Genomic DNA, 144179 nt, shown 5'->3' with positions numbered 1-144179 from the left:
ACCCACAGCACAGTGCACATCCTTTATCATAGATTTGAGCACGTTATTTTCTTTACTGTTCTTTTCATTAAACATCAAACTGTGGGAGCCAAGATGTTTTTGTCTTTCTCTCTCTCTCTCTCTCTCTCTCTCTCTCTCTCTCTCTCCAAAACCAACAGGAGTCATAGGTATCACCCACTGTAGCTAGTCACCCTCCCCTTCTCCCCCACATGCAATAAGCTCTCCACACCCCCTCACTCTTTGCTGCCCTGAGTTGAATATAACACCTGGCACATAGGATGTAATCAATTAAAGATCTGGAGTGTCAGTTAGAGGATGCATTGTTTCCTACACAGTCCAAACCCTGCCTGATGGCTCCTTGCCATACCTCTCAAACACATCCTGAGTGAGACATGACTTTAAAGGCAGCGTGCTAACTCCTGAAGTCATCTGTCTGGCAGAGAGAAGACAGGAGGAACTAGATGGATTACAGAGACAAACCACTCCGGCCCTCTGGTGGCAGCTGAGAAAGCAGGAACCCAAGCAGGAGCATCAGCAAACAGAATCAGACAAGACAGATTCCCTCCTGTTTCTGTGGCCTTTATGCAGCTGGACAAAATGGCAGGTTTCCATCTTTGCTGCCCTGGATCTGTATTTATAACCTGCTTCCTGGTCATGTTTCTCTAGTGTCAAAAAAGAGATTTGCTGGAGCCTGGCTCCCTTCCCATTAAGGTCACCAGAGAGCCCAGTGGATGCTGGGAAACTGTAAGTTCAGCACAATGTCAGGAAGAGTTAGTGGAAAGAAACTCTGTGGCGTGCACCTCAGGAAAGAGTGGGGCTGGTGGAGATTCCACGCTTGGAGGTCAGCAAGAAGTCACCCACACAAAGGCAGGCTGACCAGACCCTGGGGGACCGCAGTCTCCCTCAGAGCCCTAGCAACTAAGAGAGCCCTGTCATACACCTCCCTGACTACAGCAGGACTCCCAGGAAATCAGTTGAAAAACCCAACAAGCGATTCCTTCAACGATCAGGAGGCGAGGGGGCAATCTGCAGCATAGCTAAGGCCCCTGGAACGCTCTTTCTCTCTCCAGAGAAGACCTTCCACCTCAGAGCTGCCATTTTCAAGGGGACCCCTGGGTCCTTCCTCTGGAAACATCCTTGTGTGTGTCAAAGGGCTCTTCGTTACAGGAGCCTGGACTCTAGGGGCAGGTCAGGAATGAGGAAGACATCCAGGTAGGGAAGGTACACTGAAAGGGGCCGAAGCAAGCTTTCTAACTTCTGGCTTCTAAGGTGCCTAGGAGCCAAGCTGGTGGCTTATCTTTTCTGCTGTTCCTTTCTTGAACACATTTATAGCTCCCAAGTTACATCCAAATGGGTAGATTTGTGTTAGAGAAGGCAGGCCAATTCAGTCATTCATAATTTTGGGAATGGTGGTACAGCATCGCTTAGTAAAGTCATCTGGTCACACTTCAGGGAGGGGGGGATGGACCAGGTAGTTGACTGCTGGCAATTGATTGCTTTTCTTCTTCCAGGGACTGACTAGGGAGAGATACATGAGTCCAAGCAAGTCACTGGATCTCTTCCTCTTCATACCATAAAGGGGCTGACACTCAGCGGTCCCCAGGTCGCTTCCAACCTGCTGACTTCTGAGTGTTGGCTCGACACTGAAAACAATTTGCTTTCCAACAGTTTCCTTCTGAGTTTTAATAAAAGCCAGTGACTTCATTGGTTTCAGAATACGCTACATGTAAGATGCTTAAGCAAATTAGAAGAGTACGCAAAACAAGTTTTATTAAAAATTCATCCTGAGTCCGACAGACAGCTCAATAGTAAGGACACTCCCACAAAGCCTGATGCCTGAGTTCCATCCCCAAGACCCATGACAGGAGGAGATAACAGCCTCTGAATAGTGTTCTCTGACCTGCACGCACACACACATAATAAACAGACAACTATGCTCATAAATGTAGTGTAAAAGTTCTAAATAAAAAATTTCATTCCCAACAGTGTATCTAGACGTACCATTAATATTTGCTACACACTATTCTAGACGCCTCTATGAAAGTATTCGGACAGAAAAGGTAAGTAGGCAGATGAAACTCGTCTTGTACAAGTGGACTGTGGGTTATTTCTGGGGAAAGCATCAAGTTTAATACTATTCTCAAATTTAATACTATTCTCAGCTACTTGAGCTTCCTCACAGCATGATGACTGGGTTCCAAAAGAAGGTGAGTGGGTGCTACCAGCTCTCTCTCTCTCTCTCTCTCCTTGTTTTGTTGTTTTGAGACAGAGTCTCTCAGTAGAACAGTCCCGGCTGTCCTGGAACTTTCTCTGTAGACCAGGCTGGCCTCCAGCTCACGGAGACCCGCCTGCCTACCTCCTGAGCACCGGGATTAAAGGCGAAAGCCACCATGCCCTGCTTCTACCAGTTCTCTTAAAGGCAAAGCCCAGGACAGGAACACCACCCTTTCTGCTGTATTACACTGGCCAAAGAAGTCACAAGCCCAACCCAGACTCATGGGTGCGGAGAAATAGCTCCACCCCTCAGCTGGAGTTCAGAACACCCACTTCAGGCCGTTCACAACTATTGTTAATCCAACTCTAGGAGCTCTGATGCCCTTTTCTGGCCTCCTTAGGAACCGCACACATGTGCCCATACAGACCCAGTATATAATAATAAATAATAACACAAATCTTTTTTTAAAAGATGAAAAGACTTAAAGGCTAAAGGTATAGCACAGTGGTTTTCTAGGAAAGTAAAAGCTCTGGGCTCAATCCCCAGCACAGAAGAAAAAAAAGTTAAAGAAACAGTGTCTTAATTAACCTCAGAATTTCTGATATAGCATTACATTTCCAAGTTCAAAAGTATTTTTAATCTTTACATTATGTTCTGAAACAAAATCCTAGGGTGAGTCTTAGCTCCATATTTCAAAGGCAAAATGTTAATCAAATATTTTTTGAGATCTTCTCACAATTGTTTGTAACATATACAATTGTGGATATTTTACTCCCCTTCCTCCTTGATGTTAAAGGATATCTATTTTAGCTTTGTCCTTAGCTAGTAACAGACAGGTGTAATCTCTGAATTAAAAAAAAAAATAAATCAAAAGGACAAGAAAGGACAGAGCTGCTCCTAGGTGTGGCAGAGGAGAAAGTTTATTATAGATGTATAGGAGAGCATAGTCAGAGGCAGACACATCTGGGAGCCCAAAGTGGACATGACCTTGAACCGTGTGGGGAAGGGAAAGGGAGAGAAGGGAAGCAAGTACATCAGCCAGGAGGCCAATGATATCCTTTGGAAAGTGGGTTGGGGGCTCCAAGGAGAGGTGTACATAATTGGTTAAAACCAGGCACTTCGAGGATGCTTGATTTGCATCAAACAGTGCACTCCCATCATATGAATGCAAACACGGTACCTAATGGTCCCATAGGAACAGAGAGGGGAGAGCTAGCAGGGAGCTGTGTCAAAGGCCGTACGTCATGCTCAGGGCACCTATATCGAGAGACACTCTCCAGATGAAGGCAGGCCGAGAGCAGGAGGCCCTGCTGGGGAGAGGGAGTCCCGCACCTTAACATCGAGCTCAGAGCGGCTATCCAGACTGGGGGGGACCGTGACCTCAAACAGCAGGGCCCTTCCTGAGTAGGTCTAAGACAAGTAACTATGGCACCAGTGTCGCTGGCATTTTGTGTTCCCAAGTCAAGGCTAAGGTCAGTCTGATATTTTTTCTTTCATTGCTTTGCTTTTTCTAACTAGCTCCCTGAAGTTTGTTTTCTACAGTTTTTTTTTAAATTCAGCAATGGGCTCAAGACAGTCGTGAGTCAGGTGTAAACTGCCTTTCCAGGAGCATGGTTGCCCTGTCAGTCTAGACCGTGTTTTGTGCCTTTATCCTGAAAGAGTTTTCTTCAGCCATAACCTTGACACATTTCCATCTTTAATGTGCTTCCTCTGTTTCTCCTTCGGAGACAAAGACTCTTGCATCGGATCCTTATATCAGATAGGATTTCTCAGACTGCGTCGCTCACTGCCTTTTGTTTTGTTTCTTGCTGTTATTGTGAGTTGGCACATGGGGCTGAATGGTGTTGACTGATCTGGTGTGAAAGTTGTCTCCTCCCCACGCTTTTTCAGTTCTAAGGGAAGAAAAGTCCCAGTTCTGTGCACCTGGCTGTTGGACAGTTTGTCTCAGGTTCTTACTACGTAACCCTGGCTGGCATGGAAGATGCTATGTAGGCCAGGCTGGCCCTGAATTCACAGAGATCTGCCTGCCTCTGTCTCTCAAATGCTGGGATGAAAGGTGGGCACCACTATACCCAGAACTAATCCTGTTGAACTTTTATCCCTATTTAAAGAAAAAAGAAAATCTTTCTTGTTCTTAGACATCAAGAAGTGGTGTGTCGGCAGCCAGGAGAGGATTCTGAGCTGCTATCTTGTTTGGGCTAACAGTGTCTGGAAAGGAGCCAATTAAATTAAAATGCAAGGACAGCCAACACCAGGGGTCAGAAGAGAGCAGGCGGGATGAGAGGAGGAGCGCAAGCGATCGAATTCAGCCTTCCTGCCAAGTGACTCGATGTACAAATATTTGAAGGGCTGCCAAAGCCTGAGCCCAGAGTTTCTGTTTGAGTTCTATAAATCTCAGATCTGATCTTATCTCTGGCGGTAGACGCTGGGTTCATTTTAAATGCTTGTTAACCTAATTAGGTGACCGAGCTAAGTATACACTCTGAGTAGGAGGACGGGACGCTTGAGTGAGCAGGCAGGTGGGGCGGGAGGCTCTCAGGTCCCTGAGAGCTGCTGCCGTTGCCGCTGCTGATGGTGGTGGTGATTTATTTCGGGACTCTGCATCTTTAATTAAGGCTGAAGAGCGTCTCGTTTATCATGTGGGCCTAACATCGTCGTAACCAAAGCATCATTGAATTCTAAGAGCCCTAAAGCTCCTGCACGAAGCCAGGGTCACTGAATAGACACACCAGGCGTCACCTTCTGACTGCTCGACGCCTTCCGCTTCATTGAGTTGCTCTAGGTAGCAGCATCTGTCCTGTTTGACCGCCGCTCCCTGTGGGGTTCTCAGGAAGGGTACTGTTAAAGCAAACAAATGAGCGTCGTCCTGGCTGGGCTGAATTCCCACACCGTTGTCGAAGCGGTGGGCTTGTGACCCTGTTGGCGTCTAATTTGCATTTGCAGGTGTTTGCAGTGGGAAGAGCGGAAGGAGTGGCTTGGAGCTGCCACCATCTCGTCTTGGCTGGCTCCTGCCAACTACACGCTGAGAGTCAGCTTGCCATGGAGAGGGTATTGGGACAGAAAGCCATAGAGCAGATCTAATGAGAAACCAGCAAGACTGTGGCTGAGTCAAAGCCAGGAGGAGAGAGATCTTTGTCCCTTATTCCAAACCCCCAGCGTGGCCACAAGGTCCAGCTGACTCCGGAATCCACAATGGGCAGCTGCAGAGATGGTACTGCTGACACGGTGGCAGAGAATGTTCCAGCAGCGGCTAGACTCCAGAGCCAGAGGTGCTGCTGACTCATTCACGCACTAGCAGCCTCCCAGCCTCCCACCATGCCCAGGCGCCGATAAACATCTGACTAGAACACTGGGCTGTTCACAGCCTCTGTCCTGTCTTCACAGCATACTCTCTACCTGAGATAGTTGCCTTCACAGGGTGCCCTGTCCCCAAGGATAAAAGGAAATTTCCTTCCCGGGGCCAAAAGAATCAAGCTAGGAGATGAGTGTGCGTAGACGCTGTTTTATGGGAGACTTGAACTGTTATTTCCTGTCTCAACAGAGACCAGTACGTTGCTTGAAAGTCGATGGACAAATTTGCAATCCTAACATGTGTCAAGCCTTAGAGAAATACTGTCTCAAAAAAAAAAAAAAAAAAAAAAAAAAAAAGCTGTTTTCAAAATGAGCTCCATACAACACTAATCATGAAAAACCAAGCAAAATTCACGGAGGTAAAAGTTGATGTAACAAATTAATTTTCTTTAGAAAATGCATTTGCTGTTTTCTCTCCAAAGCAACAAGAGGTTCTGTTTTGGGCTTTTCTGATGATTTCTGAGGTCCCTGGGCTCCCTAAATTATTCTCTCTGAAATAGTCTCTCTTTGGAAAAGCAGAATTTTTTTCACACAGTCTTGCTGTTTTTTTTTTAAATACCTTTTTCTTTTTGAGTAAAAGAATAAAATATTCATCAAACTCTGTCTCCAGATCTCCCAACACGGGCTTACAAAAATGTGCTATTGAAAGTTTTATAGTGACAATAAAAATTCCCAGGGACAGCCATTGACATACGGTTCTTATATCCCTAGCCCAGCCTTTATCTACTTCAGACATCACTGTTTGTCTAGAAGACAGCCCACAAAGTGCCTTCTCAGAGGCTAACTGTGCTATGAACACACTCCCTTCAAGAACTGATATGGAGGATAAGTTAGGAGATGACTTACATAATCCGGTAGAGAAAGTTCCAGAAGCTCTTCACCTCATGCTACTTTTGACAACTGAAAGAAATCTAGGTTCTCTGGAAGGAGAAGATATGATTTATAAAGTTGGCTGCCTGAGCCAACCTCTTCCCAGCTGGAAAGCCAGCCAGTAATTAAGTATTATTAGGTGTATTCTATACCCTTGAACCATGCGGCTTCTCTGCTGGTGAGTAATACAACTATTTGGTTTTCTGTCAGATTGATAACAAGTCTTGTTCCAGGAAGCCTTGACACTGGGGTTTGTGATGGGCTACATTGTTGGTTTTTTTTTTTCCTCTCCCTCTCTCCCTTGGTTGGAAAAAAATATATAGTTACTAAAGACTTCTTTATAATAAAAAAGAGAAAACTATTCATTCTCCCACGGTCACCATGGGACCTGCCCCACACACACCCAAAATTTTGCATCTTGGTAACAAGGGCCAAGTCGGTGTTTAGAAAGTCTACCCCATTACTTAGCAAACTTTTAAGCAAGGAGTCTGCTTGTGCTGAGCGGTGTTGCAATCACTTCAAACCCATGAACTCCCCAGCTCATCAAGAAACCTGTGGGAGATTTTTCCTCCTGCTGATTTCTTTTATCTCGAACTTAGGGTAGCAATGATTTATTGCTGTGGGTAGGAGCAGAATTTCAATTTAAGCCCTTTGTCCTTAAGGATCATCCTTAGCAGATAAAAATGAAGAAAAATGGAGAATCAATCTTTAAAATATGATTTTTGCAATCAGTAATGGTAGAGAAAGATTCGGGCATCAAGTACCCCCAAATTTAATTATTTGAGTTTGATAGGGCAAAACAAACTAACTCCCAGCATGTAAGCTAGCTAGCTTATGCTTGTTATATTTTTAAAAATCAGAAACTGGTGTCTGATTAGTCTGAAATAGGCCATCAAGTGTGAGGCTACAGATCAGGAATTAGACTTGATTGAGTGTGGTTAATAGTTTCTCTAATGACTAAGCCTCAGGAGAAAGACCACCATGTGACAGAAGGCCGCACAGAAGACCCAGCTTCTACTTGGGGTTTTCAACTTGGGTATGTGCCCTTTAGACACAGACTACGATGCCTCCCTCCCTCCTTCTCTTTGTGAAAGCTGGGAGTCCACCAGATGAAGCCCCAAAGTCCCTCACATGTAATGCAGCCCACACACACACACACACTCTTTCTCCCTCTCTCTTTCACACATACACACACACGTCCATTCTCGTAGTACTAGACTTACACAAAACTACCTCCTTTTCCAAGACGCAAGCTGCTTTGAAAAAGCTTCAGTCGCTATGGCCTTATTGACAGCATACAATGCCACCTAAAAGGGCCTGCAGTCGATGAAACTATGCTCTCCATTTAATAGTCACCTTAGGCTTTGAAAATGTAGTAGGTAGGAATCGTCCATACTCTGTCTAATGAACCCAACATCTCCAGTGCATGAGGACAAACCTGTGCAGAGAAGGGGGGCACCTCAGGGGATGGGGAGAGAGTTGGGGTGACGTTGCTGTATTTTGGCTCTCTGACGTTAAGTCAGACTTGAGCATGCGCATTTGCATCATAGCCAAAACAAGGCCCCCGCAATGGTTTGTTCTCAGCGTTTTATTACTGATATTCAGCCTTGTCTCAAACGACACCCCGAATGTGTTCAGTGTGGAACACACGGGAGTGACTGCTCTAGGAGAAGTTCTTAAACTCACAGGTCCCAGAATCACACAAAGAGGCCCTAGCACTGGTCAGGAGGCAGAGAGAAAAAGGGGCAAGAGCCTTGATTGTGTTTTTGCAGGACGCAGGGGTGCGTCGACTTAGGATCGCCAGTTTGGGCAGTTTTGGTGGCCTTTGCAACCAGCACTCTCTCCAGTCATCTGACACCTGCAGTCAGACAACCCAGTGAGACACAGTTAGGCTCTGGGCTCTGAGTCGGATGCATTGCACACGAAAGGTGTGCTCTCTGCAAGTTATCTCCAGGGGTTAGTGGCCCTGGGATTAATGAAGCCGTCCACATCAAGACGTATCAAAATAAAGGGAGAAAAAAGCTTGGCCTGGGGTCGCAGCTCAAAGGAAGCCTGGAGGTGGCTCCCACTGCCCAGCGTTTGGAAGATGAGGTGGGAGGAGCTCAAGATGGCTATCTGCAGCCACAGAGCAAGTTTCAGGCCAGCCTGGGCTACATACAACCTTATCTAAAAAAAAAAAAAGAAGAAAAGAAAAAAAAAATGCTAACACAATCCTGAGATTCCATCTCACACTCCTTCCCCCAAAATAAACCCATACATATTATACATATGCAAATTATATACTATAACTATATGAGTATAATCATGTGTACATTATATGTACTGTATTAACATGTCCATTAACATATAACATTAACACTTGTGTGTCCCTGGAAATGTAAATACGCTTTTAAGCTATACAGCATGTTTTCTGTGGGCCCTTGACTCCAGTTCGTGTGAATAGTCTCCCGAACCACATCCAAAAGGTCCCTCTGGGCTGCACTTGGCAGACACTCAGCCTCAGCTGCCACGTGGTATCGCTTAGACAATGGCTCTCAACCTTCCTGGTGCCGAGACCCTTTAATAGTTCCCCATGTTGCACTGATCCCAAACACAAAACGATTTTGTTGCTGCTTCATAACAGCAGCTTTGCTACTTCGGTGAATCGTAACGCAAACGCCAGATGCACAGGATCTCTGATACGTGGTCCCCAAATGGGTGGCAAGCCACAGGCTGAGAACCACTGGCTTGGGATACATCTGGTTACCTATCCCCCCGACGAAAGGTGGTTGGCGGCCTCAGCAGGAGCAATTATCACATCCTCCTTTTCTGAAGACTCTCTCTGGATTCTAACTCCTGTGTCAGAGGGCACAGACAAGCGGCGCTCCATGCTCCTGTGGCACATTCGTCACAAGCCGTGCGAGAGGAACTAGCCACTCACGTGGATCCCCTCTTAGGCCGCCTTAATCCGTCTTCAGTGCCAACAGACTAAATTGTGAATGTGTCTGTCCTCCATGTTGCAGTCTGTGTGTGTGTGTGTGTGTGTGTGTGTGTGTTTAAATTCTGGATGTGTTTTGATATAGAGGACAACTTACAAAGGAATCAATTCTCCCCTTCTGCTATGTAGGGTTAGGGACCGAACTCAGGTCATCAGTCTTGGTGACAAGTGCCTTTACTCACTGAGTCATTTTCCTGCCCCAGAACCTTACTGTATTTTATTTGATGTGGGCGTGGTCTCAGTGTGCAGTCCTGATTGACCCGGATTCACTCTGTAGACCAGGCTACCCTAGAACTCACAGAACTCTGCCTTTCTCTGCCTCTGCCTCCCAGAGCACTAGGACTAAGGAGAGATGCACTAGGCCCAGCCAGAGACCTTATTTTAAAGATCGTTTAGGATCTCCTTGATTTAGACAAAAAATAATTCATCAAAATGTCTGTGAACCCAAAGAACAGAAGATAGTGCAAAATCTGTGTGTGGACTAAACACAGACAAAACACTCATATACAACAAGTTTTAAAAGAAAAAGTAAAAACCATGAGAAATCTATATAAAATTTAAAAATATAGTTCTTAATTTAAAGTCTCCCGACATTAAAAGCTTCAAGTCCAGACAGCGATATATATATTTAGATATAAATATATAAATATATATTATATATAATATATAAATAACTTACGAATATCCCTCATGAATATCAAAACAAAAATTCTTAGTAAATACTGGCAAATCTAACTGAACAATAATATCTACTTATTCATGGGGTTCATCCCAGAAATGCAATTTGTTTACCACTCAAAACATAAAACTGTAATTCACCATGTTAAGAAAATTAAGGAGAAACCTCGTGCAATTGTCTCGAGAGATGCAGAAAAAAATCACTTGGTGAAATTCTGCTCACACACTCATGGAGATATCTAATCAGCAACCTGATAAACAATGTCTACACAAAGCCCATGGCTCATGTCATCCTCATGACATCATTTCTTACCTCCACGGTAAGAAATTAAGTGCTTTGCTTTCAAAGTCAAAAAAATGGCAACACCACCTCCTTCTCCTCTGCTGAGTGCTGAGTCCTGAAATTCTGCCCCAAACAACAAAGACAGAAAAGCCACCGAGCCACATGCCCAAGCACACACACACACATAGATGCACACACCTACAGACACGCACACATACGTTCACAAGGATACACAGATATACACAGATATACACACAAAGATGCATGCATGCACACACAAAAATTCTCTTCATTCACAGAATACATGTTCACGAAAAGTTGTAGGGAGTTAAAATCAGGAATCATTCTACAATCCCACAACCAGAAGGCTGAAGCTAGAGAATCATGAGCCAGAGGCCAGCCTGGGTTACTTAGTGAAACTAATATATATATACATACATGTACACATACATACACATATATGTGCGCATATGTATGTTATATACTATATAATATAGTAACCTTTTGGATATATTATATATAATATACTATATATAATATTATATATTATCATGTATTATATATAATATGTTATATAATATATTATCTATTATATATCATATTAATATATAATATATTGTGTAGTAATAGAATAATATTGATTATAGTAATATATTAATATTTATATATTACTATAATATCATATATTGTGTATATAATATATTGTATGTAATGTATTATATCTTATATTATTAACATAATATAATTATATGATATATGTTATTAACATAATAATTAAACATAACATAATTAAATATATAATTATTAACATAATATAATATATATCCAAAAAAATTCCTAGAACAAACGAGTGAGCTTAGCAATGCTATGAAACACATGTTCAAACCTCAGGGCCTCAGGAGACAACCCAGTGGGTGAAGTGATAGCTGTTCACCTTTGGATCCCAGCCCCGTGTTTGTCTGTGACAGTGGCCTGTAACCCCAGCACTGGAGGAGGAGGGACAGGTGGATCCCAGGAGGCTTGCTGGCCAGCCAGCGTGTGTGTGTGTGTGTGTGTGTGTGTGTGTGTGTGTGTGTGTGTGTGAAAAGCTGTCACATATTTCCAGGTCTTTCAGCTTGGTGGCAAGTATTTGTTCCTGCGGAGCCACTTCATCGGCCTTGAAATATATTTTTAACAGCAATGTTAGTCTCACTGGTTCATAATCGAGAAATGAGAATTAATTATCTCGAGTATATCGGTTACAAGTGACAGAAACTCAGTTTAGATGCTGGCCTCTGAAGCCATGTGACTGCAAGGGCAGGCAGAGGCCGGTCTCAGGAACAGCCTCCCCACCCCGCATCCGACCTGCACTACCCCTCAGCCCTATTCCAGCTCGCCGGAACCCTGTCCGGAGTAGCAATGCTCTCATGCAGCTTCTTAGCCACACAAGCACCTTCCCCAGAGTGCATCAGGCCAGCACAAGGCCATGAAGTGGAAGTTTCTGGTTTCCTTGAAGATTCCGTTTTGTCATGTAATGCTTTGCTGCAAGCTGGACAGGTGATGCCTTGCTGGAGGTTGGCCTGTGACAGGGCAGGTGATGTTTGGCTATGAGCTCTCTCATGCGAGGGGTGTGACTTTGGCCAGCTGAGAACATCTGTGGAGAGGAGAGGACACATATAGAGGCCCACGCACAGTGAGACATAGCTTTTTGGATCATCATTGCTGCGCTGACTTCAAAGAGAGAACTTCTCAAGGCAATCCAGCTGAGTCTTGTAGCTTTTGCTGACTTTGTGTTGCTGCTTGGTGTTGGCCTTTGCACTGGACTGAATCTGGTAACCCCCTAAAGACTCCTTGACCCTAATCAGCAGGAAGTAGGTGGTCTCCAGCCCTTTTCCCTATGAGTCTCCTACCTAAGGTGGGGGGCGGTAGTTGGTAGGGAAGTAAAGGTGTTTAAGAACCCAAAATAAAGTAGGTTTGGTGAAAAAAAAAGTAAGCCCACAAGGTAATAATCTTCAATCTAAGAGTGTGGCTCAAGGCAGCCCTGCTCTGCTGAGCTGAAGGAATCCCAGAACAAACCCTAAATTCCTTTTGCCCATCCCATGCTAACTCTACCACATACCCAGTGCAGAGCCACAGCCTAAACTAGGCTCCACACAGCCACTTACCCTCTTGTTCATCCATTCTCGGAGAGCCTAGCCCAGAGGAGACGCCACGGATAAGAGAGTAAACGCAATGCCCGATTCCAGCTTTAGGACTCCATAACTCTCTGCAGCTGGAGAAACTTCTGCCTCAGGGACCCTTCTGGGGACTCAAGGACAGAGAACACCCAGGAAAGGCAGGGTAGAGAGCACTGCTAGAGGGACATGAGAACTTTCCTCAAAAACTTAAAATCCCTGCCTCCCCACCCCCAACCACAGCCCTGCTGGAGACCTAATTGACCTATCCCTCTAACCTCACATTGGTGTATGAACATGTAAAGCTAGTTATCCCTGCTGGAGGTGTAGATCAGTGACAGCATTGCTCAAAGGGTCCTGGGTTCAACCCCAATATTACAAAATAAACAATTGGATTGTTTTGTAGTTTCCTTTTTAATTGGTTGAAGTCTCTTACTCTAAGGTATTGATTCTCCCAGTTACATTCACAGTGGTCTGGAAAGCTAATTTCTACAAAGTTGCTTGTTAGCTAATATGGAAATGAAGGGAGGGGTGGTTGTTTCAGCCAAACAGATTAGTAACTGGGGACTTTCCAGTCACCAGGTTAATTTGTATTGTATATTTATAAAGGTGTCTTTTCTATAACAAGCTTTTGTTAAAGAATAACAATGAATTCCTCTGTTTCTTCAATTAGCAGAGCACTCCCGGCCTCTGAGGACACTAAAATCTCAGGGAGCTGTATCTAAGATGTGTTTATCAATGTGTTCGTCCCAGAATGCATCGCGATAGCACTTTTATGCCTTTTGTTGTATGGTCGCTGGGGGGGCGTTGACGGTGAAATCTTAGTTCCTGCTCCTTGGTACCTGTCACTCAACCCTTCCCCCTCTCTTTTAAATTAGAGGAAGTGTTGGGAGTCAGGAGCCAACCTCTTCTGCATGTCCCAAAAGAGCTTAATGATGTTCAACACAGGCATTAATGATGTTCAACACAGGCACAGCAGATACAAGCACACACTCAGAAATAGGTCCACATTTACATTCAACTTACATGAAAGACAAGGCCACGCTCTTTTATTTTTTTACCTTAACAAAAGAAATGCTTACTAGAGGATTCCTTAAAAATACATTAAAGGCTGTGTTAAATCAAAGCATCACATTGTGTGTGGCTATACACAATTTTTACATGTGACTCCAGAACAGAATGGCAATTTAAAAAAATATATATATTTTTAAATCACATCACTTCTGTATTAAAGTAACAAAGATTCGATTCACAGGCGGCGCCTGAAGGACGAGTCTATGTGTAAAGACGCTTGTAAAGATTTGACAAGGAAATTCAGGGCCCGGGGATTCTGTAGCATCGGCTCGTCCTTTGCCGGGGGACCACCTGAGCCCCAGGCTCCTTTCCAACTCTGTGATGACTCCCTGCATTCGCTGATCACCCTTCAGGTCTTGGATCCAATTTAACATTTGGCTGGTGGCAGTTGAGGGGGGTGGGGGGGTGCAAACGTGGCCCAGCAGACTGGAAATTTACAAAGCTCCCAGAAAAGCTCTTTGCTAAGCTCGCATCAAGTCTGCCTGCCGACAGCTGCAGAATCACAGCGCCTGCGGTGCAGATGGCGCTCCTGACGCGGGGCCAGGGACGCGGGGCCAGGGCTGGCTGCATCCCGCACCGCCCAGAGCCCTCCAGCCAGCGGGCTGGCTCCTCCTACAAAGAACGCCTGCTCCGGCTGCTCAGGACACAGTGACACAGTGACACAGGCGTGGCGGTACAGAAGGGCCCAGGCGGAAGGCCTTCTCCAGCCGCCGCCTTTACCACAGCAAATCCTGGCACGGGCCTGGAAGAAGCCAGCTTCCTCAGCAATACCCAAAACACACAGAAAATTCCCGAAATAGACACTTCCCTCCAGTGACACAGATCCTCCCTCCACCGCCCTCAAAAGTGTCAACCGTCTCCTCTGGCATCTCTGGCCCCTGCCTGTCGGGTCGGTCTGCCTTCCCAAGCCTGAACGGGACTTCATCAGCTGTCAGGCTTCTGTGGTCCCTCGAGCTGTTCAGATCCGCACTGGACACACAGGAGGCCAGAGTTCCCGAGGACAGTAGCCTGGAGAACTGGAGCAAGTGCTGACAGGAGACGGGGCCACTTTCGTCTGGGCCTTTGGTTCTCTTTGTGTACGCTTTAGCTTTTTAATAGAGACGTTTTCCGAATTGCGGGCTGTTGTTTGTCCGTGGAAGGCCCATCTCCGGGCCTTCAGTAAAGCTGGCTGCTCGCTGCGTAGGCAGATGTTGGCTCAGACCTTCTGACCCTCCTGCCTCCACCTCCCACGAGAGTCACCTCAGCTTAGGTGGTGCTGAGGATCAAACCCAGGCCTCACACACAGTGGGCAAGTAAGCACTCTTCTGACTGCGCTGCGGCCCCAGCCCCTCCCCCAGCCCAAGACTCAGTTATTGTTGTTTGTTTGTTTGTTTGGGGGTAGTTTGTTGTTTGGGGGGCTTTTGTTTGGTTGGTTTTTTGGTTTGTTTGTTTGGTTGGTTGGTTAGTTTTTTGTTTTTTGAGACAGGGCTTCTCTATGTAGCCTAGCTGTTCAGGACTCGCTTGTAGACCAGGCTGGCCTCGAACTCACAGGATCCGCCTGCCTCTGCCTCCCCCGTGTGCCGGGATTACAGGCGTGTGCCACCACGCCCCGCTCCAAGACTCAGGTCTTCACATGAACTTTCAAATGGTATTCAGATCTGGCCCACATCTCTCTTCCAAAACAAACAAACAAACAAAAACCCCACCTCATTTGGTGAAATAACTGTTACTTCCCTCTCCCCTGGCTTTGGGAGAGCTGGCAGGGGCCCCCACCCCCGCACCACGAGGATTGGGGACAGGAGGGAAGGGGCAGACCTACAGGCTTCAGAATTCATGGAGGGACAGTTCTTGGAATTCGGTTTTCTTGAACTTCCAGGCGCAATGCAATACCCAGAACCCTGTCTGCTTCTTGGAGCTCTTCCCCTTTTGACTCATCAGACACAGTGTTCTTCCTGTCAACTCCTGCCGTCCTGTCCTTCCGTCTCTTTCTGAACCCCGGAGGTCTCAGGACTTTTCCCCAGGTCCCTCCTCTGCTCGCTCTTCCTGGTAATTTCTTAAACTTTTCCCTCCAGTGCTCAGTGCGCGACTGTTTCTGCCAGTGCACAGACAGACCCAGCCGGAGCAGTACCCCGGTGACTCTGAGGAGGGCCTGCCAGCTGGTGGCAAACTGTCCCTGTTCACGGAGGGAAGCTGAGCTGCTGGTCACCCACGGCAACCGGAGATGGCTCAGCCAATCAGAGGCTCCTTCAGACTCAGGCCCTGTCTTTGCAGGTGACACTGTGTCCCCAGAGACTGGCTGGGGTTCCTGTAACAAGCTGCCTCACCTTGGGCTCAGCAGCTCCTCCAGGAGCAGAGGCTGCCTCCAGAGTGTGCTGTCGGCCCACCTACCCCCAAGTCTTCCTTCCAATTCTTTCTTTTTGGTTTTCATGCCTAGTTCTGCAGGCTTCACTATCTGCTCAGTGAATCTTGTTTCTGCCTGAATAAACTGGAATTAGGATCTATGCTAGTGAAAGGCTTCTGTCTATTCTATTCCCTTGGGGGTGGATCTAAGGCTTTTCCTAAATCGGTGAATTTTGAGGTATGGCTCAGGGACCCCTTGGGAGGACAAAACAGGTCATAAGGTCCGCAAAGTCAAGGCGACTTTCCTGACATCACTGAGACATTCCTCATCTGCCTTTTCCCCGGTGTTGATGTTTTCCCTGAGGACACAAAGTAAATAAACGCAGAGTGGAAGGGCTGAAGCCTCAGCACACACCGAAGCTGTGGCACCAAGCTCTGGCTGTAGCATCTTGTCATTTAAGAACATTCCTTGGTTGGAGAGAGAACAAGAGAGGGGCTAGGGCCAGGCTCCATTGCTAAACTGCTTGCCACACAGGTCTGAGGCCCTGGATTCAGATCCCAGCAGCCACATAAAAAGCCAGGTGTGGCAGCATGACCCTGTAGTCTGAGCACTGTTGAGGTAGAGGCAGGAGGATACCAGAAGCCCACTGGCCGGCGAGGCCAGCTGAATCAAGGAGCACCAGGTTCAGAGAAAGGCCCTGTCAGGGTTTTACTGCTGCAACATAACAAAAAGCGAGCTGGGGAGGAAAGGGTTTGTTTGTCTTACACTTCCAGATCACAGACCCTCAATGGAGGCAGTCAGGACAGGAGCTCAAGCAGGGTGACTCTGACTCCTGTCAAGTTGACATCCAAGACCAACCTTGTGCTATACCACAGTGGTCCCAGCTACAAAGAGGGCTGCGGCTGAAGCCAGGAGTTCAGGTCAGCCTGAATAACATACTGTAAACCTTTCTAGAAAAAAAAATTAAATAAAACATGCATTTTTTTGAAGTGTTTTTAAGCTGGGCAGGGTGGCGCACACCTGTAATACCAGCACTTGGGGAGGCAGAGGCAGGCGGATCTCTGTGAGTTCAAGGCCAGCCTGGTCTACAAAGTGAGTCCAGTACTGCCAAGGCTACACAGAGAAACCCTGTCTTGAACAAAACAAACAAAAACAAAAATTTTTAGACTTCATCTGTATTCTATGTATTTTGTATTTTGTATTTATGTATTTTATGTATTTTGCCTTCATGTATGTACATGCATTACAGGAAGTCGGAAGAAGGTGTGGGATCCCCTGGCTCTGGAGTTCCAGATGGTGTTAGCCTACCATGTGGGCACTGAGAACTGAGCTGAGTCCTCTGTAACACAACAAGTGCTCCTAACCACCGAGCCGTCTCTCCAGCCCCCCAAAATACACCTTTTGAAGAAACAGCGAATTCTAATTTCATTAAGTCTTACTCCTAAATGTTCATTTTTCTAAAAATCCTCTACTTCTCAGGGGGAAGCGAGCTGTAGGACGAGGTTTACTTCGGGCAAAGTGTTCGTGTCCTGGTTTGGGTTGACAAATGAACACTACTTTCTTCATAAGATGCCATGTATACTCAGAAAAATGACTGGTTGAAGAGCTCCAGCAGCCACGCCAGGCTGCTTCAAGTTTTGCCTCTAGGTTCCCCCTACATCTTTCCCTGGGCACCCCCTCTTCACCTCCCCTGGGTGCCACCTCCTGTGGTCTCTGAAAGGGGTGCTGGGATCTTCAGGCTGGGCTGCTGGCCTCTGTACACCTCCGCACAGCAGCACCTCAGGACTCCGGAGTGGCTGAGGCTAAACCTCCACAGCTCTGGGACCAGAGATCAGATGCCTGGAGAAACTGAGACTCTGAAGCCGCAGAGAAAGCAGCAGCACCTGAGGCCTCAGGACGCTGCTGACAGGGAACTCAGGGGGCCAGTGTTCAACTGGAGCTAGTCTGTGACCTCCAGGGGGCCATCTTTGTGGCAACGATGTATCAACTAGCCATTCCTCCAAGGCAGGCAGCTTTACATGGTCTGACACTGCCAGGCAGGGACCAGCCCTAGAAATCTGATGCCTTAAGTATTAAGTTCATAGTTTACTTAAGGAAAGTTGTTTTGTTTAGTTTAGAGTTCAAGTCTGTAAACCCCTTAGGGTATGTGTTAATAGGCCCCTGCCCAACACCTGTCAAACTGGCAGTTCAGCCTCTATCACTATGGCCACCTCCAGCCCCTCCCAGATGATGCTAATTTTAAGAGAAAAAGCTGAACAAAAAAAAAACCCACCAATCCCTAAACTTCCCCTAAACTCAGGACTTGAAATCCTACCAATCCTCACTCTGGAAATTTCTGCCCTAGGAAGCTCCACCCCCTAAAAATTTCTATATAAAGGTTGTGTTTGCCCAGTTCTCTGCTATCTTCACCTGGGAGCAGAAGCAGCCACCCCTGGATTTGTCCCTACAACAAATCTCTTTGAAGAGATTTACTGCCTGGTGTGACTCTCATTGGAGAAGCCAAGATGCTCAAAGGGAAGAAGCAAAGGAGGATCAGGGCTGAGGTGCCCTCAACAGGGGTTGGGGTAACCCTCCCCTAGGAGCTACAATGGCAAGCCCTCAGCTGGGGGTAGGGTAATCCTCTCCTGGGGGCTGCACCACCTCTGCTGAGGAGGCCTCCTCTCAGAGCTGCGAGGTCCCTGGACTCCGGTGTCTCAGGACACTCTTCCCTTGGGACACTGCTCCACCTCAGAGCTGAGCTATCTTCCCAGGCCTTAGAGTTGTGGGTTTCCTGGACACCTTCCCGGAACCTGAACTGGAAGGCCAAGAGCCATTGTTATTTAGAATTAAAGATTTGAAAGACAACGTTCTAAAAAATGAATGAGTGAGCCCACCCACCCTTCCTATGAGAAAAGCATTTGTCCTCAGCACACACAACTATCTCCCCTGTTCCTGGGGGTGGTCCCTGGATGGGGAAAGAGGCCATAGTAGAGACAACTCTGCATTTTTATCCCCTACTCCTAGAGGCCAACACCGAAGCTGCCCTCTGATGAAGACCTCAAGACCTTCCATCAAATAAACTTCTTGACACAAGGTTTCACTTGGCCAAGGAGGCTCTCCAACTTGCTAGGAAATGGAGGATGACTATGAACTTCTAAACTCTAGGATCACACCTGTATTCAACCCCAGAGCTTTGTGCATCCAGCCAGACTCTCCACCACTCCACACTACCAGCCCCTGGAGTTACCTTTGACAGCAGAAAAACTCTCCCCAGAGCCCTTCACCAGGGATTCTCGTCTGCCCTTCAGCCCTTCTGTAGCTTTGACATTTTACATCTGTTTGGGACAGAATAGAGGGGGGGACGCTGTTCCTGGGGGACCCAAGTGCAGAAGACTAGAAAAACACACAAAAGACAGACTAACGCCCCACACAAAGCCAAGCTGCTCCTGATGTTCAAAGCCCTGGCTGTCCAGAGGATGCCCCTTAGACTTCACATTGCTGCTCTTTCTTCAGAGGATGCTCAGAGCCCGTCATCCCACGCACAGGTGAGCTCTAAGGCAGCTCCTTCCACTTGGGACCCGGCCTCTGTTTTTAACTCAAGTGTCACTGATTTAGTGTCACCTTCTCAAAGAGCCCCCACTGGTCTTCCAGTGTAAATGAGATCACATCCCCCACAGTGCCCCGTTCTTTCTCCTTACAACATACACGATAATTTGAATTTTATTTTTATATATGTTGGCCTGTCAGTAGGCCACAGCCACCCCGGGGTAGGCACCATGTCTGTGCCACTCAGTTATGTACGTCACAAACTGAGTTCTCAATATTGAATTATTGAACCAAAAAAAAAGAAGAACCTATAACTATTATCCTTTCTAGGCATGATATTCTCTTTTTTCCTTTCTTTCTTTCTTTTTTTTTTTTAAAAAACTTCTCATGGTACCAGCGGGATAACTTTAGTTTTTATTTGATTTAAAATTTTCTATGTTTATGCATTTAATGTTATGTGTATGGTGTTTGCCTGCATGTATGTCTGTGGCACCATATTCATACGGAAGCCTATATAGATCAGAAGAGGGGTCAGAGCCTCTGGAACTGGAGTTGCAGACAGCTGTAAGCCTCTTGAGGATGCCGGGCTTCAAACCCAGGTCCTCTGGAAGAACAGCCATTGCTCTTAACCACTGAGCCATCTCTGCAGCCCCTAGACCGGTTTTTCTAATGTCAGCACGTAAAGCCAAAAAATCCCTCCAAACTCTGCTTCAGCTGCATTCCAGAGATTTTATTATGGTGTAATTGCATTATCACTTCAGTTCAAGTATTTTCTAACTTTGCTCTTGAATTTTCTAGTGATCTGCAGATCATTTAGAAGTAGGTGGTTCCATTTCCCTAGATTCTGCATTCCCATTGGTTGTTGGCATCTGAGAGCACACTACGCGTTCCACGGGTTTTGAGGCCAACTCTGTGGTCTGTCTTGTGGGGTCATAGCATACCATCTGGAAAGCATTCAGATTCGGAAAATGGAAGGTGTGATGTTGATATGAATTAGGCCAGAGTAGTTGATTGTGGTGTTCAGACCCTTTAAGTGTTGGATTCTTTTTCTAGTTTCTCTATCAGTTGCTGAGAGAGGGGCTGATGCCTTGCAGTGTTTGAACTGCTGTTAATACACTCATTTATGTTTATTGTGTTCTCAGCGCCTTGATCATCATATCATTATGAGAGACTTTGCCTTTTTCTCTGATGATGCTTCTTTGTCTTGAAGTCCTTCTTCTCTGCTTGTGCTTCTCACAACTGGAGTAAAGTACCATCCTTTAAACTTTCCTATAAGTCTGCTTCACAGTGCTCTCTCTTCTCTCTCATCTCATCTCATCTCATCTCATCTCATCTCATCTCATCTCATCTCCGCACAAAGCTGAAACAAACCACAAAAGTGGCAGGAACCAAAAAAGTTATTTCCTCTAATGCAGAAAAGAGACGGGGAACTAAAAGACTAGTCCTTCCCCGTTTCCATCTCCACTTCATTGATCAGTCCCCAAAGGGCTGAGCTGTGCTGCCTGCCCATTCATTCCCCAGGCTTTGTTCCTAAAGTGACTGCACCTATTTCTGACATTTTTTATGCTCTACTAAAAACAACTCAGGACTTTCAATAATGTATGAAAAGGAGAATCGTGTTATGGCTAATTAAGCAGGCTGGAGACAAATTTTTGAGGAGAGGCTCTGACCAGCTCCCCTGTCTAGTATGGGTCCAGGGGAGACAACCAGGGCACTCTGAGGAAATCATGTATCAGGTTAGCTGTGATTTTTTTTTTCCTTCTGATCAAACCCTTCAGAACATCTTTTCCTGCTAGAGGGAATAACTGGCAATATAGATGTTCATAAACTGCAACACAGATGGTACACAGGGGTTCTCCTAAATGTTTTAGAGCTGTTGTTTCCAAATTGCCATGGCTTGGTTGCTGGAGGAACTTCTTGCTAGCTTTAGGTGGTTTTCAGCCATCTTGAAATCTCCAATAGAGCCAGGCGGTCCTGGTGCACGCTTTTAATCCCAGCACTTGGGAGGCAGAGGCTGGTGGATCTCTATGCGCTCAAGGCCAGCCTGGTCTACAGAGCAAGTTCCAGGACAGTCAGAGCTACACAGAGAAACCTTGCCTCAAAAAACAAACCAAAAAATCTCCAGTAGCCATACTAGAGGTCTGTGATCCGTACAGATATATTAATACATAACAGCAATGCTAGCACTAAGAAGTAGAGGCAGGAGAATCAGGGGTTCAAGGCTATCCTCAGCTACAAAGCCAGTCCGAGGACAATCTGAACTATAGGTGACCCTGTGCCAAGCAACAACAAATGCTTGGGCCTTGGAATATCCTGTCAGTGTGGGAGTCTCCAAGAATGCTATTTTAGGCAGCTACGTAGATGGAGTCTAAGAGGGTCACAAAAGCCCTGAAATAGCAGGCTGCCCCCATTCCTTTGAGAAGAAATTTTCTTCAGAGGGCTCACAGGCTACCTCTACATGTGTAACATTAAAATTCATTAATATATCGGAGTGTGTGTGCTTAGTGATTTAATGACATTAGGCCTTGGTCAAAGACAAAGAACACCCCCCTCCCTTTGGTCATTTGCTCTTTTTAGGCAGCTCTAATTGTTTGTATTTAAGATGTATTATATGTGTGCTCTGTCTTCCTGTACATCTGCATGACAGAAGAGGACGTCAGATCTCATTATAGATGGTTCTGAATGAGGGAACGGAACTCAGGACCTCTGGAAGAGCAACCAGTGCTCTTAACCACTGAGCCATCTTTTCATCCCTAAATGTCTTTCATTATCACCCAAAACAGATGATGCCAAATCTTTGCACATCTCCAGCTCCAACCTGTTTGTCTGAATAATATATTTCTATCTCTGCTTTCAGGTCATTCCCCCTGGTCTCTGATTAAATAAAATCTGACTGCACTGGTTCATTCCCTGTGCCAATGTGATTGGTCTAAGGGAAGTCCGGGTGCTTGGCAAAACATCGTGTCTGGGTTTGTCTGTGAGGGTGTTTCCAGAAGAGACCAGTATTTGGAGAGTAGGCTGCACAATAACATTCCACTTGCCAGTTCCCAGTGGGCGTCACCACAGTGTAACAGGGACCAGAATTGACAGAAAGAACATGTATGTATCACAGCCGCTTATAGGCTGTGATCCAGGTAGCCCAACAATGACGGTCCCGTGACAGAAAGGCCAAGATTCTGGCAGCTGTTCAGCCCATAAGGCCGGTGTCTCAGCAGCCCCAGTCTGGAGCCCTGGAGGGTCCCTGGAGAGCTGCTGTTCTTCAGTCTATCTTTGAGCCCTGAAGAAACCCACAGCAACAGGATAGGTCAACTTGCCAGCCAGAGTGAGGGCAAGCAGGCAAAAGCAAAACTTCTATCTCCCCTGTCCTTTTATCTGAGCTGTCACTAGAAGGCATGGCCCCCATTTAGGATTGTTCTTCTCAATTCAAATAACCCGATCAAGAAAATCCCTCAGCATCGTGGGTTTAATTGATTCCAGATGTAGAGAAGTTGATAACCAAGATTAGTCAGCACACCATCCCAACAGAACCAAAGGACAGAGGAAGTAAGAATGTTCTCTGTCTGTCTGTCTGTCTGTCTGTCTGTCTTTGGTCCTTGGAACTGGTGATCTAACAGTTCTGAGAACTTCAGAGTCAAGAATTCACACCAGTGAACATCTGGAGTCATAGGTCACCTGACCCAGGTGCAACCAATCAGCTAACTCTACTCAATTCTAATTCAACACTTTTCAAATTAATGAAAAATAAGTGAAAAATGATTAAATGCCTTCAGTAATGATGGGAGGGCCTCAGGGCAGCAGAAGCGCCTCTCAGGGATCCTCTCCTGGCTCCTGACCATTTTCTTTTTTGTTGGGGGAGGGAGGTTCAAGACAGGGTTTATCTTTGTAGCCTGGCTGTCCTAGAGCTTGCTTTGTAGACCAGACTGGCTTCAAACTCACATCAATCCACCTGCCTCTGCCTCCCCAAGTGCTGGGATTACAGGCATGGGCCACCACAATTGGCTCCCAATCATTTTCTAAGCCCAGCTGTCTAGGCCTGTCCACTCCATGCTCTGTTCACTGTTCCCCCTAAGTCAGTTCCTTTTTTAATTAAGTCATCCAAGGCTGGCCTCTGATAGTAAGGACCCAAATAGTAAAGATATCAAGAGGTCAGGAGTACGGGGAAATCGGAGGGCTGACAGGACAATTGGATTTTAGAGAAGAGGACAGTAAACACCCAGCTAATGTTCAAGGAATCTGGCAGCTGCTGGCCCTGGGCAGGGAATTGCTAAAATTAAATTATTGTTTAGAGTCATCTGGAATTTAAAAAAAGAAAAGCCCCACTCATTAAGACAAAATTTTGAAAGCCATACTGGTACTCCCAGAGAGCAAAATGAAGAACAAGGATCATAGGAACTGTCAGTGTGGCTTCTCCTCCAAAGTCTGAATACTTGGGGGGGAAAAAAGTGGATAAGTTTAAACTTATTTCCAACCTGAGATTTTACAGTTATGGAGGCTGAGTAAGAGAGAGCTCAAGTGAGGTCAACCTAGGGTGTCAGGTGCTTTTCTCCTTCCTGTGACAGGAGGGCTGGAGAGATGGCTCAGCGGTGAAGAGCACCACCTGCTCTTCCAGAGGTCCTGAGCTTGGTTCCCAGCCCCCACATCAGGGAGTTCACAACCACCTTTAACTCCTGTTCTAGGGAATCTGATGCCCTCTTCTGGCCCCCGTGGAGCACAGACATGCATGCAGGCAAAACATCCATATGCTTAAACAATCAGTCAGGGCCAAAGCAGATGGCAGTGCTTTGTTAGTTCTAGCTTGATGCCTGGCTTGGCGGCCAAAGCTAAAAATAAAAATGAAATGAAATCCAGGCAGCGAAGGAGAAGGAAGACAGACACAGACCTGTCCTCCATCGAATAGCACAGGCAGGCCATAGACACCCACTGTAACCGTGGCACACAGCCCGGATGGAGGATGTCGCCCAGGCCGCTTGACCAGCCTGCAGCAGCAGCCACTACAGTGTGTGAGTCTGTGGTGGTCATTTGAGAGAGAAAGAGGAGTAGAGCAGCTTGAGCGTTATGAAGAGAGGTGGGACTGGAGGGTGGAGAGGAGTAGCCCGTGGTGAGTGGCCAGCCCCGCCAGCTGGGGGCAAGGTGAGGTCCCGGCCTGAGCTGCCTCTGAGGGCCATGTCTGAGTCCATGTAAGGTGAAGGGGTCGGTGTCGATGTCCATGGCTCAGGGACTAGAGGACACGGGGATATCCCTGCCGGGGCAGCCTCCTGGGACCACATGGATGCTAGAGGCTGCGCATGGCTGGTGCCCCCTCCTCATTGGATGTGGTGATCTGGAGAGCTGGCCCCATCCCTTGGCAGCAGCACTGAGTCCTGCACCTCATCTTGGTAGCACAGTAGTGCTGGCCCTGGTCGAGGGGGACTGGGTGAGCCAGCCTAGAGGACAGAGCGAGGGAGAGCCAGCCTTATGAGATGGTGTGGGTGTTTGGGGGTAATGCCCTCTCCCGCTTACCCCTTGCCACCTGAGGCAGTTGGGAGAGCTGACCCCAGGGGTCATGACTGGGTGAGCCAGCCCAGCCCCTCTCCTGCTGCAGCACTCAGGAGAGCAGGGCCAGCGCCTCAGCTGGGCAGTACAGTAGGGCTGGCCCTGATGGCAAAGACACTGGTGGGTGAGCTGGCCCCGAAGGTATGACATACTATAGCTTCCATGATGAGATGTTTTCTATACTTTGGATTTTGTTGTTGTTGGTGGTGGTGGTGGTGGTGGTGGTGGTGTGTGTGTGTGTATCTGCAGGGGCTGGTGGGGTTGAGCACCCCGACCTTGCATAAGTACATCTAACCACTTGGCTGTTGTGTAGGAGGAGAGTACCTGGGAACAGGAAGCTACCCTATGGCTCGAGCCTGAATCTTACTCTGGCCTCTTCAGAGTCTCTTGGAAAGATAACAGAGCCCCCCTCCCCCAGCCAAAAGTGAGCCAGGATGCTGACCCCCTCACACCCACCCCTTATTTCAGGTGGCTTCAAGGTAAGCACCATTAAATTGAGAGTGGGTGAGGAAGGGGCAGAGCATGAAGGTCTTTAAGGCAGAACCAGGCTTAGAACTATATGTTCAGACACAATGGGTGGCACCTGGAACCAGCCAGAAATGGAAAGACCAGAAGGTCCACGACAACACTAGCAGGGCCTGAAAAATCCTGAGACTCTGAAGCAGGCAGTCTCTTCGCCTAAGATGGCGTCGGGCAGCCTCTGTGAGTGTGTCAACCGCTTACTTCCTGTATTCGAAGAATCGGCCACAGGGTGGAGGGTGAGAGGAAGGGCCCCTCCTTCAGAGAGGCCTGTTCTCCCCTTACCCTGTAGCCAGGGCATCTCAGGGATGTGACACAGAGTCATAGCCCATGGTGGGGGGCGGGGGGCCGTGTGTTCACTCTGGCCCTTGTGCTAGGCCCCTGGAGAGGTGCCTGACCACTGTGCTGCCCGTTCTCTAAGCCTGGGCTCCAGCCTGCCTGCCGATTCTGGACGGACCTAACGTCTTTCCATTAGCGGCTACCCAGCCTGCCCTCCGCGGCTGCTGTAGATAAGAAGCGCCCCCAGGCCTCACAAGCAGCAGCAGTTTCAAGTTGTGCCTGTGCAGAGATGAAGTGAAGCTGCAGAGAGAGAGCCTCTGGGAAGGAAGAGATCCTTATCTGGAGAGGGGAAGCGGTGTGAGCCAGGAGTGGGCTGTGGGGGCGGGGAGCAGCTGGAGGAAGCCACCGGAAGTTAAGAGACTGAGTAGGAGGAGCTCGGTTCAAGGCTCAATGTTTGAAGCTGGAGTTGGTCTGTCTGTGCAAAAGGCACAAAGGGCGTCAAGGCCTTTCACACGCGCCCCTAAGGGCTGTAAGGAGAAAGAGTGACAGAGTGAACGTCGCAAAAGCGGGAAAAACTCATCTTTCAGGGGACCCGTCTTTAATTCGGCTTGTTTTCTTCTCATTTTTCTTGTTTCCCGTTTTCCTGATGCGTGTGGAAGGCCTATGCATGCACGCATGTTTTGCACGCATGGTGCATATTTGCATCATGTGGGGGGTGCAGACACAAGAGGTCGATGACGGAACCATCCTGCATTGCTGTTCCACCTTGTCCATTGAGGCAGGGTGTGTCAGTCCAGCGCAGAGCTGCCCACACAGCTAATCCTTGCTAGCCAGCCTGCTTTGGGGGTCTCCTGTGTCCACCTTCCATGGCTGGAATCACAGAAGGGCCACCCAGCATTTAGGTGGATTTTGGGGATCTGAACGCCGGTACCCTCCCACCCCCCACTTACGTGGCAGGCCTGTGAGCCCCGGAGCCGTTTCCTCAGCCCGTCCATGTCACTTTTTGTTTTATTTTCTGGGCAGTTGAAATCTTGCAGGACCCGCCATCGTACTCTTGAAATCCTCTTCATTAGCAGTTAATGCTTAAACTCCCCACTGCCGATTGCGAACCAGGTCCTTCTACTCCAGCAACTACTGCTCTGCAGCTGGGTTTGTTTGCCTTTTAAAGTTACCGTTTCTTTTTCCAGTCAGATTGTTTGTTTGGTGATATAAGTTTACTCCTCAGTTAATTTTCAGTCAGACAGATTTTACGGAGAGTCATCTCCCCACTGTCAGTTTCATTTAGTGATCTTTAGCACAAGTTGTGTCCAGCCTGAGGTTTTTTTAAATGAGCCCATGATAAAACGGGAACAGTTTTGTGATATGCAGAGAAGCAGAGATCAGATTGCCCCGGGGAAAATCCGAGAAGACTCCTAGGGTCTGTCCCCCAGGAGGTTGTCCAACAAAAGCACCCCCTGCCTGAAACAAACTGGGTGGGGTGCCAATGAAGCCAAAAAAAAAAAACCCAAACACCTATGTGTGGGGGCCAGTGCAGACATCTAAAAATACCGACTCCCCTCCAGCAGCACAGCACAGCAAGCCTGTCTGAAGAGGCACCACTCCACCAGCATCCTCCCCCAGATGCAGTGTGGGGTTAGCTTGCAAGGGACCCATCAATTTCTGCTCCTCCCTGGGATCACCCGCCCCCCATTCCCAGGGCCACCAGGACATCAGACCGTGAAAGGGAGGACAAGCACGGCCCCTGACTCTGTGCATCCTTCTGTCCTTCCCATCTCCTTTCCCCAAATTCTCTGTCAAGGTATTCGTGGATTTGAAAACGTGAAAAAGCAAGGGGCTTAGGTTGTTTAGCAATTTTTTTTTTTTTAGTACTCTTGGTCACTACCGAAAACAGAACTTTGTCCATCTGCGTCATAAAACTTCCCCCTGCCCAAACACATGGCAAGCAAAAATAAGCCTACGTGGCCGCTCTAACGGCTGTCCAAATCTTACCAATACCTCTGGGCTCAGCAGCCCAGGACACCGGCAGCTCCCCTAGCGGCCTCCCAGCCGTCGCGCCTTTGCAAGACACTGGCGGGCCTCTCAATATTGCCCACCAGAGGGCACCCGTGCTCCTCCGAAGAAGGGTGCAGACACGTCTGTCTGAACGCAACCCGGAATTTCAAGGATGTTATACCCAGGAGACTGTAACAGCCCCAAGTGCCACAGCTTCCTTCAGTAGCATAAATTTGCCTATACATGTAGTCTAAGGGTTTTTAAATGGAAATTCCCTTGAAGTCATCATCATTCTTATCATCATCATAACGACAATAAATAAGCATGATGATTGGTAGTGGTTTAATTGTAATGGCCTCTTGATCCCTCAGGGTTTCTGGCCCAGAATAATCTTGTTTGGGCTGTTTCTCACAGGTTATTTGAAGACCTAAGTTATTAGCGCCCCCTCAGGGACTTTTTAATTTTTACGTATTTCAGAGAGAAATGTATATGTCCCATTGTGCATATAGAGGTCAGAGGACATCTTGAAAGAGCGAGTTCTCACAATGTGGGTCCTGAGACTTGAACTTGGGTTGTTAGACTTACCAACAGGCACCTTTATCAACTGACCTCTCTCTTCAGACACTTTTAAATGTTTAACAATATCTAGCATATCATACTTCGCTTGTGAATTTAAAGTGCTCTTCAGAAACGTATCATTTAAACCGCAAAAACAAAAACTTTTGTAGACACAAACAGCGGTACATGCCTGCGATCCTAGCAGCCGGGTGGCTGAGGCATGAGAATTGGGAATTCGAGACTAGGGTGAGCTAGCCAGAGCCCACTTTAGGGAATCCTGGTGCAACAGGACCCACAGGTCCTCTGCAGGTCCTTTAAGAAACTGCCCCTATGTTAACATCATATTACATCGGCCTCCCGTTTCACAGGCTTCCAGGGCTATGGTCCTCCAGGAAGCTCCTGGCTTCCTTTGCTTTATTTCTTCCTGGCTACCACACCTGAGGACTTAGAAACACAGTAAGTGAGCCCACTGTCGTTATCAGATTAACAACAGCAGCAACAGCAATAGTCTTTTTGGCCAGCTGTGGTGGGCCACGGGGGGGTATCTAAGCACATATGAGATTGAGGCAGGAGGGTCATGAGTTCAAGCCTGGCCAGGGCCACGCAGTGAGACAGTCTCAACAAAGCCCAGGCCAGGGTCTGAAGAGGTTACCTGCACTGGCTGCTCTCACGCAGGACCCTGGTTCAGTTCCCAGCGGCCCGCCAGAGTCTCCCAAGCAGATTTACCTCAGTTCCAGGGGATCCGATGCTCTCTTTTGGCCTCCGAAGGTACCGTGTGCACGTGCTGCACATGCAGACAAGCAGGCAAAATGCACATAAAAAAAAAAAAATCTTGTACTAAAGACATGAGAGGGCTCAGCAGGGTAAAACATCCGGTGAAACAACTCAGCAGGTAGCGCCGACAGCCAGAGCTTGCGTGCATGGATTCCCAAAGTCTAAAGAAAGAACTGACTCCCAGGGTCATTCTCTGGCCTTCACGTGTGTGCCGAACCATGTGTGTGCCCCACAATGATAATAATGATGATGATAAGCAATATTAATACTTTCTAATATAGGGCTGGCTCAGTGGTTGCAAGCAGTAGCGCTTCTTCCAGAGGACCCGGGTTCAATTCCCAGCACCTACATGGTAGCTCATAGCTGTCTGTAACTCCAGTTCCAGGGTCACACAGACACACAGACAGGCAAAACAACACTGCCCATAAAATAAAAATTTTAAAAAAATTATTAAAAAATTAATTGTTGTTGAGTAGAGAGATGCTAAGGTTTCGGGGAACCTAACATCTGTGTCACAAAGGTGACCTCATCCAGGGTGACCGGATTTGGGGGTTACATGTGGATGTGGGTGGGGAACTTAAGCCAGGCGGTTTTCTGAGAAAATCTTGCTTTTTTTCCCGTTTATCTGTCAGGTGTAGCCACTGTGCGTGCAGCGTTTCCACAGAGCCTCCTGCCCGCTCCGTCTCAGGCGTCTCCCCTCTCAAGTGCTCTCCATCAGAATCACCCTGGTCTTTTCGCCCTCCAGGGCTGGTTCTTCTGCCCCACTCCCAAACCCTGTCTCTTAGGAACTCAGGGTGAAGAGAACTGAGGAGGTGGTGAGGGTGGGGCTAGACGAGCCAGCACACATCCGAGGAGCCAGCCAGTCCTCAAACTGTTAAGGCTCCAGGCAAAGCTCCCACAGGCCCCAGGGAAACATTCCAGTACCCCAGGTCATGCATGACTGCCTGAGAAGAAACCGTGCAGCGGACACAGGATAAGCACAGGGCGCCTGGCCAAAGGCCTGAGACCACAGGGGCAATCCAGACTCCCCACCCCGCCCCCCACCTCAGGCCCCCCGAACCTGCCGAATCAAAGTGCTGCCTTCTACTCACTTCCCTTACTCCAGGCCTCCCCAGGGGGCCTTGCTCTTTGCAGCAGCTGCCTCAGCTGGACATCTTCACGGAGCTTGTCATGGGCCAAGTCAACAGAACTCAGTGGCCCAAAGGTTCACGCAGCCTAGAGCCTCCCTCGTCTCCCCCTAGCACAGGAGAGACCCCCACCCCCACATCCTTCACCTCTCCTGCAACTGAAAAGCCACTGTGTGAGACCCTTGAATTCTGCAGTTTTCATGATTTTTTTTTTTTTTTTTTCTCATCTAATCCTCAGAGCCCTCCCGTGAGCTAGGTAAGAAGGCCTGGGGTTCCTCCCAGGTGAAGAATCTCAGGCTGGAAACCGAAATTACCCAGGGCTGAGGTTACAGCAAGAGCCAGTAGAGCCCAGAACACCTGCTTTCACTCTCGAAAAAATGACAGCAACCCCTGGGGGCACAGCCCACCTCCTCCTGCCTAGGCCTGTCCCCAGGGACAGTGTCACCCTCGTTCAGAGGCTCTGGGCTAACGCTGGTGTGCCCTGGCTGTGCTCCTGACGACACTCGACAGTACGGGCCCAGCCTACGAAGTGGGATCCGTGCAAGGCGGCAAAGCACGAATCCCAAACCAGGGTGTGTCCTAGGGCCCTGCGCTGCGCTATGGTGACTGACATGGGCCGCATCTGAAAAGAAGGGTTCTTTAAGGACCTCTTCCCTGGCCTCTCTGCAGTCCCCTCCCTCCCCATTCCAACCAGTTTGTCTGCTCAGATTGGATTCAAGTCAGATGCCTGGGTCGCGCCAGGTAACCTAAACGTTCCTGTCTTTAGAACCAATACTGTCACTCTTGGGCTGCCTGCAAGAGGCAGGGGCCCACCCTAAGCCCTGGCAGAGGTGGCTTCAGGGTTTTTCCTCCCGTCCTGTCGGGTTGTTTTCCTGGCAGAGAATCACCTCGCCCAGGTAACAGGAGTCCTAGGCTGCAGTGGGAATGGGGGGTGGCTTCCGGAGGAACCAGATCTAGCCGCCCACCCCAAAAATCAGTCCGAGGAGAGGCACACAGCTCAGTCTCCACACCTCGGTCTGACGGTCTGACGGTTATCTCAGGTCTGGCTCTGAGAACAGGGAAGTTGTTACTGCTGGAAGGAACAATCCAGTCCCCATCATGGAATGGTTGCTCCTGCTTGAGGGGTGCAGGCCTACTTTGGCACCCATCCCTGACACTTTGAAGACATCTTAGTTACGTCATCAGCCCTGAAGGTGTGTGCTAGCTTTAATACATACGAGCCTTAGATGATTAACTCGCTGTGAGCAGGACAAGGCTACTCTGGTCCGTTATCAGCTGAAACTGCATGGTGCAAGCCGAGCTTGCCCAGAGGCATTCCTGTCCTTCATCTTAATCTTTATGACCATAAACTGAGCCTGCTTAGGGCCAACCCCTATATGAATAGCCGTCCTGAATAGACCACCATTCCTTCTTGTTCAGGGAGAGCATTGCTTTGAAAATGACTTGCTCTCCTCACCTGCTGCCCGTGGTAAATGCTCCTCCACTTGAGTGTCTTCACCCATCGAGATGCAAACCAGTCATGTTCGATTATAAAGGTATTCAAGGTGACTTCGCTCTCCTGCTAGAACCTCCAAGAAAGGTAACAGGGAAGACAAGGTACAAAATGGAAACAGAGACGCCAAAAGCCTTCTTCATTTTACTGTTATTGGGGAAAGTGGGCTGCAAATGTCAAGGTCAGAGGATATCTGAGTCAGTTCCCTCCTTTCAACTTTCCTTGGGTTCCTAGGATCAAACTCAGGTTGCCAGCCACGCAAGGCAAGCCTCTCTAAGCCACTGTGCCATCTCGCTGTCTCTGCTGGGTTTTACTTTTGCTTTCAGTTACACACGAGAGAGACACCCAGAGGCCGAGTATGTAAGCCAGTGCCTTCAGCAATAGCAGCCTCTAGGTCCCTATGGCAGCCACACATACCGCCTCCTCTGGGTTCTTCAATTCTGTGTCTGGTGAGGTTCCCAGCACAATCCATACTGCCACCCGGGCTGCCGTTGATGATTATTTCTACCACATCATAAATGTTTTCAAAGGTCTAAGGGAAGAAGGAATTTAGGAAAGCTATGCATCTATATGTATATATGTGTGTTTATATACACATACATATTTGTATGTTTATACGTTTATACATATATATAAAACGAATGGTGAATGAATAAATGAATGAGGTAAGCCTTTGCATGTGTGGGCCCCGTTTTGAGTGCGGCTGCTCTCAGACTTGAGATTTTAGTAGTGAAGGCGCCACTTAAGCTACTGATGGTGCAAGAAACTGTTAAATTTACCTACTGGTTCTCTGAACATAGTGAGGTATAACCTTTCTGTACAGTAACAACCCGCTCTTGGAGTCACCAAAGATCAGCCAACCCAAAGCAGCCAGCTGTTCAAACCCCATTCAGATAAGGAACCTCTGGTCTTGAATTCCACTTTCTGCAAGTCACTTCCTGTTCTCTGGCTATAAACTCAACCCGCCATGCTGGGGCTGGGGCTGCAGCTCCTTGTACAGTGCTTGTTCACCTGTCCTGTGTAAGGCCCTGGGGAGAGGGGAGGAAGAGGAGAGTTTGCTGTACAGAGTGAAGCACTTTGGACCATTTTTTGGTCCAGGCAGGTGCTCAGTTCTAGAATCAGAAATAAAGCCAGTAAACACTAGGGAATTGGCATGCCGCTCGGTGGGAGTTGCCTAGTTTATACAGGGTCGGGGGGGGGGGGAGCCTCAATACCAAATAAATAAATAAATAAATAAATAAATAAATAAATAAGGTTCCCCAAAGCTCTCTTTGAGATGTGATTTGGCAACATACAAAGGCTCACAGTCTAACTCAGGACCCTAACACCAAGCCTGGAACCAGCCCCAGAAACAGTGGCTCTTGGGACCAGCCAAGCCTCCACCTCACTCCCAAGCCAGGGGCTCATCGCCGAAGCTATTTCTCTGTCCTGTGTCTTACAACCTCAGCCTCTCTGGTTTGTTTGCTTCGCATTGCAGCTTCCCAAGATCACTGAGACCCCTCAGCCCTATCCTACTGCCTTGTGACACTTCTACCGTCCTGTGCTGTCTTAAACATCTTAAGTCAACAGCAGAGACAAACAGGGTGGCCCCTACCAAAGCCAAGTTTGTTGACCCACGCCCCCACACTCCACCCCCACAAAGCCAAGTTTGTTGACCTGGTGTGAAGGATTCATAGCCCAGAGAAACCTTGGGGCGTCTCGGCCTGGGATGAGGATGTCAGGAACAGTGGAGTTGAGGTGACATTTAAATAGTCAGGGTCTCACACAGCTCACAGTAATGCAGGGTGTAAAGGGGTCAGTGTCAGGTCCTCTCAGCTAGGACTCTGCAAAGCAGGATGCAAAGCAGATGGGCTACCTACACCCAACCCTGATCTGAAGTTCTCTGCTTGTGATGTAAACAGACACCTGTTTGTAGTCCTGGCTGGCTTTACCCTTAACTTGATACAAGGTAGAGTTAACCTGATACAAGGTAGAGGAACCTCAATTGAAAAAAAATGTCTCCATCAGATTGCTTATAAACACATCTGTGGTAGTTTCTTGATTAATGACTGAAGTACATAGGCCAATTAGTGAGTAGCATATGAAAGCAGGTCCAGCAAGCCATGAGGAGCAAGCCAGTAAGCAGCACTCCTCCATGGCCTCTGCCTCAGTTCCTGCCTCCAGGGTCCTAACTTCCCTGGACGATGGAGTACAGCTCTAAGATGAAAGATACACTTTCCTCCCGAGTTGCTTCTGGTCAGCAACCTAAGATAGCTGTATCAAAGTGAATTCAAGCCTCCAGACAACAAGAGGAAATTTTAGCCCTATTGATGGAATTAATTTCTTCCAGGGGTGGACAGGGAGCTCAATGGTTATAAGCCCTTGCTTCTGTTACGTAGATTGAAGTCCAGTTCTACACACAACAGGTGGGTCCCAAATAACCATAATTCCAGGGCACTGGCACAATTGTGCAGCACACAGATTAAAAAAAAAAAAATTAAATGAAGCCAGGTGTTGGTGGTATACGTTTCAATCCCAGTACTTGGGAGGCAGAAGCAGGCTGATCTTTGTGAGTTTGAGGCCAGCCTGGTCTACAGGGCAAGTACCAGGACACAGAGAAACCTAGTTTTCAAAAACAAAACAAAACAAAAATTAAGTAAAAATGATCAGCGTATCCTCTCTCTGCTTTTGTGAGTGGCTTCAGAGCCCCAGCAGGGGTCTCAATGCTGGTTAAAAAAAAAAAAAAAAAAAAAAACTCTTTTCTAGAATGTTCCACCAGAATAACCCCCTACTGCCTCCATCACCATGCCCACCAAAGCATCCCCTGCTGCCCGGCCCCCTGGCCATCACCGTCACTGGCCCCCAGATGTCTGCCCAGCAAAAGCTTCAGTGAGCAGACCGGACGTGGCCACAGGGTCCCTAGCAGCACTGAAGTTCCCAAAGAGCAATGGGTGTCTCCAAAGCTTTCCCGGGGTGTTCTCTTCCCCTTCAACAGGGCTCTGGGGGGGGGGGGGAGTTAGAATGCAATGAGATTGTGCAGGCTTCTGTGACTGGCCCCACACTTCCACATTGGAATATTATGTTCAGGGAGACCTAAGATATGTTGTAGGCCATGGTCACTCAGATTTGGCTCCAAATTAAACTATGCCTTAGTCTCTCTGAGGTGAGAACTGTGAGTTTTGCTTGACGGTCCCTGCAGAATCATGATTGGGAGGTTTAAGGAGATAGGTAGGACTCTCCCAAGTATCGTGGAATCACATTTTAAATTATGTGTAAATGTATATCTGTGAGTAGTATGTGGATATGAGTGTCAGTGCCTTCCCCTACCACTCCAGCCCAGAAGCACCAGATTTCCTGGAGCTGGAATCACAGGAGGTTGTGAACTGCCCAATGTGGGTGCTGGGAACCAAACACAGGTCCTCTTTAGGATCAGATCAGTATATTCTCTAAACTGCTGAGCCATTTTTCTGGCCACTATCTGCAATAAGGAAAGAATCTGAAGCTAGTTAGTTCAGAACTCAGGATGGGAAAAAGAAGAAATGACTGGGGTAAAGAATGGAGACACCTGAGCTGGGCTCCAAGCCGGAAACTCAAGAACAGGTGACATTCTCACTGCTGATGGGGTCTGAGTTCCATTTGTTTGATTGATTGGCTACTGAAGGAGCAAGCAAGCAAGCATCCTTCCAAACGTCTGTGGAAGCAGGTCTGCAGCCACCTTTCTCAAGCTTCCTAAATGGTGCAGCAAACTCTAAAGGAGGGAAATGCCTTCTGCCTGTGACCAGCTAGCGCAAGCACCCTCTCCCATGCAGCTCGGGGCTCTGGGGGAGTCTGGGCAGCAACATTGCTGCAGCTCAGTTTGTTCTCACAAGGACACTGCAAAGCAGGAAGCAGGTGTTAAGAGGAAACCGAAACTCAGAACACAGAGGCATCCTGAGATCTTTTGTTCAAAGGTAGATCTGCCTTACCCAAACTCTGCTCTCTTAAGACTGTCAAATCTTTGAGAAGTCTAGGCCTATGTTCTCTGAGATCTCGTCACTCTTTCTGAGCAATCCCCTTCTCTCTGTCTGTCTGTCTGTCTACCTCCCCCCTCCCTCTTTTTATTTGATTTATTTAATTTTTTCGAGACAGGGTTTCTCTGTATAGCCCTGGCTGTCCTGGAAGGGTTTCTCTGTATAGCTCCGGCTGTCCTGGAACTCACTCTGTAGACCAGGCTAACCTCAAACTCAGAGATCCACCTCTCTCTGCCTCCCAAGTGCTGGCATTAAAGGTGTGTACCACCACACCCAGAAAACCCTCTTTCTCTTTACCCTCACATTTAAGCCTATATTAAAATATCTTTATTAAACTACAACAATAATGCCAGGCAGGCATGGTGGCACATGCCTTTTATTCTGGCACTCGGAAGGCAGATGCAGTCTGGTCTGTATACCAAGTTTCAAGATGATCAGGACTGCATAGAGAGACCCTGTCTCTAAACAAACAAAGAAATAAACCACAACAAAAGGCAAATGGAAGCTTGAGGCATCACACGCCCCAAGGATGAAGGTCTATTGAAGGGCCAGGCCTGCTCCAGTCCTCCTGTCATCTGAAACAGATGGAGACCAGCGGAGCTGTCCTCCAGTGTCAACTGCTTATCAGGGTTCTAACCCTCATAGCCTCCTGTAACAGCTCCCTCCATCCTCGTTTATACTTTTTTAGTCTACGTATGAATATTTTGCCTGCACCATGAAAGCGCACTGTGTACGTGCCTGGTGCCTACATAATCCAGAAGAGAGTGCCAGATTCCCTGGAATTCTAGTTACAGATTGGAGCTGCCATGTAGGTCCTTGGAACTGAGCCTGGGTCAATCCACAAGAGCAGCAAGCTCTCTCTAACCACTGAGCCATCTCTCTGGTCAAAGAGCTGGTCTTACCCAGATCTCTTGTGGGTTCAGACTCCTAAGCGATTCCCTTGTGTGTTGTACTGTGTTGAGGAGGACGTTCTCCCCATTTTTCAGGCAAGCATACTCATGTTCCAGGTGGTTGCTACAGGCCAGAGGCTCAATTCTCTATTAAAGGAAGATCTCGCCTCAAAGCAGAGAAATGAATGCCTAGATCTTCTTAGCAAGCAAGGTGGAAACATTGCCCACACAAGGAATTATAAAAAAGAGGATGTAGGCCCCATGGCTGCACAAAGGCAATGATAAAATTCTATGGGCCAGAAGATATGTTTGCACGAGTTAACCTTGCATGTCCAGCTCTTGGGGTAACTGCTTCTTCCTACCCTGTGAAATGCTTAGAGGAACAAATGTCACCGAAGGCTGTGTGCGACTGCATGAGGTCAATGATGGCAGCACAACACATTTAGGGGTCACACCCCTGTCCCAGACCAAGCAGCTAGTGGCACCACACCCAACAGCCACAGACTGTACCATGTTGAGCGCCTGTAGCCGTAGTAGCCAATGGCCACCAACCCAGGTAAGGAGAGCTGGGGTGTATGTGACTCTGGTTCAAGCCCATAAAGACCCGCACTCCAGAGTGTCATTCCAATCCCAGGACATGTTCTTAAGCTGCCACAGGAGGAATGCTCAGAAAAGTGAATTCACGCTAAGTTAATAGACAGTCAGTGTGCTAAAAGGCAGGATGGCTCCGTGGCCACAGGCTGTGGTAGAGACTCAAAGCCAAATTAATTGGATTCAAATCTATTAAGAGTAAGACCTGGAGTAAACTAAGCCTTCCAATCTCATTTCTTCGTTGGTAACATGGCACTGACAACAGAAATTCCTTCCTACTTGTCTGGGGAGATGGAAAGGCTTGCAGCATTTGCTGTGCATCCTTGTAATGCCAGCATTTGGGAGATGACAGCATGAGGATTCAGAGCTGAAGACTGTCCTCAGCTGTATATCGGGTTCCAGGCCAGCTGGAGCTACAGAGTGAGACCTTGTTGAAAAGAAAGAAAAGAAGGAATGATGGGGGATGGCTATGTTCAAACTGTGACTAGTGGCCAACCATGTAATAAAAGTTGGCTAATGTCACCTTCTAAAGGCTTCTGAATTTGAATGAAGGGTAAGGACAAGTCCAGATATTCAAGGCTACTTCTTCCTCAGTTCACAGAAGTGAAGGGGGTGTGGCTTGCCCATGGGTAACCGGTTCAGAAAAGAGTGCCTCAGGGCTGGGAAGTAAGACACTAGGTCAGAATGAGGCATCCTTACACATCCAGGACAGCAGGTTGTAAACAGGCACCTTGTGGTCTCCTGCTCAAGGCTGGGAAAGGCCAAAGGGAAAAGGCATTCTTGTGTTTAAGTACAAAACTACTGTCACAACCCAAGAAAAATCAAACAATACTCCATATCGTGTAAGAGTTCATACAAAAACCTTTCGAAATGCCCCTCAAATGTCTTTAGTGGCCAAGCTCATGTAATTAAACCCAAGCTGGATCCAGCACACATGGTCCCAGTTATGCAGGAGGCAGGTGAGAGGATTATTTGCCCCTAGGAGTTTGAGTCTAGCCTCAGGACTCAAAACAGAAAACACCCCAAATTCGCACGATGCCCTTCATTGTTGTATCTATAATCTATAAGTCTCATCATCCTTGTATTCATTGACTTCTTTTTAAAAATAGAGGTTTTATAAATGTTCCCATATTAGTTTTATTATCCCACATAATTGACTGAGGTCAAACGCTACATCAATGGTATGGTAGAGCTTTGAATGTTTAGAGCTTTAAATGTTTCTTTTTTTTTTTAATGTTTCTTAAATAAAAAATTATTAAATAAAAAAAAATCTTACCCAACATTTGAGGCATTTTACACTATAAAGAAAGTTCCCTAGGACACGGTCAGAAACAATGTCCCTAAATATTAACTTTTTCCAGCATCACTAGCATCTTAACAAAGGAGAACCTCCCCCCACAGTGTGTTTATTGCCGTCTGGGGCTGTGTGATATGAAAAAGGGTACAGTAGTGGCAAAATTTTCCACTAAGGTTGTTAGCTGATTCTTGAAGTTTACAGATCAACTACACTAATAAGAAATGTTACCAATTCACAAGATCTGAGGACAGACTTAAAATATGTGTGGAAGGCCTTTGTCATCACTGAGAGGGAAATGTTAAGACAGGAAATGTGGCCCAGGCTCATCCCAAACTAAAAAAACTTTACCGTTTTCACCTCTTGGGTGTTAGAATTAATGTGAAAAGAATAAACATTTTAGCTGGGCACGGTGGTGCACACCTTTGAACACAGCACTTGAGAGGCAGAGGCAAGTGAATCTCTGAGTTGGAGGCCCGCCTGCCTGGTTTACAAAGTTAATTCCAGGACAGCTACTACACAGAGAAACCCGGTCTTGAAAAACGGCAACAACAAAAAGCTTTTTTGGAGTTAATACTGTGCCATGCCTGTGTTATGACACACTGACATCCCCCCTGGGTTGACGAGCTAGATAATGTTTATTCTGGTTTCACCAAGGAGCAGAGTGACTATGAAAGGTCCACAGAAGCAAACAGCAAAATTACAGCTCGAACTAATGTCTGTAAAGTGACCAAATTCATTTTTACCAACTATATCAAGCCCACCTACAGCAGGGAACAATGATAACTTACAGTCTGATGTTTTATTTGGTCATTCATGTACTTAAGTTAGGTCTGCAAGGGTTTCCATATTCATTTTGCCAGCAGAGTTCATGCCACTCAGTCTTGAAAAGCTCACGCAGAACTGTCTACAGCTTTACTGCTAAACCAAATTTATTCTTATCCCTTCCGAACCAACAGCACCACCATCTCTCCCCTTCTTTAAAAACATGTATCCCCACTGTGAGGCACTCATAGGTGTCCTGTGCCAAACACAACACCAATAACAGTCTAAAGCACTGTAAAGGCAGGGGCTCATTTTACCTTGAAGTATCTCCAGTGTCCAGCAGAATATAAACTTTAATGAATTGCAATTAAGTCTCAAAAAGAAAGGAAATTCGTTTGAAAACTTTTGCAATTTTCTAATTTAATAGAAATAACCGAAACAAATGTGGATTTTAAACAAGGCTTCAAACTAATCTAATACAACTTCTACAACACATTCCAGAGCATCGTAACAAGAATTATTTACAGGCAGCTAATGTATTAAATAACCATAAAAAGAGAAAACTTGCTTTTATTACACGCAGCAAAAAACACAGGAACAGAACAATTAGAAATTGTAACCTTGTTTAAAAAATTAAATATGATCATTTAGAGAATACAATACCACAGAAACAGCACTTTTTAAGAATCATTCTGAAGGGTAGTTTAAATATGTGCAAAAATAGTAGTAATGAGGGAGAGCAGTTGAAATACTGGAAGCAAGGAACTAGTGAGACTGTGACTTTAACCCTTTTGTGTGCAGATGTGTCCGTGTAAAAACTAACAGGCTTTCCAATTGCGCACACCTTGCATTACAGGCTTATACCCATGTCTCACTGCTTTAAAACATAGTAAATGCCTAGACTCCTCAGATCAGGAGCAGGCACACACTTCATTCTCAAGAATGATATTTAGGCCACAGCCTAAACTGTGGCACTTAAAAAAAAAATCATTTTGGTGCCTTCATAGGAATTTATTGAATGTAACACAGTATCATTTAGTTTTTAAATAACACTTGATAAAAAAAGGGCTAACCTTGATTCTATACATTCTGTCGTTTGACAAATATGCCTAACTTATTTTTTAAGATAATTTTGTTTCTAGATACAATAAAAATATATAAAGGATCATGTAAGGAAACATAAGTAACTAAGATTGGAGAGATGCACTTTTGACCAAGTAAAACATGCATTAGCCCAGTAAAGCCATTATATCCAAGAGTAAATGCTGAAATTGGAAATGTCTATGTAAACTGTGGCATATAAATTTTTTTCCTTAAAAAAGTACCTTCAGTTTTTTTTTTTTACTCAAACAGCTACTTTTAAAAAAATATGCAACTTTCCCCAATTTTTTAAAATAAAATGCCACAATATATTGTCATTACTTCAGCATACATTTAAATTTCTTAATTTTTTTTTAAAAGATAGATTGGGTGATATGCATACAAACTTTCCTATAAAATCACCATCCAGGAGAGGATTATGACATGCTATTATTAGGCAACAGACTCAAAGCAGCGTTATTGCTTTATCGAGGAAGTATTAACTGGGAGAAACAAGTTAACATCTAGATCAGGTGTATGATCCAATTGCAATATACCTTGAAAATCTTAAATCACCTTCAGCAGATAACGAGTAAGGCGGCATTAAGTGGTGTACCCGCTTGCATGTCATGTGAGGGCTCATTTGTGCGTGAGGGCATGTGTACACGATAGGGTGCATGTGTGGAGGCTGGAAGACATCTTCAGGTGTTCGTCCTCAATTCCCGTCTTTAAAAATCTAATATGACTGGCTCGCTAGCCAACGGGCTTCTGGAGACTACCTCTGCCTCCCAACTTCCCGTAGCGCTGTACTTACAGACACACACTATATATGTGCCCCATTCATATATGTGCTGGGGATCCAAAGCCAGATCCTCACACTTGTGAAGAAGCGTGCTTTTGACCCACGAATCATCTCCCCAGCTCAAAGCTGCTGTTTTAACTCAGGGAGTTGGGTGTGTAGGTTTTTTTCCCCCTTAGATTTTTATTAATGAAACTACTTATTGATCCAATTCAATGCTGGGTACAAGAAGAAGTGAGTATTTCGTACTTTCTCTGCTGTATGTGAAGAGGCTGGGTACCAAATGTAAAGGCTGAGGGACAGGGGACCACAGTACCTAGTCCCCATTTCGGATAGAAGACTACTCAATAACACGTGGCAAGCCACAACCCAAGGGTATAATTGGAAGACCTGAATCTGTTGGCTTACTAACACTACTCACCAATAATTACATGGCAGGACACCTGCTGAGGTAATTGAAAAAACTATAATTTGCACACTTTAAAGCATTATGTCTTTGGATTAAAAAAAAAAAAATCCCAAACTCAATACCTGTTAAAAAAATAAAAACTGACTTTAATGACCTAAAATTCCCTCGTAGGAAAGAAGAAAAAAAAAACAAAAAACCAACCTGTTGATTCTAAAGGGGGCAATTTCAGCAGGGATCTAATGGTTTACCTTTGCTCCGTGGTAACAGTTGGATGTCTGCATATAGAGCAAGGTCTATAACCTAACCAGACCCTAGAGCCCTAAACACTGCACCTGATAAAGCAGTACGTTCACTCAGTCAAGTGATGGAGTCAAGTGCTGAGATATGTAAATTAAGGCCAGCAGACTGGGCTGAAGAACATTCATTCTTAATTTTCTGATGGGAAAAATAGCCCTAAGTTCATCAAGAACTTTGAAGGATGTTAAGGAATCATCATTATGTAGGACTTTCTTCCACATCTAAGATACAGGCTCTAACAGATACACATGAGAGTGTCAGACCTGTACTTGGGAGTTAACAGATGCTCTGTATTTGTTTTATGAGATAATTTGAGTAAGAATTGAATTTTTGTATTTTTAACCATGCTTGTGTTAATGCCGAATAGCCTAGAAACACAATGGTCAGAGTACAAAAGGGACAACATTAAGCAACTAAGTTAACCCCTCAGCAGCAGGGGCATTTTTGCTAACAGAAACGGAGCTGACTAAACTGATGGTTAAAACAGACAAAGGGAAAACAAAAACCCCAAGAAACATGAGAATGCCTTTATGGAACACATTCTCTATCAGGGCTTCAAACATTGAGAAACGTTTGCTTAAATAAATCTGTGTGCCCCACTTAACAGAGCTTACTTACAACTTATGAACAGTTTTAAAAGGATTCATTTTAGATGCAAATATAAAACAACTGAAACTCAGGGCTTCACAAAATGAAGTTAACCCCTTAATCCCCCAGTTGTCAAAAATGTGATATTAGACATACATCTACTCACAAACACGAATCATGGATATCAAAGAAAAGAAATAGGTATAAAGAAAACATTTTAAAAATAAGTATTCTTCCCTTCATAAAAACCTAAAACATCAATAAAATGATAAAATGGTTTGGAGTATTTTTTTTTTTTAATGAAGTTTGATTTATAAGGGAAGAGAAGCTACTAAGTGGAAGCCAGGAGATGAAGCAATGTATGATCAATATTGTTTAAGTTCAGTATGACAAGGCCTAAATTAAACTTTTTACCCACATCCCTTGTTAAGAAAAAACAACCCAAAGGAATCTGTATAATAATTTCTTTAGAGCACTTTATTTGATTCAATGCACACTAAAAATATTCACTTCTTCGACAATTACGTCAGATAGTTTTCCGAGGACGTCTACAGTCTGAACTGCTCACGTTGAATGAGGCAGATGATTTGCCTCATATCTGCTGACACCTCAAACTCTTGATGTTGAATTCTACTTTGGTCACTTTTTATTCTACTGTGTCCATATAGAAGTAGGACCACAACTCTTAATCCAATGGCGAGGCGCACACAGTCTAGAGCACACGTGATCTGAGCATCACAACGAAGGAGAAAAATCAAGCAGAGCAGGTCGATCTATCTGCTTCAGGTACTGCGCCTGTCACCAGGTAGTAAATAAAGTTGGTTTACTCCAGTTACCATTCAAGTGGGGATTGGCTCGTTTTCAGGACTTACTTCCAGGTCTGTTTAAGTCATTGAAAGCCCCCAGTCCATGCATGTGTCCCACTTGGTGGACAGATGAGAAATCTAACCCCACCGGGTTTATTTCAGTATTTTGATATTTCAATAATAAGCTGCTTCTGAAGATTTTTTTGAGAAGTCTGTTCTCTATTAAAATAAGATAGAACCTCAAAATATGAATGTGAGCATTAGAAATAGACAGCATATATTACAAATCCATTCTTGATAGGAACATTAGTAAGAATACACATTAGCTTAAAAAAAACAGGCTCAGCAAATGTTGCTGACCTGCCAGAAGTTTGAGCTCACTATGTACAAATAAGACAAAGTGAAATACAGAAAATTGTACACATTTGGTAGCCGACAGATTTCTGTTTACCAATAGTGGTCTACTGGAAACTGGCATGAAGGAGGGCTAGGTGGGTGTGAGTTAGTTTTCACCTTCTCAATGTCATTTACATGTACAGAAATTCTGAAATAAACGTCCTGTCTTTTGAGGGAATAACTAACTGTGTGACCAGATGAGCTGACCAGTAAGTGTAATTGTTTAGACGGGTTTTCTGGAAAGGACTTCCATAAGTCTGTATGATCCACTACTGAAATTTATCATCATTTCAGCACACCACTGAAGTTGACTAAATGAGCAATGGTCATACTCCTAGACTCTACATCTAAGTAGAAAATAAAACTACTGTTCAGTTCTTTAAACCAATTTAAAACCAAAGGCCCAATAGAACAAAATGAGAGAAAATACAGTGGCATGATTAAATTCATCTCTAGTGACATTCAAGTAGAATCTGATATACTCAATTTTTAACCAGAAAACAACCCATCTGTGTTTGCAGAGGGAGGCTCTTAAGTTGTTTGAGTAACTGTGTGCTCTAGCAGAGACACATCACACAACATGAGCCTTGCAGTCTTGCCTGACTCAGCACCCTGCACCAATTAACACACATGATCATCTATGTTTCTAATAGCCAGAGAACCATCTTCACTTGTAACAAACCCCCAAACAATTTTACTTGTAATTATTCTTACTTTACAGTTGCAAACAGAGTTCTCTCCCTCTTTCTTGATAAAAATGTTTTGTGTCCATTATTTCAACCTAATACTGTATGAAAGCTACCAGCTTCTTTAAAGAGGTACCCACTGTACACAGGATATTCCAGTAACACTTAAATAAAAGGGTGTTTTGTTTTGTTTCTTTCTTCTGTTACTTCCTTCTTTTGAAAAACAACTGATTTAAGTCCATGCCATTTTACTTTATATGCACTGGCCTCTCGTCTGACTTTAGGCGTTTTCTGCGAGGTTGTACAAAATCTTCATCAGAGTCTTCCGTTACTTCACCATCATCCTCTTCCTGCTCAAACTCTGGCAAAGGCGCGAAGGTCCTGTCTGAGTAGATCTCTGAGAGTTTATCTTCAAAGTACAAGGCAACTGCTTTCCCTGCCTGAGCTACTTCTGAATCAGCCTGCAAGCAAAAGACAGGAATATTCACCTACTGATAATGCATATTCCTTCACCAAGTTTGCATGGTCTGAAAAGCTTACCTTCAAATTAATCTCTTGTGTGTCTGCATAAACTTGAACAACTTTCATCATCTAAAAAGGATACCAGAGTCAAAAAAAAAAAGGGAAATTATAATCCTTTCTAAAGTTAAGAAACTGTATAGGATTGGTGACGAAAGTCAGCCATACTAGGGAGAACAAATTGCTAAAACCAGATTAAGTGCTATCTAAAATTCTATAGAACATGGAACCATTTTCTTTACAAAACTATTAATAAACTTTGAAACCTCAATAACAGTCTCATTCTAAATTATTGAGGTCAATCTTAGTAGAAATTTGTCTGAAGACATTACTCGAGAAAAATAGTATGTTATTTTTAAATGGTCAAACTTTCCATAAGATAATCAGAACTCTATCTTTATGGTAATACATTAATCACAAATTAACCTTTTTGTCTTGTTTTTACGACAGGGTCTCCCTACATAGCCCTGGCTGTCCTGGAACTCACAAAGATCTGCCTGCCTCTGCCTCCCAAGTGCTAGGATTAAAGGCATACACCACTATGCCTGGCTGACAAATTAACACTTAATAAAACAAGCAAAATGTGTCTTTTTTTGTCAACGATAGTACACAATAGTATATCCATTTGAAAGTAATCCATATTTTTAAATAAACAAAAATCTGGATTTTATAACTTGTCAACTTCAAGTAAGATTTTACTGATTTATTCTGTGGCATACTGACTAAGTTGACTATACTTCACACCTTATGGGGATTTTGGTTTGTGTTAGAGCTCCACCTGCATGCCTCTAGAAACAGCTACTGGTAGACCTAGATTCACATCTAAGACCATTTTCTTCTCCTATAATGAAAATCTTCCATAACAGTAACAAACGACCTTATTCCAAAGATGACAGAAAGCATTTCCCCTAACAGATTATCTATTTTTTCTTAAGGTATGGGTAATACATTTTTAGCTTTCAAGAAATAAAGTTAACGAAGACTCATTGCAGAAACCAAACCCTCACAATTACATATTGCGGCTACTATTCCATGGGCCTGTAGTCTAGTCTTAACACTCTACATTCACGTGGCCAGTGATGGAACTAAACAACACAGGCACCGTCAGCATTCCCTAAGTAGCCCAACATGGGCATACAGAAGCACATCCCACCAAGTTACTCAACTGCAGACTACTTTCTGTACTCAACCACAGTTCCCTTAGGAAAGGATATTCAGTAACACTCTGGGTGTCTTATAAGTAAGAATATACTCCAAAATACACACAATAAACTTTCTTCTCTGGAGTTGAGAAAAAAAAAAAAACAACAACAAAATTTGCTTTTATAGAATGAAGCAGGAAAAAAAAAATCAATTGAATTAGGTGATTCTTTCAACAAAAACAAAGAATCAAGCAAAGGAAAACTAACAAGCCAATACTCTATAGGTTGGAAGCTAACATACTTCATTAAACCTTTCACAGTTCTTGAAGATCAAACGAACATCAGCCACAAAGTCATCTGGGATTTGGTAATGCTGGGAATGTTTTTTCTGAAGCTTCTTCTTCACCGTCGATAAATCCATTGGTTTCTTTATAATTTTATAGTAGTTTGGTATCTAAAAAAATAAATTATGGCAGGTCAGAATTCTCTAAAATATCAAACTAAGTTGAAAATATACAGCATACTGATTACATTTGAAGTACAATAAATGTACTTCAAGTTTTCTGTCTCAATTATATCTTGAATATCAAATCTTACTACAAAATATATGCTGGTTTTCATGGTTACTAGAAGTTCTCAGGGTCCTATCATTAATAAGCATGAATGGAAAAAGCCACCTGCAGGGTAAGCTGCCTCCCATTAACACCTACAGCCATATCCGGTTCATTTGGTGCCTGACGACTCCAAAGCACTCTTATAAAAAAATTTTAAAGGAGAAAGAAAAACATTTGTAAAGTATATTAATGCTAGAGGATAGTATTATAGAAGACATCAACACCTAACAAAGAAATCTCAGAACACTGAAAGAAAAATTTGTATTCAGTGTTCTGATTCCACCTTTGGCCAAAAGTTTTCTACCTTTAGGATATAAGTGAGCACTGTAAGGCTGTTTAGGGTTTGGCTATTGTTTTGAGACACAGTCTATGCAGTGCAGGTTGGCCTCAAATTAACAATCCTCCTGTCTCAGCCTCTGAGTATTGGGACTACTATCATGTTCTACCATACTCAGCTAGGGAAGCTATCTGAAGACTCCAGGAAAAGAAAACACTAGGAAGTTCTTTTTTATTGTGAAATCCCTAAACTTAAAAAATTAAAAAAAAAAAAAAGTTTTCTAGAAATCAAATGACTAGTACTTTTACAAGATACTTTTCATCTGTCAAAATTCTTATGCTTTTAAAAATTCATTTCTTAGCTGACTTAGCAAACAGGTCATCTACCATGCAGTATTCTGCTAACATGTTTAGAGTCAACACAAATAGCTAATAAATGAAATACACATAGCACGTTTTATTCTAATTAGACAGTGAGGACCTCTAGTCCTGCTTTTACTGTAGTTATTCCAGAGCCTTTATTCCAAGTTTCTAGTAGAATGAACAAAGAACCCCTAACCTGCAAAGTTTCCTCTGTGTCTTTTCTCCATCTTAACTACTTCAATTAAGAGGATTTACACAAGGCAAAGCCATTGTAAAAAATTCATCCATACACTTTTATTCAAAATTTACAGATTTGTTTTCTCTATGAGCAACACTGGAAAAGAGTAGATGAAGCATCTCATAAACAATTTGGTATTTTTACTATACAATTAGGAATGAAAGGCAGAAAAGTACAATGTTTCCTCAGTTATAAAGCTCGTTAACACATGTGGAAATTCACATTTGAAATCCTAGCTCTCTAGAGTTACAGGCAGGACCCTGTAAATAAAAGAAAACATGGGATAGAGAGATGGCTCAGAGGTTAAGAGCACTGACTGCTCTTCCAGAGGTCTTGAGTTCAATTCCCAGCAACCACATGGTGGCTTACAACTATCTATAAAGTGATCTGGTGCCCTCTTCTGGCATGTAAGTGCACAGACAGACAGAACATTGTATACATAATAAATAAATAAATCTTTAAGAAAATTAAAAAAGAAAACCACAAAGGAGCAGGTGAGAAGGGAAGAACTAAAAGAACAACTTTCTGCCCTAGTTCAATGTTCTTCCCATTAAAATTATTCCCCATGTCAACCTTAAAAGGGGAACGTAGAAATAAAAAAGTTCCTATCAGAGCAACATGCACACACAATTTAACTTTTTTAAAAAGACATGGCACATGTCTTTCACAAGCTCAGGCCAGCCACAGAAAATTATCTTCCTACCCTAGCTACCCAAATAATAGCAACACCATGCCTGGGCAACAAATGGATCTTATATTATTTAGCTCTAATATGCGTCTCTCATTAAAATCAGAGAAAGACAACTGTACAGGCTTTTCCCCAGCTCCTGAAGGGAGACTAAGCACTAAGACACAGATATACACATATATGCACATGCACACAGTCCTGGCAAACTCAATTCAACTGTGCTGTGTCTTACAGTCCACTCCCTGCCTCTCCCCCTCCTAGGCTACTTAGAAGAGACTCAAAAAGTAAAAGAGGTTTAGGGATTTTAAGTAGTAGCTGGTAGAACTGAAGCAGCACCAAGTAAAGTCACATCTTACACAGGAAGGTACCAAAAAAAAAAAAAAAAAAAAAAAAAAAAAAAAAAAGGAAAAGAACAAAGTTCTTCAAGGACACAATCCATCAATGGTGTGGGAAAAAACCCCCAAGTTTCCATAGGCACGATGAGGCACTTGGCTGACTCCCCAGCCCTCCCCAAGCCCATTCCTATTTAACCAGAGACTGTTGAAAAGACCCCGTCTTCCCTGATGGCTAGATCTAATAAGGTTCTGATTGTGAAATGAGAAAACGGTCATGGAACACTTGCCTTACTTGCTTTACAGCCCGGATTCAATTTCCAAATCAGTACACATAGAAATTAACTTAACAGACACTTAACAATGTTATATAGCATGTACATATTTTACATTGACTATTTCATATACTCTTCTAAATGTTTCAATGAGGCAAAGAACAGCAGTGGTGCGCAACTTTAATCCTAGCACTCAGGAGGCAGAGGCAGGTGAATTACTGAGTTTGAGGCCAACCTGGTTTATATAGTGAGCTCCAGGATAGTCAAGAGCTACACAATGAAATCCTATCTCAAAAGAAAAAAAAAAAGAGAGAGAATAAAAAAGAATTTCTACATACTCTATACTATAAATATTTATCAAATGATCAAACTGTACACCAAAAATCTGTAAAGAAAAAAAAGGAGGGAGGGCTGTCTGGAGAGATGGATTAATGTTCCTGAAGAGGTCATGGGCTCAGTTCCCAGCATCCACATGACAGCTCACAACTGTCTGTTCTAGGGGTATCTGACGCCATCTCCTGGCCTCCAAGAATACCAGGCATGTACAAAGTAAACATACATGCAATTATACACACATTTATAAATTTTTTAAAATAGTAAAAATAGTATTTTAGGAGTTAGAGAGATGGCTCAGCAGTTGGGAGCACTGGCTACTCTTCCAGAGTACCTGGGATCCATTTCCACCACCCAGAACAGCTCACAACTGTACATAACTACAGTTCTAAGGGGTTCAATGTCCTCTTCTGGCCCCCTGAGCACCAGGCATGCACGTAGTACACAAATATTCATGCAGGCAAAACATCCATCCATACAAACTAGTATTTTAATAACTAGTATTTTAATTTTTTTAAAGGTTTTCATAGAGCATTTAATCCCAGCACTGGGAAGGCAGAAAAAGGCAGATCTCTGTGAGTTCCAGGACAAAGTACATAAAAACCCTGTTTCAAAAAACCAAAAAGCAAGCACGCAATCAAAGGTGAAAAGGTGATTACAGAGTCTGGAGTGAGAGGCAAGATAATAAAAGATGATGTTACCTAAAGAATATAAAACTTCAGTTAGACTGGTGTAAAAGTTCTACTGCTTCACTTACATATAAATCACATTCAATGACAAACTGCATATTTCAAAATTCTTTAAAGAAGTTTTGAAATCCCATTCTCATCATAAAAAAGTTAAATTGATGGTGATGGGCATGTTTAGTCTGATTAAATCTTTCAATTTGTATGTAGGTCAAAAGAGCATACTGTACCCTACAAATATACATAACTTGTCAATTAAAATTAAGTTCTAAAAAAATGATGGGGAGGAACGATCAGAACATACTGAGTCCTATAGCAGTTAGGCAACTTACTAAAAAAGGCCTGTCTAAGCCACAACCCACGGACTTCATTACCAGGATAATACAAAGGCACGCAACTCACCGAAACAGGAACAGGCTCCTGGAATTCAATACTTAATTCATGGCAATAGAGGTAAAGCAGAAGACGTTCACATTTCTGGGCCCCAAAAGGAAAAGAAGACAACTATTTTTTTTTCTGCTAAGATACTTTGGAGAATATAGCTACAAAGTATTATTAGAACAAACTGAACAGTACCTTCTATATAATTAATATGAAACAAAAAATTTTGCTTTCCATTAAAATGAGACTTTGATCTATTCTACTTTAATGAAATGTATCTTTATTTTAATATAACTAAGGTAGTTATAGTTTTCCCCTTCTTACTATGTTGCATATTATCACAGAAATATAAATGAGTCACAAAAACAACTTACAGTAAATGAGTAAAGAAAATTTCACCTAATACCATCCCCTAAGGCAGGCAAAAATGAGTATTATTCCTCGGCTTTTCTTTTTTAAAGCATTTGTTTATTTATGAGTGTTCTTTTTGAGATAGGGTTTTACTATGTAGCTTGTTTACAACTTCTATGTAGACCAGACTAGTCTAAAATTTGTGGCCACTCCCCTGCCTCTGTCTCCTGAGTGCTGGACTTACAACATCTATTTTAAAAGAACTATTACACTAAATTTATTTTACATTAATAGTTTGTACTTACTTAAACTTTCTTTAATGTTAGTTTGTATTTTCAAATAAATAATTAGGTTAGAGGTAAACTTACTTCTAACGATCACAGAACTATGGGAAAGGTATCCTGTCATTAGACATCAGGCTGAGATAAGATCAGCAAAAATTTAAGTGAAATAAAAAAAATTTTTTTTGGCTTCATTTTTAACATGATGGGAAGCTGTTAAAGAATAGCTATTTGTAATTAATAAAATAAATAAATTTTAAAAATAGCTATTAAAGAAGTGGTAAATTTATTTGCACTTTTTTAAAGAAAAAGAACACTTTAAATATAGAAAAACAGACTAAAAGGGCATGAGAACAAACAAGGAAATCATCAAAAAATTATCATAATAGTCCACATAAGAAATTATGAATGTTTTATGATAGGAGAGATAAAAGAAAATGGCATTATAATCACATGACTTTTTTAATCTCAGAGGTTTCTGATTATAGCAATAAAGGTGACAGGGGAATATTAAGGAAGGACTTCTTTGTCTGGTGTTGGCTATCTTTTTTTTTGAGGGAAAGTATCAGAAATTAGGATTTAAGTTAAAGCATATTAAGTGTGAAGTCTGGTCTGATGACACATGACTGTACCTCACGCCCAGCCAGGGCTATATAGCAAGGGACAACTACCTTTTTAAAAAGTTGTTGGTATAATGGTCTTTGGAAATGTATACAAAAAGTGTTGAATTCGAACTAAAACTAAAGACTTTAAAAGTCATAATACAACATAATACACATGTGCACATTATAGAGGTGGGCTTGCATACTGTGTGAGTGGGGTAGGGAACACAACATACATGGGCTGACAAAGTGTCAGCTTTGACACTTACCCTTTGGTCCACAGGGTTCAAGCCCTGTGCAGTTTTCCCCTTCTTACTATGTTGCATATTATCACAATCATATTCAACTTCTGGCTTCCCAATATCTCTGCAAAACGTGCATATCCAGTCCCCACTACACAGGGAAAAAGGCAATTAGTCCATGTAATTACTATTCTGGAAAAGATAGACAGTTCCTTAGTGGAAGTCTATAGTTTATTTTCTTTTGTTTCCAATTTTCTGGTGAAAAGGAGTTTCGGTATTTGTTAAATCAATAAACTCTTCAAAACTTTTCCCAATCACAATCAAGTGACAACCTTCTGGAAAACTATAAAATAGAATCTCTACATTAAACATGGATCTGTTCATGGAACAAAGTCAATTACTAGTTCCTGCAGCAAAGTACCTAACAATTTCTCTCAAGTCCCCACTGTCAGTATCCCATGGTCCTAATTCTGTGATAGGAAACAAGCTATCATTTACTTTCTTGCAAGCACAAAGACCTAGTTGACAACTTTAACTCCCATCACTAGAGAAGAAGGGATGGAGAAGGCCTGGGGCACACTGGCTAGCATGCCTAGCTATTTGTGCAGTTCAAGTGGGCACCTGAGGAACAACACCCAAGGCTGTTTTCTGGCCTAAACATGTACATGCATGTACGTGCACTGTGTGGGGAACCATGCAATGTACATACACACGAAGAAAACAGTACAGGATATGAAGTTACACAGGCTTCTTACAGCGTTCTGAGTGTATTAAACACATCAAAAACAAATCAAGTGTTTTTCAGGGCCTCTTAAAAAAAAACTGGATATACAAACACATACTTGTGAGCACAAGTATATATACTCCCTTAAATTTTAAGTCAGATAAAATATATACTGTTTTTATCAACATTTCTATTAAATTATAATTTTCACAAATTATTTTTTTGTATTTTTCCTTTTCCTTATTTTTCTATACACAAATATACAGAGATAATAGACATATTATCTAGGTAGATGAATAAATAAATTCTAATTCTAAGAGTTTTATTTAGAATCTATGCCAACAGTTTATATTCCTCCCTAAGTGTCTACTTTTGAAAACTGGCAAAACCTTAGCCAGGTACTAGAGCACATGCCTTTAATCCCAACACCAGGAAAGCAGAGGCAGGGGAATCTCTGTGAGTTCAAGACTAGCCTGCTCTACATAGCAAGTTTCAGGACAGCCTGGAGTATATAGTGAAATTCTTTCCCCAAACAAACAAAACAAAGAAAGAAAGAAAAAAAGAAAACTGTATTACCACCCCAAGAAAAGAAGGTCCAGCAAGATGGCTCAGAACATAAGAGCACTTGCAAGTTCCCCAGAACCCACACAGTAGAAGTGACTCCTCTAAGTTCTTCTCTGACCTCCACACACGTTCCACAGCACCTGTATACACATGTGCATGCACATGCACAGACATACATATAAATGAGGAATATAATAAAAAGAAAGGAACTGCCTCATAGATCACTAGCAAATTACACCCACTAAGATTCAGGCAGGTATTACAACTAAAAAACAAACTAATGGCAGGCCCAGTGGTGCACAGCTGTGATCCCAGCACTCGGGAAGGAAGAGGCAGGCAGATTTTTTTGAGTTTGAGGCCAGCTTGGTCTACAAAGCCAGTTTAGGACAGCCAACGCTACACAGAGAAACCCTGACTGGAAAAAGAAAAAAACAAACAAAAACCAAAACCAAAAAATTTTCTGGCATTTTTTTATATAGCTAGTTTTCTTTTCCCATCTTAGTGCTTCAGATTGAACCCAGGGGCCTTATATATGCTAGGCACATGCTCTACCACTACAAAGTCTCAGACTCATTATCTGCTGGGTTTTGCAGTAAAAAAGTTAGATCTTTAAAATGGACTTTTTTGAGGAAAGACCTAAACAACTTTCTGCTCTATGTTTAGATTTGGGAATAAAGGACTCAAAACAACTATTTCACTGATACCTTGGAAAGCTGAGAAGTGTTGGAACATGACAAGTAAGATGAAAAACCTTTGGACATTTTTCACAGCACAAAAGATCCCCTCCGTTCTGGCAGACAGCACACCAGTCTTCATTTGGGTCATCATCTTTGCTATTGCCATCTCCTCCAATCCTTGCCGACCTGTGCATAAGGTTTCGAATTGGAGACTTTCCATTCACGAGGCTACTAAGTCCTGACTGTTTGCAGCTTCCGCTGAGATCTGCAGGCTCGGTCTTCACGTGGTTCTCCAGGCTTGTTAATGTGTCCAGCTCACTCTCTAGATGGAGGTGAGTTGAGAGAGGTGGCGTCAGACTACTCTCAGGACTGCTCAACTACAAGAAAACAAAAGACAAGTTTTTGTTTTGTTTTGAAAATCATTTGATCTTTAGTTGTTTATAGTCTGTGTGTGTATATATATATAAAGCTACTTTAATATACATATACTTACTAAAATTATTCTGTAAATCACATTAGTGAAACAAAAGAATACAAATAAACTCCTGATTACTTACATATGCTAACATGATTTTGTAAGTTTTGTCCCTCCCTCTAATATCGGTTCACTCAGACAATTCCAAAATTAACTACACCATTATACAGCGACTACGAAATGAACAATCATATTTTTTGTTTTACAGAAAGCTTATTATAGCACACTATATTTTTCTAATCAAAATCAGTTATAAAGCATTTGAGAAGTATTTTATACTACTCTTTGGCAAACCTATCATTCAACTAATGGAAGACTATAGCAATATAAAATAGATCTTTCACAATACCACTCATTTTTATGGGGCGCTTTTTATTTTTGTTTTTGTTTATTTTTGTTTTGGCTGTCCTGGAACTCACTTTATAGATCAGGATGGCCTTGAGCTCACAGAGATCACCTGCCTCCACCTCCTTGAGTGTTGGAATTAAAGGCATGCATGGGGGCATTTTCTAAATTAAGAGTTTTAGTGAAAGAAATGACAGTGTTATAAACAGAGCTGAAGTTGTAGTTCTTTAATACAGACATTGTACTGAACATAGTAATATGCTTTTATGCCTATACGCCAATAACGTAGGTAGAAAAGTAAGAAGCCTGGGCAAAAAGAATAACAGAAAGTGAAATTTCTGGGGCTGGAGAGGTGGCCCAGTGGTTAAGAGCACGAGCTACTCTTCCAAAGGACCTAGGTTCAAATCCCAGCACTCACATAGCAGTTTACAACTGTCAGTAACTCCAGTTCCAAAATGTCCCCCCTTGCATAGACATACATGGAGGTAAAACACAAATGCAAATAAAATAATTTCAGAAAAAGTGAAATTTCTAAATGAAGATGGGTTTGGACTTTCCTTCATTCTATTTTATAAATTGTATAAACTATTTCATCTGAGAAATTCTAGAGTGGTTATAAGACAAAAAGGAAATATTTTTATTATAAAAAGTCTTTGATCAACAATCTTCTTTCATATGAATAATCTTGTTGAACTCCTAGGCTACAGACAGCAGTTAAGGTAATGCTGTGGCCTTCAGCTCCTATGTATACACTGAGACCAATAGTAGAACAAAATTTAGCACCATGGCATCAGCATTGTTAAACAGAAATTCCAAGAGACTATCAAGGAAGTAATTAAAGCAATCAAATCTTTTCTGATTAATTACAGCTGACTCTTAAAAGCAGAAATGGAAAAAGAGATACTTAGCTTGTGTCAAACACAAACATTTAAAGACAATAAATATGTCTACTGAGATGGAAGATCGGTGCTGTAACTTCCTGATATCCTGTCAAACCATGGTGGCTTACCATACAGGCACTCCTCCTGCCATCCTCTGTCTTCTCTTGTTTCACAGCTCCTGAAAAGCTGCATATCTCTTCTTCAGTCCCAGGCTCTTGCTTCACCTTCACCTGATCAGACTTGAAACTATGACCACTTTTCTCAGTAGTTCTTCCTGATGATCCACAGCTAATAAGAAACAAGGAAAAGTCACATATTTGATTGTATAGCATAAATAAAAAGTACTTTTTATTAAAGGTGGTAATTACCTCAAAAAAGAAATGTAGCAGACCTAAGCATAAACCTTAAAATTACATTTCATGATCTAAAGCAGGTAAGAGTAAACTACTGAAGGAGTCTAATTCACATTTCTCCATGCCACCACAAGTTGAGAATCCCTATCTAAAAGACCTGAGACTAGAGTTTTGAGATGTTTTGTCCTATTTTGAAACATTTAGTATACAGGATTAGATGCCTTGGGATAAGACGCAGATATAAACATGAATCCATTTATGCTTTTTACATATATAACCTGAAAGTTATTTCATACAATATTTTAAATGCACCTGGCAATTTGGCAGCGACCTAACACATGAGATCAGATATGGAATCTTCCACTTGAGATATCATACTAGTGCTTACATTTTAGAGCATTTCAAATCTCAGGTTAGGGATGCTCAACCTACAGCATAAAATGTCAGTGACTGTGTCTCCGTATACAGGTAGGTTCAATTCTACCACCTCAAACTTAGGAAGAATACAACATCAGCAGTGTTGAACTATATAGATTCATAAAAGTAGTAATAGTCAAACTGTTGGGTCACTTTGGTGAAGCTCATCACCAAAGTCAATAAAGAAAATTTATCCTGCCTCCCTTAACTCAGTAATTGACATAATTTCTTTACAGAAGTATTCTAAAGTAATATTTATCAAAATCGTATTTTTCAACCAGTAAAGACACTTGTCACCAAGCCCAACAACTTCAATTTAATCTCCAGTATCCCACATGGTAGGAAAAAAAAAACAAAAAAAACCTCACTCTCCATAAGCTGCCCTCTGACCTTCACACATGCAAGCATGAATGAATGCATACAGGCAAAGTTTTAGAATTCACTGGTCAGCCAGCCAGCCAGCCAGCCAAATCTGAGTTCTAGGTTCATTAACAGACTTTCTCTCAAAAAAGGTGGAAAAGTGAACCAGACATCTTATGTCACACCTCTGGTCTCCACACTACCCACATGTATACAAACCACACATACAAAAACAAAAAAGACTTTATCCAATGGAAGCACATAGTACAACTGAAGTATTCTTGCTTTCTCCCAATTAAAACCTGAATTCTAATAAAACCCTTTTTTATTTTTAAGAGAGAGAGAGAGAGAGTGTGTGTGTGTGTGTGTGTGTGTGTAAAAAGGAGGCAATTGCAGAACAGTGGTAGGGCGCACCTTTAATCCCAGTACTCCCAGTAATTGGGAGGGAGGGCCAGGAGGATCTTTGAGTTCAAGGTTAGTCCTGTTCTACAGAGTAGTTCTACGACAGCCAAGGCTACAAAGAGAAACTCTGTCTCAAAAACAACAAACAAAAAGGGAAGCAAACTAAATAACAATATGAGAAATAGAAAAGTCTAGAAGAGAAACGCCTACATCTGCAGAAAAATAAACTGATGCTTCTGTAAATGCCTCTGGTGATGACAATGTACAGGGCTTATTTAAATGTGGCTCAAAAAAATGACTTGTTTAAAAAAAAAGAACTTATGTGACTAAATATCTACAAGAACATAAAAAATGTGTTGCCACCACAAAAAGGGGGAACTTTATTAATAACTGGATCTAAATAATACTGAATAATTACAAGTAAAATGATGTAATTTTTGAGATTTGTTTCAAATAATCCAGATAAGAGGAAAACCGAAAAGAGAACAAAGGAAAGAAGACTTGACATAACTAATGTACTAATGTTAAAAGTTGGTATATGAAATAAAAGTTGTAATTAACATAATACTGGAAAAAAGCAAAACAAAACAAAACATTCTCACCTGCCTCGACTTCCAGTGCTGGATGTACTAGGGGGTCTCACAGGTGTGTGTGAATTGGATAAGCCTGAAAAACAGCAGGTCAAACTGAGACTCAGAATGTTTAGACTCTAAAACCAAACTCAGAAAAATTCTTGTGAAGCAAAGATAGTTGTGAAGTCAGAGATGGCAAACATAATCATTAGTAGTCATCAAACAGTTTCTTTCAGCTGAGTTCAGGCGGGACTTTAGCATCCTCTTCCAAACAATCAATATCACCCATAAGCAAAAGCAGATTAAGAAAGCTGTCCTTTTTTTCACATCACAAAAGTCTGCATAGTCCTTTATTTTTAAAAAGTTGAGACAGTTTTTCATTATACAGCCCACACTAGCCTTAAACTCTCAATTGTCCACTGCCTGCATCTGAGAGTTTAGGTTACAGGTACATAAAAACTAATTAGGCATTCGTGCTTTTAAATGTCCTGGAAAAAAAATTCTTACTAAAATTCAATGATACAATCTAAAATGTTAATAATATACCTTCCATAAAAATCCATGTTTATGCCAGACAGTGGTGGCACATACCTTTAATCCCAACACTGGAGAGGCAGAGGCAGGCAGATCTGTGAGTTCAAGGACAGCCTGGTCTACAGAGTGAGTTCCAGGACAACCAGGAATACACAAGAGAAACCCTGCCTCAAAAAACAATCCATGTTTACCTCTGAACTATTCTTCCTACAGAAATGACATACTCTGTTTTAATTTAAAAAACAAAACAAAAAACCCCCACTTAGTTTACATCAGAAACATACTTCAGAGCTGGATGTAGTAGTTTATGACTGTAATCCTAGCACCTGGGAATCTGAGGTAGGAGTTCACCTACTTCAGTAAGATACTAAGTTCCTAGCTGGCCTGGGCTACAAGGTGAGACTCTGTTCCAAAAATCCAAAAGAAAAAAGGAGTGGGGGAAGGAATATATTCTATACATAATGACTTGATTGTTAGCCTGTACAGCATTACTCCAATCATGAATTTTGAATGTCTCAGCTGAAATCACATGACAGTAGAAAGAATAAATCTGGGTTTGAGGAAAGAATCACACTTTACAAATATTTTAATTGTTAAAAGACAAATTTAAGCTTCTTATTTTAAAATTACAACTTGAAAATCCACATGGTTTTCAACTTTATTAAACAATTTTTCAGTATTTTAAAATGGTTTTGAGTTTAAATTTAAAAACTCAATTCCTTATCTACACTGCAAAAGATAGGACATACAAGGTCAACAGACTCCAAACCCACAAAGAATGAGTACAGTGTGATTGGATGCTCTAGTGTTATCGAAAGACAGGGTACAGATATGTTTAGCATCACTCTAGTCAGCTAAAGACTGTCAACATCATTTAAACATATATGTATGCAAATTTTAAAAGTCAACAGACCGTGAACAAACAAATTATCCTTCAGAATGCAAGCGGGCCTCTTAAAGGTAGCTGAAGCCCTTGAAAAGTCGCAGCTTCTCCTTTCAGGCACTTACTGAATTTTACTTCTGGACACTAGACTGCAAAGAAACTCTTCCCAGTCTCCAGCTTGCTAAAACGCTCTGCAGATTTTAGACTTGCCAATACACAGTACCACATAAAATCATGTTTGTTTGTTTGTTTGTTTTTATCTAATACAGATACAAAAAGACAGCCCTCACTCCTCAAATCCTGGCTTAAGATGTTAAGAGAAATGAAGAACAATAGCTCTACTTGTTTTACCTGAAGATCCAGGTGATAACGCAGAGGGTCCTGGGGAAGGATTCATGGTGCTTGTAGGCTGTGGGGGTAGATGACTGCCTGAGATGTATCTACTCAGTAGATTATCTAAACTACTTGAGCCAGCATCTTCCAACTAAAAAGAGACAAAAATAAATTTGCTTTGATTAAACTGAGGATGAATGATTTAATGTCACTGTTTACATTCACTTTACTAAAAGTTAACATAGATTATTCAATATCAAGTTAAACCTAACTGTTGCTTCCTTAAGGCTATTTTGAGAACTCACACAGTATGAAGTTTATGTGACTGGTACTATAATTCATATTACACAACAGATATCCAACTGCTAAGACAAACTTAAAAATCCCTAAGCACTGTGTGTAACTACAAAAACAGTTCTGAGTAACACTTCACTTCCTTTGCTCAAAATTGCAGGAGTACTACTGTCCTCGGTCTCCTCGACTTTAGAGTCCCATCAGAATCCTTCACACAGAGAGAAACACATGTCAAACCCAACTTTAAGCTCTGACAACTTCTTACATCAGCATCCAGCCAAAGTCTCATCACTGTACACACACAAAAACGGGCAGATATCTGAACTCATTTCATACTTAGAAGCAGTAGGATAGGGTCAGAGAATAAACCATTGCAATTTTGGGACAGTTCCCGCCCCGAAAGCAAATCAAACCAAACAACAAATCCATACCAGTTTCCTGTCCTAAAATAAGCCGTCTACCCTACAGAATGCGATGTTTAAGAGAGAAAAGTTTTACAAGTAAAAAACAAAACAAAAAAACCCCTAAGTGTTCAAAGTATATGAAAACCCACAGTATTCCTAAGAAATTGTCAAGTTATTATTACTTGTTTATCTTCTTGCTTATTCTATTTATTTTCATACTTGCTCCTTTTTCAACCTGTGCTCCAGACAAAAGTCAAATTATCTTATGCCAATCTATTTCTGGCTTAAGACAAAACTATGCAGTTATTGCCTGCTCTCTGAGAAAACTAAATATAAACCAAAGAAGAACTGGAAACTAAGAATGCAGCAGGTCATGATAACATGCAGGGGAAGATCCTCCTAAAAAGCAAAACTGACAATTTCCCAAATCCCTTAAAAAAAAGGAAAAGAAAAACAAAAAACAGGCCAGTCACAGTGGGGCTAAGGTGAGAAGGCTGAATTAATCAGAACAAAAAGTAATAGTTCTGCCAATCCTGTGGTCACAGATATTGATTAAACATCCTTTTGTAAGCTGTAAATAACCATAGGATAATTAGCTGTAATTCAAGTTAACTAGATATAAATTGGGAGCTCTTTTTGTTTCATATTTTTAAAAGTTTTATAATTATTTTTAATATGTATGAGTGTTTTGCCTGCATTTATGTACACCATGTGTGTGGCTGCACAGGTCAGATGAAGGGACTAGATTTCTGGAACTGGGCAGTGGTGAGGCACTACGGCACTGCTGAAAGCTGAACTCCAGTCCTCTGTGGAACAGCAAATGCTCTGAGACATCTCTCCGGCCCCAGAAAGAGTGATGCATAGCACATAAAAACAAATAGGGAAAATGACAACCCTATTCCGCTCCTTTCATATTCCCTACCTACCATTTTTACCTCTAGCTAAATAGATGGCCCTAAAGTTGAAGGAGCCAACAGGTCAGGAAGAAATAGACATAAAGACTGTCATAGAGTTAAAAGTCATCTAACTGGTTGGATGTTAGGGAAGCAGAGGAGTCAGGAAGATCTCTGTGTCAAGCCCAGCCTGATCCACAGCAAGTTCCATGGCAGCCAGAGCAAGATAGTGATAGACTATCCTAAAACAAATAAATTAAAATAAAATAATTTTAAAACTACCTAATTGAAAAGACATCAATTCATTTATTATTAAATGTATTTACTAGTATCCTCAAATAACTACACAGGCACTACCAAAGTTGCATAACTAATCTGTAAAACGAGAGGCAATACAAAAAAATATGCATAACATAACAAAGAATAGAACACAAGATGAAACTCAAGATGTGATGGTGTACACCTATAAGCTTTGCACCCAAGGCTGAACAGGGACCACAAGTTTGAGGCCAGCCTAGGTTACACGGTAAGGCTGCCTCAAAACAGGGAGGGAGGTGGAAGAAAGGAGTACGTAAAGAAAAAGGGAGGGGAGAGGGAACTAAATCACAATGATGTCATTTTACCTATCAGACTGGCACAGATGAAGAATGATTTGAATCAGTCTTGTATTGGGAAAGCAGTGCAGAAATGGATACTCTGAAATACATAAGCTGGTAGGCTCAGATGAACACAACTGGTATCAGGCAACCATGCCTAACATCCCACCTTGGTTCAGTCTCTAGTGTTATCAAATGAACAAATGAACCACAGAAAGAGCAAGCTGGTCCAATAATGTATATATGACTTGTCCTGAAACTGATGACCTGTTTTTCCAAGTGTTTCACATCCCCAACAACAGTATGTGAAGAACCTGATTCCTCTACTTTCTCACCAATGGTACAGTTACTATGTAAAGTTTCCATCATTTCCATGGTGACTTATAATGATTTTTCAAATGAATAGCCTTTTTTTTTTTAATTTAAACTTTTTTTAGATTTCTGTTTGTGTGTTTATAAACATTTGCCTGCATGCATATATATGTACACCATGTGCATGCTTGGTGCTCAACAAAATAAAGTACCATGTAGTTTTAAAAGAAAGAAAGCAAGGTTGGAGATTTAGCTTGCCTAGCAAGTGAAAAGGCCCTGGGTCTGGTCCTCAGCTCTGGGAAGAAAAAAAAAGAAAGAATACTGTATAAAATACGCCTCCAACAGAGAAAGGATACACTCTCTTGAGCCCTCTTGCCAGAGTCTGATCATTTATGTCAGACCAAGGAAAAGTAATTACACACACACACACACACACACACACACACACACACACACACACACGCAATAGAAACTGACAAAAAAAAGGGGGGATTTCACTTTTTTTTTTCTCATTAACAAGGGAAAAAAACCCTATAATTTTTATAGAAAGTCTACAGAGGCCTCTGAAAATCTCACAGGTAATAGAATATTCTTCCCATCCCTACTCACCCACCATGAAGTCCTTAAATAAATATAAGGCCATTGTTGAATTCAAGACAAAATGTAAAATCCTTTATGTAGCTTACAAAGGCCCGATGCAGCCACTTCCTATTGTATCTAGGCTCCTTTCATGCCATTTCTGTTTCTTTTTCCTTTCCACATCAGCCTTATTTTTGTGCTTGAAAAAGCTCCTTTCTAGCGGAGTGGTAGTGGTGCATGCCTTTGATCCTACCACTCAAGAGGCAGAGGTAGGCAGACTGCTCTGAGTTCAAGGCTAGCCTGGTCTCCAGAGCTCCAGGAAAGAAAGGGCTACGTGAAGAAACCCTGCCTTGAAAAACAAAAAACAAAAAATGTTCCTTTCTACTTCATTGGGCTTTGAAATTGTTCCTTTTACCTCATACAATTTATTGCAAATGCCTCATTTCCTAATTCCCACACAGCTTACAGGTTTCAAAGCTCAACACGGGTCTAGATTTGATTTGTGCTTTCCCCTTTAAGAAACAATCACAGTAAGATTTTAACATGTGTACTCTTCTGCCAGCAAGCCTCTCTTGTTCCCCACTACTCCTTAAGAAAAGAGCTTAACGTATTTGTCAAGGAAATAATTATGTTTCCCTTTAAATAAAGGCTGGGTTCTTACGCCTAACACAACTTTATAATAATAACAGAAAGCAATCTAAGCATAGCAACTAATATTTATTGAACATTTACATTGCAGACACCAACTTGAATATACAAATTATTTAATCTCCCTAGTAAACTTAAGAGGCAGATTCTAATAGATTCAAAGGTTTAAGAAATTAAAGAGTGGCAAGCAAGGCCAGTATTTAAGAAACCACAAACTCTAATTTCACTTTACTATACTGCCTCCTGAATTACAACCAAGTAATTGATACCCTGGTACTTTTGTATGCATAATTCCCCCTGCCTGCAGTTTCTTCCATGAATGCCTGAGACTCTTATCCCTTAAATCCATGTTGAAGACAATCTCTCATATAAAGTCTGACATCTACCGGCAGGAAACTTGGAATGTTCTGCTCTTCTACCAATATCATTATATATACCCAAATGAAGCAGCAACTTCATGTTTTGAACATGGCTAGAAAACTGTATCTGTATGAAGACTGTTTCTCTCTGATCTTCAGACAACCAGTACTGAAGGCCAAGTTCACAAATCTTTGAAGCAAATGTACTATAGTATAGTGATATGCATTTCCAGGATCTATAGATAGTATGGATCCATGTATCTACACATGGATCCAGTCTTTAGACCACAGTATACCAAAAATCTGACCTTGAACCTAATAAAAACTATTTACTAATCATGAGGAAAATATTACATTCTGCCAAGACATGTTAGTGTTGTAAACACAACCAAGCAAGCACATACACTATTACTGCAAGTGAAACATCAAAACATGAAGCACCTTGTTTTCCATTTACTACCTCCTATTACCTTCTCATGGAAGCAAACTATTTTTTCAACAGTTTTCACTTTAGGACAACCAAGGTGGCTCAGCAGGGAAGACACACTTGCTGTACAATCTGCATTGATCCATGAAACCCATGCAAAGGTGTGTGAGGAGAACTAGCCCTGCAAACTTGTCCTCTGGCCTCTGCATACCTGTATGGTGCACAGGCACGCACGTATGTGCACACAAACACCCCACGCATTTAATTTCTAAATCTTAACTTTATGATTTTCTGGCTACCTAACTGTCAAAATTACAACATCTTAGTTAAAAGGCTATATAATATAGATAGTAATTTCATTTGTCTTTCTCTCCTGTATTTTATTATCTCCCAGTAGTACCTTTTCAAGCCTTCAAACTATTGCTAATAGTATTTTCACATCTAAAAATCATACTGACCAACCAAACCACACAGCGTATCCACGTACTCAAGTACAAGTCAGCCGTTTTCTGGACTGTGCAAAATTGGTCAGTCTGAGACTTCATCTCTATATTTCACATTAAATGTACTATTTCTACTATTCATTTACTTTAATGTTAATGCTGGATTTTCTCTATGTGAATTCTTAATTTAGTCTAATTTCAACTTCACTGCATAATTTATTGGAATATTATTATATGTGTGATTGCTACAGTCCAAGTCAGCATTTTGGAACAAATGACTATACTGTGTTTTTAACTACTCTTCTAAATCCATGCTGCCTAATGATGGCATTCACAACACAAAGCCATTATGCATGTTTCGATGTTGCTGGTGCAAACAAACCTGCAACATGACAAATTATGTAAAGTGAAACACAATTACATACAGCACATAAAACTTGACAATGAAAATAATGACTGCTCTTGAAATACACTTTTTGTTATTTATAACCCCTGTAGTTATAAGGAAACTTTTCAATGTGGTTTGATGGTGCACACCTTTAATTCCAGCACTTGGGAGACAGAGGCAGGTGGGTCTCTGAGTTGGGAGGCCAACTTGGTCTACATGGTGAGTGCCAGGCTAGCCAGGGTTATAAACTGAGGCTCTGCTTTTTAAAACAAAGGAAGAAATAAAAGAGGGTAGATAGATCCCTTGTACACATACTAGATAAGCACTACCCAACTGAGTCACATGCCCAAAACAAGGTTTACTGTTTGAAAGGTTTACTGTCTATGATGTAATGGCAACAGCTTCATAAATTTAATGTTTAACCATACTTGAGAGAAGCCCCCCATGCCCATCAGTAGATAGCCTACACAAAACAAACTCAATGGTATGGTATTTTTTGAAGGGTTTTCTTTTCTTTTTTGGGGGGAGGAGGGGAAGATAGGTCTTTTGCTTATATATTATGGTTTTTGATTTTGTGTCTTTATGGGATTTCTGTGGTATGAATATGTGTGCCTCTACATGTTGTTTCTTGCGTTTTTTTTTTTTTTTTCCCTTGGCTCTCTCTCTCTCTTTTTTCCTGTCCATTTGTTTTGTCCTATTCAGGTTTATTATTACTTTATCTTAGAGAAATAACTTATACAAAAAGAAAACTTACAGACCAGTAGCTCTCAAACTGTGGGCTGCTACCCTTTTGGGAGTTGAATGACCCTTTCACAGTGGTTGCATAGCCCAAGTATCAGGTATTTACATTATGATTCAAAACAAAAGCAAAATTACAATTATGAAGTAGCAACAAAATAATTTTATGGTTGGGGTCCACCACAACATGAGGAACTCTATTAAAGGGTGGCAGTATTAGAAAGGCTGAGAACCACTGTTACACATAGTAGCCGACAGAAGTATTATTCCTTACAGGCAGAAAGCAGAGACTGAAATATCCATCAACTAATGCAAGAACACACTGTGAGATAGATCCAAAGCCAGGAACAGGCCTGGGCTACATGCCTATAATCCTACCATGTGAGAGAATGAGGTGAAAAGTCAGTTTGAGGACAGCCTGGGCTACATAGTGGATTTCCAGGACTGACTGTTCTGTATTCCAAGCCCTGATCTACCTTCAAAAGAAGAAAAGAGAAAGTATTCTATACAACGGAGTATTACTCAACCACAGAAGAAATTAAGTTGTAACACAGACACCAGGTAAATAAGATACTAAGTGAAAAAGGTAAGCATAAAAGGCCATCTATTATATCTATACATAATGTTCAAAGTAACAAAAACAGGGTTATTAGTGGTTTCTAGGAGCCAGAAAATGGAAAGAGAATGACTGCCATTATTATATCTTGAAACCATGAAAATACCAAAAATTAGACGTGACAGCTGAACAATGTTGCAAACATACTAGAAACAGTGACAAAAGAGTAACTTTTCAGCCCATCTCAAACTACCTTCTTAGTGTTTCTATGAATAATGAAGAGGGTCCAAATTTACAAGTGCGAGTTTGAATCAAATTCCAACTACTACTTCAAATTCCAACTACTACGTATATAGGAAAACCACTTACCACTGTTTTCTTATAAATAGAAATATTACATATTCAACCAAGTGATTTCAAGCTTCAAAGCATTGCCTGAGAAAGCATTTTAGTATAAGGTAACTTACAAATACAACTTTTTAACTTACATTCCAAAAATTACTCCATTCTATTGTATAGTGTAATCCTCTCAGCACCAAAACTATTACCATTTCCTTAGCCAAAAGACGCCAAAAGATAAATGTCTTCTATTCTCAAAAAACTGTAATAGAATAAAAGAATCACCAGAAGGCAGTAGTTTTTATAACTTTGAAGTTATAAAAGTACCTTTTGAAACTCTCACATAACCAGGCACTGGTGGCTCATGCCCTCAATCCTAGCTCAGGAGACAGAAAGAGGTGATCACTCTCAGTAACTGTGAGGTCCACCAGGGATACATGCTAAGCACCTGTCCCATCAAAACAAAATGGTCCCACTACTTCAGCAGCATCACTGCTCCTTGCTGCCACAGTGACCTCCAATCTAAAACTCATACAATAAGGGAGAAATAACAGTATAATCCTCAAAGACTTTGTTTACAGTTAAGAAAAATATGAAAAAAAGAGAAAAATATGGTATGAGCTGGAAATTTCAAAAGGCAACAAAGACAAGTATCATTAGAAAAATGTCTCAGTTGAATGAAATGAGAAACCTCAGAGGCACTTTGCAATTCATCTTTCTCTTTTTCACCATCATTTCTTCCCTTTTAGGATATTCCCCAAAGTGCCTCATATCTAAACACCATTTTCAACAAAATGTTCACACAGCATTTCAGCACGAGCCTTCTCTTCCCAACTGGCCTGTGTGAGCAGCGGACTACCTTCACTTACGTTATCTAAAGTAACAGTAACTAAAGATGAGGCTGCTTTTTGGTCCTGGGTCTCTTCTAGGCTCCAAATTCTTATCATAAAGGATATTATTTGGTTGAGGTCTGACTTTGGAAGGTGCTAAAAAGTGTGAAGAACTGGCATATCAGCAAAGCTAGAACTGGTATATTAGATAGACTCTTAACACAGAGTATTCAGTTTCTTCTAACTTTAAACATGGAAGAATGTCAGTTTCAGCACAGCAACTTTAAACGTTACATATGTTCCCTTTACTCTTCAGAAGGTTCAAGGAAATAGTGGTCCTAAAAGTAAACAAAATCTCAAATAGGCATCTTCTTCCATTAGTATAAGATTTTAAATGATTCATTTGGCTTAGATACAAACCTGGATAGGTGGAATATCTGGCAACGATGGAAGGTTTTCTGGATTGGTAACTGAGGGGATGAGTTCTATTGCTGTAACAGATGGACTGGTGGGCCCTCGATTTGCATTTGCCATAGTTGCTGTGGTAGGGCTTGTTGGGTTGATGGGGTTGTGTGCTGATACAACAGGAAAAGGTCCAGCATGCCCTGGGTTTGAGTGCTGTTTAACAAAGAAGGTGGTATTATTATTACTATTACTATGTGCTCTGCCAACAGCAACGAACCAAACCTTAGCAATAATTGTAACTATCTGTGGTATACCCTTTCCAAACTGAAAGTGCTTGCAGCTGACAAAGTGGTATCCCTTAAACTTAAGCAAGAGAATAGTCTGAACTAATCTTTTCATTTTTCACTCATTTTTACGTACTATTCGGGGAAAAACAGATTTGCAAGTAACTGTAAACCTGTCAGCCTACTGATATGATCTTCATAACACAGATGTATGAAGATGATAGGGATGCCACCAAGCTTGCAAAGAGCTGGCCACAGAAAACACAGTTCGGAAGATATTCCACTTTGATCTTTCAATCTTCTAGCTAATGAAAAAAGAACTACAAAGTTTAAGTTGATATGGCAAAAAGAATGGTGAATTTCAGAAAAGAATGATGACGCTGATTTCTGGCTCTGATACTGTACATTCTTAAACAGTCACATAATCTCAGTAATTCTAAATTATGGATAAATGATCCCTTACTGATTTCATTAAGAGGGCTACTATAAGAGTTATGTAAGGCCATAAATGTGTAGGTCTTTGGAAACAAGTTACTATACACATACAATTAAATCATATAAATATTTAAAAACTAAAAATGCTAACATTGATTTCTGATGAGAAGACCTCAAAACCCAATAGCCAGTTAGTCTGATTCTGTTTCTCATTTGTACTCTTTCAAATGTTGAACCTTGGTACTAAGAACTACAAGAGTATCTCAGTAGTTATAAGGAAACCAGTATCTTTAACCTTTCCTACGTATTATTTTAAAATCGTATTTGCCTAATAATGTGTTATGCATGGTCTTTGCACACCTGTCCTTCTCTCACTTGACAAAATATACTGCTAACTATTATGAGGAAAAAACTAAAACCAAGTAGTAAAATTAAACAAAGGAACAACTGGCAAAAGCCTTAGGAGTAAAAAATGAGCTAATACTGCAGACCAACAAAAATAAACAGCCAATAAACCCCTGCCTAGTGAAACTGGCACTATGAGAAGAGCTGTTACAAAACATTCAGAAAGACTGATACATTTTTTGTAATAAAATTTCAACTCTACAATTACATATTTTGTCAAGTTTCTTGAACATTACATAAAAACAAAAACCTGAAACAAAAATTATTCTTATTCCAACAATAAATAATAGTAAGCAAACATGTAGCTAAAACAAAGGTTAAAAATTTCAAAGAAATGTACACATTAAAGAAATTTATATTATCTGATTATTATTGTTTTAATTTTTTAATGTGAATGAGTGCCTGAATGTATGTATGTGCACCACCTGTGTGCAGGGACTACAGATGTCAGTAGAGGGCCACAGACACCTGGAAATGGAACTAATAGTTTGAGCACTTACATGGGAGCCAAACCCAGGTCCTCTGCAAGAACAGAAGTGCTCTTAACTGCTGAGCCATCTCTCTAGCCTTGTCAGCTTGTTCTTAAACCAAATAAACATATTTTGTTTCTATGACTGTGTACAAAAAATACAATTACAACTTTTCAACAGAAACATTTTAAATCTTAATAGGCGCCTCCATTATCAGGAGTAAAAAGGAAATTCAAGTCCAAGGAAAATAGTCTGTAAAGTTTTGAATTTTTTTTTCCTTTAAGATTTACTTATTTTGGTCCCCCAACCCCACTCCCCAAAACAGGGTTTCTCTGTGTAGCCTTGGCTCTCCTGGATTCACTTTGTAGACCACAATGGCCTCGAACTCACTGAGATCCGCCTGCCTCTGCCCCCCTGAGTGCTGGGATTGCAGGCGTGCGCCACCACACCCAGTTAAAATAGACTTATTTTTGTGTATGCGTGTCTTCCCAGCATGTGTATCTGCACGCCACATGCAGAGGCCAGAAGATGTCAGATCCTGAGAGTGGAGTTGCAGATGTTTGTCAACTACCATGTGGGTGTGGGAATCCAACTGAGAAGGGCAGCCAGTGCTCTTAATCACGGAGTCATCCGCCCAGCCCCATACTGTATATGTGTGAGTTTGTGGGGCGTGCACACAGGACATGGTGCCAATGTGGAAGTCAGAAGACAAAGTTCCAGTATTTGGTTTTCTCCTTCCACCCTGAAGTTTCTGAGGAACAAATTCAGGTCATCAGGCTTGGTGGCAAGTGACTTCATCCCACGTTTAATTGTAAATAGTTACAATTTGCAAGACTATCTCAATACTTTTATAAATGTATAAAAATTTTATACAAGGTGAGTAGACATTTTCACAAGTCTATCTGGGTGTATTTTTGGCCAAAAAGCTGGGGAATCATTGCTCTCAGTGTTTAACAGTCCAAATGTTAAGCATGTGGACTAAATAAGTAAACTTAGTGAAAGTTTGCCCTATTCCTTCCTTCTGGAAATTATATGATTCTATTTAAGATTTACTGGTTTGTCATGCATGTGCACATGCCTGACTGAGTTTACGCGGCCCCTATGTATACAGGATAGGGCATTAGAAACCCTAGAATAGGAGGCTACAGGCAGTCACAAGCTGTCATGTGAGCGCTAGGAAGTGAACCTACTCATCTGCACAAAGGAAAATGGTAAAAGCTCACAGCCCAGCCATCTCCAAACTTCCCGTCCCTCAGACTCCAGTTAAATGGCGATGACGCACAATCTGTTACAGCAATACCACCATTGCACTTTAAATGAACTGGTGATTTTCTAAAAGCCTCTATAATCTGCTTGTTTAATTTTGAGACAAGATCTCTACAGACCAGCCTGGCTTCCAATTCATGCATGTTACTTCTCTATCTTGAATCCTAAGATTACAGGTGTGTACTTGTACTCAGCTCAAAGCATGTTCATGTTCTGAGAAAGTACCAGGAGTTTAAAAAAAAAAAAAAAAAAAAACAACCTCTATTTTTAACTTATATTGTATTTAAATAATAAAATTTATTTAAAGATCACTTTTTTGGCTTATTTTTAATTTTATTTATGTGTTTGTGTGTATGTGTGTGGCCGCACAAGTTTCTGTAATATGTATGTGCAAGAGCCAGAAGACAGTGTTAGATCTTCTGGAACTGGAGTTACAGGTGGGTCTGAGCTGCCAGGTAAGTGCTAGGAAACAAACATAGGTCCTCTGTAAGATTAGCAAGTGCCCTTAATCACTGTGCCATTTCTTCAGCCCTATCTAGTTGGCTTTTGAGACAAAATCTAATGTACCCTAGGCCGGCCTTGAATTTTTTATGAAGCCATAAAAAATTATGAGAACTTTTGATTCTCCTAACACTACCTCTCTAGTGTTGAAATAACAGTCACAGACACTAAAGCCAGCGTAAGTCACTTTATTATTATTATTATCTTGAATTTTTTGGCAGTAATGGTAAATAAGTCTAGAACCTCAAGCATTCTACAACTGACCTATACCCAAACCCACACTAATTCTTAACATGAAGTGTATCTATACTCTAAAAAGAAAAAAAAAACCATACATACATATATCTAGCACTATTACTTAAAGAATTCTTTGTTATCAAGATCAAACACCATGTTAAAAAGTAACAATATCAGAAAATTGAAGATCTAACCTTGATTTTCAGAATTATTATTTCTGATTAAAGGTAAATCAAAAGTTCCTTGATTTGTTTTTTCACTTTGTAATGAGTTGTTACAGCAGAGTATTTTAATCCATACATAGCATGTGATAAATTTAAAGAGACAATTTTCCTGTGTATGTACATTTTTCTGGAGAAGCAACTATATATGTGAAACATCAAATTACCAGAAATATCAAAGACCCACACCAATAACTAATTATAAAAATGACGTCTTTTAGTTTTAAAATTGTATGACTCTTACAAATGTAACTCTAGGCATACTTGTCTTTGGAGGTGTGGCTGCATCATGGAATACTGAGGGCCGCTGTGCCTGGGTATCCCTGGTATTCTGGCAGCATTCTGAGCCAGTCTCATTTGATGGGCTTGAAATGCTCCACAGTTCATGTTGCCTCTTTGCATTGTTTGCACACTGATCAATCTTGGAGGCTATAAAAAGTAGAAATTGCAATTCATACAGTTTTTTTTTTTTATTTTGTTTTGGTTTTATTTGTTTTTTGTTTTTTTGTTTTTTGTTTTTTTTTTTGAGACAGGCTCTCTCTGTGTAGCCCTGGCTGTCCTGGAACTCACTCTGTAGACCAGGCTGGCCTTGAACTCAGAGATCTACCTGACTCTGCATCCTGGGTGCTGGGATTAAAGGTGTGCACCACCATGCCCAGCTGATAAAATATTTCTACAAATTGATTGTTCAATCATAAAATGTTAAAGTAATTCCATTAGAACAGAAGGGTATAAAGCAGATATTATAATCCACATTCCCTTTTCTAAGCCAAATAATTACAGAACTGTTAATTAGTATAATAATTTTTCTATCTACCTTTTCAGGAAGGGAGAGAGGGATGGAAGAAGGGAAGGAGGAAAGAAGGAAGCGAGGAAGGGACAATTAATAATACTTGTTGCAAAGCAGCATATAAACAAGAAGGAGCAAAGGTAAGAACAGTTTGAGTGAATGCCTAAAGAATGCATCAGATCTTAGAAACAATCTCGTTCTTTGGCTCACAATTTTATGCATGTGAGGGAATATATGGTAGAGCATGGGAAAATGTAACTGCCTTCCATGGTCTACTTAATACCTTTATTCTTCAAAGGTTCCCCACCCCCGACCCCTGAACTCCATCAAGTGACCCTGAATGTGTCATTCCTGTATACACACTGCAGTGTAGTCTTGTCATCTTTTTACTTTCTATCAATAATGGAAGGACCCAACGCTTACCTGTTGCTGTAACATCTGTGGGGCTGCTTGCCTAGGATGCTGCTGTGTTGTTGTTGTTGTTGTAGGTACTGGGGCTGGTGGCTGCTGCATTCTCATCTGCTGTAGCTGCTGGTGTTTCTGTGCATACACCTGCTGCTGCATGTGCTGGAGCCGAAGCTGTGCTAAGTTAATCTGTCCAGGGGTTTTACTAATGTGGTTTGTCCCTGGAGGAACTTGCCCAACTACAACATTGGGAGTATAACCAGGAGCTGGCTTACTCTCTATTACTAGATTACCTGAGGGTTAAAAAAATAAGAAGGATTTACAAATATTAACTAAACTTTCCACTTTACAAGTGAATCACTGTTTTCCTGCTTCTGACAATTAGCGTCTCAGAGCATCCAACAACACAGCACAGAGGAGAGCTAGGTTTAATGATGGTAATTAGAAACTAGACAGATTCCAAAGCCCCTTGAGCCCTCCCACAAATAAATTCATTACTCAGAATATACTATCTGTTCTCGTATCTGTATGTGTGTGCAAGTGCATTTTTTGGGGGAGGGCTGGATGGTTGTGGGCATGTCAGTCCTCACCTTTCCAGCTAGTTTGAGGCAGTGTCTTTGCTGCTGCATAACCCAGGCTAGCTGGCTGGAGACTGAAAGAGACATTATCAGAGGAAGGATCCAGTCAGGCTGACCCAATTCTTCCATGACAAGGACTCCAGGATACTCATGATGGGAGCTATATTCATTCTGCTTTCTTTCTTTCTAAATGTGCATCGGTGTTTTGACTATATATATGTGCACGCACCAACCCCAGTATACCTAGGTGCCTGAGGCTACCAGAACCCTAGAACTGGACTTATAGACAGTTGTGAGATGCCATGTGGGCGCTGAGGCCCTCTGGAAGGGCAGCCAGTACTTTTTTAACCACTGAGCCATCTCTCCGTTGCCCCATCTGCTTTTGAAATGCCAGTGTTAAAGATTAAAAAAAAAAAAAAAAAAAAAAATTTTTTTCAAAATAATTTTCTGTGGAAATTCTGAATGCTTTGAACCATCTATTCCTTTAAATTTTTCCTCCCTTTTTATACAGTTGTTGCTTTCTGAGAATAGAGGTTAAGTTCTAGGAAGGCATGCTTTCAGGTAATGTTGGCAAGCCACCAAAAAAAAAAAAAAAAACACAAAAACCCAAAACACCACAATCTGTCCCAGTCAATGAATTTTTTAAAACTTTTATGAAAATGCAGCACAAAATCTCACACACACACACACACACACACACACACACACACACACACACACTTAAACCAAACAGCAATGATATTCCAGTGCTACATTAATGAGTATCTTTTTTTCCATTTACCCAAAGAATGCCTTAAACAGTACAATCAAAATCTCAAGAACATGATTACTTTGCAAGTGGAAACACTACAGTGGATGGCAGATTTCATTGAGTCACATTGTGCCATTTCATTTTACTTTAAGACACAGGGCCTTACTATGTCACCTACATTGACTTCAAATTCCTAGGCTCTAGCGATCTTCCTGCCTCAGTCTCTTTAGAAATTAAGATTAGACATATCATTTGCTTGGCTTTTTGTCTACCTCAACAGCTTTCACCACCATCTTTGGGCCACTGATGTGGAGCAACAGAAACAAAGGCTTTTTCTTTACTTCTTCTGCCTGACACTCCTTGGACATGGCTACAGGACACTTAAGTGTACTCAACTTTCTCCTCCACTGAACCACCTGACATTAAACTACTGAACATCTAAGTAATTATTCACAAAATAATCATTTGCTAACATTTCCATATTAAACAATCAATATTAATTTTGAAAAAGACGGACAGGAAACGGACCACGCTGAGAAGCACTCTGCAAGGATGGGAAGTAACAGGGCATGCTCAGCACGCTGGAGGCCAGGGCTCAAGCCCCAGGACCAAGACCAAAAGTAGCCTACACCTAAAGAGAGTTTCCAAAACGTAACACATCTCTTATCATTCACATCTTAAAGCTTAAAAGCTTTTTCCAGAATTGGCTTAAATGGCTTCTCACCTAAATTCACTACGTTTTTGGCCCAGAATGTGGGATCACAATGGAAACGAATTGCTCCATTGGCAGCAGGAACAGGATCACACCGTGCTTTCAAAATATGACGTAACTGAAAAGTAATCTTAAAGGGAAAAATTTCACATTAGTCTTAAAGTAAAATGTCAGTTAAAGAAGCATACCAGAGAGATTTTTAAAAGTTCATAAAGCCTCACATTAGATATCACAGAAGACAGTGTCAATGTCTAAATTAGCAAGAAAATAAAACGCACATATTTGAACTTCTGCCACTTTTGACAATAAACCTACATTAAAATACTAAGTACCCTCAAAAGAATCTATATGGCATGATCCCTATTTATGGCATGATTCGTTTATGAGATTCCAGGAAAATGACAGAAATAAGATTAGTGAATGATAAATAAGAACAATAGAAAAATACAATTTTTCCAGCTCTCTGAATTGGGGAACTGCTATGAAGTTCAGATTAGCCTTGAACTCACAACTGTCTTGCCTCAATCTGCCAAGTGCTGGCTGGAATTACAGTTATATGCTACCATGCTCAGTTTTTCTCTATCTTTATATACAGATGGTTACACTTGCTAAAATATGTTTACATAGGATTTTAGATTTACAACATAAACATTCTTGTAAATAATAGGTCTATTAAGTAAAAATAAAGATTATATGTCTCACCAGACGCTTGCTATAAAGTAGTGCCGTGCTGCTGCCACTTGCAATGGCCCAGTTTGTAAAGTTCATAACATGCTTCACTTGCCGGGAGAGGCCTGTGATGTCATTCTGCTGTTGTAGTAGCTTCATCTGCCGTTCTTTTGTAACATTCTGAAATAAAAGAAGAGCTTCACTGAAGAATCAAAAAACAAACAAACAAATCACATACTCAAATACCTCTATTTCCTTCAAAAATTATACAAGAGAAGCTTGTAATTATTTAATCAATCTATGAACAATCAGAAGAAAAGTAGCTTAAAAAAGTGTGACTAAACCTTCCTGCTCTAAGTTAATCCATTCCATTCAGAACATTAGCAGTAGTTTATGGCTTTTCTTTCATTGAATAATAGCTGTTCAAAATAGTATCTTCCTGTTTTTTTGATTGATCCAATACAATATGAAGCAACACCGAGGAATCATTTTATGTAATCTTAACTGAGAAAATACTGAGCTACTAGTGCCACCTACTGGTATAGTTTGAGAATGAAAAGTTCTCTTAAATAACCTAAACAAAAGGGGGAGGGGGAGAGAGAAATTCCAGAGGTCTAAAGATGAAGTTAAGTAAACTGGTATAACAAAGTTCACAAAGAAAAAATAGTTTCGGGAAAACTGCTGCAAGAAATAATCAAGTGTTGAAAAGAAGTCATTGCCCAGAAGGGATGGGCACTGCCCTGTATACCTTGAGATTCAGTGTACCAAAAATAACCTACCTACTGCTTAACTATTTTCTCCCCATAGACTATTCAACTTCATTTACTAAACGGTATTTTTCGAAGGAGAATAAGTTCACTTTAAAATATAAATCAATGAATGAAAGTGTTCAATGGATGAAAGAATTTCGATCTACAGCTTCACTACAATCAATTATTTAACAAAGCTTACAAAAATGTCTCTTTTACTGTTTAGAAAAAAACTATACAAAAAATTTGCTATTTTAAAAATTATGTTAATTCTACATGAAATATTTATCAACAAGTGCTTATATACACGTTAGTCTTAAGATGATTTTTTTAATTCTGAAGCTCTTGAAATGGGTTTGCAATTACCACTTTTAGATGCATAGATAAATGCATGTGTAATACATTAAAATGTATCAAAAATAGTTACTACTAACTGCGCTGGATTCATATAGTTATTCTAGAGACAAAAATCTATTAGTGTTAAAACTTACTGACTACAAATACAATAGGTAAGAGACATATAACTTTAATGTTCAAGACTTTTAATCTCACCACTGTTTTTTCAATGTAAGACGTATTTAAATGACAAAAATTCGGATTTTTCACACATTTCTTTCATTTACATGTAACTACCTATCTCCTATCCTTAAGGAGTTCTACGAATAAGTAAAATAGGAGAAAAAAACCTCTAAGGACAATCTAAGATTAATAGAAATTAAATTAATCAGCTACATAGTTTAAAGTTATAACTTTTCAGTAGCAAATAAGATATCCTCAATATTATGCAAACATACTGAAAAGCATAAGGTTTATCCTTCAAAAAAAAAAAAAAACCCTCAATTGCTATAAAATTCACATTTGAAACTTTCGGGGAACACATCAACTGTGGAAAGTAAAGATTTGGATTAAAATTTTATTCGGGGCCTGGCAGTGGTAGCTCATGCCTTTAATCCCATGGAGCACTCAGGAGGCAAAGGCAAAGGCAGGCAGATCACTAGGAGTTCGAAGCCAGTGTGGTCTACAGAGGGAATTCTAGAACAGCTACAATGAGAAGCCCTGTCTCAAGCAAGAACCAAAACACAAAAACTTTATATGGATTTCAGAAAATGATTATCAGAAAATGTATAACTACTTACATATTAATTTCAAAATATGAAAGAGACCTAATACTATAAAATTAATAATTAAGTTTGAGGTTTATATATTTCAAAATGTGGAACATTTTTGACAAATTATAAAAATACACAAATTGCTCAAACCTAAGCCTAACTGCATTTATATAAAGAAATTAAACTGAGGCCTCTTGCTAGAAAAAGATTTCAAAGGGCTTGCTTTGTCTTCATTTCCATCACATTCAGTAATAATTCTTTTCTAAGACAGTTATCACTATTAGCTAGTTATATGGCTTCAAACAAGCAAGCAAACAAATCCACCCAAAAAACAGTGTTTTAGGGCCAGACAGTGGTGACACATACTTAAAATCGTAAAGTCAGGAGGCAGAGGCAGGTGGATCTCTGAGTTCAAGGCCAGCCTGGTCTGTAGAGAGTTCCAGGACAGCCAAGGCTACACTGAGACCCTGTCTCAAATAAAAAAAAAAAAAAAAAATAGTGCTTTATGTTAATCATGGTGGTATACACCTTTAACCCCAGCTCTTGGAAGACAGAGATAAACTCTAAACATTCAAGACTAGCATAGTGATTTCCAAGCCAGCCAAAAAAACAAAAAACAAAAACGAAACATTCAACCAGTGCTGCAAAACTACAAAGTAACTACACATAAGTTCTCTTTCCAAATAGAAAATTAAAAAAAAAACACCTCATTTCTTATTTTACTTTATTTCCATTATCTCCAATCAATTTAAAGAAACTTTTAATAAACATTAAAGACAGTTAAGAGTAAAAGAAGCAGTTTCTGTTTAATTTTGGCTTTGAAACATACCTCTAGCTGCTGTAAGAGAGATTTTCCTTTCTTATTAATTTCATTGATAAGGGTGAAGATGGCCACTTTAATTTCCTGTTCTACTCGTTTGTTAGTCTCATTTACTTCTTTAATCCTGAATAAGAGAAATGCATCATTAGGTCATCAAATCAACCTGTGTCTGAATCATCAACCATTTCAGAAATTCATCCAACTAGTTATTATTAAGTCATTAAATTTGTAAAATTTGTTAAACATCGGTAAAAATCTGGGAGAGAGATGACTCAGTAGTTAAGAGCACTGAATGCTCTTCCAGAGGACCTGGGTTCAATTACCAGCCCCCACACAGCAGCTCACAACCAGTTGAAATTCCAACATCTGACACCCTCACATTGAAATCCATGCAGGCAAAAAAATACCAAAGCACATTATATAAAAAAAAACAAACAAAGGAAAAGAAAAAAAAAAAAACCCTCAAAGTATGGGACTTATGTTTCAGCAGATCTAGCCATTCAATTCAATCCAAACGAAGAATTAATTCAATATCTAGTAAGTTAAGCTCATGAAGGACAGTTTATTATTCTGTAGAACAATCTCAAATTGCTATAGCATGAATGTGATACATAAATATCTAGTACTATTGACTGGATGTCAATCAAATTTGCTGTATTTATTCTGTTTAATCCATTTTTATTCCATTTAAGATGCTTTCTGGAGACAAAACACAAAAGAATATCACAATCAAGTTAACAACCTTTGAAACAGCAGCAATTTAAAAACACCCATTTTCATTTCAAACTTTATCACTTCAGATGTGGGTTCTAATTAAGCTTGTTTCCTAATTTCCTCTCACAATGGCTTTACACTGTAGACAGTAAAAGCACATAATAAATCACTGGGGGGTGGGGGGCACAACTGTTAGCAGTGACCCCGGTCTCTTTTGCTAAGAATGTGTTCTACCCCACAGATCCTGAAATACTCACTCCATTTTAAAAACAGCCACTAAATATTTTAGAAATAAATATACCTATCTACTAAAAATTACATTTATGAAAGTTTTGCTTAAAACTATAAAGTGCTTTCATTATTATTGCTTTCATTATTTATAAAATGAGAAGTAGGCAATCTCATTAATATAAGGAAAATGTCAAACATATCCATAATATGTCATTATCTTATGTATATTCTACTTTTGTATAAACTGTCTTTCATTAGTCAAATACATACACAAGTAATTTTAATACACTTGGAAATGTGTAACAGTTTTCTTCCTGTGTACCACTGCTTGTTTAGATTGTTATTTGCAAATTTTACTGAATTCTGTCCTTATTAAAGTAAATAGAAAACAGTAAATAAAAAGTGTTACTAATCACTGGTAATAAGATATACAGATCTCCAACATAAAACAACTGAACCAAAAAACAGAAGTCATACAGCATACCTGAAAGCAGGAAATAGTCTCAGACTTATTATACTTAAAAACATGTACACTAAAAACTAGGGGGGGGGGGGGGGGGGCTGATAGATGGCTCAGAGGTTAAAAGCATTTCTAGAGGACCCAGGTTCAATTCCTAGAACCCACAACCATTTGTGAGTTTAAAAGTATCCAACTCCTCCTTCTGGCCTCTTTAAGCACCAAGCATGCAGTGTGCACACATATACACACAGGCAAAACACCCACACATATAAAAAACTGTGGGCTGGAAAGACGGCTCTGTGGTTAAGTGCAGAGCACCTAGGTTCACTCCTGGCACCCCCATCAGGTGGCTCACAACCATCTACACCCCCAGTTCCAAAGGTTCAATCCCTTCTTCTGGCCTCTGTGGGCATTCACTAGTACAGATAAGCAAATAGGTTAAAATATAAATAAAAATTTTTCTTAAAATGGAAAAATATTAAATAAAAGTTTTAAGTAAAAGGAAGGGGAGTCATGAGGAGATGTGTGATTAACAGAACTTGCTGCATACTTAAGGAGACTGACATGAACTTGGGCTGGCTCTTTGATCAACTCCCCTGAGGGGAGAGCAGTCTTACTAGATCACAGAGGAAGACAATGCAGCCAGTCCTGATGAGATCTGAATATGCTAGGGTCAGAAGAAGGGGAGGAGGACCTCGCTCATCAGTGGACTGGGGGAGAGGCATGGGAGGAGAGGCAGAGAGGGTAGGATTGGGAGGGGATGGAGGAGGGGGATACAGCTGGGATACAAAGTGAATAAACTGTAATTAATAAAAATTAAGAAAGAAAGGAAGACTGATGTTCAGATCCAAGTACCCACACAACAACCCAGACTGGTTGTGGACTCTGGGTACAAGTCCTAGATCCTCTGGAAAGGCAGTAAGGATAAAACTGCTGAGCCATCTTTCCAAATCTTGCCCTTTGTTTTGTTTTGATCTTACTGAAGATAAAAATTCTATCATAAGAAGCCTCTATTTTCATTCATTAAAATATTTAACACCTTTGTACATCTTATTATGTGTCATTTTAACCATCATAAACTAATGGATTTTACTATTCAAGACAAAGCCTCAATGTCATTGATTTTGCACAATAACTACAATCTAACGCACTCTCAGGAATTTTCCGGCTTAAAGTGTGCCAGTTGCAAGTGTATGTGTTTTCAGTGTCAAGAGTGCTAACTTTGTAAATAGGCCCTCCTTACTACTTTCCTACGTACCCTCTAGTTTGTTTATAAGTGTGCCTAGATAAGACAACGAGGGCTGAAGAGCTGGCTCAGCGGTTAAGAGCACAGGCTCTTGCAATGAACTTGGGTTGTACTCCCGCACCTACATGGACGCTCACAACACCGCCTTAGGTACCAGACATGCAAACGGTAAACAGACAGACATGCAGGCAAAACACTCGTGCATACAAAATAAAATAAATGTTAGGGAAAACACAGAACATCTTTACAAGTAATACTAATGAGGATGATGGTCATGGCAGTGATAAAAATATCGGCAGCTTGAGTGCTTAGGATGGCCAATCTGAGTTAAATATTTACCTTATAATGCTGCTAGTACAGTAAGTACTTTAAATGCTTGTTTAATAGAAAAATAAATTTGTTCAGTACTGGTTTTTTGCTGCTGTTGTTGTTTCTGCCTGTGTGTTACATTTCCACATATATGTGTGGGTGAGGGCAAAATGTAAAGGCCAGAGGTCTATTACCTATCCCCTTATTTCCTAGAGATGGTCTCTCATCTGGCCAAACACTAGGCTGGTGCGCAGCAAACCCCAGTCATCCTCCTTCTCTACCTTCCAATGCTCTGAATTTACAACCATACTCAGCTTTCTATGTGGTACTGGGTACTAGGTCCTCATTATTATACATCAACAATTCTTATCCACTAAAGCCTTTGTCTATTATCAACAGTCTCTCCTCTATATTGTATCTTCCACACAATCTGTACTCTTGTACCTTACAATTCAATTCTCTCCATATTAACTCATTTTCCAAGTTCAAAGCTTAAATACAATGAAGTCTTATTAATTATAAAAAGTCAAAGATGTCCAGGTGTGGTGATGCATGCCTCTAGTCTCAGCCCTCAGGAGACAGAGACAGGCAGATCTCTGAGTTTGAGGACAGTCTGGTCTACAAAGTGAGTTCTAGGACAGACAGGGCCACACAGAGAAACCCAGTCTCAAACAAAGATAAAACAAAACAAAAAGTCAAAGATGTATCCTAACAATTTTTAAATGTTTTGGTAAACTTGTTTAATTAACAAATATGTCAACCTCAAATTTGATCATTTTGTCTATTAAAAATGTCTTTTATGTTTAATATAGTAAGAAAATAAAGTTAATCTAGATGCATTCTTCCGTAACAATCTTTAAGGCAAAATTGTATTTTTTAATGCAATAGGCTTACCTATTCTGCACTTGTGTAGCTGCAAAATGAACGTAATTCTTCTTTTCAAGAAGCTTAGCCAACAGATTTTCAATTGCACCTTTCTGATTTTGAAAAGCTTCTTCCAAAAACTGGTACCTTAAAACAAACAAACAACAATATATTCAAAACAGAAATTTTATAATTAAAACTTGGGAAATGAATTACATGAGTCAATCCTGAAATAACTTTAAAAAAAAAGTTTGTTTGTTTGTTTGTTTATTTATTTATTTATTATGTATGCAATGTTGTGTTTGCATATACATCTGCACACCAGAAGAGGGCACCAGATTTCATTTTAGATGGTTGTGAACCACCATGTGGTTGCTGGGAATTGAACTCATGACCTCTGCAAGAGCAGCCAGTGCTCTTAACATCTGAGCCATCTCTTCAGCCCCCTGATATAACTCTTGTTGGTCACCTGTATATTACTACAATAGAAACCCAATGCTATCTACCCGGAAAAGCCATCATGAAAGAAAAATTTCCTCAGAAAACTGTGAGTACTTTGACTTACATCAGAATCTTATCTGAGGTTTCGAATTTTTTTTAATCCAAATATCTGAATATAGTGCATACAATTTAAATCTGAAAATATAAAATACAACACACTATACAAAATACTATCAAAGTCACTAAAGTTCCAAAATCACTACTAACAGTCTAATGTGCTATGTACTCAGTGACTGAGTTCGGTAAATTAAACTCATGTGCTAGGCAAGTACTTTAAAACTGATGTACTCCCACAAACCTAATTAAACATTGTAAGATAGAACTGCAGTTATGATACGCATGGAATTTTGCATCAGATTTTTATTATCCACTGTTTTATGAGGTTTTCTAAAGAAATTCTATCAAATAAAGACAGCAATGTAATTTACTCTAACAGTGTCAATATGCTCAAACTTTTTAATTATAACACTAAAAATTTAGATTTAATGTTAAGTTCAGAGCCCTTGGCTACCAGGATGCTAGTAGAATAATAGTTTTATTTCATTTTTTATAATTTATTCATTAAATCAAAAAGTTAATTTCAAGTTCCTTCTACATGCTTTCATCTTTGTTGTTGTTCAGTGTACTTTCTATGTAAGTAAAAAGACCCCTATAAGTAGGCACAAATATGCATTGATGAGGTATTATCTGTACCAAAATCGTAGTGCCTACAAACGGCTTCAAGAGCTAGGAAAGCCTCAAAAGGAAATCTGAACAGTATCCTCTGCGGTTAGCAGAGGAATTTAGTACATCACTTACTACATTTTCATCAGGGTCAAAGAATATTCAAATGTCAAAATGAGACAAAACCTAATTTAAAATAAACTCAGTACCAAGGGCCATTCCTTTTATTCTCTTAAATAACAAGAAACCCTTAAAGAACTCTAAGAAAAATGTGAAAGTTCAGAACACTCTAGGAAAATCATCCAACAGAAATATAAGACTAAAAATATCATCTAACCTAAATGAGACATTAAAATAAGAGTAGTTTAAACTCTTAAGACAGAAGCACAGGTAAGAGACTGGGGTACTTTTACTGGTTGGTACAGCCAAACAAGCACAGGTAAGAGACTGGGGGTACTTTTACTGGTTGGTACAGCCAAACAAGCTAAAATAACTGATTACTGTGAGAAAAGATGTTTTAATGATGTGAGAGGTCAATTAAGGCACAATAGTACAACCACAAAATTATATGAGCCCATTGGTACGTGCAACAGTGGCATAAAAATTATGGGGTAACCAATTACTTCAGAGGTTGGATTTAAGGTCTGCTCCACAGGATGGAATTTGAGCCCTGACTGTAAAATCTGGCCCACGGTTAGATAAGTCATAGGCCCTAGGCAAGAAGAACCCTACCCCTGTTCTTTTTCCTAAACAAGTTGTCAAACTACCTTCACTAAATATTTATGCTCAGATCCACAAAGGGCTTCTCTGTGCAATACACAGCAGCTAATGCAGAGAACTGTAACTGGTCAAATGTGCTAGAAGTAAGTCTCTACTGAGTAGTCAGTCCTAAATAGAAACTATATATCAACACCAGCACAACATATCACACCACACCACACCACTCCTGCCCACTGAGAGAATATCACACAAGGGCTTATGAATATAAGAGATACGAGAGAGAAAAAGGAGAACTGTTAAATGCTGTCTTGGTAATAATGGCGTGGTCACTGCAGTCATGAACTCACTGGAGCTATGATCACCTACGCAAGATCAAGTCAACAACAAGATCAGTCAGCATTCCACAACTGGGAGCACTAACTTGACTGAGTAGGTACTCAGAAAAAGAGCAGCCAGGCATGGTGGCTCACACCTTTAATCCTAACGTGGGGCTTGGCTGGATTAGGCTAAAGTCTGACATCCCCGGATAGCCATATTTTTTTTGCAAGCTCTGCTATGATAATAGACTCCTTTTTCTCAGGGGGGTTCTAAAACCACCCCCTGATCTGAGTAAACCCAGATCTTGTAAGGAGTATCACATAGCCCCCAGGGAAGACCACAGGCCAAACCCTTTCTTGATAAGGAAACTCATTCAATTATCTATCTATTCCTAAAAATACCCCATCCTACTAAGGATCTTAGTCTTCAGCAGTGACCTTCAATTGTACTTGGAGATTTTTCTCCTCATTCCCAGGATACTTAAGTACTATGTTTTCCTTGTGATAGGACATGCTACTGCATGGAAAATGAGGCACTGTACCAATGCATCTAAATCAAATATCCCTCCTCTTGACCCCAGCGAATCAAACACATTCACCCTCAAAATTCTTCCCACTGCCCAAGGTTTATTGAATCCGATTTCAAATAAACCTACTGACTAGCTGTGTGATGCCATCAGCTTTCCACCAGGCCACAACTCACCAGGCCTTCCCTCCAGACTGCTAGGCTTGGGCCTTGCCAGGCCGGTGCCTCTGCTACAAACAGACCAGACGTGGGTTTTTGCCCTCATCTCTGCCATGCTCAGCACAGCAGCTTAACCAAGAGCTGTAACACTTTGGTATCGCCCATAGGCTTTGGAATGCCCTTTTTTATACTGCCACTGGCAATCTCATGATCTCTTCTAATAGACACTTTTCCACAACCCTGCTTAGCACATGGGCCTCCCCCTAAGGTGCTCTAGCTGGCACTGAAATGGAACCCCCCTTCTCCTTTCAGAAGACAGTTCCAGTGCCAAGTGAAGAACAACACTGCCAAACCTGCCAAGTGAAGAACATAAGCACATAACTTAAGGAAGCAGAGGCAGGTGGATCTATGAGTTCAAGGCCAGCCTGGTCTACAGAGAAAGTCCAGGACAGCCAAGGCTCTGCTACACAGAGACCCTTTTTGTGTCTTGAAAAAACACAAAAGAAAAAAGAGAGAGAGAAGGGAAGAAAAAGGCTGTTAAATGCCTTACCAAAGAGCCAGGGCCTTCTTTCCTTAAAATCCTTGGGAGGCTATTGAAGAACTCCCATCAACCCTCTGCAAGTTTTGAGGTCAGCTTGGGCTACAAAGTAAGTTCCATACCAGCATAGGATAAAGTGAGACCCTGTCTCCAAAAAGCAAAAGGGGATGAAAAGAAAGAAAAGAGGAAAAGTAGAACAGTGGGGATGAGGAATTTAATATACTAATAATTTCAGTTGTATATTTGGATACTGAAATCATAAATAGAAAGGCAAGAAGTAAAATGAGTAAGAAAAACTATGATCTTGTCTTCAGTGAGAGTTTCAGCTAAAAATTTTTTAAATGCTATAAAATTAACATAAAAGATACCTGTTACCAAAAAGGGATTTTAGTAGTGAGATTAAAAAAGGGAAAGAGAATCCCAGCCCTGAGAGGCAGAGGCAGCAGAATTGGGAGACTGGGGCCAAGCTTGACTTCAGGAGACCATCTTAAAAACAAACAAAACATAAAGTACAAAGTATGGATATCTATATTTCAGAAACAGCTGCTAAGGTTTTATTTTATATGCTAATCTAAGAAACTTTTTCTGTGGTAAAATATGTGTAATAAAATTTACCAGTTGAACTAAATTTTTTAAGAGTACAATGTTCACACGGCATTTGAATTCTAACAATTGACTACTATTTCTCAATAATAGAGGATAGAGTTTGACCTGTTTGGAAGTATGGCAAGCCACTTAACATTACATACATCTATGTCAATACAACAAAAATCTCACAGACATTATGGATAACCCAATAAAACCATGCCCAAATAAATACAATCTATATTATTCAATTTTTATGAAATTCTGATCAAGTAATGATAAAACAGTGCAAAAACAGAAAGGTGCTTTCTGGATGAGGTGAGACAAATTTTTGAGCAAAAGGCTGTTATCCAACTTCACTTTCTATTTTTAACAATCTAATTGACTGAATCTACACATTCCCTCTTGTATCCACTGTAAAAATTTGACATAGATATTTCTATTAGACACTTCAAGAATACAGTGGGAAGTAGCTTCAAAATGTAATCCATAATTAGCATGAAATTACAGAATTAGAAATTATTATGTGTCTAGCCTTAAACTCAGGCCATTCTTAAGTTTTTTTCTCTAGTTCATAATTAAAACTACTTGTCTTTGCATATGTTTTAGCATCTGAGTTAGGAATACTGATACCAATAAAATGCCTTTATTCTCAGCTTGAGATTACTATTCAGTTATTTCATACAAAGTTTTTTTTATTTAAAAACTTATTTTTATGATATTTTAATAGGACTGCATAAGAAAAATACAATGCAGAGATTTATTACCCATGCCAGGATCCACATAAAGAAAAGTCCAGTTGAATTTGCACTTTGCTCTTTTTCCAGCTCACCTTCACCACAGCAGCAGCAATTCAATGTCTAACTCCTACAAATGATCTCAGTGGTTACAGTTTATACAGTGCTGGCCTAGGTGGATCTTGGTGAGTTTGACGCCAACCTGGTTTAGGTATTGAGTTGAGTTCCAGGACAGCCAGGGATACATAGTGAGACTATGCACCCTCAAGGTAGAGGGAGGGAGAAAAAGGGAGGAAGGGAAGAAGGAAGGGAGAAGGAGGGAGGAAGACAGGAAGGTGGGAAGATTGTTTTTCTTAAGACTGAGAATCAGGCAGGTAGTGGTACAGACCTTTGACCCCAGCACTTAGGAGGCAGGGGCAGGTGGATGGATCTGAGTTCGAGGTCAGTGTAGTCTACAGAGTGAGTTCCAGGACAGCCAGGAATACATAGTGAGACTATGCACCCTCAAGGAAGAAGGAAAGGAAGGAGGGAAGCAAGAAGGCAGAAAGATTTTTTTTTCTTAAGACTAAGAAACAGGCGCGGGGGGGGGGGGGGGGGGCGGGGGAGCGGCGGGCGGCAGCGGTAGTGGTGGTGTCTGCCTTTAATCCCAGCACTCAGGAGGCAGAAACAGGGGATGGATCTGAGTTCCAGGCCCGCCTTGTCTACAGAGTGAATTCCAGGACAGCAAGGGCTGTTAAAACAGAGAAATCCTGTCTTGAACACCTCCCTTCACGCAACCCCCCCCCCCCCAAAAAAAAAGACTAAGGATCAGGGCTAGAGAAACAGATCAGTGCTAAGAGCACTGGCTGTTCTTCCTGAGGACCCAGGTTCAATTCCCTGCTCACAATGGCAGCTCACAACTGTCTGTAACTCCAGTTCCAGGAGATCCACCAGCAATCTCTTCTGGCCTCCTCTAGCACACAAGTAATGTTACAGACATAGATGCAGGCAAAACATCTACACACATAATACACTGAAAAAGACTGAGAACTGCTTGCTTGTGACTTCAGTTTTTTTGACTGCACATTACAATCTTGAATTAAGTCATTAACTATTCAACTTGCCAAATGAGTACAATATTGTATTTTTAGGATTGTCACTGTATATTGATGATTTAACTCATTCCAATTTGCACCCAAGCTGAATATATAGGGAGACCTTCGTATTAATATTTCATTTTTCTTCAGCTATTCCATTTTTAAATACATAATTCTGTTGTCATTTTTGTTTCATTGTTGGTGATAATTTGGTTTTTTTGTGGGGTATTTTTTGGGGTAGGGGTTGTTTTTGAGACATAGTCTACCATGTAACTCTAGCTAACCTAAAACTCAGTGATCTGTCTACCTCTAACTCCTGAGCAGGGATTAAAGGGATACACCACCATGCCTAGCTCACATATTTTAAACATACATTCAAAACTCAATTTCAATGATTCTACCATCAACTTTTATCTCTTTCAGCCAAATTTATCTGTCCTAGATTACTGTACCTAAGTATTTCTTAATCTATAGACCATAACAACTATCCTGTTTTGAGAATTTACTAGCTTTTCAGGCACTGTGTTATCTCATGTTAAACTTTCTTAGTGCTTGGGGACATACTACGGGAATCTCCCACATTTTAGCCAAAGCACTTATCATACTGACATGACTTAGAGATCATTAATATGGCCCACAATCAACAGCTAGATCAAAGAAACAACTTTTTATATCCTAGTTCTCATCAGTAAAATACAGAATGATCATATTTACCTTTATCAGAATATTCTAAACGTTATATTGGTCAAAACACAAAAAGGACTCATAGCAATAAGGACATATAGTGTGTTGTTATTCTTTGTAATTTTTTTCTTTAAAAATGTGTATGGGTGTTTTGCCTACCTATATGCCTATATGCACTATGTGCAGCCCTGGTGCTCTTGGAGATCTAAAGGCCCCTGGAACTGGAGTTACAGCTATCTGTGAACCACCATGTAGGTGCCATGAACTGAACCCAGTACCTCCAGAAAAGTAGCCAATGATACCTTAACTTCTGAGCCAGCTCTCTAGCCACTGTAATCATTTTGTGTACGCTCATGTTCATGTGTTTCAAGACAAGATGTAAACACTGAGGGTCATGCTTTAGGGGCTACCTCCCGCCGGAATACAGGGCTCACTGACTAGGATATGCTCACCCCAGGGACCCAATTGCTTCCCCACAGGCAGCAGAGGATTGTAAATGTGTAAGGCCACACCTGGCTTTTTATATGGATGCTAGAGACTGAACTCAAGTCTTATGCTTGTATGGCAAGCGCTTTACCAACTGAGGTATCTCCTCAGCCCTCTTCACAATAACTTTAAGTGTTACAATATAAAATCTCCAATCTTCAACAGCAAACAGATTTGTACACAAAGATCTTATGAGAGGTTTCAGACATTTTGTAAAATGAGTTAGGTTCTTTATTTGTGTCTCGATACTGAGAAAAGTGAACAAATTGAGTTTTATCTTGAAAACTAACTACATTTGCAGCATGCAGATGAGCTAAGAGAAAAGCAGATTGAGACCTCTTTTCTCCATTAGACAAGGTCTGTTATTAGAACTGTAGCAACAACGATATTGCTAACTATAATGAGGTCTCTTGGGCAGATTCCCACAGAAACAGGTATAGGACACAATTAATGAAGTAGTTGGTGATATTTACAACAAGGATAACTTTCTTAAGGATTAGACAATGATAGCAAACAAAAATGAAACTTACAGTGAAGTAAAACAAATCACAGAACTGAAGGCTGAGAGATGATCAGAGGTTAAAAGCACTTACTCTTGCCATAACATGATATACTTAATCAGCCTGGACTAGGATCATTATTTTTTATTATTGTAGTTGCTGATGTTTGTTTTTATATCTTAGGTCTGGGCATAGTTTTAAAAAACTGTAAGTAGTTCTAATACATACCTACATTATAAATATCTGCCATAAAACATATCTATGTAAAAATCGCATTCAAAGTCAACCAAATACCAAGAAAACTACTACTTTAGAAAAATAATGTAGAGAAATTTCACTTACAGAGTTCCACTCAAGTGACCTTTATACTACCTTACACTTTTTGTGCACACACACACTTACCTACATACACTTTTAAGCAGCCACATAAATTCTCAATAACACCAAATTGCAAGAGGGTATAAAAAAACATTAAGGTTAAAACAAAGATAATTCCCTTTTTAAAGCATGATATAATAGCCAATACTATACTAGTCTAGTCACTAAAAACTATAAAACAAGGCAAAAAAAAAAAAAAAGAGAGAGAGAGCAATAATCAGGAATTGTCCACAGGCAAAGAAAGTTACAGTCACCCTGCCTTTCTGTCTACAATCTAATTAGTTTTATGACAGGGTTTCCCCAAGGATCGATCCCAAGGCTTTGTACATTCTGTAAGGGCTGAAAGGGGAAAAAAAATGTCAATTCAGAACCTTCAAGTGGCCTTCTCTAAAAATGTTTCTGAACAGCAGCTGAATCATTGCCAGCAATGCTGTAAGAGGGCGAGTAGGATGGTTCAGTCAGCAGAGGTACTTGCTTCAGTAGCCTGGTGTCCAGAGTTCAATGCACAGAACTAATGTAAAGGTGAGCCACCCGCCTGCTTTCGTTTGTTTTTGATTCAGGATCTCTTTCTAGCCTGAAACTCAGAGATTAGGCTAAAGTGGCTAATTAGGCTAAAGTGTTCCCTCCCCAGCTCCTCCCCTGTCCTGCATTCAAGCTTATGCCACCATGCCTGGCATCTATCTTCCTCACTGCTTACACAGAAAACCATTTACTGAACTAGCTACCTCCCCCGTCCAAAATCAGCCTTTTTTTTTTTAATTGCTTTTCGCTAGGTAAAGGCACTTGCTTCACAAGTGAGACATGAGTTCACTTTCCCACAATCCATGTAAAAGTAGAAAAGAACTGCTCCCACAAAGTGTCCACTGACCTCTACACCACACTGTGGCACATGCAATTACACAAATTTTTAAAAATTACGTAACTATCTAAGTTAATAATATGCAGTAAGGTTAGGAATTTAACATTAACTTATTTTGTAAACCTACTAAATTTGTGAAATGATAAATACTAAAACTACTTAAGACATTAAGTTGGTAGAGTTACAGACCTAAAGCCACCCCGAAGACTAGGAGTAAAGAAGTACAGCTTCAAGGGCCAAAAATAAACACAAAGTAGTGAAAAAGTATTTATAAGCCAAACAAGAAAAAAATAACAAGAAAACAAAGAACGGGAAATAAAAAACAAATAGCCAGGCTAGAGCTGTGTAGTTCAATGGTAGAGTACATGTTTAGTATGTACAAGGTCCTAGGTTCAATAAGCAGTACCACAAAAGACAAATTGTATGCTCCGACATGTAACAGAAGGAAATATTCTAAGCCTGAGGACCTGACTTCGGATGTCCAGCCTTACAAACAAAGCCGGGTGTGCACTGCATGCCTGGAACCCCATGGCTGAGGTGGTAAAGAGACAGAAAGATCCCTGAGGTTTGCTAGCCAGCTAGACTAGCCTATCTGTAAGCCTGAAGTGCAGTAAAAAACTTGTCTCAAAAAATAAGGCAGAAAGTACCAAGGAAGAAAGCTGATACTGACCTCTGGCCTGTGCAAACACATGCACTCACACATGCACACATAAGCATGCATATACCACATACACAAGATAAAGAGGCAGGGCCTCCAGTTTAAAAGATAAAGCAGGAGGCTCTCAATTACTCATGCAACTTAAATTTTTCTGCAAAAATATAGTCATGTACTACATAATGCTGTTTTGGTCAAGAACAGACTATTTTTATTAGTCTATAATAGAGTTAAAATTCCCATATTATGTATCTGTTTAAAGCTCAAATCTTACTATAAAAATATTAAGTTTTAAGATTTTTAAAATCATATTTTAAAATTTAGTGCAGCCCAAGTACAAAGGCCTCATGAACAGTAACATTTTGAGGCCTGGTTCTTTAAATTGATTCACCTTTTATAAACTCATCCAGAGCAGCTTTCAGGCTTGCAACTACAATTTGTGGTGTTTTACAGAGTGTAAGATTTTCATTTTTAATGTCATATATTTGCTGTATTCAGTGTATTTGAATTTTTATATTTATATGAAATTTGTATATTTGCTGATATACAGTGACTTCCAGGCCAGGCTGAGCTAAGAAACCCTGTCTCAGAAAACAGAAAGAAAGGAAGGAAGGGGAAAAAAAGGGGGGGGGCTATAAAGACAAATGGGGTCTGAGGGAACAAACTGCTACATATTACAATTGTCAGACATTAAGGTAATAACATTCTGTAGTTAACCACTAAGTTAAAAACTAACATGTTTAAAGAGAATGACCTGAGAGCTTTTAGAGAATAGCAGTAACAATTAGTTATAGAAGATGGCATAATTTTAAAATCTGGAGATCTGAAAGGAGGAAAGAGAAAACATGACCTAAACAACAAGTAACTATCTCATAAGGTCCAATAATAGAACATTAACAACAACAACAAAAAAAAGACAGTCACTAGTTAAGAATACCACAAGGAAAACAGTGTCTAACTGCAGGGAAAAGGACCTAGAAAAGGGTGGAAGAAGAGGTTGAGAACACAATCCATCGACAGCAAACCACATCAGTGAACAAAGAGACCAGACACATGATGAGTCTTAAGGGAATAATACATTATGGATGATACCTGGGAATGTAGTACTCTCTTGGGGTGACAAGAGTAAAGGATAATTATTAGTCTCAGTAGACTAATGATGATAGAAAACCTTCAAAAGGTGAGAGTTAAAAATAAAGTCTGGGCTTTCTTTTGTAACTTATCAATGCGAAAGAAACTCTAGTTTTATACTATGCCAAGCCCATCTTCACTTGAGATAGGATCTTAAGAGTAAACAGAATGTGACCTTTGAGTGACTATTCATTTCAAGAGAAAAAAGCCTCATTATTAAATGTGTATGGTCCATTTTATGGCATGCTGACATTCTCCAACAGTTTCCCATTAACATCTTTATTTTTTACAATTAGTGTCACTAAGCACTCTAAACAGACAGCCCCAGCCATCTAACCTCACTGCCAATATAAGCAGAAAGCGTACTACAGCTAAACTTTTGTGGCTATGATATAATATTGCATCTTTATGGGGTTTTTTACCTCTCTCTCAAATGGAATAATGGAATAATATCATGTTTAAGTCTGATTAACTTTTGCCAATAGATTGATGTGTATTTCATAGTAATAAATGAGAAAGGAGAACACTGTCTATACATATATAATAATTTAGAACAAACTTCAAGTTTTCATATTTGAATCTATACCTCACTACACACATTATCTGGAGAATTCTTTCAGAATAGCATTAATTTCAAAAAATAAAAATAAAAAACATAGTAAATGGGTTCACATATTTCAAACCTTTATGTTCAAGGGCCACCTGTATATACATGAGTGGGTAAAAAAGCGAGGTAGCACAGAAGGACACTCCAATGCACAGAAGGAAACCCAATGCACAATGCACAAGCACAATGCACAAGCCCAATGCACTAGGATTCTAAAACCCATTGTCCTAACAGTTACAAAAGCTAAAGTCTGACACACAATAAAGTTAGACTAGGAAGTCACAAAATGTGCAATGAAATTAAGGTAAAAATCAAAATGACTTTAATTGATTTATGGGACAGTTGTAATTGCTTTACCTAAACATTATTACTAGATGGGTGTCACATCTAATTGGCGAGCACATCACCTGCCTAGTATTATAAAATAGACAGCCAAATGGTGGGTACTCACGCCTTTAATCCCAGGACTCAGGAGGCTAAGGCAAGCAGATCTCTTTGAGTTTGAGGCCAGTGGGTCTACAGAGCAAGTTCCAGGACAGCCAGGCTACACAGAGAAACTGTCTCAAAAAACAAAAACAAGTAAGAAGCAAGAAAGTTCACCTGAAAGACAACTTTGACATGCTAAATGGAAACCATTATACCTACTACAAGTCCAGAGATTATTAAAACATAATATACCTGGTAAACAAATTAATCACTTTTTTTTTTTAAAAGAAGCCAATGCCAATATATTCTCTGCACAATAACCCTGGTTTGGCCTATTTTAAAAGTAGCTACGTCAGAAAGACTAACAAACAGCAACACTTGAAAGAAGAAATGCCACCCCTCAAAAGTCCCTGATATTCCAAGCTTAGGAGTTTTATGGAAGAGTGGGAGGAAGGACTGAGAAAGCCAGAGGGGTCAAGGACACCACAAGAACACCTACAGAGTAAACTGATCTGGGCCCATGGGGGCTCACAGAGACTGAGCCACCAACCAAGGAGCATGCATGGGCTGGACCTAGACCCCATACACATATGTAGCAGATGTGCAGCCTGGTCAGCAGGTGGGTCCCCCACCAATGGGAGTAGGGACTGTCTCTGACTCTGTCACCTGCCACTGGATCCCTTTCCCCTAGCTGGGCTGCCTTGTCTGGCCTTGGCTGGAGAAAATGCACTTAGTTCTGCTGCAATTTGAGCCGCCAGGGTGGGTTTATACCCCTTGGGTACTTCCCCTTCTCTGAGAAGGAGGGGGATAGGGCAAGGTGGGCGTGAGTGAGAGTGCAACTGGGGAGAGAGGAGGGAGGGGCTGGATTCAGGGTGTGAGGTGATTAAATAAGTAATTAATTTTTTAAAAAGGCCCTGGTATGGCCTTAGTTTCAAAAGCATTTAACAGGCCCAAACAGTCCTGTTCATGATTTCCCACCCTACTGTGGTTCCCCATCATAGTTAACTAAACCTTGCCTTCACATGAGAAGAATCCAATTCGTAGTTAATATACTTATTATCTACTGGGTAATTTCAAACTACCGTCTTACTGTTACGATTTAGTTAAGACTTGTTACAGGTCTCAAGTGTAATAATACACTAGATTTAAATGCAATGGTGAATGTGGGCTTAATAGAGACTTGTCCAAATGGCTGAAATAAGCTGGATGTATGATATTTCACAGATGAAAAATTTCTTTCATCACAAGTTCAGTATTTATTTGGATTTTGAAAAACATCTACTTTACATATGGGAATACCATTAACACCTATCATTAAATCTTCCAGACCAGCAGCGGAGGTGTCATAGCAAGGAAGAGCTCTTGCCATACACACTTGAAACTTTATTTCAATGCTCAGAAGCTGAATGTGGTGGCTCAGATCTACAGTCCCAGCACTCCTACATGAGTTGGGGCAGAGGCAGGAACGACAACAGGCTTCTAGAAGACAGCATAGAATGTGTAGTACAGCAGCAAAAACAAGGGACCCTGTCCCCAAAACAAAGTGGAAGGACAGAACCAGTGAAACATTGTCCTCTGACCCCCACACATGTACTGTATACACAAAACAAAATTGTAAATTAAAATTTTTCAAATTAAAAACTCCCAGAAAGCATAGCTCCATGCAACTGTCTACTATTTAGAGAGTATCACACCCTCAGTCCATGGGTATACCACTGACATCTGGGTTTTTACTGTACTCTAAAGACGTTATCAGAAGCAAAAGTTGTCTAGTGAACAGATGGTGAAGAAATAAAGTTAGATAATGTATGGAATGCTGAAACATACCTTTTTGACTACAGAGAAATTACTTAAAGTATTTTGTTGGAGTTGAGTGATGGCTCAGTGGTTAGGAGCACTATCTGCTCTTCCAAAGAACCCGGGTTCAATTCCTAGACCCACATGAAAGTTCACAACTGCCTGTAACTCAAGTTCCAGTGGATCCAACTCCCTCATACAAACATACATGCAAGACAAACACAAATGCACATTAAATAAAAATAAATAAATTTTTTTTTAAAAGTATTTCACTGTTGCTACTGAAATTTTACATGATCATGTACCAACTAAATGTCGACAGGAAATATTTTAACAAAAGAGGCCTCAGAGCAGACAGACCAGTGATAACTTCTTTGTGTTAATGGGAAGCAGGGCTTTTGTGGTGGTGGTTGTTGTTTTCCTTTTCAAAACAGGGTTTCTCTGTGTAGTCATGGATGCCCTATTGCTCTATAGACCAAGCTGGCCTCAAAATCAGTGAGAACTGCCTGAATCTGTGCTACAGTTAGAGGTATGTGCCACCACTACCTGGCAAACCAGCTTGTAAAGTACATTCCACAAACATACATCCAGGCAGAGTATAATGGAAGTGTAGGCTGGGCGGATGGCACATTTGTGATCTGAGAGACTATGGCAGGACAGCAAGACTGGGGACAGCATAGATTACACAGCAAGACATAGCCTCAAAAAACAAACATTCACTAAAAAAAAAAGAAAGAAAGAAAGTGAAAACACAAAAGGAAGATATGATGATACTGTGAAGTCTCTCAACAATGGGGCACATTGTAAGTGCTATGTCATTAGGAAATGTCATCTCTGTTCTCTAACCTTAAAAGGTATGGTTTGAAGGTTGAGCTGGTCACAAATGACCAATGATATAACAATCATGATTATATAATGAAACTGCTTTAAAAAAAAAAGGCAGAATTTGGGTAACTTCTAGGTCTCTGAATATATGGATAATAATAAAGTTCCTGACACATCCCTTCTCCTATAGCTTGCCCTATGGAACTTATCACATGACTATTCATTTGTATTTAAAATATAATAATTAACACTCAATTGTAAATTAAGGAGGTCCTCTGGATCATAACCCAATTTACAACTGGTATCTGAAGGAGAAGCACCCACCAAAGGACCTTTAATCAGTTGAACCAAACTAACTCCAGGTATATAGGTGTTCTAAATGAATTAAAGGACATTTATTTAGTGTCAAAGAACTGTTCACACTGATAATCAAACAAACAAACAAACAAACATATGAGATGTCATAGAAATGTTCTGAAGCTGGATGCAGAAGGAAAAGGTTTTCCCCTCCCCACCTCTGTACTCAACACCTACGTTAGGGCTCGGCAGAACAGCACACTTGTAATCCCAGTTTAGGAGACAGAGGCAGAAAAGTTTGAGGCCAGCATGGTCTGTGACCACCTCAAAATAGGGACAGAGGTAAGGACCGACAGAAACAGAAATGCACTGATATAATTAGGACTAAGGTGTAAATGGTCAAGGACTGTAAGTAAACTTCCAGGTGGAAAAGCAATGGAGGCTGCTTTTCTACTACTCCCTATTCATGAGTCCTCTACTCTTTCAATTTAAGCAATGACTAACAAAGCCATTTTGTCACAGGGAAAAGTATATTTTCCTTTTCTCGATGCTTTTAACAAACAATTCTGTAACACGCTGCAGCCTAAGAGATGGCACAGCCAGACTAGAACACTTACAGCAAACCTTAACAACCTAATTTGTGTTGAAAAAAGAACAAATTCTCAAAGTTGCACTCTGGCCTCCACACTGAGCTTCGACAGTCCCTGCCCCAAATAATCAAGTGTAATAAAAAATTTTAAATATTGGAGCAGTGGTGGCACACACCTTTAGTCCCAGAACTTGGGAGGCAGAGGAAAAGAGATTTCTGAGTTTGAGGCCAGTCTGCTCTACAGAATAAGTTCCAGGACAGCCAAAGCTTCACGAAAAAAAAAAAAACCCTGCCTCAGAAACTTAAATAAACAAATAGATGGATGACTGGATTAAAAAAAATGCTATGTAAGAAATCTGAACTATCGGGGCTGGAGAGATGGCTCACAATTAAGAACACCGTCTTGAGTACATCCAGAGCAATGTTGTTTTCAACAGACATTACATCTTTTAATTGCTCTGTGGATGAGTTTCTCAATACCAACAGGGAGCATCTGAATCAAATTTGATGTCTGGCCTATGGGAGGCCCCCTTTGGGTATCTGCCAAGAACTTCAAAAGTTTAAAACAAAAAATTTCAGGAGAGAGCAGAACACAAGTATTTTTCTAAACTACTATAAATGATCTGAGACCTAAGCTGAAAATACAAATAAATGGCATTGAAATTGAAGTTTTAGTAGAAGACAGGAGCAGATGTAACAATAATTTCATCAAAATCCTGGCATCTAGATTGGCCCGTTCAGCAGGTAAATATCTAACTTCTAGGGATTGGAACATGATCTCACATAAAACAAAGTGCATGATGGGTCCAGTATATAGGGCCAGAGGACAAATAGAAAAATAAAGCCGTATGTGGCTAATACAGGCATGAATTTAGGCAGATGGAATTTGTCGCAGCAAGGAAAATCACAAATTATCATTCCTCCGATCTCAGAAACAAACCATAAAATAAAGCATGCTTCTGAGAAAAAAAATGTTAAATGTATTATCAAGAATAGTCATAGTCTTTTAGTCTCCATTTTAGTTATAGGATAAAATGAAGATGAAGTTTTTAGGCTCTGCCTCCCAATGATTAATATGCTGACACTCTGTAAGGTCAGAATAGGCTCTTTTCTTGTTATGTCTCTATGGTTTCATTTCTTATGTCTCAATGGTTTTATTACTCAGACTTTGTATACTTTGTTGTGCTCATATTCTATAAAGTCCCCAACTGAAACCCCACTTAGGCCCAATCAAATTAAGGGTCAGTTAGAAATGCTTTGTCTAGCTAGTAAAAATGATGTAATGTTCCCCTCCCTTTGCTTCCTACACCTGATGGCAGTTTTGTTACCTGGTTAGTACCTGGTTGCAGTTTTTCTTATAAAAAACCTGCCTTAGAAGCAGACCAGTGTCACAGGTTGGCTAGTAAGTCTACGCTGGGTCCCTGATCAAGATCAGTCTTGGCATGTGTGTTCAATAAACCATCAATATCTGATGGGGAGAGGGGCACTGACTGTTTTTCCAGCGGACCTAGGTTCAATTCCTAGCACTCACATGGCAGCTCACAACTGTCTGTAAATCCAGTTCCAGAGATCCAGTGGATCTCACACCCTCACACAGATAAATATACAGGCAAAACACCAATGCATATAAAATAAAAATAAATTTAAAAAGAAACTTGAGCTATCAAAATATCTGTATGAAGCTGTGACAAAGATAATTTAATGGCTTACTGAAACAATTAAAGGTCAAATAACACTGTGATTTGACCCTAAAGGTGAGCTCCTCCCAAGATTAGTCACTTCAGGTAAAATACTGGCCAAGTTACATGTGAGACACATAAAACATGTCTGAATAGAACATATTAAGGCTATACTTTTTAAAAAGTTATGTAACAGAGTTCTCTAGGGAGGAAAGGCATTTTATATAATAAAATGTGAGCGGTTTTTATATACTATAGTATTATTATACAGTCTCTATACAATATGAGGAGAAATCAACATATAAAGAGATTTGGTACTCAAATCATGGCTCTACCACTTGTACAACTTTTTGAGAACTGGTTCTTTGACCTTTGAAACAGTCGTAGTACCAGCACCTCAATACTTCATAAACTAAATGAGAATCTGGCATTGAGAAAAGTGACTAGCATGAAATACATTAACTGACATCAAATAGATGATAACACCCAATGACTCAATAAACTCAGTAAAATATACAGTTAAGAAAAATATTTACTCCAGGCATAACTAAACATTCCTATAATCCCAGCTGCTTGGCAAGATCTTGAACTGGAAGGCAACTTGGGTAACTCAGCAAGACCTCACTAAAAGCATAAAGGGAAAGGCGGAAAATATAGGTTAGCTGTGCTTTGGAGGAGAAACCTTTTTACTATCCTTTCTTGACAGAAGACTGAAAAAACTTAACTTTCATCCATTCAGAAATCTACTCTTAAACAAAACAAAAAAACTCTTAATTCTAGTTTGTGGATGGGCCATATCACCTATTATTTGTAATAAACGGATGCCATGCAAAGTGAAAAAGCTTGTAAAAACTGTTATATGTCTAACTAAAACTCCTACTACAATTCTAAAACAATTCAGACAAAACAGATGTGAGCATTGCTGACTCAGTTAAAACATAGTTTGTTTTTGTTTTTCAAGATAGCATTTCTCTGTGTAATTTTAGCTGTTCTGGAACTCACTCTGTAGACCAGGCTAGCCTTAAACTCAAAGAGATCCACTTGCCTCTGCCTCCCCAGTGTTGGGATTAAAGGCGTGTGCCACCACCACCCAGCCAGTTAAAATATAGTTAATAAAAAGTTATACATTAAACAGTTCTATACTAAGTAATATTTACTTGTCTATATAGTTTTCCTACAAATTAGACATCTAATGTGAAGCCAGTATATTTGTTTAGATATTAAAACACGGTATCAGTCATAAACATGAGAATAGTTTATCAGTTCCCTCCAAACAAATACTGTCTTTTCATATCATAGCCTCCACCCTAAATAAATCATATTTGGAAAAAGCTTATTTTGAACCATAGACAAGTGAACAAGGAAAGAATATATCTACAATCTTATAAACTCAAATTAATGATACACCATAATAAATATAATTAGATATGCACATGAAAAACATCAAACATACATTGCTTCAAAAAGTAAATTCTGGGTTTAAATACTATCAGACAAAATTTAAGCAATATTTAAGAACAAATTTATCAGTACTATTTCTAGTATTTTTCAGTAAGCAATTATGACTTCTGTACCTATGTTCTTTGTGCTCCAATAGCTGACAGTCTCTACATGTCAGTCTATCGCATGTTTCACAGAATAGTTTCAACTGCTCTTGTTTATGTACAGGACAAAACACAGGGCGTTGACCAGATGTTCCAACAGACTCTGTAACAAAATAAAACATTTTTTATCAATAAAATTTGACTAATTTTCTCTATTTTCTTAGTGCTACCATTCAAAAATCATAGTAGAACATGTTATTTTGCACTCAAAAGGTTAAATATGATCATTAAAACTAAATGACAGGGACAAGCAAGACAGCTCAGAGATAAAGGCATATGCTGTCAAGACTGATGGCCTGTATCAATTCCTGGAACTCAAATGGTAGAGAATACCAATTCCTGCAAGTTTGCCTCTGACTTCCACAAATAAGTGCACTGTGGCTTGAGCATACACACATGTACACGCACACACTCATATTTTTTAAAACAGCAACTGTATGTATCATACCTGAGACATCTTCTTTTTTCCTGATCAGATGATCTTTAGTGAATTTTACTCTTTGATGTGCTTCAATACATGTCTTACATAGCCACTCTCCACATTCTACACAAAAACCAACTGCACTTGCATTGTCTTCACAACTAGTACATACCTAAAAAGAAATAAACACTAATCTACATTACATTTGCCAAATGTTGATCCACAAAATAGAGAAGTGAAAACTTTGTAACTTGCTCTCAAAAACAATTCATTATACAAAGCAAAATATCATTTTTATCCATTTATTGTCAATAAAATTTCTTAATAAAACATTTAGAAAGACAAAAAAATCTAATATTCAGAATAAAAAGCCTATGCAAAAGTTAAGTTTTTAAATAATAACTATTTTATTCCACCAACTATGAGGGTGTAAAGGGTTATTTTTTTATTTCTATATACAGGTAGAGCTATAAAAGAAGTGCCTAATTACTTAATCAAATATTTTTTGTTATAATTTACATTTGAAAAGAAGGAAAACATACAGGAGTATGCAGAAAAACTGAGGTTCATACCTGTTCTGACTTCTCATCAGAACTGCTAGGCGCTTCAGATGTGTCTTTCACAAAATAATTATCCACAAGATCTATCTGTCTGCATTCTTGGCGACACACTGGACACCGTATTACACCAACTTAAGAGAGAGAGAGAGAAAGGGATTAATGTTCTTCAAGCAAATTCTTCATAAAAACCCATATAGAAACTACTCATGGTGCCACAGGAAAGACCAAAGACATGAGAATAAAGCAACCTGAGTTATTTCCCAGGGAGAAAACGACACCCATTTGGGAAAAGAAAACATGTATTAAAATGCTGACTAACAGGGTTAGCCGACTAACAGCCCTAAAGAAATCCTAATCTTCAAAGCCTACGAATATATAAAGGAGACTGCATCTGGATGCTGGTGGAGCACTTCTTTAATCCCAGCATTTAGGAGGCAGAGGTAAACACATCTCTGTTGAGTTCAAGGCCGGCCTGCTCTATGTAGTGAGTTCCAGGACAGCCAGGGTACAGGGTACAGAGTGAGACCCCGTCTTAAAAAGGGGGTAGGAGGAAGGAGGTATCATCAAGGTACGTAAGACAGATTGTTTCTGATTTATTCAGAAAGACTCTAGAAAGTGAGGCAGATTCAGATTAGTGTGTGTGTGCAGGTACCCAGGGAAGACAGAAAAGAGTTCTGGATCCTTTGGAGTTACAGGCAGTTATAAGCCACCTGACTAGGGTGGGTGCTGGGGACTAAACTTGGGTCCTCTGGAAGAAGAGGAAACATTCTTAACCACTGAACCATCTATCCAGAACTCAGATGCAGATTAGAAAACAAATCAGCTGAAGATGATCAGAAGACTGGAATAATGTGCCAAGGAAAGTGGCCACTAAAAACTAAGAATAAATGAATTCTTCCCCAAAGCCTGTGCAATCAGTCCTGTCAACACTGCCTTTAGGTGATTTCAAACTTCCTGCCTCCAGAACTTTAAGAGAGTCTATGTGTTCTAAATTAACAAATTCTTGGGTGATTTTTATTGTAGCAAAGAAGAAAATAAGCATTCTATAAGTTTTAGTTTGGTAGTTAATATAATCTATGCAACTGTGTAAGAGCTCCCGTGCTTTTACCTATTCATGTTTTACTATCAGACAGGATCAACTGCTGAGTAATATACACAAGCTAAGGAATAAAAAAATGGAAAAGTCAATAAAACAAACTACTGACACGTCAACCATGAAACTAAAGGTGCATATACAACACAAGTGAAACTATCTGAGCTGACAGGTGACTCAGCAGTTATGAACACAAACTATACTTCCAGAGAGCCTGAGTATGATTTCCTGTACCCATGTCAAGCAATTCACAGCTGCCTGTAACTCCAGTTCCAGGGGTGAGCCAATGCCACTGGCTTCCAAAAGCACATGCACTCATGTGCACATACCCACACACAGAAATAGACTTTTAAACACACACATTTAAAAATAAAATAAACTTAAAAAAAAAACAAGTTATAAAAATAAAATTAAAATGACATTACTTATGCTAGATATGATGGCAGATGTTGCTAATCCTAAAACTTGAGAGACAGAATGATCCTAAATAAAAGGCCAGTCTAGACTACAAAGCAAAACCCTATCAACAAACAAATGAACAAAAAAAACAAAAATAAATATGATCAATAAAGGCTAAATTTAGTGTATGTTTATGGCTTATGACATGCAATTCTAGGAAATACCATACGTAAATACCAAGGTTAAGTTCTCAAAAATTACTTAGTACACAAACCACAGAATCTATACAATCATTCTGACAGAAAATAAAAATGTAAACAAAACTTCTCATTCTACCCAGGCATGGTAGAAAGCTTGTCAAGAGGCTGATGAATGAAAATCACTTGAGCCTGAGAGTTCAACAACAGTCAACCTAAGCAACATAACTAAAGACTGACTCAGCCCATCCCCACCTTACACACACACACACACACACACACACACACACACACACACACTCACTCACTTACTCACTCACTCATTCTAAAGCAGTGGTTCTAAAACCTCCTAATGCTGCAACCCTTTAATACAGTTTCCCATACTGTGGTATCCCCCAACCATAAATTTATTTTCATTGCTACTTCATAACTGTAATTTTGCTGCTATTAGGAATCATATGAATATCTGTGTTTTCCAATGGTCTTTGGAAAGCCTTGTAAAAGGGTTGTCTGCCATGACCCCAAGGGGTTATGACCTACAGGTTGATAATTGCTGTTCTAAAAGCTTATTTCCCAGGAGACATACATACACTGTAAAAACAAACCTACAAGATGGAGTTGCTTGTGTCAGCCTTTTCAAAAGTAACTAAAAGCCAAGAGACTATGAAAAATGCTTTTAAAACATGGTTACCTAGCACTGTCTTTTAACTTCAGTCCCTACTTAAATTCTATTTATTATATTTGTTTCAGACATAGACATATTCCACCTCAAAATTTAAGAAGTTAAAATAGAAAGTGGGGAAATGAAATAAGCCTAACAGAAATTCTTTATATTCTCTAAGTTCATGTGATAATGGAGTTTATGTAACTGGGGAAAATGCCACATAACTTTGTTTAGTCTATTAGTAAAATTTAAGTTTGTTTATTTATATCTTATTTATTATTACAAGTTATTTTTGCTTGCTTGTTTTCCAAAACAGGATTTTTCTGTGTAGCCCTGGCTGTCCTGGACTCACTTTGTAGACCAGGCTGGCCATGAACTAAAGAGATCACCTGCCTCTGCCTCCCAGAGTGCTGGGATTGCACACCCGATTTACTAAGAGTTAAGACTTTGAAAATTAAACAATGCTGAATAGGCTTAAACTTTCTGAAACCATGTTCATTTCATACTATATGAATGTACATTTGAAGATCACAACAACTTTGAAAAAGATATTACCCTTCTTCTGATTGCCAAGCTAAGACTATTTCCAAGTCAAGGAGCCAATCAAGGAAGAGAGAAGGGAGAAGGAAGAAAAAAAAAAAAAAACAGAACAGAAAAAATACACTAACACTGTTTTAAAACAGTAACTGAGGATTTAAAAATTAGATCACGGGCTAGAGAGATAGCTCAGCGGTTAAGAGCACTGTCTGTTCTTCCAGAGGTCTTGAGTTCAATTCCCACCAACCACATGGTGGCTCACAACCATCTATACTGAAATCTGATGCCTTCTTCTGGTGAGCAGGTGACCTGCAGATAGAGGATTCATGTAAAATAAAAATTGGATCACATAAAATAGCCCAGTTGTTGGAAAGTCAATCTGTACAAGCCAGCTCACCCACTACAGAGGTTAACAGACAGTTGGACATCACACCAACGCTACAGCTCTGAGGACCTCACTCTATATTTTGAAAATAAATATTCTAAAGTATGGGCAAAAATTTCAAGAATCTCTGTTGGTACCTTTTATTTATCATTAGCTTGATCCACAAAAACAAAAATCAACAACAAAAACAATACCCATAAAAGCAGTGCAGACAAAGGAACAAACTCTACTACTCCCATCTGTCTGATGCTTTGGGCCCAGTTCAACTGTACCCAGCAGTTTACTCTCATTCAACAATCTAACTTGCCCATTAATTTGAAAATAGAGCTATGACTGAGACAGGAGTCAATAATAAACAAGTTTTATTTAAAATTTCATTAAAACGAGGGTCTTCTTTGCTTTTTTACAGTTTTTTTCTTTTAAGATTTATTTATTTATTCGTTCATTCATATGAGTATTTTGCCTGTCTGCATATCTGTGAGTTACAGACAGTTGTAAGCCACCACGTGGGTGCTACAAATGGAACCGAGGTCCCCTGAGGAGTAGTCAATGCTCTTAACTGGTAAGCCATCTCTCCACCCTTTTTCTTTTTTAAGACAGGTTTCTCACCATGCAGCCTTGGCCAGACTCACTTTGTAAATGCACAAGAGATCCACCGGCCTCTCACTCCTAAATTCTGGGTTTAAAGAAATGCACTACCATACTCTAACAATACAAAGTGTTACTGTAAAATGTATGTGCTTAGTTTCACCTAAGTCTGTAAGTACTTTCAATTACTGGCCCCATTTTAAAGGTGAAGAAATAGGTTCAAGAACCAGAAAACTTGCTCAAGGACATATGGAGATATAATATAAATGGGTCAGAGGCACTTGGGATCTAAAATCAAGATATGAAGATCTGTAGCACATGCTCTTGAACTGTTAAATCCTTAGACTGGGGCAGGGGAAGGAAAGTACAAATTAAAACTACCTTGAGATTCCAACTCACCTGAGTCAGAAAGAATGACAATCATGCAAAAAAGCAAAAACTTGGAAGGATTCGAGGAAAGGAAACTCCTATTCATTGAGAATGTCAACAGATATAGCCACCATGGAAATCAGTGTGAAAACATCTCAGAAAAATAGAACTACCATACAATCTATCACTCCTGGGCATGTCCCAAAGGACTCTACATTCTACCACAAAGATGCTTATATAGCTATATTTATTGCTGCTCTATTCATGACAACTAACAAATGGAACCAGTATACACATTCTTACAAATAAGTAATGAAAGTGTGGTTCATATACAGAATGGAATTGTATTAAGCCACAAAGAAAAAGTAAACTATTACATCTGCAGGAAAATGGATAAAACTGGAAAACATATTAACTGAGATAACCCAGGCTAAGAAAGACAGTATGCAGGTTCTCTCCCATACCCAGATCCTAGCTTCTAAATTTTATAGCATATTTAAACATAGGACATAAGTCTTAAGTTAAATTGATTAAGTGATGAAAAGTTAATTATTAGTGATTAAAAGTAGTTTAAGTAATATATGTTTATGTGTCTATGCAGTAGTGTATGTCAAGGCCAGGTAACTAGGGGGGAAAAACCCTCAGGAGGGGAGTGGTATAAGGTGGGTTGGGCAGTAACAGTACAACACACATGCAATGAAAATAGAAGTGAGAGAGCCGGGTGCAGTGGTGCACACCTGTACTCCCAGCACTCAGGACAGTCAAGGTTGCACAGAGAAACCCTATGTGGGACTGGAGTGAGGGGAGGAGTGGGGAAGGAAGAGGAGGAGACAGGAGGGGAGCGGGTGGGAGAGAGTAGTGAGAATACTAGGCGTAGAAAGATTGATTCAAACAGGAATAAAAGGCAGAGACATGAAGTAGAGGTGGGAAAGGGTTAACCAAAACAATTAATGTATGAAAATGGAAACATGCATTTACATATATATGCAGGCAAAATACTCATACACATAAAATAAAAAATAAATAAATCTATAAAGTAAGTTGCCGCGCATGGTGACACACACCTTTAATCCCTATAGTTGGGAAGCAGAGGCAAGAGGATCTCAGTGAGTTCAAGTTCAGCCTGGTCTATATAACAAGCACCAGAACAGCCAGAACTATAGAGAGAGACTGCCTCAAAAAACATTGGATGGATGGATATAATAAAAAGTAATTTAATCTAATTAGAGGGTAACAGCACTTCCTGCTTTAAGAAAGGACAGAACTCTGCAAAGGACCAGAGTCTGGTTCCCAGGGTGCTCCCAACTGCTTCTAACTCCATCTCCAGAGATCCAGTGCCCTATTCTGGCTTTTGCAGCATCTAACACACACAAACACACATACACCAAAATAAGTGGTTTTGGAAATTAAATTAACGGACTGAAGAGACAAATTAGGAGAGCACTGGTTGCTCTTGCAAAGGACCTGAGTTTGATTGCCAGCACCTACACCAGGTGGCTCACAACCATCTGTAACTAGTTCTGGGGAATCCAATACCTCCTCAGGCACCTGCACACACATCCACATACCCAAACACATATGCTTATAATTTTAAAAGTAAAATAAATATTTAATAATAAATTGACTAGTTAAATTGAAAAGAACTGTGTTAGGGCTGGATGGCTCAGAGATTAAAAGCACTGGCTCTCTCCAATAGGACCTATGTTCAACTCACATGGCATTTTACAACCACCTGTATGTAATTCTAGTTCCGGATAATCTGATTCTCCATTCTGGCTTCTCACTCATGTGTTGTGCAGACAAAATACCCATATACACTTTAAATAATAATCTTAAAAAAAATAAAATAAAGAAAAAATGCAGCAGAATCAAATGTACTTAAATGACTGCATAGGGGCTAGAGAGAAAATTCAATCAGTAAAGTGCTTGATAACCTGATCCCCAGCACATACTTAAAAGCCAGGCATGGTGGTAGTTTGATGGGAAGTAGAGAAGAAGATGAACCCTGGGGTTTTGCTGCCCAGCCAGGCTGGCCTACCTGTTGAGTTCCAGGTGACAAAGAAACACCATCATCCTCTTCACATCTATCTACTATCACCTCCACTGATGTAAAATTTCTGTAGGAAAGATGAGTGACCTCTTGCTTCAGGCTCTAGTTATTACCTTTTTTCTTCCCACATGTGAACAGTTACATATTTCTTCCTGACACATCAACACACAAAACATAAATAAATGCCTTCATGATGATACTGCAGTAAGACTTATAGTTAAGAAAGAAATTAAGACTTCTAGATGACTATCAAGTTCCATGTTGTTAATTTTCATGAAAAACTACACAATTATTCAAAATAGGGAAAGTTTAGTCAAAATGTAACTAGTAGGTTTTGGATAAATACTGTTTAACTTGCTTCTCAGCTGAACCACTGGGCTGTAAGCAAGTCAAACCTAAAATACAACTTTGATTACTAAAGAAGTAAAGGACAGAAGGCTTGGGCTTGGGCTGGATGGGGACATAGCTCAGTGGTAGAAAACTTATCTAGCATGCCTAAGGACTGAGGTTAGGTTCCCAGCCTAGACATAGTACCCTTGAATAGACCAGTATTTACACATTTAAGGGAAGAAAAAGAATTCCAAGATATAGAAAGCAGCTTTCCAACTGAAGTATATAAACATATAACTGAAACAAACTACTTTCCCATTAATCATTTATAATTAATGAAATTATAAATTCCACTACTCATCACTGCTATTTACTTTTAAATGTATACTATATTTAATCAATTTTCTGCATGATCTGACAACTTTTTATTCAGCCTTAGCTTTTCCTTCTGATATCTTAAAGTAATCATACACATCTTTCAATAATAAACAAGCCTCTCCCTCAGAAAATAGTTAAATAAGTTGACAGAATTGACACATATGGCTTCAGTGAGAGGCCAGTCCAGGTGATGAGTGTGTCCTGCACAACAAGTTGTAGAAAGCCTGATTTAATTAATCCAGGTAAGGGCTAGGGTTACAGCTCAGTGATACAGTATTCCCCCTGCACCTGTAAGCCCTGTGTTCAACTGCCTGTCCTACAAAGTAGCAGAGGATGAAGTAACAGCAAACAGATTGTAACAGGAATAGGGAAAGCTGGAGATGAGACACCTTAACAACCGTAACAAAACATCTGGCAATAAAGTAAAAAGACAGAATGGCTATTATTTGATATGTGAAGTTGGATAGAGGCTGGAGAGAGATGACTCAGTGGTCTTCTTCTAGAGGACCTGGGTTCAATGACATCCACATGGCAGCTCACAACTATCTATAGTTTCCAAAACTCTAATGTCCACCTCTGACCTCTGAGAGTAGAGTATGCACATGGTGTACAAACACCCTTACACATAAAATAAAAATAATACAGAAAATAATTTGTGAACTGGCTCAACACCTAAAATAATACCATACATGTTTAGATTATGTTCATAAGTATCCAGCGAACTTTCACAAGTCAGTTTTAGCACTATGCATAAAGATATCTATTGAAATTATAGTTACATTGTCATGTGCACACATGATCATATCAAACCTAATCCTGGTATCAAAAATAATGCAATATAAAATTTAGAAACTTATTAAGTATATAATAGTGTAAATAATTACTGACAATCTTAGTTTCATAAATTCTTAAGAATCTATACATCTATAAATGTTTAAATTTTATGTAATCAGAAAGAGTCAACTTGTCAAATATAGCAAAATAATAATATTCAACATCATTTAAATTAAGGTACAAGTTTTTTCAATGTGGCAGAAACCTGTGTAAAAAATTTACATATTTTCAAATAATGATACAAATAATTAAGATAATTACAGCTTTTTAGCTATGTTTTTTAAAGTAGAGCCAACAAAACTACTCCAAACACATGTTGGGAGGGAGAGAGAACTGATTCCTACGTGTGCTGACCTCAAGAATGCCACGGTAGAGTTGGCAAGGTGGCTCAGCGGTTAAGAGCACTGTCTGCCTTTCCAGAGAAGACCCAGGCTCATTTCTCAGCACCCATATGGTGGCTCACAACTGTCTCGAACCAGTTCCAGGGGATCCAATGCCCTCTTCTGGTCTCCATGGGTACCAGGTACCAGGTGTGTGTGTGTGTGTGTGTGTGTGTGTGTGTGTGTGTGTGTTGTACAGACACACACACAAATAAAACAACCATAAACATAAAATAGTAAAAAAATATTTTTAAAAAACATGCCATGATGCAAACGCATACACAGACACTGAATTAATGAGTGAATGTATTTTAATAAATGTTTAAGTAAAACAAAGTCATAATTGTAGGACTTTGAAAGAGTAAGGGATGGGCATGGTGGCCCAGGCCTATATCCTAGCACTCAAGGAGGTAGAGGCAGATGAATTTCTCTGAGTCTGAGGCCAGCCTGGTCTACAAAGTGAGTCCAGGACAGCCAAGGCAACACAGAGAAACTCTGTCAGGGGCAGGCGGGAAAAGAAGAGAGAGGGTGAGTCAGGAAGACTGCTGTGAGTTTAAAGAAAGTCTGAGCTATAGGGTAAGATTCTATCTCAACGGAAAAGCAAACCCAAACCAAACCAACAGTAAAATATTTAAGCTGCTAACTAAAGAATTACTTTTAAGTAGGAGGAGGATTTGGTGAGGTGTTCACAGTAAGGGGAAATAAGGATTACAAAAAAAATGCCAAGATTATATATATATATGAAATTGTAGAATATTAATGTTTATTTTTAAAATGATTTTTGTATTTTTACAGAAACATTTACTATATAATCCTTTACATAAAGTTTGCTGAGTGATTTTTCACTAAAGTTGACAGAAATAATTGTACCTCATAATCAGAAATTTCAAGATAGCTCTTAAAATATTCAATTCCACCCCAGCACCCAGGAGGCAGGGGCAGGCAGGTCTCTGTGAGTTTGAGGCCAGCCTGGTCTACACAGTAAGTTCCAAGACAGCCAGAGTTACACAGAGAAACACTGTTTCAAAAAAAACAAAACAACAAAACTGTTTCAATTCCAAAGTATGGAACTCCCAAGTCTAACAATACATTCACAGGACTATAGGGCTTTTTTCTGCATACAGACACATATACTTGCATATGTAAAGTTACATACAACTAGATTTTCTCCTCTTTTATTTTATTTTTTTTTATGTAGGAAGGAGGTACTAAACTGTACAGACCTGGGGAATCTATGACTGCCAGGAGCCAATGCAGCAGCTTATTCACTGACTCCTTCAGAGGTCGTCTGAATTCTGTACTGAGAGGCCTATTCTAACCCCGTTTGTAGTAGCTGAGAGGGGAAGAGTGAGGATCTGTTATTCATAGGGCAAATGAAACAAAGGTGTACCATGTCTACTATGGTCTGCTGGCTCACCACTGACCAGTAACTACAAAGTCATGCACTAACTTGATCCTGTAAAGGGAGTCACACTCATGAATAAGCAAAGAACATGTATATCCCATTTAAGGAGATTCGGTAACTTGAAGGAAACCAAGCTGCAATCTGAACAGGCTGTGACATTCCTACTGAGGCATAACTAATAGAGGAAACAAAAGAAAACCTGAGGGTTTTTTTGTTTTGTTTTGTAGTTGTTGTTGTTGTTTTTAATGGAGCAGGAAGAAGAGGAGGAAGGGAAGAAAGAGGAGGAGCTGTTTTAAAGGTCAAAAGGAGGAGACTGCACTAGTGGCCGCAGCAGCAAGAACTCTTAGAGAAATTCATTAAAAAGGAAAAAGCTCTGCAAGGGTGAAATAATGATTTCTACATTTTAAAATCTGGAAGACATTTAAAAAGAACAGCAACAGAAGCAAATTATCTAGGAAGGTCAAATTACAAAATGTAATTAAACACTCAAAAGCAAAGGCAACAAAACCAGAAAAATGAAACTTTTCGTAACTAAGAAAACAAAGTGGGCTGGAAAGATGGCTCAGAAGTTAGAAACACTGGCTACTCTTCCAAAGGTCCTGAGTTCAATTCCCAGCACTACATGGAGGCTTATAATCATCTATAATGAGATCTGGTGCCCTCTTCTGGTGTGTAGACATACATGCAGGCAGAATACTGTATAAATATTAAATACTTTAAAAAAAGGAAAAAAGCAAAGTACACAAAACACCTTCAAGATGGGAAAAATATCTGCAAATTAATCACCTGACTAGGAATTAATACTAAGAATATATAAGTAAAACAATAGCAAACACCAGTAGCAGTTTTAATCCAAACTAAAATAGGGATGAAGCTCAGTAACAGAGCACTAGCCTAGCATTCAGTCAGTCCCAATCAAAACAAATGAAAAGAGATCTGGATACTCAAGACATACAGATGGCCAGCAACTACATAAAAATTGTTCAAGGACTAGCAGCATGGCTCAAAATGTGCAACTAAGCCCAAAGGCCTGAACTCCACTCCTGTGATCCAAGAATAGGAGAAAACCAACTCCCAAGAGTCATTTTTACACAGACACTATATGGAAATGGAAAATTTACATCACTGATAACAAAGAACTATAAACCAATATCATCATAATGAGTTATGATCTTACTCCAGTTAGAATGGCTATTATCAGAAAGACAACAGAATATAAATGCTGTTGGGGAAGCAAAGAGAAAAAACTCTTATGCAGTGTGGGTGAGAATGTAGAATTAGCACAGCAATTATACAAAGCAGTATGGAGGTTCTGAAAAACTAAAATAACACTTCCCTTTAATTCAGCTGTCCTATTATTGGGTATATATTCAAAGGGAATGAACTTGGCATGCTCTAGAGATATCTGAATTTCCGTTGTCTACTGCAGCACTAGTTATCAACATATGGAATAAAATAAGGTTCCAGCAATAGGTGAATACATTTTTTAAATGTGGTAAAAACATACATGAACACATATCTTGCACACACAAACACAGGAGAAAACATTATTCATCTGTAGTGGCTTGAATAAGTATAGCCACCATATACTCATGTGTCTGAATGTTTGGCTCAAAGGTAATGGCACTATTATGAGGTGTGGCCTTGTTGCAATAGGTGTGGCCTTTTGGAGGAAGTGTGTCACTGTGGTGGAGGGATTTCAAATCTCACAGAAACTTAAACTCCGCCCAATGTGAGTCTTTTACTGCCAGCAAATCATGGCTCCTCCAGCACCATGTCTGCCCTATAATACTCTGCCATGCTTCTTGCCATGATGACAACTGAAGGCAGCCCCAATTAAATGTTTTTTTCTTTGTAAGAGTTGCTGTGGTCATAGTGTCTCTTCATGGCATTCCAAACTAAGACATCATCCAAATAAAATCAATTATATTCTACAAGGCACTTGCTATTGTGCAAGCCAGACCTGAGTTTGACCCACTGAACCCACATCTCCACTAAATGTATAAAGAACTTAAAAAAATTAAACACCCAAAATAAAATCACAATGAGCCAATGCATTACACAGATAAGATCCCAAAAAGAAATGGGAAAAAAAATTACCTATAATATACTTAAAACAAGTTTTTCAAAAGTCTTAACTATCAGGGAAATGCAAATTAAAATTACAGCAAAAGGCTAGGAGACAGCTCAGTGGTTAAAGTGCTTGTCCCGCAAATGTGAGGACTGAAGTTCAAATCTGGTGAACCCATGAAAATGCCAGGTGGTGAGGTGGACACTGAGGCAGCTTGTAATTCCAGCCTCTGAAAGAGGAGTCAAGGGGCCTCCAGAACAAGCTGGCTAGCGGGCATAGTGGGTTCCGGGTCTGACTGAGAGACCCTGTTTCAATGACTAAGGTGGAAAAGCCATTGAGGATCTCTGATCTCAATGCTGGACATCCTTATGTATGTGCACATGTACCCACATACAAACTCCTTGTGTGTGAAAAAACAAACACCTACTTTGAGATTCCATCTTACCTCAAGCAGAATTATTATCATAAAAAAAAAAAAAAACAAGCAACAAATGCTAAAATGGTAAGGGGCAAGGAACAGATCTCTTACGTACTTTCATTAGATTATGACTATGGGTGTCTTTTCCACTATCAGTCTTAATACATAAAGAGTAAATGTGAGGTGTTTTGTTTTTTTTTTTAATTAAGGCTGCAATTTAGGATATATATGCATGTCATTCATGCTAAATATATTTTTCATAATGAAAATTACAGAAGAATCTCATCACTAACAAACATTAACATCTGGAATACGGGTCGGTTTACTCTGTGTAACAAAAGAAAAGCTGTGATGTTTTACTACAGAGCTACCTAGTACCTTGCATTTCAAAAAGTTCTAAATTGCTTTTTCCTAGACAAACGAAAGTATAAAATTAAAAAGTTAAAACCAAGCCAGGCATGGTAGCACAGGCCTTTAATCCCAGCACACATGAGACTGATGAAGGCAAATCTCTCAGACTTCAAGACCAGCCTCATTGCAACAAAAAGACTGGAGATGGCTTAGCAGTTAAGAACAGTGGTTCAAGTTCAATTCCCAGCTCACACAGAACAGCTCACAACTCTTTATAACTCCCATCCTTGGAGATCCAACACACTCTTCCGGACTCCACTGGTACTGCATGCACAGAGTACACAAACATACACTCAGGCACAATACCCACACACATAAAAGGCTAAAAAAAGTAACAATTATTTTCATATACTTTGCCAATATTGATATATACTAATTTTGCTGTTAAGAAATAAGGCTGTAGCTCAATATTAATTCACTGCTGATATTAGTGTGTACACTGTAAAGTTACCAAGATAGTATCAGTACTGTCCACAAAAAGGCACTATTACATTTAAAATCTGTTCATTAAAATCACTAGACTCAATATTTATGTTTACAAAAATAGTGTCTGTAATATGCAGTACATATCTGACAGATATAACATTATTACATCTATAAATGTCACCCATAGTGACATATACTCCATACACTTCAGAGTATAGTTATAAATTAATTAGGGTTACAGAAAATAAATCTTACATGATTTATATAAAGTAAGATTGATCATAATTGAAATGTTTATATAGGTTTTTATACTTTGTATCAAAGCAATTAGACTTTCTCAGAATATTACTCTACTTCTAGTAAAATTTCAAAAGGATAACCCTGACAGACTAGGATCAGAAGGAAGGAGAGAGGAAGACCTCCCCTATCAGTGGCCTTGGGGAGGAGCCTGGGTGGAGAAGGGGGAGGGAGGGTGGGATTAGGAGGGGTGGAGGGAGGGAGCGATACAAAGTGAATAAACTGTAATTAATAAAAATAAAAATAAAAAATACGAAAAGTTTTAAAAAGATGAAGACTGTAAAACAAGTATTAAATGTTTTGTTTCCTGTTAAAATTTTGTCAGGCATTTAAATTTCTAAGGGCACAGAAACAAATACACACACACACACACACACAACTTGGCAGAGCCTAACTGCTAGCTGTGACATAAAGAGGCAGAGCACTCAACAGAGATCTGTCTTATTGAACCTGCTAAAACCGTTACCTCTCATGAAAACCACAAAGACTAATGCCCTCTCAAAGCAGACACAGACAGTTCACAATGCAGAATATACACTAAGAAAAATCAGTAAATAACTGAGAGAACTAGAAGTGAGGAAAACCCACAGCTGAATCAGGTAGTAGGATAGGGATGCTCAGTTGTTAGAGTATTTGCCTACCATGCAGGTGTGATCTTGACCCCAAGCTTGATCCCCAGCACCTCATAAAGTGAGCTACGGCAACCACTTGTAATCCCAGTACTTGGGAGTGGGAGGCACGATGATCAATAGTTGAAGGTCATCCATGACTACAAAGCAAGTTTGAGGCCAGATAATACATGAGACGCTGTCTCAAAAAAACAAAAACAAAAACAAAACCCACCTAAATTAAATAAATATAGGTAATAATGTTAGAAGAGGAGCATATGATATATGAGATATAAGATAAACCAAAATGGCATGTGTAAATCCAACTCTACCAATAATATCATTAGGTACGAATGGATTAAACAATCCAACCAAAAGGCAGACATAAAGCAGTTCTGAGTCATAAAGCAGTGGTAACTTAACATAAACATAGCCCTCAACTCAAGTCCCAGAAACAAACAAACCAAAATTAGATTAAAATCAAGAACAAGATCCAACTATATGTTGTAAGTGAAAGACAGTTTACACTCAAATATATAAATACATTCAGAGTAGAAGGGTGGGAAAAGATGTTATCTGCCAACAGCCAGGGTGGTGGTGAACACATGCCTAGAGAAATGGCTGAGCAGTTAAGAGCAGGCTGCTCTTCCGGAGGACCTAGGTTTGATTCCCAGCCCCTACATGGTAGCTTACAACACTCTGTAACTCCAAGTTCAAGGAGATCTGACACTTTTCTACTGCCCAGATATAAAAAGAGACAAAACATCCATACTCCTAAAATGTAAAAAGGAAACAAAAAACAAAACAAAACAAAAAAACTGTCGTGGCTATATCAAGACAGAAATAATAATGACCCTCTAAAGATGTCTACAAAATGTTATAAAGTAAAAATCAATACACTAATTTTAACTGTATTTGTGCAGTAAGCTGGGGGTGCAGCTCATGTGTGGAGGACATAATTAGCAAAAAAGCCCAAAGGGTCAATCCCTTGCATGGCTGAACAAACAAGACTGTGGACCAAATGAATACTGACATACTGATATCAACATCTATCTATATGCAGTGAAAAGTCCAGGAACCCAGAAATCCTTTAAGTACAAGGTAGTGTTGGGGAGATGGCTTAGCCGTGAAGCTCTTGCAGAGAACATGGAGTCAGTGTCTGGTACCAACATGTCGGCTCACACCTCCAAGCCTTATGCCCAGCCAGCATTTAAGGTTTGTTTTTGCAGTGACAGGGATTGAGCAGCCAGGGCCTTGTGGCTGGCAAGGCATGCCCCCTTCCAATGAGCTATATGGCGCTTATATAGCTATAAGTGTCTATATTAATATCAGCTAGAACAGTCTTCAGTAAAGTGTTTCCATTTACACTGATGACTTTATTTGCATTGACCACTCTCATTACTTATGATAGTTATCTCTATAAAGTTGCTTACAAACAATAATACTGAACTATTGTCCTGTGAAAAATACAAGCGAGGTTTCTGCAAGGCTCTGGGTACATCTTCATCAACCATCATTCAATACACAGTATTATTCTAAGCACTCCTCTGTTTAAAACACTTCAATACGTATTGTTGGCCTACTGACACAGACTCCACAAAGTTCTGTAACTTGTTTTTTAAACATGGGGGTGGGTCTCTTTTTCCCCTTTTTATATTTTGTGTGTATGGGTGTTTTCCCTGGATGTATGCCTACGCATCTGGATGTGTGCCTGGTTGACTAGAGGCCAGAAGAGGGTTTTGGAACCCCTACAACTGGAGTTACAATCAGTTGTGAGCGGCCATGTAGGTGCTAGACTCAAATCTGGGTCCTGTGGAAGAGCAGCAAGTGCATTAAAAGCTGAGACATCTCTCCAGCATTTTGTTCTCTAAGTCTTCTTGCCTGAACAAAGCCTCTACTACTTTCTAAACATACATACACAATACATATATATAACATCTATATTATAATAAGATATACAATAGTATATGCAGTATACAATATAGCTGCACAAAAACCCTGATATACTTAGAAACACTAGAGGGCAATTCAAATTTCCACTTGGGGGGCATTTTTAAAACAGTGAAATCACAGCTTGGGTGTGGTGGTATATGCCCTAATCCCAGCACTGGGGAGGCAAAGGCAGGCAGATGGATGATTGATTGATAGACTGACTGACTGACTAAGTGACTGATTGAGAAGGCACATACACAAAAGGAGAATTATGTAGCACTATAGAAACCACAGCAAGGATTGGGTCCTTATTGTCAAAGGCTGAGAAAAGGCAGAACAGTGTCTAGTTCAGCTTCATACTTAAGTCAAACAAATCCATTTAAAAAAAAAAAAAAAGGCATGCAGGCAAAACACCAAAGCACATAAAATAAAAAGTAAACAAAATCATCACAATCACTGATATTGGGCTTACAAGTATATTTCAATGATTATGTATTTTAAAATAGAGACTCTTGCCAGGCACTGGTGATAAATGCCTTAAATCCCAGCACTCAGGAGACAGACATGTGGATCTCTGATTTCTCTTAGTTTGAGGGCAGGCTGGTCTACAAATCAAGTTACAGGATAACCAGGGCTACAAAGAGAAATCCTGCTTTGAAAACCATAATAGACAAATAGAAAGACAGAATAAAATAGAGAATCCAAACAGATAGACAGTGAAATAAAACAAAATATAGAATCCTGAAACTGAATATAGTTCAGTGGCTGAGCACTTGCTTCTTATGTGCCAGGCCATGGGTTCAATAAGCATCACAGTGGCAGTACCATTTTATGTTCCTGCCAGCAATGTACAAGAGATATAAATTCCCCACATTCTGGTCAACAGTTCCTGTTTGTTTCTTATAGACATCCTACTGGGTGTGAAGTAGCATCTCACTGTGGTTTTGTCGACAACCTCCACCCCCATCAATCATACAGTTTTACGCTTTATATAGTTCTACTGAGCCACATTTTCAGCCCAAGACTATACAACAAAGAATTCTGAACACCTTTTTGTGTGTTTAATGGCTATGTTATTCCTTTCTGCACAATATACCATTATCCAACATATTAACTTTATAATGTTTTCTACATTCTATAGGTTTTCTTTTCATTTTCTTTTTTGAACAGTTATTTAATTTTTGTGTGTATTTTTATGTGTGGTGGTTCCCTTGTGCGAAGACATACATGTGGATATAAGAGGATAATTTGTGGGTGTCAGTTCTCTTCTTACACAATGCAGATCCTGGGACATAAAACTTGGGTCAACAAGTTTTTTGCTTGGGAGCAAAAGCACCTATCTGCTAAAGTATCTCACTAGCCTTCTTCATGTTCTTAATATTCTTGTCTATGTTTTTGTTAAAGTCCAGCTTACCTTTTTCTGCATTTTACTGCTCATACTTTTAGTGTCATATATCAGAGTCCATCATCAAACCCAATCATGAAGCTATACTACTATTTCCTTCAATGAGTTTTATGATTTCAGCATTTATCCTTAGGCTGTTAGTCCACCTGAAGTTCATTTCTATACACAGTATATGCAGAGCTCTGACTTCATTTGTCCTTGAAAATCCAGTTTTCCCAATACGGTTTTCCTGAAGATACTTTATTTTCCATCGGACTTGGCACCCAACTAGATATCAACTTGGATACACTGACAGTCAAAATAAATTTAACACGGGCTATGAGTTGGGGGCCAAGAACCTCTTCCTTGTATAGTTTTGTATACGTATTTAATGTTTGAACCAACGTAAAAATGAATGTAGTTTTTTAAAATGCAAGTATGAGTCAATGAGTTAAGCACCTACCAAACAAGCCTGATGTCCTGAATTCCATCCCCAGAACCCATATAAAGATGGCCAGTGAGGATCAACTCCACTGGCTTCCATTCAGGTGTTGTGGCACACATGAATCACCTTGTTCCAGGATATCTGATCATACTGTAAAGCCCGAGATTGTGTTGGTTACTAGAATAACCTGTTTCTATTTGTGGTGTGGCTCAGTCCTAGCACACACCTTTAATCCAAAAGTTTTCTGCTTGTAAAATCAAGTCAATTATAGTTCCAGAGGCAGAGGAAGCAACCAGTTGATAGGGAGTGAACACAGGAAGAAGAAAAAAAAAAAAAAAGAGTAAGAGGAAGTCAGGAAGACCATAATAGAGATACACATAGGAAGTAGAAGGGAGGGACATTCAGTTTAAGAGTTTTTGAAACAGCTGGGAAAAAGTACTTCATTTTCCTTTTGGGATATTAGCTGGGGAGGGAAATCAGCTGGGTGATTTCTCTACCTCTCTGAGCTAGCTATCAGGCTTCCACCCAGCATCTGGCTTGAGTCTTTATTGATAATACTGAATGTTGAGATTATGGTAGAAACAATTATTTGCTGCTCTAACATGCAGGAGGACCACAAAGACAGAGAAATCACACCAGCTGCAGACAAACTGAGAAGCCATCAGATTTGGTAAGTGACCTGGTAAGTTTTTAGGTAGAGAGTGAAGGCTTAACTGAAATTGGCTCAATACAAATAACAATTATCATTTTGGTATTTCATATTTTATTCTTAATAGAAATAGTGGCTTTCTAAACCCTCTCAAAGAAAAAAGCTTTAGATATACAGGAAAATTATGAAAAATGGACTGATACGATAAAAGCCAAGAAAAATTAGCCTTATAAATGAGAAAAATGCTCAGACACAGACAGGAATTTTGGCAAGAACCTACTGTACCACCCTATGATGAAACTGAAGAAGGGTGGCCCAAGGTTGTTAGAAACCAACCTTAGTTTACCCAGGTAGTACACAAGACTTATCAGAAGAGAGTGAGCACCCCAAGGTTATGAAGAAATTAAATAGAATCCTAGAGACGCAATAGATGTGAGGAGATTTTAGGAAACGGCCTTTTTATATGGTGTACCTTCACCCCGTGTGAAACAGACATTAAACTCATGAGCAACTCAGAACACAATTATCACCCAACACTGGAAAGATCTGGCAACAGTAATATTGGAAGCTTGTCCTCAGTTACAATGGTGAACATGGTAGAAAGAGGAAGCTGGGGCCATAGAACAATGAAAAAGGCCAGGGGTATTGATATTTCCCAGGATCAACTGCTAGGTGAAGGTCAATATGCTGAGTTAGAAAAGGACCTTTAATTTAAGGATCACACCTGTGTGTGGTGCTATGTCATGTAGCATCTTTAAATGCTTGGGACATGGTTGAAGAATCAAGAAAGAAGTCTGAGTCATTTCCTAAGTATACAAGGCCCAAAAGAATCCTTTACTGACTTTTTGCAAAGACTGACTTCAGCTGTAAATAGAATAGTATCAGATTCAGAAACCAGACAAATATTGAGCGAATCTTTAGCTTTGGAAAATGTTAATGCAAAAGGATGATCAAGCCTTTAAAGGCAAGATCAGCACCAACAGATACGTGGATTAGAAATACAGCTGATATTGGATCTCGTATTTATGATGCTATTCTGATAGGAAAAGTAATTTCTAAAAATTTTAAAGAAAAATCAGAATGTCAGATGTTTTAATTGCGGTAAGCAAGGCCATATGAAAAGGGACTGTAGACAAGCATTCCTAGAAACAACGTTTTTTTCTAGAGATAATTCAAAAAGGTGGCCCCAGGCCTCTAGCGTTTGCACAGTGGCAAAGGCCAGCACTGGACTAATGAATGCAGATCTACAAACAGGCGGATCTCTCTAAGTCAGTTTTCTAAATTCTAGAGTTACAGTGAACGTGGTGGTGGTGGTGGTGGTGGTGGTGGTGGTGGTGGTGGTGGCAGCAGTGGGACAAAACTCAAATACAGCTTCTACTTGCTAAGTTTACACACTAGAGAAATCACATACCATATTTACAGACAAATATTAATTATAAAAGCCCTCTACAGGGTTACTAGAAAGGCAGCTAATTTACAATGGGGACAGAAACAAAGAATCTTTTGCAACTGCCAGTAAGCTCATCTCCATGCATGGAAACCTAATATTGAACCAGATGATAGCCTAATTATGGATATCATATTCTTGGTGAACTGGTAACTGGGGACTCTTCATAAAACAAAAAGGTGTCCACTAATATTTGCTTGTAGGCTTCTACTGCAAATGCTTTCCAGATACAAAGAAGAAACAAATCTGGACATTTTACTTAAGTCACTGCCAACCAACCTATGGTCAAAGGGTGTCCCTTACAATGCTGGACTGGATCCATTTGAAAGCAGAGTCCTTCGTAGCCTTAGCCATGGACGGATAGAACTGACCGTGGAACTAGTATCTACTGGAATACTTTCTTGACCAGGATGTGGTAGCAAAAGGGTCTGTGCCTTCCCTTGCAGAGGAAATAGCTCAGAGGCCTATAATCCCATCCCTAAGCCTATTACCCCTTCCCCAAAAGAGGTGGCAATGGGGACTAATGGAATGGTCTCAACATTTGGCTAATAATACATGGTTAATGATGAGTCAACCATTGATGCAACTAATGGAAAACTGCAGCCCATAGACTGGGGAGGGGAGGGTTGGAATGGTCAATACCGAGGAAAGAACCACAAAGTCAGTACAGTACTAGTAAGACAAGCAACTAGGAAAGCAAAAGGAAAATCTCTCACTTCTCCAAGTCATGGTGCATGTGGAATGTATAGTTATATGGTCATGAAAATGAAAAACCAGTACCTGGCAGATAAACAGCAAAGATATCTGGTCATGGGAGCCTGAATCAAAATAACAAAACCTAGCAAAACGTATCAAAGTCATCGATTTTATGTAGCTGATACAGGCAAGAGATAAAATGGCTGAAAATGATGAAATAGTGCACAAATTGGTATCGTGATTAATTAAGATTACATATTTCAATCTGCCAGAAACAAATTCAGAGTAAGTCAGAAAGAATGATAGATTACACATTCAGAAGAACTTGCAGAGGGTGGGATTGGGAGGGAATGAGGGAGCGGGATGCAGCTGGGATACAGAGTTAATAAAATATAACTAATAATAAAATTTTTTTAAAGTATGAAAATAAAAAAAATTAAAAAAAAAAAACTTGCAAGTTTACCCCAGCACTAAAAAGTAATAAAGAACCAAATTAACCAGGAAAACCCTATGAGAATACCTATTATAAGGAACCTATAGCCAGATGGTGGATCACACCTTTAATCCCAGCACCTGAAAGGGAAAGGCAGGCAAGTAAGAATTACAGTGCTTTAAATTTAAAATCTGCTTTCAAAAGGCAGGCTGAAATTCAAAGTGAATGTCCTTTGTGATCTAAAAATAAATACACTTAAACCCTGAATTGATATAGGAGAAAGGGGAATATAGGTGTATTTATCCACACATACTAAGATATATTTAGTTTCAAATTTTCAAAAGAATTTCTTTAATTTCAACTGAAAGATAATACTTTTTCTGCTGCCAAAAACATTCTGCCTTGGGAAAGATATAACCTGCCCCCAAAAAAGAACTCCCCAGAGTTAGGGTTGGAGCAGGGTTTTGCTTTTATCTTTCCAGGAAAATAAAAGCATCTAAGGAATCCGGAGAGTACTGGACAAATGAAACATCTGAAGAAAAAAGATGGAGCATCAAGAGAAAGTATCCCAGGAAAAAGACTAAATTAGCCAAGTGGTGTCACTTCCCTCTACAGAAAGAAGTGGCAAGTGGTCTTTATGTGGTCCCAATTCCACAAAAATTAAAGCTGGCTTTAATTTGGAATTGGAGCATGGCTCTCTCTTTCTCTAAACCCATGCATGCTTGTTAAAGGAAAATCCAAAATTTCTGTCTCCTATCAGAAGAGCCACCGGGTATGGGACAGAGGAAAACAAAAAATAAGGAATTATTCTATTGCCACTAATCTCATCTTTTGGTTTTTCATTTGACTCTTTAAAACTTTTCTTAAGGTATAACTATCTCAGATATTTAAGATTATTATATAAACTGTCGTGATACTAATACTCATAAAGAGTACTAACTTTCTAGAAATCAGCTTTATCTAGCTTCCTATATGTGTATTCAGATTTGAGTCTGAAGCAGGTAACTAGGAACAAAGTTTTTATACCTCAGATGTACTCAATAGACTGTGGTCCTGAAACCATTTGGCGATCTCCTGATTATGGCATTTAAAATGTTTATGTTTTCTATAACAAACCATGACTATTTCTAACAATAACCTCTGAGGTCTCCAAGATGATGGGGCCTTGCAACAATGAATCCACCTGTATTGTGGTAATGCTAATCATTCGCCAAAACTGTCCCGTGCCTCTCCTGTTGCCAGGTCCTGAACAAACTTTGACACTTTTGGGTTGACTGCTATGTTCTAAGTCAGCATTGCCACTAAGCTGACAAACACCACCCAAAAGACCAGCTTCAGACTACAAACTGCTGAGGACATTCAAACTGCTGGTTTATATGAGACTGACATGCAACCAAACTGGACATTATGGAAAGCTTGGCAGAAATAGCCTCATTACTGTAAATAATTTTACTCTTGTTGAGAATTTAAAATCTTTCCTTCTTATTTAGACAAAGAGGGAGAAATGTTGCAGGATACTTGATCACACTGTGAACCCCGAGATTGCATTTACTAGAAATGCCTGTTTCTAGTTGTGATGTGGCTCAGCCCTAGCACACAGCTTTAATCCAAACCTTTTCTCCTTGTAAACAGGACTAAATAAAGTCAACCATAGGTCAATAGGTGGATCGAGCAACCAGTTGACAGGGAGTGAACACAGGAAAAAAAAAAAAAAGGGAGAGAGAGAGAGATAGGGGGGCACAAGAAGTAGAAGGAACAGTCCTTTTCCTTTTGGGAGGTCAGCTAAGGAAGAAAGCCAGCTGGTGCTTTCTCTGCCTCTCTGACCTCAGCACCTAGCTCCTGAGTCTTATCAGTAAAATCAAATGTTTGAGATTTTGTTAAAAAGAGTGTCACCTCCCTTATCATATAGACACAAAATGCAAAAAAATAATTTTAATTATAAAACACAAGTATAAGCTGGGCACGGTGTAATCCCAGCACTCAGAGAGGCAAAGGCAGGCAGGTATCTGTGAATTCAAGGCTAGCCTGATCTACAGAGCAAGTTCCAAAGAGCCAAAGCTATAACAGAAAAACCCTGTCTCAAAATCAAAACCTAAAAAAACAAAAATAAAACAAAACAATGAAAGCACAAGTGTAAGGCAAATCAGAAACCAGGCTATATACCGAGAAAAAATTATAAACAGAAGCACTGGGGGAAAAAAAATAAAACAGAAAACCCACCAAGAAAAATGTGAGCACACTGGAGTGAGGAAGTATATATAGCTCAATGGTAGAAAAGATAAGACCAAGTTCAATTCCCAGTATTGCAAACAAGAGGGAGAGATGAGGGAGACAGCACACAAAATAATGCTAAACGTTACTAGTTCTTAGGGAAATGAAAATTAATATCTAGGGTCAAGATAGGCCTTGGCAGACCAAAAAAAAAAAAAAAAAAACTCTTATCAAGTCTGATGACCTGAGTTCAGTACCCAGAACCCAGTGGAGGAAAGAGAACAGATTCGCACAAACTGCCTGCCAGCTGAACGAACAAACACACACACACAAACACACACACACACACACACACACAATCTCTCTTTGATATTCTAGCCAGGCATGGTGGTGAACACCTGTAAATCTCAGCCCTCGGGGAGGCAGAGGCAGGTAGATCTCTGTGAATTCAAGAACAGCCTGGTCTACAAAGTGAGTCCAGGACAGCCACGGTTACACTGTCTTGAATATTCTACACTACTACATACTCACCAGTAAGATTCAGTGTTATTCTGAAGACACCTTATACCATAATTAAAAGGTATGTGAATTTTGAAACCTAAACACCACTTACGTTGTTGCATTCCAATCATTTTCCAAATACTACAAGATTCAAATATTAATTTGAAAACATGTTTGCATTTGTTTCTTGTACTACAAAATACTGATGATTATAATGATGCTTGTTAATAACATATTATACAGTACTGGGAAGAAGGCTCATTGGGTAAAGTGCTTATGACCTAGCTGAAGAATCTAAGTTCAATTCCCAGCACCCAGATAAGAAAGATGGGCTGGACACTGTGGTACATACTGTAATCCCAGTACACACTGGAGAGGCAAAGATGGAAAGTCTCTGAAGTTTGCTGGAAGCCAGTCTAGCTCAATCTGGTTCAGTAAGAAACCCTTTCTCAGAAAAACAAAGTCTAGAAACTAACTTAGAAGATCTGACTTCAACCTCTGGTTCTAGGCATACTGCAGACAAACATGAACAAACACATAAAACACACTCACACAAGTAACATCAATGTATTACAATACAGCTACTGAAAACTCTAATAAGGGAAAGTTTACTTAAGTACTTAAAGAACTTAAACTTCAAAGTTAGAGCGTCAAAATGAGGAGCTTGAGATGTCTAGGTTAGGAAGCTGCTGGGATAATCTGCGCTGTATAAAGGCTGTCTGCATATTCAAACGCTGATTTCTGCCCTGGCAGAGAGTTAAGAGCAGGCTGGCCTTTGGGAATTGTTATTTTTATGAGGCATCACCTGCCTCAATGTTTTGTAAACATTTTTCTCCCTCACCTTCTGATTGGTGATTGGCTTATAGCAAGACAGAAGAAGATAGGCGGGGCTTCCTGGCAGAGATAGGAATGCTGGGAAAGAATAAGGCATGGGGGATTTCCCCAGCCAGTAGCAGAGGAAGAAACAGCTGCCAGTGACAAAACACAAGTTAGTATAAATGGGTTAATTCAAGTTATACAAGTTAGTTGGAAATAACTAAATTTAAGGCCAAGCTTTCATAATTAATAAAAGGTCTTCAAGTCATTAATTGGGAGGCTGGCAGGCTGACACAGGCTGGCCATAATTGTAGCCCAAAATGAGGTGATACCTAGCTGTTAATCCAGCTGGATTCAATCCCCATCACCCACACAGTAGCTCACAACTGTCTGCAACATCAATCCATGGGTCCAACACCTTCTTCTCAACTTCAGGCTCGATTTCCTCATTGCTCCCTACATCTCATACACTAATTTGAGTATGATTTTATCAATCTACCTCAGTGGCCTTGTTTGTTTATATATAAAATAAAAAAAGGTGAGGGGCTTTTTTTAAAGAGCGAATGGATGAACAGGAAGGGATGGCCCTGGGTTTGGTTCTTAGCATGAGAGAAATGACATTACCCTTTGAGGAGATCTTTGTAAGCAAAGACGATATCATGAAAATGTTTTACATTGGGACTGTTTCTTTGTTTTGTTTTTGACAGAGATCTTTCTAGATGTAATCCAAGCTGGCTTTAAATTCCAAATCCCAACTGCTAGGATTATGGATAAGCAATTTTATAACTAAGTGGTCTAAATGAATTCAAGAAAAGTATTCAAATAATTCACTATCTAGAGCTAAATTGTCCTGTCATTATTAATTCAGAAAAATCTAACCCAAAAGCATATGATATTAAGTGAAGGACAAACAAGAAAAAAGTTGCACAGATGTTAAGAACAGCCTGAGTTGCAACTGAAAGGATAAGGAGCAAAATCAACGATATATAAAATGCATTTAAGAGAAAGAGATCACCTCCAAGTGGGCAAAAGCAGCAGGTTTCAGCCATAATTACTCTCTACTTCTGAATATTTCAATGAGTATTTGCCTTACTGTTAGAAAATACCTTACACCATTTTTTAATTAATTTGAGTGTTAAGTCACCTCAGCAAGGCTCAATATGTTCAAGGTTTATTATATATACCCTCTATAAAATGCTTCACAATACATGAAGGTAATGTTGAGAATAAAACTATACGGAGAACACTGAACTGCAGTGTTTTATTACTTTTGATTCTTCAGACTTACAAGTACAAACACAGTGACATTATTCTAAGCACCCTACCCTCATATCAACTGTTTTTCACATAAAAATGGGTAAATGTGGGGCTGGAGAGATGGCTCAGAGGTTAAGAGCGCTGGCTACTCTTCCAAAGGTTCAATTTCCAGCATCGAGATGGTGGCTCACAACCATCTATAGTGAGATCTGGTGCCCCCTTCTGGTGTGTAGGCACACATGCAGGCAGAACACTATAAATAATAAATGTTTTTTAAAAAACTTCTAAAAGATGGGTACATGTTTTCAATGACATTCACTCTGCACACTAGCACTTATTATATGAGGTTGTTTCTAAAAAACATGTTGTACAGTTTGGGTTATTAGCATTCTATTGATAGATCACAAGTGGGTAAGAAGCCAAAGTACTCCAAAAATTTTATTCTAGCAGTCATTTGTAATGTTCCAAATAAAAATCTAGGTGATCTCTTTCAAATCCTGCATAACATACCAGATTTCCCACATACTTCTTAAAACTTGACTTGTAACTGTTACCTAATAATTTTCACCAAATCCAAATATAGGGACACAGTATCAGAAGGCACAGCAAATGTTTCAGGCTTTGAGACAGTATCAAAAAATGAGAGGAACTTGAAAAATACAGAAAACTAAGTTCTATAATTTTATTGACAAAAATTTTTAAATGAAGTAGTCTAGTAAAACCACTTATAATTACTGTTTTGTTAATGGAACTGTTTTTAAAAGAATTTTGGACAGAATTTTACACAAAGAAACTGTCTTGAAAAACAAAAACAAAACCAAAAATAAACAAACAACAAAAAAAACACACAAAAAACCCTTCAATTCACATATTCAACAAAAAGTAATGTACGGAATCCATTGAGAATTCTTGCAAAAACAAAGTACCCTGAAAAAAGTAGAAAACATACGGCCAATTCATAGATAGAAGGAAGATAAATCATATATATGCACTCAAAAAGTACTACTGGAGCTATGCTCAGCAGTAGAGCATCTGTCTAACATATCACATAAAGGTCCTGGGTCTGATGCCCAACATATGGTAAACATGGGGCGGGAGAGTGTTCATTAGTACCATGTTGTGCATGGTTTTTTGTCACTAAACCACAGACTTTAAGTATTTCTCCACAAAGGATGAATCTGTGTTCATTCATTCTTGCAGTTTTTTCCCACTGTCCCTTGGGTCTAATGACTAGGGACAGAGGAACAGTTTGTGACTCACAGAAGAGACAGAAGTTAAGTTAACCATCACCCTGAGCTTGATCTCTAAACGTGGCACTAGGAAAATACAGTGATGAAAATATAACTATAAAGAAAACCAAATAAGTAGGTCAATGGTGAGCTATTTATGAAAAGGCCAACTTAAGGTAAGAAAAACTCATTTTTACATTCTGTTAGGGGCTCATTGATGAATACATCTAATCTAAAGACTTTAAATGAAATATTATGCTTCCTATCCTTCTCACTGTCCCAATGACTGTAAATTATCATTTTCTTATTGTCCTAAGGAAGGAACCAGGTCTTATTTTGGTTTCAGAATCCTTACATTCTAGTTAAAGAACTCATAGCACTTCTGCCTATGTTATAGCTATTTATATATTCACTATTAAAAATTTTTAAATACTTATTCTTTTTTTAATCTTCATGTTTTAGTATTTTAGGGAATGGGGAGATGCTCAATGGATAAAATGTTTTACTGTACAGGCATGAGGACTAGAGTTCAAATCCCCAGAACCCACATTTCAAAAAAACCAATGCTCAGCACGGTAGCTTACACCTTTAATCCAAGCACTTGTGAGGCAGAGGGAAAAGGGAGAGGGCAGACAGCAGAGACAGACAAGCAGATCCTGAGTTCAAGGCAGCCTGGTCTACATAGAAAGATCCAGGAGAGTCAATGAGACACTTATTTAAAAAAAAAAAAAAAAAAGTAGGAAATGTCTGATCGCTGACAGTAATCTCAACACTTGAGTGTCAGAAACAGGGGAAGCACCAGAAGACTGGCTGGAAGTGGCAATCTCCAGGTTCAGGAAGAAAACCCTGCCTCAGTAATGTGGAGTATTCAAGGAAGACACCCAACATAAACGTCAGGCTTCCACAGGCAAGCACCCACATGTGAACATATATTTGCACATATGTGTGCCCATACACACATAACAAAACAAAAAAAAAAAAAAAAGAAAGAAAGAAAGGAAAAAAAAAGAAATTTACCACAAATAGTTTTTCAAATTTAGAGAGAAACAGATAACTCGGTGGTAAATCACATGCACGGAATGTCCCAGACCATGGAGTCAGTATCTACCACCGAAACACATATACACATAGTTAAGAATGGCACTGTGCTACATTACTTTCAATCCCTTCATTGTCTGCTTTAGTAGACACTGGCCTGATAATACACTTCTGCATTTGACCTGAGTTGTCTGGCCAAAGTTCCACTAGGTTGAAAGCAAACTGGCCCTGACCTTGTAGACACAGGCAATCCTCCTCTCTCAGGTTCTCAGGTAGAAAGGACTACAGAAACACACCACCAAGCCATGCTCATTTAGTCTGTCTTTAATTTTTTCCTTTGAAGAACATAAAAAGCTGACCTCATATAACTATACTTAAGAAAAAGGAGCCACGCCTTTAATCCCAGTCCGTGGGAGGCAGAAGCAGTTAGATCTGTATGAATTCAAGGCCATCCTGGTCTATAGAGTGAGTTCCAGCACAGCTAAGGCAAAACAGAGAAATCCTATCTCTAAAAACCAGAAAAGGAAGGGGAAAAAAATGGAAGTAAGGAAGGAAAGAGACAAGATAAAAAGAAAAGGAAAACACATTTAGTAGTATTTCCAGGTAATGTAGAAAAAAAAATGACAATCCCTTGGTAAAACAAAAACTTTAAAGGTATTATTTAAGTGCCCATAGTAATGTGGACTCCTACTTCTCTCTCATATTAAGTCTATGTATTTCTTGCCTACTGTGCTTTGACTCTCTTTCCTAAGCATATCACAGCATTACATATCAGTCAGTTGGGTAATATACTGAGTTGTATAGCTCTTCCAAATGCTAACATTTTATTATCCAATATAAATATACACAGCCTGGAGAGATGGCTCAGAGATTAAGAGTGAGCGCTGGCTGCTCTTCAGAGGTCCTGAGTTTAATTCCCAGCAACCACATGGCGATCCCAACCGTCTATATTATGAGATCTAGTGCCCTCTTCTGGGGTGCAGGCAGACACGATGACAGAACATTGTATACATAATAAATAAGTAAATCTTTTTTTATAAAAATACATGCACACGCAAACACTATACAAATCTCACCAGAAAAGGATTTAAATACTGAAAAACTATCAGGATCATAGCAACAGATAGCCTTTTCCCAAAATTCTAATTTTCATCTAGAAGCTCAATTTTTATCCTTGGCAAACATATACTGCAATTTGTTTTCATAGAAGTGACAGGCTCAATTCATTTATTCTTGAGATAATGGCTGCCAAACACCCATGACTGAAAACATCGTCTGTCAGTCACTTTCAATTAAAATATTATTTTCCATTAAAAAAAAAAAAGTAACTCAACTCAGCACTCACAACTAAGTGGCAGTAAGGATAAAATGACTTAGGCTGGGTAGCATGAAGCCACCATTTTATGCTACGAGGCCAGCAGTTTTACCCGTTACTGCTCTATTACCATCACTGTGTCATCACGCAAATAATGTAGCAGTGTCGTTATAAAAAAACAAAAGGCTTTATCCCTGCAAACCACTGAAAGGGTCTCAGAGATAACAGCACTCCCATTCTGTAGACGACCCCATAAGAACTGCTGTTTAGCCAGTCAAGGCAGTCCCTAGCCTAAGGTCCCAATTTCTCAAGAAACTGAACCAGGTAGATCAATTACTTGAGCCCAGAGCCCAGGGTTCAAGGACAGTCTGGACATAGAAGACCCTACCTGGAAAAACAGGGCTGAAATTATAGGTTGGTAGAATTTTTGCCTAACATGCATGAAGCCCTAAATTCAATCATCAGCACCACATAGCCCAGGAGTACATGCCTGTAATCTCAGTGCTCAGGATATAGAGGCAAGAAGATCAGATGTTCAAGGTTATGCTCAACTATATATGAGTTCAAGACCCAGCTATATAAGACACTGTCTCAAAAGACTAGAATTAAGAAAAAGGTTAAAGGGAGGTTGACTCTGCTATTATTAGGACATATTCTTCTTCCAGAGGACCCACACAATTACCCACACCCACATCAGGCAGCTCACAACTGCCTTATCTTAGATCTCCAGGAAATCCAAGGTCTCTGGCCTTTTCAGTCACCTGCACTTGAATGCACATACCTACACATAGATAAATACACATAATTAAAAATAAAGTAAAAATCTGTTAAAATAGCAATAATAATAAATCAGTGCCCAAATAGGTAAGGTAAGCCACACAGAATCTAGAATCGCCAGTGTGTGTGTGTGTGTGTGTGTGTGTGTGTGTGTGTGTGTATGTGTGTGTGTGTATACATACATACAAACATACATACATACATACTTACTTACTTCTTGGGACATAAACCCCAGGGGTCAACCCCACACAAGACTTTAGAGCAGCTCAACCAACTATGGTGAACAGTCAAAAACACTACAGAGGGTTACTCTGCAAAAGATGTTCAGAATTTCCCTTCCACTTACTATTTAAGACTTTGCACAGTAAATAGAAGAAATCAACACAATAATTTTAAAGTTGAGACAGGACATCATTCCTACTTGAGCAACGGGATTACTGGCACAGACCACTAAATCTGGCTTTAAATCATTTTATGTTAATTCTTTTATCATTCCCCACAAACTCTAAGAACATTAAACCCAGACCTAAGAGCTGAGCGCCAGCCAGGGATGAAGAGAAAGTCAGTATGTCTATGTCTGTCTCTGCCTGCCTGACCCTCCCACACGCCCCCTCCCTCCTTCTCGCTCTATCTCTGAATATAAATTTATATTGATAAAACAGGTCAGTATACAACAATAGAATCTTAGAATTTTACAAAAACTCAACCTCCTCAGATTGCAGAAGACCTAGACTGGCTGCCTAACACTTAACCTTTCCTAAGTGTTACATAGTTACAGCAAAACCCAATGTAACTTACTCTGGATTCACTTCTTCAGCCACATCACTGTGCTATCACAAATGTACCCAAACAGGTCTCCTCTTTAAAAGTTTATCTGAGGGAAAGGGAGGGAGGATGGGAATGAGAGAGGAGGAAGAATGGGGCTACAACCAGGATGTAAAGTGAATAAAAAAATAAATTTAAAAAAAGAAAAAGTTTATCTGAAATTTTGTTCAGATGCAACAATAAAATTTGTATTTCTACTGCTACTCCATAACATACTACTGAAAGTTTTTCTGACACAACCTGACAAGGCACCAAACATTTTTTAAATCACAAAAGCACTTTTAATGGCTCACTACTGAGATTCAACAAATATGAACTAGTTTTGATTTTCCAAAGCTCTCACAGTAAATTAGACTTGTTCCTCAAAATACTTAAATCCAGAGGCTGGAGAGATGGCTCAACAGTTGAGAGCACTTGCTGCTCTTGCAGAGAACCAAGCTAGAACCAGCGTCCACCCTAGCCCATTTCCAGGGCTCCAGCCTCTTCTGACCCACGTGGACACTGCATGCACATGGTGCACAGACACATCCAGACAAAACCTTTCTAAGATAAAATTTTAATTTCTTAAAATTTAAATCCACATTCTTCAAAATATGGTGAATATTGTCTGCACCAGAATCTCAGGAGGAGATGTTAAAAGTATATGTACAGTCTGGTGGCACATGCCTGTAATTCTAGCTTTTGGGAGATCAGGGAGTTCAAGACTATCCTCAGTTACACAGCAAGTTTGAGGCCAGCCTGGACTACATGAGACCATTTCAAAAACAACAATAAAAGTACAGAGACAAGAGATGGAAGTATAACTCAGTAGTAGAGAGCTTGCCTCAAATGCTTAAGGCCCTGGATTCAACTTCCCTGCCTTGAAAAATACAAAAAGGCACAGTGCTCTTAACCACTGAGCCATCTCCTTAGTTCCTCTAGATCAGTGCTTTTCAACCTGGGGGTCACAACCCCTATGGCAAACCTCTGTCTCCAAAAATATTTATGTTACAATTCACAACAGTAGCAAAATTATACTTATCAAGTAGCAACAAAAGTAATTTTATGGTACAGCATGAAGAACTGTACTAAAGAGTCACAACATTAAGGAGGTTGAGAACCATGCTCTAGATGATTCTTATTTGTTCAAAAGCCATTTATTAAACAAATATTTTATACTATTCTAATTGGAAATAGAGATGAACAAATAAAAATTAGATTTTAACTCTGCTATGAAATGCAAAGGGTACATACACAAATTACTATTGACAAAATATTTTCTAGACTGCCTGGCTAAAATTATGTCTGATTCCATACTCAAATTGTTTTGGCTACTCTTCAGAAGTAACATTACTTAGAAAGCAGCACTATCTAGAAATGACTGTGTTTAGCCAGGCACAGTGGCACACACCTGTGATCATGTCAGAAGGAGGCATTGAAGGCCAGCCCAGTCTACAAAGCAAGTCCAGGAGAGCCAGGGCTACACAGAGAAACCTTGTCCAGGAAAAAAAAAAAAAAAAAAAGACTTAACTGTGTTCACTCCTTTCCACTTATTTTCGTTCAAAAACATAAGGGAAGATAACTGAGGGAATTAACAGATTCTTTCTCCGTCACAAAATTTCACAGAGCCAACTTTGTAACATTAATCCCTCAGCTAATCAGATCATTTGCATCTTTGGTTCCCACTTACTGCATCCTCAACACAGGCTTTCACAATACTGAATCTCAAGTGTCTTACTCACTGTGCTCTTCAGGGCCATAAGCAGTTATGCTCTTTACACTTATTATCACTTAGTATCTCTGTCAACCAAAACTTAATTTTCAATTTATTTGGTGTTATTGTCATCATGTAGAGAGTTTCTTTATGAACTCAGTATGTAAACCAGGCTGGCCTGAGCTCAAAAGCATTCCTCAAACCTCAGCCTAATTGATGGAATTATAGGCATATGCCACCACATCCAGCTCAGAACTATATTCTTGTCTGGGATGTGGTGGTTCACACCTTTAATCTCAGCACGAAAGAGGAGAGAAAGATAGGCAGATCTCTGAGTTCAAGGACAGCCTAGTCTACAGAGTGAGTTCCAGGACAGCCAGAGTGAGAAGCAGTCTCTAAAAACAAACCAACAAAAAAAGGAAACTTATTCTTAACATTCTTGCCTGTATGTTCCAGGAAGATTTCAAAAATGAAATCATCATATCCTCCTTGCATCACCAATACCTAACTGTGTGCCTGAAATTTACTTAAATAGAGGTACAACCCACCAAACAGAAACCTAAAATTCATCTAGCAATGGTGATCTCCTTTACACCAATCTCACTATTCTCCTCCGCCTCCATTTCTATAGTTACTTACACTGAGTTACTGGTAATAAACTGTAAATGTTGTTTTTATTTCCTTTGATGAGAGGATTAGATGAGAGCTGAACCCAAGCTTTACTGATCTATGGCTTGGGCTGAGCCCGGAGTGTTTCTATCTAAATATCCCTAGGCTGAGGCCTGGAAGAGTCTAGCCCCATTCAATTTAATCTTCTGCAAGCTTGGACTTTAAAGGCTACAGCTTCCAGTCTCCATCTGCTAACTTAGGTCTAAAATGTTTTCAAATTGGCTTCTCTCCACTTCTCCCTGTATTTCTCTGCTTGGGAAAACTGCCTCTGAACTCCATAAACCAAACGGCACCAAACGCCTCCACCGAACTCAATCAAGCTGCACCAAACTGCACTGTACTGACTGCATGAACTCTATCTACTGTGTTCCTGTACTGTACTCTACTACTGTCTACCCTCTGCACTGCTCTTAAGTAGCTTCTCTTTCCTGTCTGTTCTCCTGAGATTTGGGTATAGCCTATCTCTGCCTCATTCTGTCCAATTTTTCTCTGATTTGTCACTTTGTCTGTCCCTCTACTAGACATCATTGTTTGGGATTAAAGCTTTGTACAAAAGCATGTCTGTATTCCAGGCAGAGGGATTAGAGGTGTGCCATGTCTTTATTCCAGCCAGAAAGACTATATGCTAAGGTTGTGTCTGTACTTCAGGTCTGTATTTCAGACCTAGGTCTTTGGATATGATCCCTTGCCAGAGTAGCCATGTCGCCGGATTAAAATTCCTCTACAATAAACTGGTTGTCATTCTGTGAGTAACTACCATGTAGTAGTTGCTTTACATTTTCTCTCTCTTTATTTTTCCAACCCTACAGTGTATGTATCTCTGTCTCTATTCTACAAATGAGGAAAAATAAAGCTATTAAATAATTCATCAGTCCAAATTCTAGGGAAAAGCCCAAATTCAGCATTTCTCACGAAGCAATACCTACCCTGATACCAAATGTGCCTTTATTTAATATCTGGTATCAGTGTGTACTACTCATTCCAAAAAAGTTCTTGCCTAGATCATTACCAAGGTTCTCCTAACTGGGGTCCCCACCTGAAACCTTGCCTCTAGCCTCATCCCTCCAAGTGCCCTGAGTCATTTTTCTGGATCACAAATCTGATTTTTTTTTTCCCCTCTTGATACACAACTCTTCAGGAGTTGAGCTAGTTCAATTGGCTAAGTGCTTACCTAGCACACATGAATCCCCACCCCCTGCCCCTGATTCCATCACCCAGCACTGTATACAACCAGGAGTAGTGGTGCACAGATGGCTGTAATACCTGAACTTAGGCAGAAGCCCCAGGATCAGAAGTTCAAGGTCATCCTAGACACTACATAGAATTTGAGGCCAGCCTAGGATAAAAGAGACCCTTCACGAAGGTCTACAGGATAAATTCCAACCAACCCTTTAGCACAGTCCACAATCCTTTCCCTGTAGTTCCAAAATTAATTCAAACACTTTGAAATTTTAAGCCTTTTAGCAAGCTTGTCACAAAACCTAACTCAAAAAACTTATAGGATGTTCTCTACCTCATTCATATATTATTTAATTTCTACATAGAACACTGTTTCTTAAGAACATGTTAATCTAGACCCTACTAGAGTACTACAGAAGAGATCTTTCTAGGAAAAAGGAAAATTCCAAAACAGTATCTCAAATCCAAAACACGTCCAAAGCTAACAATTTCAGAAAGTGAAGGACGAACGCCTAACTACTTGGCCCATTAACAGAACCGAACTTCCACCAGTCACTTAAGAGTTGTGCCGGGGACATCATCCACCCCACGGAGAGGAGGATCACTCATCAAGAACCATGCTCCAGGACTTCCTTTAGCAGGAAGCTTCCCAGACCTTCCCTCCATTATGCCACAACCATGGTACCCACGTCTACTGCTGCAAGGTTACCCAGGATTCCCCCATTCGACTGAACGACCTCCTGAGTATTTTATTCAGTCCTAGCACCGTGCCCTGAACACTTGAGCCTATTGAAGCAGAACAAATGAAATAGCGTAGTAAGACAAACTCTCCCGAACACTCTGTTCCCTCCGAAGTTCGTTTCTTCATCCTCAAATCCAAGGATTTCCCCTAACCATGCATGCCTCTCACAACTCCTATCACTTACCAAGCTCCTACCTGCAATGTCACCAGGGGCCTTCTTTCACCCCAAGATCTCCAATGTCTTTTACTACCATTTAATCGGTAGGTAGTTCTTTCTCCTGACAACAGGCCAATTCCCCAATCCGATGCAATCCATCCCAACCCGTATCGGACCACACTCTCTCGGACCAGGCCCTTCCACCCAGAAGCACCTCTCGGGGCGGGTTTTGCAGACCCCTCTTCGGTCTCCGTTAGGCCACCCTCTGCAGAAGCGCCTCAAACCTCCCTCGCAGCATCCCCTCCCCCAGCCCCTCGCAGCCGGCACCCCTCCCTCCTCCCTCCCCGCACCTCCGAAGATGCAAGCTTCTCTGGTAACCGTCCCCGGCGCCGGGGCTCTCGCCTCTGAGACCTCTCAACACTGCCCGCTCCGCGCAGCCTCGCGGACACCCCCACCCGCGTCACCAGACCCTCCCGGGCGCGGCCCGGCTGCTCACCTTGCTGGACGTCGCCGTTGCTGCCCCCGGGGATGGGCACGCTGAGCTGGCGCTCCGGCTCCGGCAGGCAGCGCAGGCAGAAGGAGTGCAGGCAGGGGAGCAGCTTGGGCTCCGCCTCACGCCGGCTCTGCAAGCTCTGCTGACACACCGCGCAGGTGTCCAGGAGCGAGCCCGGCGGCCCGAGAGGCGGCCCCGAAGACGGACCCGGGGCCGGGGCCGAAGCCGCAGCCGGGGCCGGCGCCGAGGTCGCGCCCCCGGGGATCGCGGAGCCCACGGAGGCCGCGGGGACGGAGGCGGCCGGGGCCGAGCCCGAGGAGGCCGCGGCCACCCCCCCGTCGTCGGGCCCAGCCGCACCGCCCTCCGCGCCAGCCCGGCCGCCTTCCTCCTCCTCCTCCTCCACCAGCACCGCGGCGAGAGGCGGCTCCGCCTCCTGCGCCGCGGGCCCGGCGGCCCCGGCGGTTACCGGCGCGCTGCCGCTGCCCCCGCCGCCGCTCTCCGCCTCGCCGCCGCCTTTGTTTTCCGCCATGTTTTCCTCTTTGAACCCGCCGGACCGCCCCGCGCCGCCCGCCGCTCGCGCCGCCGCCGCCGCCCCCAGCCTCAGCCGCAGCCACAGCGAGAGCGGCCGCCGAGAGCGAGCGAGGCAGCGAGCGAGCGAGCGAGCGAACCCGCGGGAGCGCGCGCGCACGCGGCGCCCCCGCCCTCGCGTCGCGCGGCGGGAGGCCGGGGCGCGCGCACGCACGCGCACGCACACGCCGACGTCCCCTCCGGGGGGAGGCGGGAACTCCGGCGGCGCGCGCACGCGGAGCGGTCCGCGAGGCCCGGCCTCGGTGTGGTGCGGTGCGGTAGAGCCGGGGCTCTGTAGCTCGGAAGGAGGTTGTTTTTTTTCCTTCTTTCTTTCTTTATTTTTTTTTGTTAAAGCCTGAAGCTGGTGGAGCTGGGTCCCTACGGCGTGGAACTGGCTGCTAGCGCCCACATGGCGGTGGGGCGTGGGGGAGAAGGGAGGGACAGCGAGCGTCCCCTCGGCGACGCCGTCCCCAGCGACGGGCGCGCCTCGCGGAGGCTTCACCTGCCGCGCGCGCGGGCTGGAGGGCCCCCTGGTACGGACCAGGAGGTCGGGGCCGCCCGGGTGCTCGCTCGGTGTGGCTGGACCGCGGTCTCTGGAGGGCTGGGGCTCCGGAGAGCGGCTGCGCGGAGCGCCCCCCCCCCCCCGCCCCCCCCCCCCCCAGAGGTCTCCAGAAATAGGCTCCCCGGTGAGAAAGAAGTCTCCTACCAGCTATTTTTAGCTTCTTAAGGTGATTCTCCGGCGTTGCTACCTACCTGAAAGCCAATGGAAGGAGCCTTTCCTAAACAGAGATGCCAGGGCCACACCCCAGAACAGAATCAGGAAGTTGGAAAGCAGATGAACGTCGAAACGTCCCTGCGGCTGATGTGCCAGTTTGGGAGACCACGTTTCTGACCCATCTTAGGTCCTGAGAGTCTCACCCGGCGTCCCTGGGTGAGCTAGCTCACTGTCCTCACAAGCTCGGTTTTAGAAGCTGTCCGGAAGGGTTTTGCTTTATTTTTCTGAGATCGGGCCTCTACCTCAGGCCGCCGTCTGACCTCCACTTCCCCAGTGCTGCGAGTCCAGTCCAAGTCACATGATATAGTGCCCACCTGCAGGAAGACTGGTTGAGTTAAAGGCCTGCTTAGGCTTGGTGGGGACACTTTGCCTCTGAAAAGAGATGAGGGAGGAGAAATGTATGTATTAGCAACAGCTGTTTTAACGTCAGTGCCAGAAGTCCGATCTGGACAGTAGATAGTATTACAGAAAGTTTATTTGAGTGAGTCCTTAAATTCACAGAAAAAAAAAAAAAAAAAAAAAAAAAAAACGTTTTTCATTAATTCCTTCAAAATTTCTGCTGATCTCTACTGTGTTAGATACAAAAACTGGGGTTTCTGCAAGGCTGGAACAAAGAGGCTGTCTGCCTTCAAGAAGCTGACAATTTAGTGGATGAACATGGATGCTAAGGAGTTAAACTAAGGAGGGTGGAAAGGTTTAGTGCTTATTGAGCAAGGGCTCTGTGGATAAGGTGAAGACACCTGGCTTGCACAAGAGTATCTCAGATAGAGGAACAGGTAGCAAATACAAAGGGCCTGAGGCAAATAGAGATTCTTGGTTCAGTAGAGGAACAACCTGGAGTCAGTGTGGTTGGAATGGCTTCAACCAGGAAAGGAGCAGAGGATGAAATAAGAGGTGTGGTGGTTTGACTAAGAATGGCCCTCATAGGCTCATTTAAGCTGGTTGGTGGCCTGGGAACTAACTGCTTGAAAGGATTAGGAGGTGTGGCCTTTGGGAGGAAGTGTGTCACTGCAAAGAACAACGTCCAGATGCTCTGTCACTGAATCTGACAATCCCAAATATCAAATGAATGAGAATAGATAGAAGTTCTGCATCTAATTATCTGTCAGCCTTCCTGTATTTCCAAGATCACTGAGAAGCACATTGGTACTCCAATAACAAATACAACAGTGTTTAAGCAGAAACTTCTAATTTACGAAGTGCTTTCAAACATCCCTAACGTTTTTTTGTTTGGTTTTGGTTTTGGTTCCCCACCCCACACCCACTACCCACCCCCAAAACCCCCCAACCCCGAGAATGGGGTTCTCTTTGTAGCCTTGGCTCTCCTGAACTCACCTTGTAGACCAGGCTGGCCTCAAATTACCTCCCCAAGATCTGGGATTCCAGGCATGTGCCACCAAACCAGGCTTTCAGACATCCCTAACTCTTATAATTAGTAAGATATATCTTAATTCAGACACTAAGTAGATTTTGAGTACTACATGAATGTATTATAATGCATTGGGTATTTATTGCTAAGCAATAAAGTAGTTTCTGTTTTTTTTATTTAAACCAATGCTATGATAAGTACTGTAGTCATACTTTACACATCTCTATTTCTTCTGAACAGTTTTTTTTTTTGTTTTTTTGTTTTTTGTTTTTTGTTTTTTGTTTTTTGTTTTTTTTTTTTTTTTTTGGCTTTCTGAGTAACAGAGCCCCGGCTGTCCTGGACTTGCTTTATGGCCTCAAACTCATGGAGATTCAACTGCCTCTGCCTCTCCAGTGCCAGGATTAAAGGAGTGCAACATCAAACTGGATTCTTCTGAATAGAATTGCTAATTCAAATAGTATGGCCATTGTAATGGTTTTTAATAGTACAAATTCACAATCTTGCGCTATTAAATAATCATTAGGCTAGGCAAGAACCTACTGAACAGAACAATGACACAGGACTAGCACCAGGTGTCAACAAATGGAGAGTACAAGGCAAGGGAAGCTACCAGAGAACAAAGACAGCACACAGGATGGGATAAACTCTTTACCAGCTGTACCTCAGACCAGGGACTAATAACCAGGAGTTATCAAAAACAGGAAAAAAAAAACAAAACCAAAAAAAACAAGCAACTAAATGGCCAGTCATCAAAGAGTTAATGGATACTTTCAAAAAAAGAAATACAAATAAATGGCCCATAACTATTTTTTTTAAATGTTCAACTTCCATAGTCATCAGGGAAATGCAAATTAAAACTAAACTACTTTGAGATGCCATTTCACCACAGTCAAAATGGCAGTCATCAAGAAACTGAAAACAAATGTTAGAGAGAATGTGAAAAAAGAGGAAACCTTATTAAAAAAAAAAAAAGTTGATGCATTTTTATCATAATTATGGATGAAATTAACTTTCCTTTTTTTTTTTTTTTTACATGCTTGTCTCTATTTTATTTTATCATATTCCACTCATTCCTGAATTCACTGGCCAGGTTTCCAGTCATAGCACTCTGCCAAGACTGCTTCACCAACACTGTAGTTTGTTTCTATATTTTTGCACTCAGTGTACCTGTCTGACCCTTAACCTTCTTCTCAAGGGGGGTTAAGCTGTCTCCCTCCCTCTTCCAGAATTGCTTCCTTGGCTCTCATGCCATGTGCCTCCCACGACTTTCCTCTTTCCTCGTGCCACTTGAACTGCTGTTTCCATGTTACACACTGTGTCAGAGGCCCCCAGTACCAGCTCTGGGCTCAGTGATTTGCTGAATGGACCTACAGAATTTCAAATGTCTGCTACAATTTATAAAGTTGACGGGAATAGGTAAAAATCATCAAAGGCAAAAGTCAGGGGGAACAAAGTTCAGCAGAAAACAGGCTCAAAGTTTCCAGGTGTCCCCTTGTGTTACAGTTACATTAGTCTCCAACAATGATGTGTGACAATGTGTATACTGTGCTGACAACCAGGAAGCCCACCGAAGCCATGCTGTCAGAATTTTTATTGGGAGTCAGCCTCATAGGCATGCAATGCCCTTGTGACCTCTCAGCTACTCAGACTCTGTCGTCCCAGAAGTCAAATGTACACCATGGCCACTTCGAAAGCAGAAGAAACTCATTTTAGAGTATTCAAGGACTCAGAATTACTTCCTAGGAAGCCTAAAGACAAGCTTTTCATTAGAATGTGTACAGTTTGAACAAACAGGCCTATTAAGCTAAATTTTCATGTGCACAGTTATTAAATACTGGAGCTTCTCAGATCCTGACTCGAGGTACTTCTCTGTCATTTTCCCCTAGACAAATTCATTCATGCCACAGGTTCATTTACTGTTGGTAGAATGACAACTCCCAAAATTTTACGTCTGTCCAGATCTCTCCTTTGAAGTCCAGGCCCTCCAGGTACTGCCTTCTTTCTCGCTGGTGGAAGGCTCCACAGACTCAGCATGCAGAAGAAGCACCTCCTCCTTGCAGGTGTCCCTCGTGCCCCACATTCCCAACCACAGGCAACAGTGTTACTGATTGCTGGGTTCCAGTAGACACTTTCCAAATAAATACTGAAGGCTGTAGAAATGGCTCAGCCATCAAGGGTGATGTTCTTCCTGAGGACCAGAATTCAATTCTCAGACCCACATAGGCTGGCTCATAATTGACTGTGACTCCAGCTCTGGGGGATCAGGTGCCTGTGGCCTCCATGAGCACACATGGCAGACACTCAAATACACACACACACACACACATAAACTTAAGGGAGGTGGAAAGATGGCCCATCAGTTAAGAACAGGTTTTTTCAGAAGACTCTGGTTCAGTTTCCAGCTCACAGTAGCCTTTAACTGAAGTTCCAGGGCATCTGATGTTCTCTTCCGGCCTCTGCAGGCACAGTCTACACATGAACATGCAAACAAGCGTTCATACAAGAAATTATAAACTTTTTAAATGATAAATAGTTTTCCTTTATGATGACATAGAGCAGGTCATGCTTGCTCCATGCCATTTCTGACTCCTCCGGTCCAGTCTCCTCCTGCCAGGAATGGTGGGCTAACACTTGTAATCCCAGCACTTGGGAGGCTCAAGAAGAAACAATGAATTAGAGACTCTATTTCCCTATCTCGAAACAGAACAAAGCAAAATATATTATCCATTCTTTCAAGTTTGATTTCCCAAATATTTGTTTAGGTCTCTCCATTTGTCTCCATTTCCACAGTCACCCTCTGCAATCAGCTTTCTACCCTTAGACCAATACTGACTTAATCTGTGTTCACTGTCCTCTGAAATCCTTGTCCAGGCTGCAATAATTATTTAGGAGAAAACTGATCCTTGCTCCCCCAACCACCATCCCCATGCCTTCCCACTGCTCTTAACATGAAAAAGAAGCTCTTAAATGCTTCCAAGGCCTTGTCTGATCTGGCCCAGGCTGTCTCTTCAATGGGTTCTCTGTGCCACACTCTCCTAGCCTCAGGGATCCTGTACATTTTATTTAGCTGGACTGGCCATTCCCACCATCATCTATTCAGGCAGTACCCCCTTAGAGAGGCCCCTGACTTGATCAGCTCTTTGTTAGATATGCCTCTCGATTGTCAGTAAGTACAGTCAGTAAGATAAAGCCTAACTTTAGGTGATAGACTTCATTATGTGTTTGTATTTCTTTTTGATATTTTTATTTTTTATATTTTACTTTATTTATAAAATACATATTACATCCTGTCTGCAGCTTCCCTTCCTTCTACCCCCAGTCTCTCCCCTATGCTTCCCCTTTCCCCCAGATCCACCCTCTTCACCTCTCCTCAGAATAAGGTAGACCTTCTATTGTATTGGCCAAATATAGTGTAACAAGCTACAATAAAACTAGGCACATATTTTCACATCAAGGCTGGACAAGGCAACCTAGCGGTCCCAAAGGCAAACAAAAAAGTCAGAGACAGCTCTGGCCCACACTATTAGGAATCTCATAAGAACTCCAAGGTACACAACCATAGCATAGATGCAGAGGACCTAGGTCAGGCCCATGTGGGCTCCCTGATCTCTGAGAGCACATTTGAATCCCATCAGCTGGTTTTGTGAGTCATGTTCTTGTGCTGTCTATGATACCTCTGGCTCCTTCAATCCCTCCTCTTTCTCCTCCGAAGATCTCCCCAAGCTCCACCTGACATCTGGCTGTAGGACTCTGCATCTGCCCCCATCAGTTGCTGGATGAAGTCTCTGATGATAACTGCTAGGCTCCTGTCCCAGCACATCCTACTGGCATGACAAACTGTAGGTCAGAGGTTTTGTGGATGAGATGGTGTCCCAATCTCTCCACTTGAAGCCTATCCTGGTTACAGAGGATGGCTGCTTCAGGCTCCATATCCCCCATTACTAGGTAAGTTCCAGGACAGCCTGGGCTACCCAGAGAAACTGTCTCTAAAAACCAAAGACCTAGTAATGGGGCTCAGTGGTAGAATGCTTGCCTAACATGTTTTAGGCTGTATGCTCAATCCTCTGTATGCTTAATTAATTAAAATAAATTAATTAAGCAGTAAATTATTTTATTAAAATAAAAGTTACATAATATTTGCTATGAGGATTACCTATATATTATTGTCAGATCATGAGAAGAGTTGAATTATGAAATATATGATCATACAGCTGGCTTTTCATACACAGGAAAAAAAATTTGGAACATTGACTATCTCACTGCTTCACCAAATGCTTTTTGGAAAGCTTTAAGGTTTAAAGATGAAAGGATGGAACATTAAGATGCAAAAAGAGAATTGGGATGAATGTTTTTGATAAATTTGGGATGGGAAATGTCTGGATTTAACATAGAACAAACAAACCAAAGCTAAGACTGTGGATTTGAGTACAGGGCTGGTAAAATGGCTCAGCAGTTAGCACTGGCTGCTCTTGCAGGGGAGCTGAGGTTTTACTTACAAGCACCCACATAGTCACTCAACAAACATGCAACTCCAGCTGGTCCAGGGGATCTGATGACCTCTTCTGACCTCCAAGAGCAGGCACACATTCGTGTGTGCAGCCACGCACACACACACACACACATAGAAATTAAAATAAGGCTAACACAGGCTTGCTCCTCCCTTCTTAAAAACTGAGAGTAGCTGTTGAGATAGTTCAGTGAGTGAAAGTACTTGCTGCCAAGCCTGACAACATGAGCTCTGAGTTTAACCTCTGGAACATACACAGTGGAAGAGGTAAACTGTCTCCCACAAGTTTTCCTCTATTACACACACACACACACAGAGAGAGAG

At 40.8% G+C, this 144179-nt stretch overlaps 1 protein-coding gene across 2 annotated transcripts; it reads right to left on the bottom strand.

Annotated features, from left to right (window-relative positions):
* Positions 1–42877: 42877 nt before the first annotated feature.
* On the bottom strand, positions 42878–137228 carry Trim33 (tripartite motif containing 33). Of its 2 annotated transcripts, XM_055628631.1 has the most exons (20): positions 136641–137228; positions 100922–101040; positions 100377–100521; positions 99899–100031; positions 81620–81736; positions 77775–77889; positions 75121–75267; positions 74431–74548; positions 72396–72670; positions 71447–71611; positions 67379–67576; positions 59171–59303; positions 57433–57496; positions 55427–55586; positions 53625–53974; positions 51660–51783; positions 50178–50252; positions 46272–46424; positions 44850–44900; positions 42878–44770 (listed from the first exon to the last, which is right to left on the bottom strand). In XM_055628631.1, exons 1-20 carry the CDS (start codon positions 137164–137166, stop codon positions 44558–44560), a joined length of 3381 nt encoding a protein of 1126 aa, XP_055484606.1. In that variant the 5' UTR covers positions 137167–137228; the 3' UTR covers positions 42878–44557. The 2 variants fall into 2 exon arrangements, with proteins under 2 accessions (XP_055484606.1, XP_055484613.1); XM_055628638.1 differs by lacking the exon at positions 44850–44900.
* Positions 137229–144179: the final 6951 nt, after the last annotated feature.

The sequence above is a fragment of the Psammomys obesus genome, unplaced genomic scaffold (assembly GCF_907164565.1).
Source record: "Psammomys obesus unplaced genomic scaffold, mPsaObe1.curated_primary_1811, whole genome shotgun sequence".
Classification (NCBI taxonomy): Eukaryota; Metazoa; Chordata; class Mammalia; order Rodentia; family Muridae; genus Psammomys; species Psammomys obesus.
This window is presented reverse-complemented; position numbering and strand designations above follow the sequence as displayed.

Excerpts from the sequence above, each read along its gene's own strand:
- Trim33 (XM_055628631.1), bottom strand. The coding sequence starts at position 137,166 with ATGGCGGAAAACAAAGGCGGCGGCGAGGCGGAGAGCGGCGGCGGGGGC. Across the intron at positions 50,253-51,659 it reads TGAACCCTGTGGACCAAAGG|AAATGTGAACGTCTTCTGCT; the intron begins GTAAGTGTCAAA and ends TTTGGGGCCCAG. Across the intron at positions 44,901-46,271 it reads ACTGTGAAAGGTTTAATGAA|ATGATGAAAGTTGTTCAAGT; the intron begins GTATGTTAGCTT and ends TATCCTTTTTAG.